This window comes from Phascolarctos cinereus, unplaced genomic scaffold (genome assembly GCF_003287225.1).
Source record: "Phascolarctos cinereus isolate Bilbo 61053 unplaced genomic scaffold, phaCin_HiC Scaffold_5;HRSCAF=322, whole genome shotgun sequence".
Taxonomy (NCBI): domain Eukaryota; kingdom Metazoa; phylum Chordata; class Mammalia; order Diprotodontia; family Phascolarctidae; genus Phascolarctos; species Phascolarctos cinereus.
Genome location: NW_027555958.1, coordinates 287,452,541 through 287,574,123, shown reverse-complemented (window position 1 = coordinate 287,574,123; position 121,583 = coordinate 287,452,541). Strand labels below are relative to the sequence as shown.

Genomic DNA, 121,583 nt, shown 5'->3' with positions numbered 1-121,583 from the left:
CTTGCTAGCTGTGTGGCCCTGGACATTTCATTTAACCTGTTTGCCTCAGTTTCCTCACCTGTAAAATGAAGATAATAATAGCACCTACCTCTCAGGGTAGTTGTGAGGATCCAACAAGGTGATTGTAAAGTGCAAGGGGTCTTTATATTTGATTTGAAAGGTAATAGTGAGTCACTGCAGTTCATAGAGTGGGGGTGACACAGTCAGACCTGCACTTTAACAAAATCCCTGTGGTGGTTGAGTGGAGGATGGATTGGAGGGGGTAGAGACTGGAGGCACAGGGAGACCGTAGGTACTGCAATATTCTAGGTGGAAGGAGGTAAGAGCTGGTACCAGGGCAATGGCTATATGAGTGGAGAAAAGGGGGTGTATATGAGAATTGTTGTGAATGTAAAAATGGCAAGATTAGGCAAATGACTGGATATGTAGGGTTGCTGAGAATGACGAATAAAGGATGGCCCTGAGGTTACTAGCCTGGAATAGAGGGCAGATTAGTGGTGCCTTCAACTGTAATAGGAAAGTTGGGGAGAATTTTTGATAATGTTGCATTTGAGATGAATGCCGGAAGTCAAGTTTGAAATGTTCAACAGGCAGTTTGAGATGTGGGACTGGAGCTCAGAAGAGAAAATAAGGTATATATAGATCTAGAAAACATTTCCAGATAATTAATGATTGAACCCAAAAGAGATGGTGTGTGCCACCAACTAGGTGGTACAGTGGATAAAGCTCTGTGCCTGGAGGCAGGAAGAGCAGAGTTCAAATCTAGCCTCAGATACATACTAAGCGGTGAGAGTAAGTTACTTAACTTCTCTCAGTCTCAGTTTCCTCAACTGTAAAATGGGGATAACAAAAACACCTAGCTCACAGGATCGGCGTGATGTTCAAAACGAGATATTTGTAAAGGTTATGTGAACCTCGAAAGTGAAGAAAATGCTGAGTGGTGGTGGTAGAGGGAGATTCTGGGAGTGGCAACTGGAAATGAGAATTCTGACTCCCCACCATGACCAGTGATTTGGGGGTAGGAGAGGAAGAGTAGTCAGTGCGGTAGAGCGTGGTGAAGAAGGTGATATTTTTGGGAGTCAGGTCTCATGAATGCCAGAAGATGAGAGGAAAAAGTTTCTGTTGAAATGAAGTTTTTAAATTATGGAGCAGGCATTCCAAAGGGAAAAGGAATAAGTATTTATATAGTGGCTACCATGTGTGCTATGCACTTTTACAAATATTATCTCATTTGACCTTCTCTATTTTTTTTTCCAGGTAATTGGGGGTTAAATGACTTGCCTAGGGTCACACAGCTAGTAAGTGTCAAGTGTTTGGTCTGAGGCTGGATTTGAACTCAGGTCTTCCTGACTTCAGGGCGGTGCTCTATCCACTGTGCCACCTAGCTGCCCCTCATTTGACCTCAACAACCCTAGGAGGTAGGTGCTATTATTATTGCCATTTTACAGTTGAGGAAACTGAGGCAGAGGTTAAGTGACTTGTCTAGGGTCATACAACTAGTGCCTGAAGTTGGATTTGCACACAGATCTCCTAATTCCAGGCCTAGCACTTTAATCACTGTGCCATGAGCTGTTACAGGGCATAGTCAAAGGTTCAGTTCAGAGTCTAGGATGGAACGCTGAGATTGGCCAATAGTGTTGAGGTAGTTGGGAGTAAGGGAGAGGACATCTGTGGTAGGGGAAAGGTATGTGTTCTTCAGTAGCCAGGTGTTGGGAAGGGATAGAATTAGGGACTATTCCTACCTTCCTTGCAAAAAGCATCAAACGCTAATAGAGCCCAGACATAGAAAAGGAAAGGAGAGTCAAAGAAGGAATAAACGGTGATTGGAGTATGTCAGTCACAGTCCAGGGAGGCAGATGATTCAAGGTACAAGACAGTCCCTCAAGGCCCGATTTCTTGGAATGTGGTGTTGTGGCGCCCTGGAAGAGGAGGTCCAGTACAGGCCACCAGTTCAGGGGCAGGTGGTGTTAGTGCACAGCCAGACCTGGAGATCCGCAGGGGATCCAAGTGGGAGCTGAAGGTGTGCCTTAGCTTTAGGGTTCACAGGTGAAAATAACACTCCTTAGAAGGACAAGAGGCAGCATGGATTAATGGATAGAATCAGGAAGACATGTACTCAAGGCCTATCTCTGATGTTTGTGACCATGGATAAAATCGCTAAACCTTTCAGTGACCTAGGAAAGTCTCTGAGCTTATAAACATAGGTGTGGGCAGCATATTTTATCAGGGTGTGCACCCAGAGAATTTTCATTTTTCTTGGAAAATTTTTTTTTCATTTTGAACTTAATGAATTCCCTTCGCTCCACCTTCCCCACCAAGAGAACATTTTCATATACAAGTGGAACAGAAAAATAGCCTTTAATATATGAAACTGTGACCCTCTCATCCATGTCATTTGTTTTGTTAAAGCATACGACTAATAAAGTATAATAAATTCAACACGTTATTTTTAAATTCAATTTTGTTTTATTTTCATTTTCAGATTTCCTCCCAACCCTCTCCCCTACTTTCTGAGAAGTCAAGAGAACAATAAAACCCATTACAAATATGTATAGACATGCAAAATAAATTTGTGCATTGGTCACGTTCCAAGAAAAAAAAACCCAGAAAATATGCTTCCATCTGCACTCTGGGTCCAGCTTTTTATGTGGAGGTGGATAGCATGTTTCATCACAAGTTCTTTGGAATTGTGCTTGGTTACTGTGTTGGTCAGAGTTCAGCACATTACTTTCAAAGCTGTTCTGCTTGCTTAATGTGGAATTTCCTCTGTTTTCTTCTGTTCATTTTAAAAATGCTTCAGTAACTCTTTTTTTTTTTTTTGCAACAATAACACTAACTTTCCTCCCAATCGCCCTTCTCCCCCAGCTCCCACAATTCTATCAAACACGATCAAGTGAAAAAATTTGTTTACCATGTCCAAATATGTGTGTGTGTATATATATATATAATTGTAATTGAATCAGTTCATATATACATATATGTACATTTAACTCAGTCTCATTCTGTACACTGAATCCATCTCCTTCTGCTGAAAGCTGAGTATATATCTCATCATCAGCCCTCCTGAGTTGCCGTTGGCCACTCCATCGATCAGAGTTAAAGCTTTCAAAATTATTTTTCTTTACAATGTCGTTGTCATATAAATTGTTCTCCCAGTTTTGCTCATTTCACTCAGTATCGGTTCATACAAGTTTTCCCAGATTTCTCTCCAACCTCCCCTTTCACTATTTCTTACACTGTTCCATTATCTATCCATAATCATGGTATATGGCTACAGACCATAATTTGTTCAGTCATTCCCCAGTTGCTGTGCACCCAGTTTTCAGTTGTTTTGTTGTTTTAGCAGTTATTTCTTTGTATACGTGGGTTTAGATCCTCTTTCTCTGATTTTTTTGGAGGACAGGCCTAACTAGTGGTATCATGGGTTCAAAGGCACAGTTTAATAGTTTTAGTGCATAGTTCCAAATTGATTTCGAGAGTAGTGGCAGGGGCAGCTGGGTGGAGCAGTGGATAGAGCACTGGCCCTGGAGTCAGGAGGACCTGAGTTCAAATGTGACCTCAGACACTTGACACTAACTGTGTGACCCCGGTCAAGTCACTTAATTCTGATTGCCTTTGCCAAAAATAAAAAATAAAAATAAAAAAAAGTGGTGGTACCAATTTACAACTTCAACAATGAATCAATATGCCTGTCTTCCTATAGCCCTTCCAACAACTGTCATTTTATATCTTCACCTTTGTTCGTCTGATAGGTGTGAGGTGCAATCTAAGAGTTTAATTTGCAATTTCTTTAATTAGTGATTTGGAGTATTTTTTATATAGCTGTTGATATTTTGTTTATATGTTTTCCTTTGAGAAATGTCCATTTATAGCTTTTGACTTTGTTTATTGGTAAATGCTTGTAATTGTAATTGAATCAGTTCATATATACATATGTGTACATCTACATGTTAAATCAGACCTTTATCAGGGATGTTTGTCACAAATACTTTTTTCCCCAATTAATTTTTTCCTTTCTAATTTTAACTGAATTGATTTGTTTGTACAAAAACTTAACAATTTCTATCTCACATAAAATAGGCAAGAAAAAGCTTTTACAGTGGAAAGTAGGAGAGGAAGGGGATAGGAGAAGGGGGCAGTGATAGAAGGTACAGCAGACTAGAGGAGGGAGTAGTCAGAAACAAAACACATTTGAAGAGGGACAGGGTGAAAGAAGAAAGAGAATAGAATAATTGAGGGAGGGGAGAATATGGAGGGGAACACAATTAGCAATAGTGACTGAAAAAAATTTTGAAGGCTTCATTTCTCAAACATATAGAGAACTGAGTCAAATTTATAAAAATAAGAGCCATTCCCCAACTGATGATCAAAAAATATGAAGCTTTCAGATGAAATAATCAATGCCATCTATAGCCATATGAAAAAATGCTCTAAACTACTACTGATTGGAGAAATGCAAATTAAAATAATTCCGAGGAACTACCTCATACCTATTAGATGGGCTAATAGGACAGAAAAGGAAAATGACAAATGTTGGAGGGCATGTGGGAAAAATGAGACATTAATGCAGTGTTGGTGGAGCCGTGAACTGATGCAACCATTCTGTAGAGCAATTTGGAACTATGCCCACAGGGCTATAAAACCATGCATAGCCTTTGACCTAGCAATACCACTACTGGGTCTATAGCCCAAGGGATAAAAAAAAAAAAAAAGAAAAAGGACCTATATGTATAAAAATATTTATGGCAGCTCTTTTCTGGTGGCTAAGAATTGGAAATTGAAGGGATGCCCATCAATTGGGGAATGGCTAAATAAATTGTGGTGTGATTATGATGGAATACTATTGTGCTCTAAGAAATTATGAGGAGGCTCTCAGAAAAACACAGAAAGACTTACATAAACTGATGTAAAGTGAATCGTACTGTGTACAAAGTAACAGCAATATTGTTCGATGATCAGCTGTGAATGACTTAGCTATTCTCAGCAATACAATGATCCAAGCCAGCTCTGAAGGACTTACCATGAAAAATGCTATGCCTCGCCAGAGAAAGAAATGATGATGCCTGAATGCAGATTGAAGCATACTTTTTCTTTTTTACTTTATTTTTCTTTAGGGTTTGGTTTTATTTTTGTTTTGGTCCATGTTTTCTTTCACAACATGACAGTATGGATATGTTTTGCGTGACTACACATGTATAAACTATATTGAATTACTTGCCTTCTCAATGAGGAGGGGTGGGGAGGGAGGAAGGGAGAGAACTTAGAACTCAAAAAGTTTTAAAGACAAATATTAAAGCCGTTTTTGACATGTAACTGGGGAAAAATAAGATACTAATTAAAAAATGCAGACAATAAAAAAAAACCTTTACAATTCCACAGAATCAAAACTTTCCACTGTCTTCTGTGATCCTCTCTGTCCCTTGTCTGGTTGTGAATTGGTCACAAACTCTGTAGTCATTAAAGGTATTTTCTTCCTTGCTCCTGGGGCTGAGAAGCGAAAGGCAATTTAAGCATCTACTGTCTGTGTGCCAGGCATTGCGCTAAGTGCTTTATAAATATCATCTCATTTGATCCTCACAAAAATCCTGTGAGGTAGGTGGTATTATCCCCATGTTACAGGAGATGGAACTGTGGCAGATGTTAAGGGACTTGCCCAGGGTCATACAGTGTGTACTTGTTTGAGGCTGGATTTGAATTCTGGTCCAGGCCCAGTACTCTATCCACTGTGACACCTAATTGCCTCTACTAATGATAAAAATAATAATATAATGCCTCCTCTAATTTATTTCTATGACCTTTTATATCTAAATCATGAATCCATTTTGAATTTATTAAGGCAGGTAGGTGGAACAGTGATAAGAGCATTAGGGCCTGAAGTGAGAAGACCCGAGTTTGAATCCTGCCCTCAGATACAGATGAACTGTATGACCCTGGGAATGTCACTTAACTTCTCTCAGCCTCGGTTTTCTCATTTATAAAGTGGGGAATAATAACGGCACTATTTTCTAGGGTTGTTGTGAGGATCAAATAAATAATACATGTAAAGCACTTCACTACATAAATGCTAGTTGTTATTACTGCGATATGGAGGAGGAAGGGAGAGAGTTTGGAACTTAAAGTTTTTAAAACACATGTTAAAAATTGTTTTTACAGTTAAGTGGGGAAAAAATAAAATAAAATACCAAATATTACTGTGGCATGTGGTGGGAGATCTTGGCCTACACCGCATTTCTGTGATTAGCTTCTGTATGCAGTATACCTAATCTGTTCTATTGATTGACTTTTCTATTTTTTTTTTAGCCAGGACTAAACTGTTTGGATGATTATTTCTTTGTAGTATTGCTTGAAATCTGGTACTGCTAAACCTCTTTTCTTCCCACTTTTTCCCATTATTTCTCCAGTATATTTTTAAGGCAAACATTTGATGAACATTATTTTTATTCACCAAACTAAAGAAATTAAAACTTAACTAAACTTAATTTTAAAAGATTAACAACTAAACTTTGCTTTAAAAACATAAACTTGAAAAGCGAGACAAAATATCAAAATTTTTTGAGCCATCAGTGTGTGCCTGGGCAAACCTGGCACACCTAGGACATATACCCTTTGAAGGCAGACATGAGTTGTTGCATCCACATCTGGTGAAGAGGATTTCCACACTGGGAGTTTGAACAACAACAAAAGGTTTCCAAAGCTGGAAAACAAATGAACTGGTTACAGGAATTCAGGTCCTTGCTCAAAGCCAGAAGCACTTACATCATTGTACTTACTTGGTCTGGTCATAAGTTCATATATTTGGAATTGGGAGGGACCATTGAAGTCCTTTCTTTCGAGGCAGTTTCAATGGTTAGATTTGTTTCTATTTTTTTTTTTCAATTCAATTCAACAATTATTGAACATCTCTACATGCAAAAGCAGTGTGCTAAGTCCTGGGAGGGACAAAAACAAAAATGAAAGATTCTGACCTCAAGGAGTTTCCATTCTATTCTGCAGACATATGCACACGGATAGGTAAATACAAAGCACAGAAAGAATTAAGTAATTTCAAGAGGAAGAAAGAGAGAACACAAGTGCTGAGATTGGGGGAGATGGGGCAAAGAGTGTCAGAAAAGGTCTTCTTTCACCGATGCCTTTTATTTTATGGGCAGGGCAGTGGCAAAGTAGAAAAGAGCACTGCACCTATAGTCAGGAAGATCCGAGTTCAAATCCTGCCTCAGAGACTTACAAACTGTGTGACCCTAGGCAAGTCACTTGACCTTTGTCTGCTTCAGTTTCTTCCCTGTAAAATGGAGATCTTAATAGCATCTACCTCCCAGGGCTGTTGTGAGGATAAAATATTTGTAAAACACTACATAAATGCTAGCTATTACTGTTATTTTTGCACCAGTTATTTCCACATTCTCCTTCACTGAACTTTTTCTTATAACAAAGAAAAACAAGAAAATCTACCAACAAACCTACTACACTGGCTGTAATCTCTTGCCTCACTGCCAAGAGGAAATACATTTTATCATCTGTGCTCTGAAGATCGAGTGTTTCAGTTACGGTATTCTAGTTATTTTATTTTCTCTTGCTTCTTTCTTCATCCTGCAGCACCTCCTCCATGTCTTCCAACGTTTCTCTGAATTTCTCCTATCAAAGCATGATAGTTTTCCATTACATTCCCAGACAGCAATTTGTTCAGCCATTTCCCCAGTCGACGGGTAACCATTTGGTGTCTAGATTTTTGCTATTGCTTCTATTTTCACTCCCGTATGTGGGTGACAGTCTAAGCTCTCGCCTAGAAAAGTACCCCCTTCCCCAGTCTATCTCTGTTGAAATCTTTCCTTTCCTTCAAGGCCCAATTCAAGTCCCACCCCCTCTATCAAGCCTTCCTGATTCGCTAGTTGGAAATGATCATATCCTCCTCAGGCTCCTCACAGCACTTTGTATGGACCACTTCTTTGTACCAACTTAACTTGCATTATACTGGCACGGTTACTACTGTGCTAGATTATAAGCCTCTTCAGGGCAGGGATGCTTATTTCTTCATTGCATCCTCAGCCCTTTGCACAGTGCCCCGTACACAGTGATTAATACTTGTTGAATTAAATACTCATGTTGATGATACATTGAGCTCACAATCTCTCAACCTTCAACTCCTAGCTTTGTTTCACAGCCACCCCCCAGCAGAATTCAATCCAATTTAGTAAGCATTTAGTAACTTCATTTTACTTGTAAGGCACTATGCTAGGCACTGAGGATACAAAGCCAAATAACAGGCCCTGCCCCCAAGGAGCTTACATTCTACTGAGGGGGGGAATAGATAATAAAATATACACAGAAAAGTAAATACAAAGGACATACAAAAGATACAAAGGAAAAAAAAACTTTGGTGGAGAACACTGAACCGGAGAGATTGAGAAAAACCTGGTGGAGGTAACATCCAAGGAGGGGAAATGTGCCTCCAGCATGGCGCCAGGAGGTGGAATGTCACGTGCCAGGGCAGGCTAGCAGGCCAGCCTGGCTGAAAAAGAGCTCGTGGGGTGAGGAGTAACAGGGAACAAATTTGAAAATACAGGCTGGAGCCAAATTGGGAAGGGATTTAAATGCCAAACAGAAGAATTCCTATTTTATTCTAGAGGCATGAGGAGCTGCTGCTGCAGCTTCAAGAACAAGGGAGCAACACAGTTGGACCTGTGCTTGAGGAATGTCAATTTGGCAGCTGTGCATCAGGTAGCTTGGAAAGGGGATGATGGACTAGAGGCAGGACAACCAGCTAAGAAGGAAACTATTACAATCATATGATGGAGCAGTGACGAGGGCTTGAACCAGGGTGGTGGCTACGGGAGAAGGGAGAAACAGACCAGATGCAAGAGACGTGGAGGCAGAATCAATAAGACTTGGCAACTGATTGGGAACAGGGAGTGAAGAGTCAAGAATGACTGCAAACCTGGGCGGTGGAAGGATGGTGGTGTCCTCAACAGAAACAGGGAAGGTATTTTTTTGATGATGAGTCTGAGTTGCCTATGGGACATCCAGTTGGAAATGTTCCAGTAGGCAGTTGAAGATTCAAAGCCGCACCTTAGAACTCTCCTGGGAAGTGCTCCATCTCCAAGATATTGAACTCTGAAATTCCCCTCCCGCTAATCTCTCACTGCTCCTGCTGTTCCCCAATTCTGCCTTCTCTTCCCTGTGCCCCTCCCTATTCTTTCAGTTCATCACCAGTGTTCTGGCTTCACTAGCCTCCCTACCCATTCTTGACCTCCTGGTCAATCATTTCAACAATGTACTTTTTATCCACCCTTGAAACTCTCATCCTCTTGACCTTCCTCTCTCTTCTCATACACCACAGAAAACCTTTGCCTGGCCTGCTCCAGGCAGAGCCGATAAGCCCTGCTAGAGAATAATGAAAGCATGTTGATTGAATCTATCCTACACCCATGCCACTGGAATTTCAGAAGGGGTCTCACTGCCATATCTCTATTCTTGGTCCTAAAAGCCTTCCCCATGCCAACAGCACCAAACTAATAAAAGCCTCCTTCTTTCCCCAACCCTTCTGCTCTTAACAGCAGATGACCTTGCCTATCAGGGCCATCTGATGTCAACTCCCTCAACTTTACTCCTTAGAGCTCTCAAATCTGTCCTTACTCTCTGCTTTCATTAGTCTCCATTTTTAGCAACTCTCTCATTCCATTTCACGCCTTTGATTCCTCCTTATTCTAAACATCATTCCCTGAATTCTGTTATACCCTTAAGCTATTGTCATCCCTTTCACTGGCAAACAGGTACAAAGAGATATCTATTCCTCACACCTCTGCTTCCCTAGAACTTGGCAAGGCATTCCCCCCAACACACTCCTCAGACTCCCCACTCAAGGTCTAAACCTGTAATACCTGACACCATCATTCACTCTCTTGCCTTACCCATCTCCCCTGTTTAGTCTATCTATCCCAATACACCCTTTTCCGTTCATCCTTTCCTTTTCCATCATCACCTCCCTAAATCAGGCTTGGATTCATTGCCTCTTGCTTTCTACACCTTATCAATAGGTTTTTAAGCGGTCTCTGCCTCCAGCTTCTCCTCTCCCCAAAGGACATCACTACCAGAAAATCTTAATGTACAGCTTTGATTATATAACCCCTCTGTTCAAATACCTCTCATACATTTAACCCATATCCTAATGTGGGTTATTCTTATTTGATTTTTTTATCTTTCCCATGAGATTATGAATCCTCTGAGGGCAGAGCCACAGCCTTATTTGTCTCTGTATCCCTGCCAGTGCCTGACACTGCTTATTAAATGTTGAGTTGCGTTTTTGCCGTTTCATCTGTAAAATGGGGGAAGTGGACTAGATGACCTGTATGGCCTTTTCCAGTTCTAAAATTCTGTGATCCTCCTGGGGCCTGGCAAGGTGGGCAGCAGCACAGTTGTCTCTCCAGGGCTAGACCCTTGCCAAGAAGTCAGATAGGAGAAAATCATGTATGTGGGGGAAGTCTGGTAAGGGACAGACACTCCCTCTCTATTTGTTGTCTCTGGTATGTGGGGATGGTGTCTGGATTTCAGATTTTGATCTGGGTCCTTCCTGGGCACATGGAACACATAACTGGAGCCAAATTGGCTTGCAGGGGCTTCTGAATTCCCCAGTGAGTGGAGCCTGAGTCAGATGCTTAATGAAGCCCATAATTCCCTAATGTTCTCAGTGGTGGACACAGGGGAAGACACTGACTCTGTTTTTAGACCTCAATTATAAATACCCATAAGTCATAGGCAACCACATCTACAAGATAGATAGCTACCCATATCTAATGAACTACCAAGAATGCAACTCAAGCTAAGACAGTTGGCAAGGTTTCATGCTCAGTACAAAGCCTGTGAATTGTCCTTGTGGGCAATGCGTTTTTGTATTGCCCCAAACACCAGATAACGGTGGTCTACATATACTTAGCTAGCTTGGAAGGGCAGTTACCATTTACAGTCGCTGGCCTTCATACAAGGTAGCAGCTGAATGATGAGATGAGTCAAGTCACAGCTGAATAGGGGAAGAATGACAGGGAGTCAGAAACCAGGGTCGAGGTGTCGAACAAGGCTCCAGCACTGAATACTGCATAAGACCTGCTTCAGCAAAGTACTCGGGCCTTAAGCAGGGCTCTCTGCATCATGGAAATGATGCTGTTCTTCACAGCGCAGCTTCCTTCGCTTGACACTCAGCCTTCCCCCAAAAGTGCAAAGTTTAGTTACCAGAGAGAAAAATAAAAATAAAAGATTTCCCTTTGGGATTAGGCTGGGAAACCTAGTTTAAAACAGGGAACGGCTCTAGAGGTGGCTGTAGGGCAGAGATAACAAGGGGAGAGGAAGGGTGGGGCGGCTAGGAATTCTCCTATGAGATACTTTTATGTAAACAATGAACAACTACCCCACCATAGCGGAGGTGATTCATCTCCCCGGCTACTTTAAAGCCTGAAAGGCCAGGAGCACACAAGGTACCAAAGGGCTGGGACAGCAATATCAGCAACAGAGAGAATGCCACACCCTTCAACCAGAGCTCTACCAAACCAAGCCCACCTCCCCCAAATTATACTTGACCTGTCAGTAACAACTCTGACTGACAATTAGGAAGCCTAACTTACTGTGAACTTGAGAAGTGCCCAGGGGAGTTTCTACACTTTCCCCACAGGTGGAGAGTGGAGAGAGAGAAAGAGAGGAAAAGAGGGTGGGAAATACTGGGAATAGCTACTTGACAAGGTTCAATGTTCAGGGTATTCAATGGCAAAAGGGTAGTTGGCTTGGTACACGCTCTCTGCTATACTTTCCTCTTTATCCTCAACCCTGCTACTGGAGGTGATACTAGGGTACTAGGTACTAGCTTCAGTTGTGTCTATAGAAAATTCCTTGGCCACTCTTCTCCTTACCAGTGCCTTGGACTCACGAATCCTCTGCACGGATCTCTCCTCCCCGCATATACTACAAGAGCACAAATGCTGCCCCACTCTGTCATCAAAGCCTCCAAGGCAAAACTTCACATTTGCTTAAAGACTGAGTCTGTAGAACAAGAAACTACCTGGGATGCTGGGCTATATTGATATAGCACTTTTAATAGAGCAACAGATGCCAAATTAACATGGCTGAATGCAGTCTGTACTGCCCCGGATCGGCAATAAGGGTCCTTTTGGATGACTAGGCCACAGATTCTCTCACTAGGACTAGAAAGAGAATGTTTTGTGAAAGTTGGCAAGACAGAAACCCATCCCTAGCTGATGGGAAGCTCTTTGGAAAGCCTTAGTCCAGTGACTGCATGGGTTGCCATGTCCAAGGGGGCACTCCACATCTTGGGGTCACAGTCCTGGCAAAGTCCTGGGGTAGCATTTCCTGTCCTTCAACAAGAAGTACGCCCAACCCTGTAGCAGGTCCGTCACTGCTTGGCTTTCTTCACAATGGTGCCCACGGCTGAGATGACGGTGGTCTTGGAGCCACTAGCACTAGTTGTCACAGTGACAACGGCTGGCAGGGTGGCTGTGGTGGTAAGGATGGTAGGCTGGGCTATCGTCGTCACCGGGATAGCAGAATCCCACTTACTCTTCCTCTTCTGAGCATCTAGATGAAAAGCCAAAGAGAAAACGTCTCAACACGTACTACACAAAAACCAATCGTCCCTTTGCTTGCAGGTGACCTGCCCTGTGTGATCCAGAAAGACCTCCCTGTCTTGCTCCAGCCACAGGCTGCGTGCTTCCTTGATGTCCCCCACACTGGTCAGGCTGGGTCACCCCCAGGTGACTCTGTGCCCTCAACAAGCCCCTCTAATTTTCTCTTGGGTGAATCAGGATAGGCAGGGGGCCTCAAGGGAAGACAATGTCTTGGAGAATCCGAGGAAAGCTCCCTGTTACCTGTCGCTGCGGTGCTGGCTGTGGTGGTTGTTGTGGCAGCGGCATTGGTCGTGGTGCCCTTCTTGGTGCCTGTCACAAACTCAATCTAGAAAGGGAAAGGGAGGAAGGATGAGAGATGTAGGATGCTCTCTGTTTATGTCCTTTTGTAATCCATTTGCTCCCAGGGGACAAGATTTTGGAATTATGGAATAAAGGAGACACTGATAATCAGCTCTGGTTTGACTGGCAATGTTTGACTGGGGGCAGGGAGTGATGTCTAAGGATATCAATAGTTTCAGCCCTAAGGGTTTTTTTTTAAACTAGGTTCAAAAAACTTCCTGGATAGAAGCCAGTTCCCCTCTCTCTATTGTCGTGTATTTGCACAAATCCCAGACTTCCCTCCCACACTGCCCCACCTCACATGCCCAGAACCATTTGGCCAGGCCCCTCCTCCTCACACCCAGGAGGAGGTGGTGCCTGCACAGGGGAAGGACAGCTCCGGTCACCTCCCCAGGCGCTGCAGACACGTCCCTGCAATAAGCCTGAGGTTTGAAGGGGGAGGAGGGAGAGAGAGAGAAGGGAAATTCAATCAAGTGTTAAGAAAGAGAAAATCAGATCATTCCCCAACACCAGTCCCCACATGCCTGGCCCAAAACAGTGCCTGAAGAAGTATACTAACAAGGCCTGGAGCCACAGCTCTTTAGCCCTAGGGATTGGAAGGAGGCCCACTGGGGCTGGAGTCATTACTACTGAGAGCACAGGAGGGGTCAGGCCCAATCAAAGGCAAGAGGGGGTTGATGACCCTCGTTGTCCCTCTCTCTTCCTTCAAGACAAAGTGGCCTCATAGGATATAGTAATCAGGGATAATAATCACTCACTCAGCCCTATATGCCCAACATATAGAGCTGCTGAGGGAGGCTGGTCTCTTAAAACAAGGGATCAACTAACCAGGCTGGGGAGTAGAAAGTAGTACTGAAGTGGGAGAGGTGAGGGCAAATTCTTTAGGCTTAACTAACTGGAGAAGGCTTAAGATTCAGAGGTGGTTGGGATCTAAAACTATGGGAGGGAAACGCTGTAAGGACAAAGCTCACTAGGGACCTGAAAGTAGTACATAAGAAAGAAAGCATAAAAGTATTAAGGTAACAGATGATAGAGAAGGGGAAAAAACAGAGGAAAGGCAGGGCCAAGTATGCAAAGGATGGAAGTTCAGCAAACACTGTTTGGCCTCAGAGAGGGACTAAATTGGCTAACTACATAGTTAGATGATAGAAATGTCTTCTTGGGGGGACAAACAGTATTCCCCAGGCCAAGATCTTGAAGTTGGGGGGAACCTCCTTCCTTAAGCACGAGTACCCGGTACTTCAATTATCCACCTTTTCTATCACCAAGTCTCCATGGTTTTTGTCACTTACTTTTGTTCTCTCCTTTTTGGCTTTTTCTAATTTGTCCATTTCAATCTTCTGTGCTTTGGCTAAAAAACAAAAAACAAAACTGTCAAAAAAGAAACTCTGCCCCTTCCCCATGAGTTGAGCCTACCCTCCTCTGTACCCCCTCCAGAGGTTCATAAAGCAATGGCTTCATCAAAAAGGAGGAAGTCAATCATGATGGCCCCTATATTTCTCATATTCCCTTCTCCATTAGCTAAACAGAAGATTTTCTTCTGTTTGGACACTTTACATTTCTCTTAGAGCAATTCCCCATTTGATAAGAATTACTAGGAAAATATGAAAGCAGTTTGGCAGATTGGTCTAGATGTAGACCAACATGTTATAAAACAGATCAGGTACCTTTCATAACTACTGCTAGGTATAAATTCTTAACCAAACAAGGGTCAGTGGCAATCACGAATAATAAAACAGGTATTAACAAAAATAACAATAAAAAAATAGCACTTGCAAAACACCTTACAAATATTATTTGGTTAATCTTTCCAACAACCCTAAGAGGTATGTACTATATTATCCCCATTTTATGGATAAGGAAACTGAGACAGAGAACAGTTCGTTTGCAATTACTTGAAACTGAAAAGCTTTTGCACCAATGTAATTAACACAAAAAGGGAAGCAATCAAATTGGGAAAAATGTGGCATCAAAAATCTGACAAGTTTGATATCCAAGACATATAGAGAATCTAAGTAGACTAAAAGTGATACCCCAGTGGATGAGAGGTCAAAGAATATGAATAGTTATCAAAAGAAGAATTACAAACTATTGGAACCATATGAAAGATTGCTCCGAATCACAAATAACAAGAAAAATGAAAACCAAAACAATTTTGAGGGGCAGCTAGGTCACCGAGTGGATAGAGCACCGGCCCCTGAAGTCAGGAGGACCTGAGTTCCAATCTGGCCTCAGACCAAACACTTGACACTTACTAGCTGTGTGACCCTGGGCAAGTCACTTAACCCCAATTGCCTTAAAAAAAGAAAAAGAAAAAAAAAACAATTTTGAGGTTTCACCTCATACCTAGCAAACTGGCAAAGATGAGAAAAGACTGGAATGGTCAATTGCTGGAGGACCATAGGAAGCCAGACACACTAACTTGTTCAGGATCACACTATTGTTGAAACTGTGAAATGCTCCAACTATTCTGGAGAACAACACGGAATCATGCTAAGAAAGGGGAGGGAGGAAGGCGCCTACTACGTACTGCGCTAAGCACTTCACAAATTATCTCATTTGATCCTTACAACAACCCTGTGGTAGGGGTGTAGGTGCTATTATAATCCCTATTTTATAGCTGAGCAAACTAAGGTACACAGAGGTTATATGACCTGCCCAAGGCCGCAGAGCTAGTTAAGGGTCTGAGGCCACATTTGAACTCAGGTCTTCCTGACTCCAAGTCCAGTGTTTTTTATCCACTGTGACACCTAGATAACACCCAGCTGCCTGTGACTAAAATATCTATAGCCTTCGAACTTAAAGATCTTACTGCCAGGATACCTCATATACTCCAATGGGGTCAAGGATAAAAAAGAAAGGTCCCCTAAGTTTTCCCCAGTCCCCCAAATACATCCCCGGAAAATACCTAGAGCCTCATAGTAGGAATCCTCAGACCATCCATGGGGGTCAAACATGTCCTGAAAAAGAGAGAGTCACACTTCTAATCAGTCAGATTTCATGCTAACATGCTTTTGACCAGGGGCGTGAAGCGCATCAGACTTAAAATCCTCTCTTGTACCCCTTATGAGCCTCTTGGCTTTTGGATGAGCATTGGAATTCAGCAGTCAACTCATGACTGTCAGTATAATTCCCTATGTGACATGATCTCTTATGGACAGGATCCTTTATGAACCTAAGCCTGGATTTTTATTGTTCTGTCGTTTTTTCAGCTATATCCAACTCTTTGTGATCTCATTTGGGGTTTTCTGGGTAAAGATACAGGAGGGGTTTACTATTTCTTTCTTCAGTTTATCTTACAGATAAGTAAACTGAGGCAAACAGGGTGAAGTGACTTGCCCAGGGTCACACAGTTACTGTCAGGGGCCATATCTGAACTCAGGAAGATGAGTCTTCCTTACGCCAGGCCTGGCACTCTATCCAGTGAGCCACTCAGCTGCCCCTAAGCCTAGTTAGTCTGCTGTCATGAAAAAGGATATTCTCAGCTCTGACATAACCGGTGCTATGGTGGCTATTCAGGTGGAATCTTTATCTTTTGAAAGTCAAATCTTTAGGTTTGGGTAGTTTACGTGGGCAGTGAGAAGTAAGGGCTTTGTCTGGCCTGGGATGGAATACATCTTTAAGGAGGAGCTCTCTATGCTGCAGCAACATTATATTCGCAGAGCTTTGCCTCTTACCTTGGGATAATTGGTGCCAAGCTCATCGATTGAACAGTACTGGATAAGCTTCTCATAGATGCTGAAACAAAGATTCCACAGAAAATTTATCTGAGTACCCAGCATGATAAGTAAAACCCCAACAGGTCACTCAGAACCAACCTCTTCTAATTCCTGAGCTGTTCTGATACCAGCTCAGCAAGACCCAACCAATATGATCTTAGAAAGCTTTCTAAAGAAAAATTTCAACCACAAAACCCACCAATCTGAAAAGTCACCTCTGGTCCTTTCTAGTCATCCCAATGTTATGATAGGGATGAGACTATTGACTGGAAGTGGGAGTAGGCAGTCTAAACAAGTCTAGTATCAAGTCGGTAGGTTATACTTTCATGTTTTAATCATATGTCTCTGGCCTCCAATCTGAGTGACTGGGTTACTGTCGCTGTACACTCAAAGGCAGATCTTGATGTTACCACATCGTGTTCCATCGTAGGTGTTATTTACACAACCGACTGGATAGAAGCAAGGCCCAGGCACATCTCTGATCCAAAAAAGCATTACCCATTCACCTGTTCACTTAATCACTGTACCTTAAGAGCCAGAAGAGACCTCAGAGAAGAGCTAGTTCAACCAACCTCATTTTATAGATGGGGAAACAGGCCTAAAGAGGGGCAATGAGGTTCAAGGCCACAATGCTAAGTTGTAATAGAACCAGGACCAGAAGCCAGGTTTCCTGACCCTGGTCCAATGTTTTTTGTTTTTCTTTTTTGCTGTCAACATACAAGCTTTTGATTAGTAGTACAGTAAGATTTTTGATTGTAAATCCTTAGAGGATACTAGTTGTATCAATGCACTCCGTAGGCTTCCTAATGAAGTATCACACGCATTTTGGTGCTTAACATTAAGACTGGTAACGGTGACTGATTTGGTGTTAAGCTGGGATTTCAGCTGGGCTGCTTACAGTTTCTCCACCATTAACTGGATCATATAAGCCATCTTGATGCACCCCCTTCCTAGGACAGAAGCAAAAATTTAAATTGATTCTCTGGGCACCAGGGAAGCTTACCTGGGATTCCGAAATTCCTTCTTCCTCTGGATAATGTAGTTCATATCCATCCCTTCCTTTATCTTCCTCTCATATAATTTCTGTATCTTGTCCTACAGAAAGGGTACAAAAACCTGTCATGACATATAATTCCACCATTTCAATTATGCTTATGATCAAGGAGGCAGAGGGAGGAAAAGCCAAATAAACAAAATTCCTAGAAGCATCTAAAAAAATTTTACTTAAGTCATAGTTTTAACTTATATCCCACTAAACCTTTTGTCAGAGGTTCTTGCAAGAAAGAAGACAGATTAGTTTGATTGTATCTTCTTTTAATTTTTCCAGATGGCCTTCTACTACAAGTGCTAAGAGCACTGAAATGGTCAAAGCCAGAAAAACTATTGGGAAGGAGGCCTGGAGGACCTGCAAATTGGTTAATCACTTCCTGAATTACTCATAAAACACCAAAGCTTTTCTGTAAAGATAAAATCCAGGTCTTAATCGAAATAACAGGACTAAGCCCTCACTGAACGGCTGAAGTATGACCTGCAGATGCCTGAAAGGGCCCAAACACTTCCCACTGGAGGAGCGTGCCTACAGCATTTAGTTTGGGCTCCAGACACTTCTAAAGTGGCTTGCTGGAGGGTTCTCAGGGGTGGCACATAACCTCTCAGAAAAGGGTCATGTACTCATCTCTCATCAAGACTTTCCTACACTACACTGGCTGGGGCCCTTGTGAGAGTAATGAAAGGACAACATGGCAGGGAGCCCAGCTGGCACGCTGCTATCATCTGCAATGTTTTCTCTGGGGGAAGCATACCCAGCACATACCCATGCACACTACATTATCAGCCAATGTATCAGTCTTGTCCAGTGCCAGGAGAGAGTTCCTAGGAAATCTGATTCTGGGGTGGGGGACAAGGGGTACAGAAACCTACTAAACTTCAAAATGTAAAGTCCGCATTGCCCCATGGAGAAACCAAACGCAGCTAAATCCTGATTAGTATGAATAAGGAATCCCCTGAAGTGGCTGCGTGCATTCAAATTCCTAATATTCCAAGTTATAATTGTGTAATGTATGGTGACTGGTTCCAGTCCAGTGGAAATAACTTTACACAGCTTCTAGAGGAAGAAACACTTGAGTCAGTTATCACCTCTCAGAAAGAAGAAGCAGTGAGTAAGGATAAAGATAACTGATCAAGTAAGAGTCCATTCGGGGACAGGACAGCAGTGTCTTCATGTTCCATTCTTTTTGGAGATTTCTGGAACTGAGGCAGCATTAGGGGGGGCAAAGAGAAGTCTATTATGGTATCAGCAGGGAGAGAAGCTAAGAGTGATGAACTGCTTTCTAAACCCACTTCCTTAAAAAAAAAAATCTACTTTTTGAGAGTCGATTTCTCCTCAAAGAGAAGCCTCTACTGTCTGATCAAAGGCAAACCTATTCCCCACAGAGGACATCTCTGTCTTGGGTCACTGGAATTATGCCAGTTCATCTGAAATAAAATGTTCTCAGGGCCACTGACTTTACTGTTAAGACAGTCTAGAAAGAAAAAATGAAATTACTGTCTAGAAGAGTCAAGCTCCTTGGCGCTCTCTCTGCCCGACAGATTGCTGGAGTTGCTAACTACATGCTGTAGCTTGCCTGGCTTGCGGGGATAGGGAGCCTCCATCCTGTGGGATGGTAGGTGGAAAGCCTACTCAGCATGGGGTGGGGACTTCAGGGAAAGGAAAAAAACCCCCCTGTTTTCTGAGTACCCAGCCCTGCCAGAGGCCCCTCACATCAGCCTGCTGCATTCCTCAGTCCCAGACCCCATAAGTCACCCTTTGTCAGGAAAACAGCATACGCTTTCAGTGCCTAGTGGAAACTATGAATTAAAGCCCACCTTTGGCTCTAGGGCTAGCCACTAATTTGCTCTGGTTTACTTATCATAAGATCATAGAGGAGAGCTGGAGGGGACCTTACAGGCCATCAAGTCCAGCCCCCTCATTTCTAAGATGAAGAAACTGTGCAAAGAGATCACTCAATGAGTGAGCATCTAAGGAGAAAATTTGAACCCAGGTTTTAACAATCCCTTTCCTTCTGTCAGAGCTACTCAAGAGGGGGAGGCAGGGAAAAGAGGAAGAGTCCTGATGACACAGCCTTTCTTTTGTTACATAAGGAGGGAGGGAGGGGAGGGAGGAGAGGGAGAGAGAGAGAGAGAGAGAGAGAGAGAGAGAGAGAGAGAGAGAGAGAGAGAGTGAGTGTGTGAGTGAGTGTGTGTGTGTGTGTGTGTGTAACCAAATCTCGCTCCTACCTGGAGGTGATTTGAGCATCTGCCAGGTGGCTCTGGGGGGATTTTAATCTCATCAGGAGACATGTTCCTAACTCTCTCAGAGAAGGAGGCTATGGAGAAAACAGAGAAGCAACATCACAGTCTGACTCCTTGCTCCTAAAGGTAGCATTCAAATGCCTAGAAGGATACTGGAAGGTGAAACTCCTCTATACCATATATCATCACCACAGCCCAGGCCAGTTTTCCAGGGCACTTGCATATGTCAAAGTGAGTTTCAACAAACAAACAAACAAACAAAAAATACTTGATGCCAGAGTTCCTACTTCATCTTCTAGAAAACAAAAAGTTTGACCATAGTAGGGAAGAACTATAGACCAAAAATGACTAATTCTCCCCAGGGGCTGTAAGCTCCCCCTCAGCCCTCCACAGCCATTAAACACTGCAGTGACTTCAGTCCTGCTCTGAATGCCTTGGACAATGGGGCACTTGTAGCAGGAATCTGTCCATGTTGTTCAAAAACAACCTCCCATGAAAAGGATCATACACTGTGCAAATAAGAGGCAGGGTGGAGTGGGATTAGAAGGAAGGGCAAACCAGGATCCTGTTATTTGTTTTTAGGGTATTTGAGGAGACCCCCACATTTAGAGCAAGAACACATCTGTGATGGTGGTGGTGGTGGTGGTGGTGGGGCAGCTGGACTACCTGCCTATTGCTAGCCTTGAACCAAACACCAGGGTTTAGGTTGCTCCTCTGGCCCCCAGGTTAGGTTAATATTTTCTTAGGAGATAAAATGCTTTGATCTCTCTACTTACTAAAGAACATATTGTTAATTAAGCTCATGAATCTGGAGTTTGGGCCTTCTATATTTTAGTTCCAACCTACCTTTCTAGATCACATTACTTCCTTTCATTTACTATAGCCAGGTTGAACTAGCTGTAACCAAACCCTACATTCCATATTGTGAGCCGCGCCATTTGCACAAGCCACCCCCCTGGTGACAATGAGCTTCTCTTCTCATCTCTGTGTCTCAAAATTCTTATTTTTTCTTCGAGGCTCAGAGCCACCTCCTCCCAGATGTTAGTGATATTTCCCACATGAGGGACCTTGTGTTTACTTATCTGTACACATACTGTAATCCCCCTAGGAGAAAGTAATCCCCCTAAAGGCAGAAACTTTTTTGATTCTGACTCTATTTCTAGCATGAAGCATCACACCTTATACATACTGATGGTTTTGCTGAACTGAAACAAATCTGAGACTTAAAAAAAAATCACTATGAATAGAACTCAGAGAAAGGGCACAGTCAAACTTACCTAAGCTGCTGGCTGTTAATAACGAATGATGTACTAAAATAAATTCAATGCAAGAGTCACATTCTGCCAAACAGTGAAACAGGGGCTATAAAACCACTCTATGTGACTCAATTTTCATGGTCATCAGTTACAGCCACTAAACACCCTTCAAGAACGGGATAACTCAATAGTCACAGTACAGTCTCTGACCAGAAGCTTATTCTCTATTCATCCAACATACAGATCAGGAAGATTCTGATGTTGTGGTGGTTTTTAGATATTAACGTGACTATACGCTAAGTGCACAGGGTTGGGACCTCCCTTTTTCCTCCTCCTCTGCACTGTTCTTTCTCTCTCTCTCTCTTAAGTAGGCAAAACGGGATGACAGTAATGGCACTTAGCAACATGGGAAGGATTCTGAAATTCTTCCCTCTTTTCTCTCCACTTAAGACCATGAGGGACTGTATACAACAGGTTTAGTGGACATTGCTCTGGGCTATTCCATTGGGTAAGGGGCTAGGAAGTTGGGAGAAAAGACTGGGAAGCCCAAATCTCTCTCTCTCTCTCTCTCTCTCCAGATTCTAAAGGCCACTAGTTTCTTAGCTGGCTCTCACTCTGCATTCCCCTGCCCACAATGTCAACCACTGTGTCTCTATAATGTTGTTTTCTATCAACAGAATCTAGGGTTTGGTGAACACTGGCCTTTATAGGGATCTGAATAAAGCAGAACTTTTGTAGCAGGGATGAACAAAAATTAGGGCTAGGCAGAAACACAGAACCCTTTCTGAAATGTCTTCTCTAACTTCGTGGGTCTAAGCTATTCAAAATTCCTAACTACATCTTTATTGAATCCCATCCCTAGACCTTTCTCTCTCTTCTCCCTCCCCCCCCTTTCCCATTTTTCTTCCTCTTCTTCTTAGTCTCTCTCTCTCCGTTCTTGTCAGGTCAGAATTTGTAGAGGGCTTTGTTTCAAGAGAAAAGAGATTTAGATCTCACATAGAGTCCAAATAGCAAAGTTGGTTTGATTAAATCCTTGATTTTGAAGTTAGGCTCAAAATGAATTAACTAGGAACCCATGATCAGAATACACACAATAACACAGCGATTCTGTTGGGAGTGAGAGTTTGCTTTTATATAGACTAATAAGACAGGTGACATATTCAGAAGCCAGTAATGGTTAATAAGTAGGTAGGAGCAGTATTTCCCTTCCATGTGGCTAGGCTAGGATTTTTTTCCCTCTCAGAAGGCCAATTATCTTGAAAAGTGATCAGTCTAGAAGCCTAAGGGAGTAAAAGCATCATACCCACAAGGAGTCAGTGCCCCTCAGATATGCTGGATGTCATGCATGTCCACCACACCCTGCTGACCAGATAGATGCACTTCTGCACGGGCATGCATACACCTGAACCAGTGTTATATCTTTTCTGAGTATCTTTTCCATGCTAGGCCTAAGTATACCTTCTTTTGTTAACTGTAATCCACAAGTGCTTCATTTAATTCCAAACTTGAACCTGAACACGCCAGCCTACGACATTTTGGTGAAGGCAGGAATGGAGCAAACTATCATCATGGCTACAGTGGGGAAAGGATTATGTACACGTAGAGAATGGGTTGACTAGATGGCCAGATACGGCCATGTGGAACCTGGTGGCAAGCATCCTTTTGGTGGCACATGGACAGTCCTCCAATGGGACAGAAAGAAGGCTCCCAATGACCTAAAGCAATCAGCTCAGTGGATGCTAAGGAGGCTGATATGGAGGATAAAGAAAATATCAGGCTGAACATTCCCTTGTTATTGTTAACAGTCTTAGAGAAGCTGGATTTCTGGCACAAGGAAAATTAAAGTAAATTGGCCCAATGCATTCAGCAACTAGAGACAGAGAACTTCTTTTTTTGTGCGTGTGTGAGGCAACTGGGGTTAAGTGGCTTGCCTAGGGTCACACAGCTAGTAACTGTCAAGTATCTGGTCTGAGACCAGATCTGAACTCAGGTCCTCTTGATTCCAGCGCCAGTGCTAGAGAACTTGTTTTTTAAGGCTGTGTTTTGAAGGCATAAGGGCAGCTGATGAAACTGATTAAGTGAAAGGAAGGTAGGGACCGCGAGAGACTGTGGACAGAAAGTAAGGTCTATGACACACAGGTTCCACTGGAAAATTTGTCCCAGTGAAATCAGGGCTATAAGAGAATGGGAAAAGAAATAAAGGTGAGAACTGGGAATCTGCCCCTGCAGTAAGACAGCCTTGGGATTTCTTTATTGTTACATCTATTGTTGTGTGTTACGGTTTGTCCTTCATTTTCAAAGTGGACCATGACATTAGGAATGATGCCATGACTTGCAAGTGAATTGGATTTAAGTGAGGGAGGGCTACGCAAAGTCACCAGCCTCACTCTCCTCCAGATGCTTCTGGGTCCAGTGGCAAGATATAGATGAGGATGACTGGAGATGGCTGAGGGCTACCTTTATAGGGGAGGCTGAAGAGTAGGTGTTCTTTTACCACCAAAGAACTGGGGACGCTGCAGAAGAATTTAAAACAATAACCTGAAGTGTTACTGGAATAAGGGTTGCTGAGGCTATGGTCCAGTGGAGCCAATTTGAAGACCCTCTCTGTGTCAAAGTTCCATGGCTTGGGGCTACAGCAATTATTTCTGTCCAACAGGGCTTTTCATGCCAACTATAGAGCACCTATCTATCCTGAATGGTCCTCAACCTATCCTCAACTGGCAAAATGGCCCTCATCCCCCATCTCAGAGGAAGAGGTTCAGCCCTCTTGAACAATAACTTTGTCATCATGTCCACCAATACCAAGTGTCTCACCTCCCAGAAGCTATGTCTTCTATGAAGCAATGCCACCTTAGGAAGGGGTAGGGCTCTTCGGTGCTGTAATTTATCAGATTCAGACTCCAGAAAGACCTACCTGATAAAGATGGACTACTTTTGAACATAGTTCTGAATGACCTTCTTCGACTCTTCCTTATTTCACTGCAAATGCAGTTATCAAATGCAAATGCAGTTTTTCTGGACTGAGAGTCCCATACACCATGGAGAAATAGCTCAGTTATCACTCAAGTGGCAGATCTTTTTCCCTCCAGGATGGTTAGGACCCACTCCTTCCCAGAATGGGTTCGGGAGACCAAGGAGTGATAATGTTGGGAGGAGACATGGGAAAGGCAAAACGATGCCAACTATGGCATATGTGTATTTCCATGGAAGAAAGGAGAACCCCTAGCTGACTTGGTGGCCATCCCAAGTTCCTGGATAAAGGCAAGAGGCTCTAATGCCCCTGTAAAAGAAGGAGGTAGCCACTTGGCAGAGGCTTCTTTATTTTTATTTTTGCAAGGCAATTGGGATTCAGTGACTTGCCCAGGGTCACACAGCTAGCAAGTGTCAAGTATCTGGTCTGAGACTGGATTTGAACTCAGGTCCTCCTGACTCCAGGGAGGTGCTCCATCCACTGTGCCACCTAGCTGCCCCTTTGGCAAAGGCTTCTAAAAAGGCACCACCATCCCTTCCTTCAACCAGTCCCAACCCCACACTAAGGGAGGAGGATTTCCTGGTTGGTGAGCTGGGGAATACTGACAGGGTGGTACAGGGAAAGTTTCCTTTATCAGCAATGGCACCAAGACAAGTGGAATGCAAAAGGGTTTTTGGTCACTCTGACCTATGATGAGAAATGTCATCATCGTATGTGCTATAACTCTGATGTTCCTGGTGCTGCTCTTGTTAACTGTCACAACTCGACACTGGGACCCACTGTGAACAACGATGGCCTAGCATCAAATTTACAACTTGGCCCTTCTCAAGGGCAGAGGGAAGGCCTGGAATTTCTGGCCTTCACTCCCCCCGCTTCGTTCATTCCTTCAGTGAACTGCTTTTTGTTGTTGTTCTTTTTAAAACTGGAACTAATTTCCTCTTCCAATGCTATTTACACTAGGTTTCTTGTGTTTCTGAGATTAGGGCTTTCAAGTGATAGCTCTCAAAAGCATTTAAGAGGCAGAAGGTCCTTGAAAGACTGTTAGCAGCTCACCACAGAGGGATGGGATGTGGTAGGAGCAAAACACACACCTACCCCCCCCCCCACATCTTAACCTTAAACCTCTCTCTCTCTCTCAATTAGTCTATTTTTTTCTTTTTTTTCCCTAAAAGGAAAGGAAGCTGTTCTCACGACTTGATCTAAAGGCCCAAGGTTCAAACCACTAGTGTGGCTTTCCAGTCATATAAGAATACAAAAGAAACTAGTTCACAAGGAGTCAGTGCATCCCTGTAACTTAGCAGATGACCCAATACTGTAAAAGTTACCATATCGCCACACTCTGCTGACCAGATGTGTTTTTGTATGGTGATGATGAGGTGGGCTTTCTCTACCTGAACCAGTGCTATACTTTTGCTGACTATCCTTTGCATAGTATGGCTGGGTAAATGTCCTTTTGTTAACTGGTAGATGGTCTACAAGTGCCTCATTTAGTTCTAACCTCCAACCTGACCTACCAGACTTGCCTGAGTAGAGCTGGCCTATGACACAGTAGTTCCAAGGTAGGTTTTGATGGAACACCAGCATCTTCCTCTGTAGAAAGATGTATTCATACCTGGGAAAACCTGTATTTAGTATAGCTCTTGGAAGGCTCACTGGTGTCTTAGGATTTTCAAAAGTCTAAGAATCCAAATGCTCAGGACATGGACTAGACTGTGTGGGCCCTAGTACACTCCTACATATTTGACTCTGGTCCTCTGGACACACAGTAGCATGTTTTCTTCACTCACAATGGGGTTCCTGACTCTAAGGCATTTTCCTCTTTTAGTGGTATAGCTGGTGCAAGAGGCCACATGCTTACCCTTTGAACAATTTCTATTACATAAGGCTAGAGAAGAGGGGAAAGGCAATGAGAAGGGTCTAAGACAAGGGTTTTGGCCCAAGACACAAGGGAAATTGAAGCAAAGAGGAAGAAAAATCTTTTAGTTAAATGGGGCTCTGATCCCCCTCCTGACAGAACTGGCAACTAACCAAAGGCTGACAAACTGTTCCATGAATACAACATGAGAATTGTTCCCTTCACGTCTCACACATGCTATAAAATTCCAAGTGGAAGGAGACCATTAAGAGGCTGAATACAAAACTTGTCTCAAAGTAGCTGCTTAAGACAGAGTAAGAAATACTTGTATCAAGCAGAGGTTTACCCTAAATGTCTAAAACCTAGCTTATTTCTTCTCTACACTGTTCTCTGCTCATCCCCCAATATAAAATTCCTTATACCCCAGAATGTATATAATAGAAACACATACCAACCAGCTCTTGGGGATCTCGCTTTTCCAGTTCTGAAAACTCCTGCAAGAGAGAAACAAAAACAAAGGAAGATAAGATTTGGGGCTGACATTTCCTCTTAATAGCTATATTAGTGTTCACTGCTATAGCACAATACTTTCCAAGGGAGGAAAGACAGTGAGAAATACTACATGGAACACTTACAGTGAAAAACCAAGCTGCCTGGTGTGTCAAGGCTCATGCCCTAACAACTATTCCAGTGCTCCTTCTCCTTCACCACCTACGTTTGGATGACAAACTACTGCTCTGGCCTGTTTAACATCATGCTTCCAGCAATGACAGATCAAAACTAGAGTCAAGAAGAAACAACTCATGACCAATGAAACCAATTTCACTCTCACCAGTTTTTTCTTCCCTCGGGCTCTTGGGGTGGCCTGCCTGGACTTTTACCACCCTGTACAAGGCACGTCACATCACGGAAGTTGGAACCTGGTAGGCCTGCTCAAGACCACCATTATAGTTACTATAGGCATTAGGACATTGGGAAGACAAAAATAAACAATTTTGTACCAAGAAAAAAGCCACACAACTAAAAATGAAAACGAAACAAAACTGCTCCCAAAAGGTTGCTGTTTTTATTTTTTAAACAAAATATTTTGTGACCTCACTTTTCCACTTTACTGTATCAAGGTAATTTCTTTACCCCTAAGACGTTTTGAAAGAGAAGAGCACAGTCCAAGCCCTAAGCTATATCATCAAGTCCTGGCATGTTTCTGATGGTGAACAGTCCATCCTGGAAGCAAGTACTTTTCTTTATTGGCACGTTTCCTCATCTGCAAGATGGAGAGCACAAACCCAATCTGCACATAACTGGGCTGTCGCACTGCACATCCACTTAAGAGACAATGACTGCAGGGATACAAAGTATGCCCCAAAATGCTAACTTGTTAGAATGGTGGAAACTGAGCCCAAAGAAAATTACCGACAATCTTCCCTTTTCTTCCCTTCCTCTTGTTGGGAGAGAGCTGTGATATGAAGGGAGTTATACAAGAGCTATGGAGATGAGGCCTTTAAGAGGAATCTGTAGTATATCCAAGGAGAGATCAATTAGATTCCAGCTTGGTGGAGTAGCAGTATGTCAACACGTGTTTTGAATTTCTGTCAGGCCACCAAAATCCTTCCCCAAACCATGGTACTATGTTATAGAGACAGCACCATCTGTATCTTACTGCCTTCCTCAAACCCCTCCTCAGAATTCTAAGACAGTCCAAAATGTCCTAGGTCCTCAGAACACTGCTGCTATTCATCCAACCTGAAAAGGACACAATCCTCATGCCCGGCTGCTTAGCAACAAGACCCTTGCAGCTATATTCCCACTGCTAGTCAGGTGGGCAAATAAAGAACTCTTACTGGGCTGAGATAGGGAAGGGCTGGAAAGCTGCTGTGCCAAGTTCAGACTGGCATCATAAACCAGCTGCTTCACCAAATGCACCAGTCTCTCTGGGGACCCAACAACAATCTCTTTGTACCAGAGAATGATGAAGTTAATGCTGAATGGCCAGTTGGGAGGGAATGATATGGCTAAGAGACTTTCTTATAAATTGTTCTGGAAGACAGTTTTCTTCGTGTTAAATGTGGGAAAACACCAGTTAAGTGTATTGCCCTGTATTCATATTCTCTCCTTAGTCAGCTATTTGGGAACAGGCCTTGTCCTGGTAAGACAACCACAGGACAGATCAGCCAACTGCAACTTCCTAAATAGCTCCTACCCTCATCTTTTCCAAGGCATCTCACAGGATGAACTTAAAAGGGCAACCACAAAAGTAAAATACCTTAGGCAAGGTATCAAAACTGGAATTTTAAAAAATGCTTATCTACCCTAGAATCACAGGTTACTCAGTATTACTGACATTTATTGAGCCTTTAAGATTTAAAAAGTACATTATATACATTATCTAATTTGCTCCTCAAAATATTCTTGGATTATTATTCCCATTTTACAAAGAAAATGAATCCATGAGAGATTACATAACTAGTCTTACAGCTAGTATCTGAGGCAAAGCTCACTCAGGTCTAACCTGACTCCTAAGTCCATTACACCACTGTCCCCCTCTGTACACAGAACATCTCCTCAGAGGACAGAAGCTTCTTTTCAGCAGGAACAGTGGCCAATTCAGCCAATCTGCAAATTTTGTCAGGGTTGCTACTTTAAGAGCTGTTTACTTCTGTGAATCTTTTGTCTGGAGACAGAAAGGGAGGTACTACCTTTTGATTTCTCAAAACTTCTGAACCTGACAGTTCCTCCTCTCAAGGAGCTCACATTCTAATTGTTTAAGCACTCTATTTCATGTCATGAACATGCTGGGGCCTGTTAGACTCCGGAGAAATAGTTTGTACATCTTATAACTTGGGGGCCATTTCTACAACCTGTAAGATTACTGAGCTGGGCTGCCTTTCCTACTTTGCTTCCAATTACTATACCTGAGTATAGGGAAGTCCAGAATAAACAGTACCACAAGCTGAACAATCTAATTATGTGGAATCCATTATATCAGCCTCTGTGGTTCCATTCTCCTGGGACTGGATTTATCCTCAAAATACTTATCACTAAGATACAGGCACAAGTTTTCCTGGTACCTAAGGAGCCAACTCTGTTAGGATCTTGTGCCAGATCCTGCCCCAAGGACACCAAATCATAACATGTCTTAGGAAAACTCCACATACATCAATGGATTGATTGTACACTGTAGTGAATGGCTCTGTGTGTGTGTGTGTGTGTGTGTGTGTGTGTGTACAAATAACCTGTTTCTAAAATAGAGGTGGTTCTGTGACTTCAAAATAGAGCTGCAAAATGAGGCGGAGGTGCTTTCACACCCACTTCCATTCAAACGTCCAAAAATGACAAAGAGCTGTTCTCACCAAGGCAAGGGAAGCCTCTTTCAATGAGAATGGCTTCTGTTTAGACTTTTTATTATGGTTCTCAAAAACCAGCCACAAGTATGACTTTGGGGGGAGGAGATACAGAAGAGCAGGAAGTGTAAGACAGAAACCATGCAATAAAGTACATTTGGAATCTCTAGGAATTTTTTTTTTAATTTATCTCTAGGAATTTAAAAGAAATTAAATGTCAGCCTAACTCTTGTACTCTCTAGTCTCTGGTACCAGAATTTAATCCCAAAATAAGTACCTATAAGAGTCCTCTTGGAAGTAAGAATGCCACCATTTTAACTTCCTGCATAAATTCAAATTCTTGACATATTTCATTAGCAAAAGTAGTTGGATTCACATAACTTATTATCAAGAAAGATTTTCACTCTTTTGTTAAAGAAACAGGTAAAGGAGAACAAAGATGCATAGAGAAGTTGGTATGTCATCACTCTGGCCTTTTCTTCTCCACCCTCACCCCTGAGCAATCTTTTGGAATGCACTGTATATGACTGTCTCAACTTGTACAAATCTCTCTGCTTCCAGGTGGATATAATCTGTTGGTCAAAGTAATGAACCAAGTCCTCTAGTCACCAGACAACTGTCTACACAAAGGTCTGTGTCAGCTGTGAGGAATGGAATCCAAAGCATAAAGACACTAAATTGTTATTTATAAGAAATGTCTGTGCCCTTCAGACATGAAAGTTCAAGAATACGTTGCACCATTTGTTAGGGAGACTTGAAACAAGGTTGTCAGGCTGCAAAAGGAAACAAACCTTGCAGAATGTTGGGGGGGGAAAAGGGCATGTTTTATTGGTGTTCTTTGTCTTTACATCAATCATTTCTTCCCTGCCTCACTCAAGGCTGAACTCTCCCCAGTGACAAAGAAAAATAAGCATAATTGCTGAATACAATGACCCCCCACCTCCCTGCCTTGAGGGAAAAGGTGTGCATCACCCTGTTCTCCAGGTCCCTCCTCGGTTTCTCAGTCATTCAGCATTAACTTCCACTGTGCTATTGTCCTTGGGCTCCACTGTTCTCTTGGTTCTGCTTATTTCACTTTCCACCAGGTCATACAAATCTTCCCAAGTCATGGGATTCCTTATATCTGTCATTTCTTGTGGCAGAATATTCCAATATACTGAGTTTCTTCAGTCCTTCCTCAATTAACAGGCAGCCATTTTGTTTCCATTCTTTAAGTGCTGTCATAAGAATTCTGGAGTATACTGGATCTTTGTTTCTATGGTGTGTCCTTGGCCCAGGAGTGGGTGCTAAGGTCAAAGGGCCTGGACAGGAGTCCCTTCTCTCTGGGTTCTACACTGACAGCCTCATATGGTTAGACTGCTTTATGGCTCCTCTGGGAGTCAGTGGATCAAGGCCCCTCTTCCCATAGGCCACCCAAAACTCATGTTTGAAACCTGAGTTAAATTCAGCCTTAGTCACTTACTAGCTCTGTGACCCTGGGCAAGTCATTTAACCTTTGTCTGCCTCAGTTGCCTCATCTGTAAAATTGGGATAACAATAGATACCTATCTCCCAAGGTGGTTGTGAGAATCAAATGAGATCACATATGCATGGTGCTTTACAAACAAGTACTATGTAAATGCTAATTATTATAACTCCTAGATGAGGAAACCTTTTTTTTTACCAATGCAAATCAGAACCTCCTCAGCAACATAATTACAGTCTCACAAAGAGGTTAAATGACTTTCCCAGGGACATACAGCCAATATGTGTCATAAGTAATTTGATTAGTACAGAACCAAATGTATTTATACATTTGGGTCATATTGTGTGGTTTTTGTTATGTTGACATGTCCCAACCAAGAATAGTGATTAGCTTTCCAATTCCTTAAGTCTCCTATTTATATAAGGAAATATTTTGTGGTTGTGTTATTCTTTTGTGTGTGTGTGTGTGTGTGTGTGTGTGTGTGTGTGTGTGTGTTTATTTTTTCTTTTTTAGGCAATTGGGGTTAAGTGACTTGCCCAGGGTCACACAGCTAGTAAGTGTCAAGTGTTTGGTCTGAGGCCAGATTTGAACTCAGGTCCTCCTGACTTCAGGGCCGGTGCTCTATCCTCTGCGCCACCTAGCTGCCCCTTGGTTGTGTTACTCTTGCATAAAATATCTAAATACTAAAATACATGTATTTTGCAGATATTTTGAATGGAATTTTTCTCTTTTTTTTGCCTTGTTTTTCCTAGTGCTACATAAAAATGATGATTTTTTTGGTGGATTATCAGCATCAGCACTTATTTTGTATACAGTTATTTATTTTGCTGAAACTTTTAATCACTTCAATTAATTTCTTCATTGAATCTCTGGGGTTTTCTAAGTAAACCATCAAGTCATTTGCCAAAGGGGATAATACTATCTCTCTTTTACTGATGTTTATGACTTTCATTTTATTCTCCTGTTGTCAGCATTTCTAGTCTTATATCACATAATAATGAAGAAAGTGGCAGTCTTTGCTTTTTTTTTTTAATTGTTAGGAGAACTCAGATAAAGCTCCAGAGCTCACAAGCTAAAATCCAATTAAGGCATGAAGGAAAAAAAATTACCTCCTTAGTACAGGGCCAGAGCTGGGGTAGATAGAAGAGAGTCAAACAATGCTAAACTATTATAAGAAACCAAACTCTGAGGCAATAACCACTCCCTTCTGAGAGTCAGCACACTCTCTCACCCGCCCTTGGCTTCAGTTAATACTAACTTAATCACAAAGCTGAACATGAAGCTGCTAAGGCAAGTCAGGCATTCTTCTTCAAGAAAGCGAGGCAATCAACAGACAAGCTAGCAGGGAACTAGTGTCCTGTTTGAGGCCCTTGATCAGCTATGGAAGAAGCTTCTGAGTGTACTGACCTGGCTACAAAAGCCCGAGGGGAGGAGGTCCCCAAAAGAAACACTGCAAAAGCTGGCATAGAGATTCCCCTAGCAAACAATCTGAAATCCCTTGATGAAGTTATGACTGGAAAAGAGGAAGGAAATGGAAATAATACAAATCTGCAAAACTGTATGTTAGATGGCTATGTTTGAGCTAAGGAACTCAGAAGTATGTGGGACTGGAAAGAACAGACTTTTATTTACAACAACAATACTTGCTAAATTCTTCCTGGAATAAAGCCCATAAAAATCTCTAACTGGAAAGTTAGGACACAGAAGCCTCTGGCTTCTGCATTCTGCCAAATTCAAATGTCAACTTTTCCTTTTAGCTTTGGGGATATCAGACACAAAAAAAGCATTTTAAACAAAGGGCATAAGAGCATGGTCCCTTTCTTGGGGAAGAATAGCCATGGCTGGTATTTCTGCCCAATAAGCCCAACTCACAGCTTAAAGACTCCTACTCTCTAAATCTCATCTTTTATCTGAACAGCCCAAACAGCTACATGTACATACATATATATATATATATATATATATATATATATATATATATATATATACACACATATATATACACACACACACACCTCACTTTGTAACATATTTAAAGCACTTAGTAAACATTAAAGGGCAAAAGAATGCTGATTATTATTATTATTATTATTATTATTATTATTATTATTAGTTCTGACTATTCCTATCACATTTTCCAGCCTCAAGTTTAGGGCAATTCATCTATCTGCAATGACTGCTATTATATACAAAAAATATTCATGTCTGTTCAACTCTACTTTTTTTTCTTTTTGGTGAGGCAATCAGGATTAAGTGACTTGCCCAGAGTCACACAGCTAGTGAGTGTGATGTGTCTGAGGCCGCATTTGAACTCAGGTCCTCCTGACTCCAAGGCCAAAGCACTATCCACTGTACCACCTAGCTGCCCCAAAACTTTTTTTTTTTAAAGTGAGGCAACTGGGGTGAAGTGACTTGCCCAGAGTCACACAGCTAGTGAGTGTTATGTGTCTGAGGTTGGATTTGAACTCAGGTCCTCCTGACTCCAGGGCTGGTACTAACTCTATCTACTTTTTAAAAGGCACAGATTCTAGCTTTCCAGGAGTTAAAGAGTTACCAAATGGAAGACCTAAGTCCATAAGCTTATAAATGGAGTACAACTGTGAATAAAATTGGAATAGCAGTCTATAACATTTATTGTCTACTATATGCCAGGCACTGTGCTAAGTGCTGGGGATACAACGAAAAGTAAAAAACAGTCCTTGACCTTGAGGAGCTCACAGAGTAATGGGGGTGACAACATGACAACAGCTACATAGAAATAAGCTACATAGAGAATACACTGGATTTATCAACAGAGGACAGAATAAAGGAAGAAAGCAGAGTAAGTTACCAACTACTCTACTAAGCTCAATGTTTTGTCCTTCCCACTGTACCTAGTGCCTACCCCCTCATTTACCACTAAATTATGACCTGGAGGACTCAGGTCATCCCCAGAAGCTTTTGGTATGCTGACCTTTGGGATAACTCTTGGAGGATACCCAAACTGATAAAAAAGATGCTTAGAGGTGGATGCAATATCACCTCAAGTCTCCTTGACTGCAAAAATGCCTCCGAAACCTATTATAATTATCATTCCCATTTACAGAAATATGACAAAGTATGTGTACAGTAGGGAATGAACCTGTCATAGGCAACAGTATTTAGCATGAGATCACAGAATCCAGTTCAGTCAGTCAACAACCAAATATTAAGCACCTACTATTTGCTAGACACGGGGATAGAAAGAAAGGCAAAAGACAGTCCCTGTTCTCAAGGAGCTAACTAGTTGGGGGAGACAATATATAAACAACCATATAAAACAATATATACAGAGGACAAATTGGAGATTAACAAGAGAGAGGGGGCACTAGGAATAAAGGGGATCAGGAAAGGCTTCCTGTAGAAGGTGGGATTTTATCTGGCACTTCAGGGAAGGCAGGAGGCAAAGATGAGGAGGGAAAGAATCCCAGCTTAGTTATAAAGGCTGAAAGTTTTTATTACACATGTACACAGAGCTAAGAGAAAGCCCATCACAAACATACTTCCTTCAGTTGTATCCTGTTGGTCAGTGTTGGAACACTGCCTTAGGCAAACTGCCCATTAGAGAATGGAAACACTCAATTTATCCAAAAAATGGACGGAAGCTGGTGGGGCCACTGTGAATATGATCGAATGTGCCAGTACTCTCAGATAGGTTAACCACGGGAAAGTTCCACTAAATCAAGGGCACAGCTCTCCAACCAGGGAACATTTTATGGGAAAGGGTTAATTAGAAAGGTCTGCCAAGACAAATCAAGCATGTCTTCAGAATTAGCCTGGTATGCAGAAAAAAGGCAAGTAGGGGAAAAAGGAAACAGTTGATTTCTATCTGAAAAAAATCTTAATAAAACAAAGCAGACATCATTAAACACTGTTGTTTTTGTTCTCAGCTACACCAACTATGTTAAAAGCAAGTTTAATTCAGTGTAAATTGAAAACAAGCAAAAAACCCAGTCTCTAAGGAGGTTCTTTGGAACTGAGTAGTCCAAGTAATCACAAACATGACTTAGGGAAGATTCAGGAACTGTAGTTCCCTGGAATCTACAAAAAGAAAAAGGCCATATCTCCTCTTTCTCTCTGTTTTACAATCTCCAACAGAAAGTAAAGATAAAGAAGGTTTCCTAACGACAGCCATGGGATTTACTGATCCCACACTAAGGATCTGGATGCTAGCCAGTCATTTAAAAAAAAAAAAGGCTTGCACAAAAATGGTACCTACATACTTGCAGCTGGTATTTCAGGAGGGGTGCCTGAAGCCAGGCAAGGATAAAGCCAACAGCTTTATGAGGCTAAGGAAAGGAAAGTTAAGTTTTTGAGAGACAAAACTACTTGCTGGGGTGCAGCTAGGCGGTGAAGCGGATAGAGCATCGGCCTTAGAGTCAGTAGGACCTGAGTTCAAATCCAGCCTCAGACACTTGACACTAGCTGTGTGATCCTAAGCAAGTCATTTAATTCCAACTGCCTTACCAAAAAAACAAAAACAAAACGACTTGCTGCACAATTATTGTGGGATTATCTTTGGGGAGAAGGGGATGGGAGAGTGGTATTGAGAGGGAAAAGGTAAAGGCAACTTACAATGTGTGCCCATCTAATTCCCTACCAAAAAAAAAAAGGTTTCTTCTTCTTGGGAGTTGCTACTTAATTTGATGCTTTTTATCTCGATTTGTGGTGTGATGGCAATCATTCTCTTCTGACAAGGCCATCCCCTGGTATAGGTCCACATCACCTCACACCCAGACAAGTGCAGCAGCCTGTGATGGGGCTGCTGTCCTCAAGTCTCTCCCCACTCCAATCCATCCTCTGCTCAGCTGCCAAATTGATCTTTCTAAAAAGGCAGCTCTGATTCAATAAAGTCCAGTGACTCCTCCAAGATCTCCAAAATCAAAGATAAAATTTCTGCTTGGCATGCAAAGCCTTTCATGAATAACCTGGCCCTAGTCTTCTAACACCTAACTCACACTCTGAGCCAGTGACACTGGCCTCTTGGCTATTCCCTGAACACAACAGTCCATCTTCCTATCTCCGGGTATTTTCACTGGTTGTCACCCATACTTGGAAATCTCTCCCTTCTCATCTCGGCCTCCTAGCATACCTTGCCTTCCTTCAAGGGTCAACTAAAGTCCTACCTTTTTTAAGAAGCTTTTTCCAGTCTTCTTTATCCTCAATTCCTCTATGATTATCTTTAACTTATTCTGTATATAACTTTTTTGTATATAGTTGTTTGCATATAGTTTTCCCCATTAAGACTGGGTGGTCCTTGAGCGCAGGGACTATGTTTTTCCTTTCTTTGTATACCCAGCACTTAGCACACTGCCAGGCACATAGCAGGCACTCAATAAATTCTGCTAACTGACTGGGCCCCATAGCTTCATTCTATAAGGGGGTTGTCCTAGATGACTTTAAGTTCCTTCTCTAAATCTACAATCCTTTAACTGAGAAATGTTTAACTGGGTTACCAGAAAGCTAGAGAAATGTAAGTAGAAGTGTCCATTGATCATCACTACCACATTAAGGGACCTCTTTAGACTTGCCAGAAGATGAATATCAGTATCCCTAAATCACTGATGAGGGGAAATCTACCCAAGTTCAAAGCTAGTAACAGAAGTAAGCACAACCAGTATGCTAAGTTCAGTAGTCAAACACTACTTTACTGGACCAGTTACCCTTAACACCCCCAAACCCAAAAGAAGATACCAAGAAAAGTAAGAACTTTGGAAGACCTAAAATTTTCTGCATCATGGCATTCTGGAAAGATGAAGCCCAATAAGGGAAAAGGAGGCCAGGCACACCCAGGTTAGCAATCTGTGGTATCTGACCCTGAAGGGAAGGAAGTGTGTTGGGGCTTGTCTGTGTGCTGGAGGAAGGATGACTGGGCATGCAGCAACTCCGGCTGCTGTGACAGACACAACCATTTGGGGGATGAGGGCCTTTCCTCAGACCTGTAAGCTTTAAGTTTACCTGGCAGAAATTCAAAGCCAGAATCATCAAAACTGCTTGGTACTGGCTAAGAAATAGGGAGGTGGATCAGTGGAATAGGTTAAATATGCAAGACACAGTAGTCAATGACTGTAGTAATCTATTATTTGATAAACCCAAAGACCCCAGCTTCTGGGATAAGAACCCACTCTTTGAAAAAACTGCTGGGAAAACTGGAAAAGAGTATGGCAGAAACTAGGCATAGACCCAAATCTCACACCATATACCAAAATAAAGTCAAAATGGGTTCAGGACTTAGATATAAAGGCTGATACCATAAGTAAACTGGGAGAACAAGGAACAGTTTACCTATCAGATCTATGAAGAACAGAAGAATTCATGACCAAACAGGAGATAGAGAACATTATGAAAAGCAAAATGGATAATTTTGATTACATTAAATTGAAAAGGTTTTGCACAAACAAAGCCAATACAACTAAGATTAGAAGGAAGGTAGAAAATTGGGAAAGAATTTTTACAACCAGTCTCTCTGATAAAGGCCTCATTTCTAAAATATATAGAGAATTAAGACAAATTTATAAGAACACAAGCCATTCCCCAACTGATAAATGGTCAAAGGATATGAACAGACAGTTCTCAGATGAAGAAATTAAAGCCATTTGTAGTCATATGAAAAAATGCTCTAAATCGTTATTGATTAGAGAAATGCAAATCAAAACAACTCTGAGGTACCACATCACATCTATCAGATTGGCCAACATGACAAAACAGGAGAGGATGTGGAAAAATTGGAACGCTAATACATTGTTGGTGGAGTTGCAAAATGATCCAACCATTTTGGAGAACAATTTGGAACTATGCCCAAAGGGCTACAAAAATGTGCATACCCTTTGATCCAGCAATAGCACTTCTAGGGCTATATCCCAAAGAGATCAAACAAATGGGAAAAGGACCCACATGTACAAAAATATTCATAGCAGCTCTTTTTGTGGTGGCAAAGAATTAGAAATTGAGAGGATGCCCATCAATTGGGGAATGGCTGAGCAAGTTGTGGTAAATGAATGTAATGGAATACTACTGTGCTATAAGAAATGATGAACAGGCTGACTTCAGAAAAACCTGGAAAGACTTGTATGGTCTGATGATGAGTGAAGTGAGCAGAACCAAGAAGACTTTGTACACAATAACAGCCACGTTATGCAATGACTAAGATTGTTAAACTGAACCTTTCTCAGCATTATGGGGATCTAAGACATTTCCAGAGGCCTCGGGATGGATAATGCTGTCCACATCCAAAGAAGGAACTCTGGAAGTCAAATCGCTATCACTTATTTTTACCTTCTGTTGAGTTTTGTTTCATCTTTCTGATGGTTCCTCCTATTGGTTTTGATTTTTACTTACAATTTCACTAATGTGAAAATATGTTTAATGGGTATGTAAATGTAAAGCCTATGTCAGATTGTGCGCCGTCTTGGGGAGGGTGGGGGGGAAGGAAAAGGGAGAAAAATTTTCAACTCAAAAGCATATGGAAAAAAAATTAAAAAAAATGATATACCACATTGCCTCTTTAGAGTAAAATTTTAAAATATAAAATAAAAAAATTTTGGATTAAATTAAAAAAAAAAGAAATTCAAAACCAGGAGCTGAGGTGAGGGTACCTGTGGGAGTGAAGTCAGAGGACAGAATGATTCAGGCAGATTCCCCATCTGTGTGAGATTATCATTTGCCAACATTTCAACCACCAAAAATGGGAATGGGGATCAAGAATACACAGTTAGGTATCAATTTATGACTCAATAAACCTTATTTTGAAAGGGGTTAGAACAAAGGGACACAGATTGGATTTAGTTACAAAACAGAGAATAGTGGACAGTCTACTTGCCTACCCACTGCCATCTGTGTCCCCTACTTTTTCATTCCCTACTCAGATAATGTGATGACTCAGACAGATCTTTGCACAGTACTCTGGGTTTCATTCTTAGGAGCTGTCATGCCACTAACGTAAGGAATTCTGGTGCCTTTCAACTCAGCAGGTCTGACCAAGTTCTACAATTGCTGACATTTACACAATGCTTTAAAAGGGCTTTATATACATTATTTCATTTGATTCTCACAACCACCTTGGGAGGTAGGTTCCACAAAAGATAAATCCTAAAGAATGTTATTCATCTTGTTAAGAGAAGAAAAATGCCAAACACTTACTAACAGTAGAAATGCCAACCATATACTGAATTTCTAGCCATGTATCAGAAGTTCATGGCTCACGAGCAAAACATTTTAGAGAGAAGCATGGGTGCTCTCTCTTTCCTCTGAACCTCAGAGTGCTCTACTTTCACAAGGTTCCTTGATTAAAAATAGAAAGATCTATTATCAGTCAGTAAGCATCTATAAAGCACTTATTATATACCAGGTACTGGGAAAACAAAGGCAAAAATGAAACAATATCTGCCCTCAAAAAGCTTACATTTTAGCAAGAAACAATACACATATGCAAAATAATGAACATAAAGTACTTCGTAAAACTTAAAGAATTATGTACACAGAATAAATGCAAAATAATTCCAAGGCAGTTTGGAGACGGAGGGCACTAACAGGTAAGGTGATCAGGACAATAATCATATAGACAAGAAGTATCAAACTCAAATAGTTGAACTACTAAACAGGATCCCTGTCAGCACATACCAACTTAGAAAACCACATGTTAACATTATCTATGTTCTATTATATCTTCATTTTGTTAAGTATTTCCCAATTAGATTTTAATTTGGCTCCCTGCATGTTTGACCCTTCTGATATAGCTGGTAGTGCTGGAGCTGAGTCTTGAAGGAAATCAGGGATTCTCCAAGGCACAGGTGAGAAGTGAGTACATTCTAGACACTGGGGGTGGTCAGTGCAAATGTGCAGAAATAGATGTGAGTAAGAGCAAGAAGGCTAATTTACCTAGACCATAGTGTGGAAAGGAAAATAATGTATAATGACACTGAAAGGGTAGGCTATATGTAATCATGCCTGGAAGGGCAGGAATTTCTATTTGATCCTACATGTAAAAAAGAGCCTAGAGTTTTAGAGGGGATTGACATAGTAAGATTTGTGCTTAAGGAAATCTTTGGCAGCTATACAGAGAACAGAATAAAGAAGGGATAGATACAGAGATCTGTTAGGAGACTACTGACAAAGCTCAGATGAGAGGTGATGAGATCTAAACTAAGATGGTGGTCGTGTAAAAGAGAGAGGGGAAACAGATTTAATATAATATGGGGGTAGAAATGGCAAGATGTGATAACTGACTAGATATGGGAGATAAGGGAGAGTGAGAATTTGAGCATTACCAGAATGTCGAGAACTTGGGAGACTGAAAGGTGGTCTCAAAGAAATAAGGAAACTCAAAAGATGAGTGGGTTGGGGGAAAAGATAAATGACCTCCATTTTTAATATACTGAGTTTGAAATGTTCATGGGACATTTAGTTTAAAGTGTCTGAAAAGCAATGGTGATTGAAGACTAGAGCTGAGGGGAGAAAATGGGGTGAGATATAGAGATTTGGGAATTATTTGCATAGAAATGACAATCAAACCTATGACAGCTGAGGAGGTCACCAAGTTCAAGAGGATAGAGAGAAAAGGGTCCAGGACACAGTGCCGGGGGAATGCCCACAGTTAGAGAGCAAGGTATCGGATGATGATTCAGGAAAAGAAATGAGAACAGACAGGTGGAAGGAAAGTTGGAATCAGTAATGACATGAAAACCCAAAGAGAAAGGGTGGCCAATAGTATCAAATGCTGTAGAAAGTTCAAATAGGATTCAGTTTAAGAAAAGGTCAACAGATTTGGCAAATGAAATGATTAGTAACTTTGGAAAGAGCCATTTCAGCTAAGTGATAAGGCTGGAAATCAGACTGCAAAGGTCTAAGAGTTAAGTGAGAGAAGTGGAGGCAATGAGTGTAGATAGTTCTTCTAAGAGTTTTGGCTGTGGAAAAGCTAGGGATGATAGCCTGAGGGGATGGCAGGCACTAATGAAGGTATTTGGGGTTTTTTTTAACGAAGAAGGAAATGTTTGTAGACAGCTGGGAATGAACCAATAGATAATAAAGTCTAGAGAAAGAAGAATGATTGCGAAGGTCATTTGCTAGAGAAGATGAGAAGGTATGGTGTTAAGAATGCTTCTCAAATCCAGCCTCAGACACATGACACTAGCTGTGTGACTCTGGGCAAGTCACTTAACCCCAACTGCCTCACTGAAAAGAAAAAAAGAAAAGAAGAACACGTTTCTGAGGGACAAGGAATAGGGAGATGAGATGACAGGGAATTATGATTAGAAATTAATCTTAGCTCAGTCACCAAAATGGAACATTTATGGGTGACAGTGAGATCTAGGGAGATGTGTGGCTGAGACGGAATGAAAAATTCTATCACGGGATTTGCAAAGTTCGAGGAACATCAACATATGCTGAGATCCCCTATTATAATGGCAGGAGGCGGCGGGCAGAAGAGAGGAAGTTAGAGAAACTAGGCACTCGAGGGCGACCTGGAAGCCAGTGGGTAACAAGAACCGCGATGCGGACTGGGCGACAAATTTTAACAGAGAGCTTCAAAGGGAGAGGCTGCTAAATGGCGGGAAAGTCCCAAGAGTGGCAGTATGTGCAACGAGTAGTCTAGGTAAAGGGATTCATCCTATACTCTTTTCCTATACTCCACTTCCCAAACAAAGTCAGTAACTCCTTCAAGTATATCTTAATTAACCAATTTGAGGACTCAAAATCCAAGAAAAAGAGATTTTCTAGGAAAGATTCTCCTTAGCTAGGACTGCAAGCAAGACAAGAAGTATCAAATAGGCAACATGAAAGGGAAAGGAGTAGATTTATTACTCATTGAACATCAGTCCTAACTAAGAAGGGAAACATTTCAAGAGTTAATGATTCCTCAGTGACTAATGGCTGAATTGATTTGGAAAGGCCGGTCCCAAGGCTTAATTATGCCTTCAGTCCCCCCTCCCAGCTTAAAAAGGCACCTGGAGAAAGGACCTGCGACTACCTTGGGGCTTCAAGGGATATTCTTTTCAGTCTCCTCGTCAATTGTGACTTTCAATAGATGGAAGATAAGGAATCATACTTCTTGACCCAGAATGTTCCATATGCCTCAAGACAGACCTAGAAAATACTGCATGTCCATACCAAAAACTTTAATGTTTTAAAGTTGTGAGCTCCTTGGAGAGATACCAGAATGCTGAATTCCCAACTATAAGTCCAGCAGTTGAGGGCAACTCTAGAAGCCCATAAGGGTAAAACAAGATAAACATTCCAAGTTCACAAAGGACAAGTGAATTGTTGTCTTATCTCCCTCACCTTAAAGACGCCTGAAACAAAAGGCTTAGAAGATACTTCTGAATGGAAATAATTGGTAATTTCTCTTCTGATTAAGGTTTTGGATCAAGGCATACCAAAGCACTCGATTCCACAGTGATGTTTTCATTTCATGGAGGCCTTGCCACAGTGCTTGATGAATGCTCTGGGGATTCCTTCCCCTACACATGGCAAAACTAAAATGGTCCTGAAGTGCTATGAAATTCCATAAACAACTGAAAGGCCTTCCAAAAATCAGTGCAAAGCAAAGGCACCAGCAGTCTCATCAGTCAGTCTTCACAACTTCTAATGACATTTTATAAAGCTGAACCCACTTAAACACAGTAACCTGGAAGATGGTTTTGCCGAGTAAATATGGAATTCAAAGCTTTGTAAGCTGAAAGCTGGGTGCCATGCGGAGTTAGGCCTCCTCCTTAATAAGTCTGCAGGAGGTGAGAGCCCACAGGTGTGGAGCACTGCACAAACCAACCCCATTCACACCATTCCATGTCCTTCCTCTGAGCTGTTGTCTAGGTAGTTCTCCCACTTCTATATTCCCTCCATGCCTCTGTTTGTAGAATTCCTAGCTTCTTCCCACCCCAGGGAAACCATTCTGTATAACTGGCCTGTACTCTGCGTGTAACTATGAGTGTATATGTTCGAACCCCAACATGCTTGCTCCCTTTCCCACAGAATTCAAGATCACTGAAAAAAAGAGACTGGATTGTTTTTTGGTCTTGACATGTGCAGCACGCCTAGCTCAATGTCTTGTACACAGTAGTAGCTTAATAAATGTTTCCTGAATTGCATTTAATATGTGTGACCTATTTTCTCCTTTATTTTCTCTCTTGAACAAATAAAAAGGAAAGCAACTAACTAGATTTACATGCTTCTCATTAGACCATTCAATTATGCTTTTACTCAATGCCACAAACTTTCCCAGAAATCCTATTTTGCCTTTATAGAAACCTGCTCCTAGAAAGAGCATTCATTTCTTAGGTCAGTGTCTCAAGTGTGAAATCTCTCCACTGAGGCCTGATCTTCCCACACTTTCAGTCAGTTGGTAAAAGTCCATTCCTTTTTGTTTTCTCCTGGCCATCAATCCATCTATTTGTTTTCAAAGGAAGGGAGTGTCAAGGACAATAAATTAATGGAAATATCTTTATCCACAGGAACTGTGGCAATAAAGAAAAAAATAAACACAGGAAAATATTACAGGGCAAGCAAGGTAAAACATGGACGTGCAACCCAGACAAAGGGAACTACACAGGCTCAGGAGGCAGAAACACAAAGGACATAAAACAAGGTATGAGGCCCTCATGGTATTTTTGAGCTGAGGAATAGGAGTGAGAATGTCCATCATTGATTCAGGAATTTTAGGAGAGGACTATTTGAAGACAGTAGTGCCCCTTGCTGTTGAGCAAGTCAAGAATATATATGAGAGGACACATCCTCAGGAGACACCAACAACAATAACTAAAGGCCACGACCTGGCTAGAAAGCATTTTAACTAAGTGAGTGAATGGAATGGCTTTGTTGAACTCTCAATTTTTTAGGAAGCATTCAGGCTTCTCTTGCTTGTATCTCATCTAACAAATGGAAACCCCAAGTTTTTTTTCTAGGGCCCAAGCTCATCCTCCACGAAGCTTCCTGGTGAAGAATACACTATTACCTACTCTCTAAGACAAAATTTCCAAATAAGAATGAGGATTCAGGGATGATCTTAATCAGAAGTGATACTATAACCATTCCAAATGAAAGATGAATCCAATGTCCATAGTATACATGTAGACATAAAACACTGGGCTCTTCTAGTTTTAGGACAGGTTGACTTTATGTACAACTTTGCTTACTTTACCTTCAATAATAATTTTTCAAAGAGCTTTACATACATAAACTCTTCATTAACATTTCCTCCTTCTAACAAAGCTATGAATGAGAGTACAGGTATTATCCTCATTTTATGGATGGAGAAAATGTAGGCTCAGAGAAGTTAAGTAATTGTCCATGACCACACAGCTTTTATTAGAAGATTTGAAACCAGGTCTTCCTAACTCCAAGTACAGCAAGAAAGCAAAAGGTAAACAGTTTAAGTGAAATTTGCAAGCCAATGAAAACAACAAATACCTTGGGAAAGACAGCTATTTATTAATGTTATTTTTATATATATATATATATTTTTTTTTTAAAGTTAAAGATTTAAGGATGATCATAACGAAGAATTTTTTTTAAAGCATATTCTGAAAAGTCAAAGTAGGAAAGCTATTGCCACCTTGTGGAAGGGAGGTGTAACAACTCTTAATTTACATTTCTCAGGAAGCTAAATTTTATCAGAAGTAAAAATAAATAAGATGCTTAGGGATGAGATCTAAACCAATAGGAAAAGGTGGCTGCAGTATAAAGGGAGAGAGACAGGGAGAAGGCCTACACTTGCTGGGTGAGTAAACTCTCTCTACCAATGCCAGTCAGCACCTCTGAGCTACCTAGAGCAGAGGTATCAAATACATGGCCTGTGCACGCAACCTGAATGGGGCCTGGATCAGATTAAAATATAATAAGGAAATATTTAACAAAATAAACAAAACCACAAAACAAGAGCTAATATTAATATGTAGTTTTCTAAGTCAACATGCAGGGATCCTTATACAATGTGCAGCGGCCCTCTTTCTATCAAGTTTGGCACCACTAACCTAGAATTCTGAGAGGTTCAGTAACTTCAGGGTCACATCACACAGCCAGTATGTGGCCAAGAAAGGACTTGAACCTTGTGCCTTTGAAGCTGGTTCTCTATCCACTATACCATGCTGCCTCTCCAGGGTAAAACTGACTCTAAACATTAGCCTAAAATAACTCTAAATGTGTTATAAACAAAACATTCATCTGGTAGTCTTGAGGTAAGAGTTAGGGTCACACATCTGTCTGGCTTGGGGTATACAGTTAGCAGAGGTCAAAATCAACAAGGAGGTTTTCAACAAGGGGATATGGAACAAGGCCATGCTGAAGATAACTCTGGAGTATAGGCTAGTGCTACCTTGAGTGACAGAAAAAAGCCAGGAGCAGCTGATTTGAGACAGGTGCACAGTGGTTACAACCACCACAATATTGCAGATTCTGTGATGCCAGAGCTCTGGCTTCCTTACTGCCAGTATAAAGCCTGCACTGGATACAAGAGTGCCATTACAGACAGTATTCTGCAGGGTCACCTATGCCTTTGACCCCAAGACCAAGCAAGAGAAGGAAACTTGGGTGACTCCTACCTTCACCCTGGATAGCACAGAACAGAAACTACTAATAGCCACCAATCATGGGCTCTACTCTGGGACTCAGTTCCAGCAATGCTTCACTGCTATCCAACATACTTCCAAATAAATCTTTTATCTCCAACTCTTCTTCCCCCAGTGAAAATATTCAAGATCTGAGCTGAAGTACAGCCCAGAGACTTTCTAAGGACACCCAGAGGCTGCATGCTGCAACCAAGTCAGAGAACCAAGGTTGGAATCTTGACTGCTACTTCCTAGTTGCAACTCTGGGTACGACACAATTTCTTTGGATCTCAGTTTCCTCCTTTATTAAAGGAGACTGGACTAGGTCCAGCTCTAAATACATGATCCCTCTGTTCTTCCCTGATCAGCATCCCCCTTCTTCAGAAACACTTGAAAAAAATCAAAAACCAAACCCCAACAGGAAAAAAATAAAATAAAAATACAAGGACTAAAGCAGGTTTATCTTCACAGAAGACTTACCATGTTGATTTTAAGGGTTGCCCTGCCCTAAAACTTTCTTCTTGGCTGATGTTTGAAAAGAGGATAAAAAACTGGATAAAACCTTGTATTCCACAATTCAGAGATTCAGTCTTAAAATGCAATGCCTTGTTGAAATAATTCACAAGGAAATTTATCACCAAATAAATAAATCAATGCTATCAGATCTTCTGCAACTTTCATATGGAAGAATGGGGGAAGACTCCATGAAAAAATGTCAGGGTTAGCAAAATTTTCCTCTCTGATATACTCAAAATGAAACTGTGCCTATAGCAATTAAGTATAAAAAAAGGCTCTTAGAATTTCCCATCTTCTTTTATCTAGGATATGTTCTATGGCTCCAGGTGCCCTGGACCAGCACTTATGGGCTTCATCAATATATTTCAATGCCAAGGGTGGCCCATGGCTGAATTAGTATTGGAAACTGTGGGTTAGCATAGGGTGATATTACCAAAAAGGAAGATGGCTTACCAAACAGAAAAGAAATCAGTGCAGAAAGGAGAAGCTGGATTGGTCCTGGTCACCTTCAGCAACACATAGAAAAATCAAGGCTATGTGGTAGTGGGAGGGAGTTCTCCGGGGAACACTGTGGTTGAGCCATACTGGATGGAAAACACTACCATGGGGTGGGGAGAAATTTCTGCCACCCAGGAAGGCGGCATGAAAAATTACTACATTAGCTAGACACCAAAACCGAAATAGCCCTTTTTACAGGGAAAGGTGAATTGATCTCTTTTGGCTAGCATATTTTCTCCTCCTATTCTCTGAATCAGATTCAGATTCAGAGTTGAAGCTTGCCCTTCCCCTGCTAATACTACATCAGACATCTACTTCAGGCATACCCCTCCCATTCTATGTCTCCCCCACCCCCACTTCTATTGCATTATCTGCAACAAGGTTCTATTGTTAACAAACTGCCCTTCATATTCAATTTCTTCCTGATACTTCAGTTGATCTTGTACTCAGGGAAACTTGGCTTCTCTTAAGACCCAACGTTCTGGACCACCCTCTCCAGTGCTGAATGTACCTTTTCTTGTGCTTCTCAAGCACCACGCAGGAAGAGTGGATGGCAATTCCCTGGTCCTCAGGCCATTTCCAGCACCCCCAACCCGAATGCCTCCCTGGTCTCACGTGGCAACTTATCTTTTGGCTCACTCTGTTCCTCTTATCACTCTAAGTAGACCCTAGCTGGTTTATCTGTCAGCATCCAGGCCATTTTCCCTCCCTTACTGAGGAATTCGCCACCTGGATCTCAGACTTCCTCCATACTTGGGACTTCACTGTAGAAGTGGATATCTCCTTAAACTAATGTGGCCTACCAGTTCATCAACCTCATTAACTCTCATGCTTCACATCTTGACTCCACTTCAGAACTTCACAGGTTCTGGCTACAAAAATGTGCATACCCTTTGATCCAGTAATAGCACTTCTAGGGCTATATCCCAAAGAGATCAAACAAATGGGAAAAGGACCCACATGTACAAAAATATTCATAGCAGCTCTTTTTGTGGTGGCAAAGAATTGGAAATTGAGAGGATGCCTATCAACTAGGGAATGGCTGAGCAAGTTGTGGTATGTGAATGTAATGGAATACTATTATGCTATAAGAAATGATGAACAGGCTGACTTCAGAAAAACCAGGAAAGACTTGTATGGTCTGATGCTGAGTGAAGTGAGCAGAACCAAGAGGACTTTGTACACAATAACAGCCACGTTATGTGATGACTAAGATTGTTAAACTGAACCCTTCTCAGCATTACGAGGATCTAAGATATCTCCAGAGGCCTCGGGATGGAAAATGCTGTCCACATCCAAAGAAAGAACTCTGGAAGTCGAATCGCTATCACTTATTTTTACCTTCTGTTGAGTTTTGTTTCATCTTTCTGATGGTTCCTCCTATTGGTTTTGATTTTTACTTACAACTTCACTAATGTGAAAATATGTTTAATGGGTATGTAAATGTAAAGCCCATATCAGATTGTGCACCGTCTTGGGGAGGGTGGGGGGGAAGGAAAAGGGAGAAAAAATTTCAACTCAAAAGCATATGGAAAAAAAAAATAAGAATGAGATTTTCTCAGCAAAAAAAAAAAAAACCACAATAGAACTTCACAGGTTCTATGGATAGGGGAAAGAGTTCATGACCAAACAAGGAACAGAAAGCACCACAAAAGATAAAATGGCCAATCGTGACTAGATAAAATCAAAAAGTTTTTTGTACAAACAAAACCAATGCAATTAAGAAAAAACCAACAAGGAAAAGAGGTAACTGGGAAAAAAAATTGCAGCAAGTTTGATTGATAAAATCTTTCCCCAAGAAATATAAGGAAATGATTCAAATCTTTAAGAAGCATTCTCCAATTAATAAATGGTTAAAGACTATTAAAAAGAGTTGTCCACGAAAGAAATCCAAGCTATCAATAAATATATGAAAAAATATTCCAAATGACCAAATGACCAGAGAAATACAAATTAAAACAATTCTAAAGTTCCACCTCACAAACTATCAGATGGGTAAAGTTAACAAGAAAATGGCAAATGTGGGAAGAGTTTCAGGAAAATAGGTACACTGATAACACTGTTGGGGGAGCTGTGAATGGAAAGCAATTTGGAGCCATGCCAAAAAATGACCAAATTGTACATATCCTTTGACCTAGTGATATAATTACTAGGCCCATACTTAAAAGAAGGTAGTCTTTGATGTTTAGATGGAAAAGGGCAAAAATATTTATAGCAGCTCTTTCTGTAACAGCAAAGAACTAGAAATTTAAGGGAGTATATATCAGTTGGGGAATGAATGAAAAAATTATGGTGTATGAATGCAATGGAATACCACTATCCCATAAGAAATGAAGGAAGGGATGGTTTCAGTGAAACTTGGTAAGACTTATGTGAAATGATACAGAGTGAAATGAGTGGAACCAGGAGAACAATTTACACAATTACAAGAACACTGTAAAAACAATTTTGAAAGCCTTAAGAATTCTGTTAAGGCAAGAACCACTCATGATCCCACAGGCCCCACACTGCCAAGCATGTGGCCCATCTCTTGACTTAGAAGTGACAGACTCTGAAGAAGCGCAGAAGGAGAAGTGTTTTGGACATAATCAATGCAGGGTTTTGCTTTGTCTTTGAATATCTGTAAAGAGTTTTGTTTGTTTTTCTTTTTCAATGGTGAGGGGGAGTAAGAGGAAGAAAATTTTGATTTGTTAAAAAAAAAAACAAAACACACTTGACAAATCCTATCTTATCAAATCATCCACTTACATAGCTCAGAACTGAAATTCCCCTGACCACAACCTTCTGTCCACATTTCTCCCTGGGCTTCATCTCCCGTAAACCTAATATTTATCCTCACACAACCCCCAGCCATTCCATTCCACCCATCCTTGCTCTGACCTCACATTCTTCCCTTCAATATCTTTGTTTCTCATAGACTTATGTACACATCTCTCTGATGAAATGTAAGCTCTTTCAGAATAGGCCTTGTCAGCTAGGTGGCACAGTGGATAGAGCACTGGCCCTGGAGTCAGGAGGACCTGAGTTCAAATGTGGCCTCAGACACTTGACACTTACTAGTTGAGTGACCCTGGGAAAGTCACTTCACCCCATTGCCTCATAAAAAAAAAAGCAAAAGAGAATAGGTCTGGTTTCATTTTTTGGTCTTCCTATACTTCTCACCTAACATAGTGCCTGACACAAAATAACCATTTAATAAGGACTTGTCAATGAAGCTCCATTCTGAAATCACCACCTTCTTAAAGTATGTTTCCAAATTGATGTCCCATAGGCATCTAAGCCCAAGCAGAAGACAAGTCTAATTCATTTTTGCATATTCTTATCACCTAGAACTATATTTCCCAAGTGTTAGGCAACTAAAAAATTGTGAAAGTGAATTATAATTGTCTTCCTTGGGTTTTAACTTGTTCTAAAGCCATAGCCCAGCCTCCTAGAGCCCTTTTCTTCACTACAAAGGCAGAAGAAATGTTGGCTCTTTTCTTCTTTATCCTCGCAGCAAACCCACAGGCTAGTCTGACTCGCTGGAGACTTGAGCATACAAATCTGCTCTGGTACCATCCTCTTTAGAAACATTTTAAGTATTTCTTGACCTGGGTTCCTCACAAAAGGTGGGATGTTTTAGGGAGACTCAGCCAGCACAGTTATCCTAGATCCTATCAGATCACTATAAAGCAGGGTTATTTTATTTAACCTTTTATGTGCCATAGGCACTTCTGGCAGTCTGGTAAAGCCTATGAACCCCAAGCCTACGGACCCTTTCTCAGAATAATGTTTTTAAATGCATAAAATACATAGGATTACAAAGGAAACACATTATATTGAAATATAATCATCAAAATATTTTTAAAAAACAAATTATCAGGCCCTAAGTTAAGAACCCCTGCTATAAAGGATTAAGCTAGTTTGGGCCTCTGTTCTCCCATGTTCTGGGAGTACTGGAAATAGTTGTCCCTTATACATTGAGACTTCCCCTTTTTGTGGTTTTGATATATTGCGGGTCGGCATAAGAAATTAAATAGGAATTTGGGGGGAGTTTTGTAGAAGCCATAGATGACACAGAAAAAGTTCAAAAACTCAGAAATGCATAAAATACATGTATAGTATTGTTTAATATCAACATATTTTATCTTTTAATACCATAATAATTCAAACTTCTCTGATATAAAAGGTGGGCCAAAAAATTTTACACAGATTTTCCTGATTGTGGAAACCCCTGAGATAAGGAAGGGATAACTGCAGTTTTTTTCCTTGAGAGAGAAAAAAAAAGTCTATCCTCTTGCTGTTCTCCTTAAGTTGCCCCTAGAGAACCCTTTCAGCCGAGGACTTTGCCTCATACTTTACTGAAAAAAATGATTTACTTGCCAAGACTTCTCCCTCCTTCTCTCCTTACCTCATAGCATTCAGACATTTTCCTCTACTACCTCCTCCTTCACTCCAATACTGGGTGAAGAAATGGTCCTTCTCTTTCCTAAGGCCAACCCTTCCATGTGAGTCCAATCCCATCCCTTCTAGTTTTCCTCAACAGATCACTGCCCCTACTTTCATCCTCACTCTCTACTCTTCAACTTCTATTTACTTTCTCCCTAGGACCTGCAAACACACTCATGCATTCCCCACCCTTACTTAATCTATGCTTGATTCTACCATCTCCAATAGCTATTGTCCTGTATCACTCTTCCCTTTAGTGGCAGTTTAGCCACTTTGAGAAAGCTATCCACACTAACAACCAGGGCTTCCAACCTCATCGTTCAACAAAATTGCCCTGTCCAAAATTATCAATGATCTCTAAACTGCTTGATCTAATGGCCTTTTCTTAATCCTTATTTCACACAGTTGATCACCTTATCCTCCTGGATACTCTCTCTCCCGAGGTTTTTGTGACACTGTTCTCCCCAGTTCTCCTTCTATCTGTCCTGTTGCTCCTTCTCAGTCTCCTTTGCTGCATCTTCACCTATGTTATGTCCAAGACTCTCTCCTGGTCCCTCTTCTCTTTTTACTCTATAACAGGTAAAGATTCTAAGACTGGGGTCCTTAACCTGGGTCCATGGATAGATTTGGGGGGAGGGAGAGGACTGTCAACTGGAATGGAAAAAAAATTACATCTTTATTTTCACTAACCTCTAACTATAATTGTACATTTTCTTTAATTGTGAATTTTTAAAAAAATCAACATTATTATAAAAAAGGGTCCATAGGCTTCAGATACCAGGGGAGTCCAACCCTTAGAAAAGTTAAAAAACCCACTGCTCTCTATCTCACTTAGTGATCTCATCAGCTCCTATGAATTCAGTTGTTTCTATGCAGATGATTCCCAGATCAATATATCCAACCTTCCCCTCCCACTTTTGCCCCAGTCCTGCATCACCAATTGCTTTTTTGATAACTCAAAATAAGCACCGTAAGCTCAATAAGTCTAAAATAGAACTCATTATCTTTCCCCCTAAATCCTTCCCTGTCCTAAATCTGTTACTGTAGGACACCACCACTGTCCCTGTAACCACAGCCCCAAAACCTCGGTGGTATCCTTAGATTCCTCACTTTCACTCACCCCACCTATCCAATGTTATAATTTCTACCTTCATAACATCTCTCATACATTTCCTCTCTGACCACACAGCCACTAACCAAGCTAAGGCCCTCGTCAACTCTCAGCTGGACTTTCTAAGTGGTCTTCCTACCTCAAATCTCTTCCTATTCAAATTAATTCTCTAGTTAGCTGCCAAACTGATTTCCCTAAAATACAGATCTTATCACATCACCTCTGTGATCCATGAAGGAGGAAGGAGAGAAAGAAACATTTATTAAGTACCTATTATGTGCCAGGCATCATGCTAAGTATTTTGAAAATATTATCTCATTTGATACTACAGAGCTCCAGTAACTATTACTTCCAGGATCAAATTCCTGTTTGACATTTAAAGCTCTTAACAACCTGGCATTCATTCACCTTCCCAGTCTTCTTATATTTCTATCCTCTATTCATTCTACATACAATATAGCAATCCTAGCCTTCTTGCTGTTCCTCATACTTGACACTCTAACTGCCTGCTGACTCCACACTTTTTCAATGGTTGTCCCATATGCCTAATATACACTCCTTCCTCATCTCTTCTTCACTGCTTTCAAGATAAATCTCATGTATCCAGTTATATGTCTCAATCTATGTACCCAGTTATCTACATATTGTCTTCCACATCTGAATGTGAACTCCTTCGGGGCAGGGATTGTTTTTGCCTTTCTCTCTATCCCAGATATGAGCCACAGTGCCTGGCATACAGTAAGCACTTAATAAATGCTTGTTTACTGATTGACAAAAGAATGTTTCTCCTCACAAGCTCCCTTTTGCTAATACTCAGAATACCCTTATCCAACAAAAAAATCAAATGAATCACAGCAAGAGAATCCAAAGAGTTCTATGGGGAGAAAAGTTTCTGGTATTATGAATGATTTCAGCAGGAAAAGATAAAGTGTGATGAAACAGTTATGCTTTCAAGAGAATATTCCACAAGGTGGAGGTTTAAAAGCATTTCTCAGAAGTAGTACTAGCAGGGTTTATTCTTTGCATCTGGCACAGAGGAGTGATAAAATCCCTTTGGTTTGCATATTCTCTTTCAGTGTTTGGCCAGACATCCTATATGAAGGTTGAGTTATGAACAAAACCAAGATCATTTTGTAACAAGCAGATATTTCTAAAGATTGTTTTTGGAACTTCTAAACCAGCCAGCTAACAAGTTAATTAATAAGCTGATAAAGTAGTGATAAAGGATACTTGGTCTACTCCATAGTTTAAGCTATTTTCTGTAGGCTTCTCTTTGATGTCTAATAATTTTGATAGGTGACACTTAGCCAACGCCAAGCCGCTAAACACACAGGATATACAACCTAGCGCTATCGTCTTTAGAAGGGATCCTGGAAATATGCTCCCTGGCAGATAACTACTGGATAACTTTTGCCCTACTCCACTGCCACAAACCCCAAGGAGAGCATATTTTGGGATGGTTTGCTGGACTAAGACTGGAACTCCCTAAGCTCTGTGCTATTCAACTCTGATACAAAAGCCAAGGCTAGAAGTCCAAATTGTTTCAAGGCTTATTCTTGGCCCCTAGGTTAAACTAGTGTTCTTACCAAACAAATTAAACCAATTTTGTCCCAAAGTATTTATAAGTCCTCCTACTGCGTATGTTAGTGGGGCAAAACACCGCTCAGACGCTGAGCCACAATGTTAGCTTTGTTTATATCCAGCCACCCCACCACAGCAAACACCAAATACCTTTAGGTCATCAGCCTCAGGTTTTTCAGTCTCTGAATCGTCATCTTCCTACAAGACAAGAATTTACAGGATTAAGCTTAAAAGAGCGGGCCTGGTGGTTCCCACATGCATAAGTAGGGGCTGGAGGTGAGCAGCCCAGTTACCCAGCCTGAGTCTCCCCACCAATAACAGCCCCTCCCCTACTACATGACCCAAAGCTAAATAAAGAAGAGAAGACAAAGAGATACTCAAAAATAAGAACATCAGCATCTGAAGGCCCACAGAGGTAGCTCAGAGATGTAAGTCCATGTTACCATAGAAACACCCAAGAGATGCAAAACTACATACATAAAATGAAGAAAAGCTGAAAGATGCTTTGGAAAGGCACAAGACCTGGCCCACTAAGTAAAACTAGCTTTGAATTATCTAGGAAACTTAAATTACTTCTAAAAGTTCAAGAAGCTACTTATAATTTTGTGTCCTAGTTCTTACAAAAATACATTCAACTTGGGCCTACCATAACATCTTTCATTGCAAAATTGTTGTGGGATCCACATACAGTTAAATTCCAACACCTCAATCAACTAAAAGAACGGCAACACAAGACGTAGGAAGTCTGAGGCATAGAATGGCTATGTTACATCAACAATCAACGGCAGAATCAAAAGTTCACACCCCAACCTCTTGCCTTTCTACATAGGTCCATCACTGATCCAACCTATTTAGCTTTGTTCCTCAAGAGAGGAACCATACAGAAACAGCCATGTAGGCAGGACACTGTCCCAAGCATGTACCAATAACACAAATACAAAGTGACCAGTTGCCAGACATACATCCAAGGGCTCAGCTAGTGATATGGTTTTCATAGATCAGTGGTAACAACACACAATACACCTCTTGAGTCAGCACAGCTGCTCTTCAATTCCCACCAACAAGAGGATGCTTCCAGCACACACAGCAAAGAATACCAGCTAAATGCCTGGATGAAATCCACAAGACCTAAACTTGCTTTCTTCAATCAGAGCCACACTTTGCAAAAAATCTCAGACAAAGACAACAATCCAGATGTTAAGACAAATACTACACAAGAGGACTTTAATGAACTAAACTCTCATTAATATTTGCCAACTGTTCTTTAAGATGACTATAAACAAAGGGATTTTGCTGTAATACAAATACTTAAAAATAGATGGCACAGCACCAAGCTCCAGGAACTTTTTTTTTTATTAAATAATAATAATAATAACAATAATAATAATAATAATAATAATAATAATGATAATGATGTTTATTGGAAATAAATATCCAAATACAATTATATCCGGTAATGTCCATGTTCAGACCAGAAAACTGATCGGCTTTTACCAGCAAAAACAAACAAAAAAAACTTAGTAGAAACAAAATGAAAACTATAAACAAATGAACATGGTACAATGATTAAAAAATAGCTGTTAGTTAAGCAAATACCTACTTGAGGAGAGCAGAAAACATGCAGCAGTTTACAACTACAGACAACTCTTGATTATCAGGACAAGTGGGAAGAAGCAAGGAATTTGAAGGGGAGAGCCAAATGCAGCAGATAATGCAAATTTCCTTTTTTTATCTGGCTTAGAAGTAATTTTTATACTAGCATCTTATTGACATATCTAACATTCTAGCAATTCGTATCTGTTGTTGTTCAGTCCTTTAATCATGTCCCACTCTTTGTTAAGTCCATGGGGTATTCTTGACAAAGATACTGGAGTGGTTTGCCATTTCCTTATCCAGTGCGCTCCCATTTTATAGACCAGGAACTGAGGCAAATAAGGGTCACAAATTTAATAAGTATCTGAGGCCGGACTTGACTCAGATCTTCCTGACTACAGAGCCAATGCTCTATCCATTATATCTCCTAGCTGGCCCAATTCATATTACTCTTCAAAATACAGTATTGTGAATACCCAATTCAGAAGCCAGTAAAGATGAACAGTCTTCCATCCTGTTTAAGACTCAACTGCTCTCCTCTTTATTTAGCTGTGGGGCACACAGTAGTGGAGAGGACTGTTATTGGTGGAGAGCCTCAGGCTAGGTGACTAGGTAGCTTTCCATTCAATGGCCAGAGGTTTAAGTGTTTGCTCATTCATCCTGTCAGTCTGGCTCATATTACTCTAGAATCGTTTTGTTATAGCTGAGTTGGAGAAGGAAGGTCAAACTTCTTTAATTTCCAGTTCTGATTGTGCTTCAGGTTCAAGTAAGGGTAAGGGTCAAAGAGGTGACGTCAACAAAGTTACTAAGCAAACTGTCAATAGCACAGTTAAACAGATAAGGTAGTAAATTCAAGTATTTGGAAATAAACTATTTCCCTTCCTACGCTTTTAAATTAGAAATCAGAGATTTGATTTGAATGCCAGGCACAGTGGAAAGAGCAGTGGACTTGGGGTGTCAGAGAGACCTAGGGTAAAATCCCAATTCCAAAACTTAATAGCTGTGTGATCTGAAGAAGTCACAACCTCCTCCAGCCTTAGTCTCCTCATCTGTAAAGTTGGGGGAACAAAAGCAGCTGTACTACAGATATGTGATAAGGATCAAATGAAATAATCTCTGCAAACTTGAAAATTATAAGTCCCTAGGAATAAAAAGATAATTAAGAGTTGACTTCAGAGACAGAGTTTCATGACAGAAACTGAAGCACTATTGGAAATGGAATGAATTGTATAAAAAGGGAAGACTAACCCAACACTAAGTGCCTCTAGATAGCTGGGTCGAATACAGTGGTCTTGTCTATTCCATTGGGATCTCCCCTTATCTTGCCTAACAAGTTTGACTAAAAGATAAGCCCCAATGGGATGGGGGTGGGGGTGGAACACAACCAACTCCACCACTGAAATTTAACCCAGTATCTTCATCTAATGGGGGGTGGGGGGTGGGAAGAACAAGCTTTAAGGAGCAGCTTGGCCACGAGAAAAACGGAAGTGCTATGGGTCCATCTTAGAAAAGGGGTTTCCGGTGAACAGAAGGTGATGGCTTTGGACAGCTCTGGATTACAGAACAGTGTACCTACCGATTGTCTGCTGTTTTCTTCATCCTCTTCCTCATAACCATCTTCATCTCCCTCAAGTCGAGAAAAATCATCATCTCCATAGGCTTCAGACACTAAGCCACCTTTTTCCTCTAACCCAGAGGAAGAAAGAAAAATGAGTGGGGATGGGGAGAGTATAAATACTACTACTAGTGATCTGAGTGGCTGGAACCATCTCTGCAAGTAAAGGGGAACCTGGTGCCAAAGTCTCATTCCTAGTCACACCATCCTAGTAGAAGTAGCTAAAAGCTCAGAATCGATCCTAAAGTTTATAATTTAGCTGAAGGAACAAGACTAATAGGCAGACTAAGCCAAAAACAACCTTCTTAACTGGGTCCTGAATGACTCTGGGGAGTTCTCTACTCACAAATGGGGTAAGTTTTAATGAATCATCAGAGGCCCATGTCACTTCTTTAAGATTCTCACTTTAATATAAAGAGATGGAGATGAGAATGAAATCATAGTGCCCATCATGCTTCCTCCTTAACCCCGAACGCCTGGCAAAACTAGAAGCATCCAACGTTAGAGCCCAGCCCCTTACGTGCCAGATGGGGAAACTGAGGCCCTGGGAGAATAAACCCGCTGCCTGGGCGCCTCACCCCCAGTCTCGCAGGGCTTGGGGTGGGGGTTCGGCCTTGTTTCTCAGGGGCCGGGGTCTGCGGGCGCAGGAGGCAAGACTCCGCCTCCTTCCCCAGCAGCCCCCTACTCTTTCTTTCCCTTCCTTTTCTACCTGGGTGGCGGGCTCGGGTCCGAGCTCCGCGCCCGCCCCAAGCCTTACCCGCTGCGGTCGCGCTCCCAGCCGTTTCCACTCCAGCCTCGCTGTCCGACTCGGGCTCCGAATCCTCTGCGTAAACCGCCAGCGACGACAGAACGTTCTTCTTGCCAGCCATCTTCCTCCTTCCCGGCGCCGGCGCTCCCGAATGACGCTACGCCGCCGCTTTCGCTATTTCGAGGCCGCGCGCTCTTCCTACCGGAAGCCCAACGACACCCTCACTTCCTCCCTCCCTGACCTTTTGTCTCGGAGAACAAGCCAATCAAAAAAGCGAACTCCTTCCTGTTCCCGCCCCCGCCTTACCCCGTCCACCGTCCCCTCTACCTACCCCCCCCACACGCAGCAGCCCCGTGACGCCATCATCGTGCGACGTGGGAATTGTGCGTGGGTCTGAGTCAAGGAGCGGTGCAAACCAGAAGATTGGCTCGTTCGGGACTTCTGGGGTCTCTAGGCCGCGGGACTCCCGGGGCTTAGATAAGAGCTCCCAGGTTGGGGGCTCGCAGTCTGCAGCGGGGCCCTGCCCGCACCCATATCCTGGGCTGGGGGCACAAAGAGTAGTGTGCTAGGGAGGAGATGCATTTAGAAAGGAGGGGAGCAGAGAAAAAATGTGGGCGTGTGTGTGTCTGCTGGGAAAAAAAGAGAGGGTGTGTGCGTGTGTGTGTGTGTGCGCGCGCGTGTGGTAGGGAGAAAATGTCTTTCCAAAGCAGAGGAGTTGAGGCCTGGGCACAGGAAAAGTATATGTATATGTCTGTGCCTGTGCCTTGATGTGCGTGTTTATGTAAGGGGGAGGACAAGGTTCGGAGGAGAAAAGTGAGATGAAGGAGAAGTTGGAGGAGAGTGGTCAGGGTGCTGGGGGAAAGAGGAATGGGGTCAAGGGTGGAGGGGATGGTGCGGAGTAAAGGGGCCAAGGTCTTCAAGGAAGGAGGGCTGGGGTCCTGGGTTGAGAGGAGTTAGGGGCAGGATGTGAGATGAGGAAAGTATAATGGTATAACTAGAAGTGTGGTTGAAGGGAAAAGGGGATGGGCCATGGGGGAGATAAGAAGGACGTGAAGATCTAGACAATTTCCTAATCTGTTACGTGGATGAGTAGCCTTCTGGGCTGTGCTTGTGACTGCTCTTAGCACCTCTCTTCCCGCAGTGGGAGTGGGGACTACCAGACCCTGCCAGAGAGAACCCTGAACAAATTATCCCCAGTCCTCAGAGCTAATCATTAGAGATTTGTGTGTCCGATTTTTTTTTTATTTGTGCTTAGAGAACATGACCTGAGGGAGAAAGGTGGGTTGAATTTTTACTTTTGTGATTGAGTTTTCCTAAAAGGTAAGAGTGGAAGAAATGCTGGTTATCCAGGAAAGTGTAGTTTGGGATTGTTATGACACATGAAAGTGCCATAATGAAGAGAAACATAGAGTATAGCTAGAGAGGCGTTCTCGTGCAATCATTCTATCTTCATTTTTGCCTTAACCTTTGGCCACCTGTCTCTCTAAGATGAGTACCTGCCTTTATTCTTCTCTCTCCTCTGGTCCTGAGCCACGTGTCAGGAGTGCACTTAAGAAGATCTTTGGGTTTGACTCATTTAAGACCACCTTGCAGGAGAGTGCCACCATGGCAGTGGTTAAAGGTAACATACTACCAACCTTGGTGAAACCTCAGGGATACCATCCGTTGAGGCTGTGCTAACAGTGCTTCTTCCCTGCAGTGAACTCTCCCTTCCCTCCCAATTTAATGCCTCTAAGTCTGGAAAGCAAACCTCTTGTAGACCTGTCCTCTTAGCATAGATCCTAGATAACATAGCCACAACAAGTGACCTGGTTCATACATCTTGTAGTAGGGTTGCATCCCGAGTGAATGCAAAAGTAGCTGTTCTTCCACTGTTTGTTTTTGGTTTGGTTTAGTTTTGTAAATTAGGGGCTAGAATGACTAGTTTCAGTTATTAACTTGCTGGGTTGTCTCTCAAGCGTCATAGATCAAGCCTCCTCGAAAAGGGAAAGGAGGAAGTATTGGTGCTAACTTCTGAAATGATGTAAGATGGATATTGTGAGTTAAGTCTTCAAATAAATGGACCTTGTTAAGTGCAAAGCAGAAGTATTAATATTGATGCATTTGGAAATGAAAGATGCTGCCCCAGAGGAGGCACCACAGTTCGGCATCACCATGCCAACACTGCCCAATCCTTTCTCACCTTCGTTTTTTACTTTAATGGGTGTTTTATCCAGCCATCCATAACCCAGCTTATTTGGACTTTTCTGTTTTAGTTTCTGTTAGTTTCAGAAAGGTTAAGGGTTTACAACCTCTCAGAGCCTAGATTTACTTATCTGTAAGAGGGAGATAGTAATTTTTGCTCAAGCTTCAAAGAATTGTTTTAAGAAAACTTAGTACTACTTCCGGATGAGATATGAGGTGGAAAGCGCTGTACAAACCTTTAAAGCAGCTTATATAATTGTCGGCTATTATTATTATTCCTTATGAAAATGTTTCAGTGGTACCAGACCATAGAGTCCCCTGATCTTGTCCTCAAGGAGTTCCCTTCCCCAAATGGTAAAAGACTGTTGTTTTTACAGGTGAGAAGGATGTGTTCGTGTGCATGCCCACAGGGGCAGGGAAATCCTTGTGCTATCAGCTTCCTGCACTGCTGGCAGCAGGTATCACCATTGTGATCTCTCCTCTTATTGCCCTCATTCAGGTGAGACTTGGGGTAATGGAGGAAAGAAACCAAAAAAGGGGAAGATTGTCCAGGTGGAAGTTTCATTTCCTTTTTTTGGTTTCCCCTTCTTGCCTTCTCTGGTTTGCCTGTCTTGCTATCTGTATTAGTGGGTATCAGTTTTTGCAGACCAAGGATTCGAGTATAGTTTGTGCAGCTGGTGTATCATCAGACTTAGATGTGTCATGAAGAACTGTATTTCAACAGTTACGCTTTCCGTAGTCAATTTTTGAACACGCAAATGAGGTAGTAATGATAAAGAGAAGAAAAAGGATGCTTGAGGTTGGTTAGGGATAGGGAGAATGGGTGGGAAAAGCCTTTGATGTTGTCAGGACCCTGGTAAGGTCACAGGTGTGTCACAGAAGAAAAAAAGTTGGGGGGCAGCTAGGTGGCACAGTGGATAGATCGCTGGCCCTAGAGTCAGGAGGACCTAAGTTCAAATCCGGTCTCAGACCAGACACTTGACATTTAACTAATTTGTGACCCTGGGCAAGTCACTTAATCCCAGTTGCTTCACCAAAAAAAAAAAAGTTAGAAAATGCTTCTTGGGGTCTTGTCTCCATCTGTTTGAGTGTTTTAACTGCTCAGAACTCAAATGGGCTAATTAGGGCAGTTTACCTTCAATTCCCCTTCTTGAGGAACTTTTCCTCTTTCAGAAGGCTGAAGATGAAACACACTTTTCTCCTCTTGGCAGAGAAGTGATAGAAATCTTTAGATAAGACGGAACAAAACATGCATCCCCGACATGGCCATGTGTTGGTTTATTTTGTTTGTATTTCTTCCAAGGGACGGCAAGGTGACTTAGTACACTGATAGTGATAGACATGAAGAAAAAGAGCATAAATAAAACATGTTTAAAAAATGAATAGATGGGAGTCGAGGGGAAGGGCAAAAGGGAATACAAATAAAATAATTTTTTGTTCAGTCGTTTTTCAGTTGTGTCTGACTCTTCGTGACCCCATTTGGGGTTTTCTTGGCAAAGATACTGGAGTGGTTTGCCATTTCCTTCTTCAGCTTATTTTACAGATGAGGAAACTGAGGCAAACAGGGTTAAGTGACTTGCCTAGAGTCACACAGTTAAGTATCTGAGACCAGATTTGAACTCCAGAAGATGAATCAGGTGACTGTGCAGCAGATAGAGTTGTAGCCTGGAGTCAAGAAGGCTTACCTTCATGAGTTCAATTCTTGTCTCAGACACTTACTAGCTTGGTGACTCTTAGCCTTCCCTTAGCTCACTTTCCAGCTTTCTTTGAATATGTGATACTGATACACTGAGCTAGGATCCTCTGTTGCTCATTGATTGGTCTAGGATGCTAGAAGGAGGCATTTCAGTTAGATCTTGAAAAGCCTGAGCTTTTCTGTCTTCTGTTTACTGATCATCTTGCTTATCTGCATGTGGGATGGGCCATTTCTGGGATAAAGAGGAGTCTCTGCCTAGCATGGAAGGTGAACCCATGTGACTTTTTGCTGTTCCTTCACCCTACTAAACCTTTGACCTTTCCTATAGCCATACTTCCTGAGTTTTTCTCCCATTCTGATCTTGGTCACCTTAGGAAGGGCATCAGGATATTAACACCATAAAAGTAATGGGTTTTTTTTCCTTTTACAAAATTTGAGTCATGAGCACAGCCAATTGGGTATGAGTGGTAGGAGGGGAAACTTGCATCCTTTAATAAAGTAGGAGTGCTGATTAGAGCTGGGAAATGCCCTTGGGGATTTATGTGAGGTATTGAGTCCTAAAAGCAGAATTTACCTTTCTCTTTATTCAGGACCAGGTAGATCACTTGTTGGCTCTGAAAGTTCGTGTATGCTCTCTGAACTCCAAATTATCTGCTCAGGAGAGAAAGAAAATTCTAATGGACCTGGAGAAGGAAAAGCCACAGACAAAGCTCTTATATATCACTCCTGAAATGGCAGCCTCTGCCTCCTTTCAGCCCATTCTGAGCTCACTGGTGTCCCGACACCTTCTCTCCTACCTGGTGGTAGATGAGGCTCATTGTGTCTCCCAGTGGGGGCATGACTTCCGACCCGATTACCTCCGGCTAGGTGCCCTGAGGAAACGAATACCCCATGCCCCTTGTGTGGCTTTGACAGCCACAGCTACCCAGCAAGTTCAGGAGGATGTGGTCACTGCCTTGAAGTTGCGACAGCCAGTTGCCATCTTTAAAACACCCTGTTTCCGGGACAACCTCTTCTATGATGTGCAGTTCAAGGACCTGCTTGGTGATCCCTATGGGAACCTCAGGGACTTCTGCCTAAAGGCACTTGGACAGAAAAACGATAAGGAAGTAAATGATTGTTGAGAACGGGATATGGGGAAACTATCAAATCTTTGGGATGCGACCTATAGTTCCTATGCTCTGGATTACACAGATGAAAGTTGGTTTCCTAAAGCTGTTTCTCCTGTCTAGCTTTCTTGGCTGGCAGTGGCAATAGTTTCTTAAAAACTTATAGAACTCATGAATTTTTGTTTTCTAGAGTTTTCCTTTGTCCTGATTCTCTTTATCCTAGATTCTCCCTTGAAGGGTAAACCAGTAGACCGTACTGCTGTGTTGGAACTTTGAAAATCTGAATGATTTTTTAAATCGTAGAGTGAGATGGTGGAATTAAAAGGCTTGGGTTCAACATTTTTTTTCTCCAGTTGCATCCCAAATCAGAATGGCCCCTGCTAGTGTGGATTCCTTGCCTGTGCATATAGCCCTGAAGAGATTGTAGGAACTGTCAAGAGGAAAAGCCCATGGTGGCCGTGGTCACTTTGTTCCTTTTATGCTGATTACAACTTGTTCTCTGTCTCATGCAGGCTTTTCCTGGCTGTGGCATCGTGTACTGCAGGACACGAGAGGCCTGTGAACAGGTGGCAACAGAGCTCAGCTCCAGGGGTGTAAAAGCCAAGGCTTATCATGCAGGTATGGGGGCCATGGAGACTGACCCCTTTGCCTTTTCAGAACCCCCTTGATGGAAGCCGCCTGGTCCTCCCTGCCTCCTGGTAGTCAAGTCATATGTCATCTCTTTTTGCCTTCAGAAAGAGCCAGAGAACTGGGCTTCAAGCCTCAGAAGGAAGGAACTGGGGCTGAAGTAAGGTGTACAATGAGATTTGTGGGTATGATTTCCATGCTGTCCTCTGCATCCCTTGTGATAAGCAGCTGGTTGATATTTCAGAATCTCTGGGACACCAGTAGGGAATGGGAATCACAAGTGGCACCCCAAGAACTTCTTGCTCTTTCTTTCAGAACTCTTCACTTTCCTTTGGTCCTTCCGCAGGGCTCAAGGCCGAGGACAGGATGTTAGTGCAAAATGAGTGGATGGAGGAGAAGGTTCCTGTCATTGTTGCAACCATCAGTTTCGGGATGGGAGTGGACAAAGCAAATGTCAGGTGGGCAGTTACTCTGTGAGTCCTATGGGGCTGTCCAAGGACTGGCTGTGTAGTATCTTACCCAAGGGAGCTGACTGGTGTTCTCCCTCCAGTATCAGAAAGAGGGGCAGCTCCTTAGGGGGTTCAGAGGAAATACTGTATTGTGATTGAATAAAGAAGGAAGGGGTAGAACACTCAGCCCAATGTAACTATGCACAGATACTATGTACCCTCTTACATAATTCTTCCCCCCACATGCCACTCACTCTTTGTTGATGCAGTTCTGCTAAATGGCTAGAAAGGCAGGCAATTAGATATTGTTGACATTAAGTAATTGAATAATGCTTCAGAGGAGTTGGGAGTAAGGAATTGATTATCTTCTCTTTACTATTTACTGATGACCCAGAGAGTTATAGGGCAAATATTAGCTTTCTTAAGTCCACATTTGAAAATAGTTCTTAGTAATAGTTGACTCCCAGCCATGGACCTAAATATTGGGAAGCATTTTGGTCTGAAGGCTCAAGGAAGTTAGTATCTTGACTCTTTGTTCCCATATGTGCACTGGAGTTCTTAAAGTTCCCTGATGAATAGCTCTTGTGTACTCTGGGTTAGGCTCCTGTATGGCACTGAAATCTGCTGATAGGCACGGGTACTTCTTCTTTCCCTGCCCCAAGACCCTTACTCTCTCTTATATTACATACACCCTTCTATCCTATCTGGTCTCTGCCCTCAAGGAGCTCCTATTTTAATGAGGGAGACAATATGCAAATAACTATATACAAGATTTATACTGATTTATACTATAACAGAAGGTAATCTTAGAGGGGAGCCCATAGCACTGGGGAGGACCACTGGGAAAGGGCTCCTGCAGAAGACTTGAGTCTTCTGAGTCCTGAAAGAAACCAGGAGGGAAAGCATTGCAGGCATGGGAGTCACAGCCAGTGCAAAGGCACAGAAAGGGGAGAGGGACTGTCATGTTCAGAGAACAGCTAGTAGGCAGGTGCAGCTGTATTTAAAAGTTCATGGAGAAGAACAAAGTGTAATATACTGGAAAGATAGGAAGGATCCAGGATGTGAAGGGTTTTAAATGCCTAGCAGCATTTTACATTTTATGCTAGGGGTAACAAGGAGGCACACCATCAGGCCCGTGCTTTAGCAAAGTCAGGGTAGCAGCTGAGTGGGGGTCCGATTGAAGCAAGGAGAGACTTGAAGCAGGGAGACCAGCCACAAGGTTGGATCATGCCTCTTCTCAACTCTTCATTTCTCCATTGGTTTTTACTCTGGGTCCCGCAGATTTGTTGCCCACTGGAATATCGCCAAGTCAATGGCTGGGTATTACCAAGAGTCTGGACGAGCTGGGAGGGATGGACAGCCCTCTTGGTGCCGCCTCTATTACTCCAGGAATGATCGGGATCAAGTCAGCTTTCTGATAAAGAAGGAGATCTCAAAACTGCAGGTAAGCCTTGGGTAGCAGTTACTCAAATTTTCTGTCCTCTTCTCAGTCTGAGCCTTTCTGTCTGTCTCTTTCTCTTGAAATTCATTTATTTACCTCAAGGGTCAGTCATTATTTCTATAAAAACTTAAAGTCATGGTAAAAAGTAATATTTAAACAAATGATTCCTTTATACTTATTAAAACAAAACAAAACAATTCCTTCATGAATTGGTTCATTAAAGTCTAAGTAGTTTTTCTTTGCAACAGACATTACCCCTAACATATATATGGGTAACAGTTGCTGCTAGTCCTCAATCCTGAGTAATTTCTAGGGTCTGTTTGGTTCTGTTAAATGTACCAAACCCTTAAAATTTACTTACCTCAAGCATTGCAAAGAGGATACTGCTTCCACTACAGAGGTCCTTCCTAAATCCTTGTTCTTCTGTTCTTTTACATCAAGTACAAAGAATACTCTTAAAAAAAAAGTACTGGGTCTGCCTATCTTGCCCAGACTGGAAATGCAGGGGCCATTCACAGATCCAGTTTGCACAGTTTTAGTTTACAAAGAAGCTCTGACCTACTCCATTTCTGATCTGGACTGGCTTACCCCTGCTTATGCACCTTGGTGTGTAAGCCACCCTTCCTTCTGGGGGCTAATCATGTTAATTAATGTTGAACTTAGTGCACATACCTAAGCAACCCTAGACCACTTAAATAGTCTAGAAAAGAAAATTAGCATTCATAGAGATTTGGCCAGTCTCACATGATATTTTGACATCTTCAACAGCCTAATAAATTTCTTAATAGAACAAAACATTGAGAGGGTACTGGGAAATTATTGGTCTGTCCTTAAAAAGACCCCCAAGGTGAGGGTTACTGCTGTCCAATAGCAAATTTGACATTCTGCATCTTCAATAAGGTGGTGCCTTGTCTATAGCTGTTCTTTGGCAGCTCCCCTGTTACAGCCTGCATCAGGGTATTGAGTCCATAATTAAGCAATAGGAATTTGTGATCACTTTTATTCCTTGAACTCTCTTAATTTGGAATGATGTTTACCTTTGGAATGATGCGTACCTACGTTTTCTGACTTACTCCTGGCATTGAAGATTACAACTCAGACAGGTTAAGGTATTGGCCCCTCAAGTTAATTTTTCCCCCCTTCCATCAGCCCAGACAGAAGGCAGTTCCTCAAAACTACATCCAATTTCAGTAGTATTGTTTGGTTGGTTATATAGTAAATCCTGGCTCAAATTTCCTATAAGGCAAGAATCTTGTGATCTTGTACAGCTTGATTCTTTGCTTTTTCAGCTGGTTGGTGGTTTTGAAGAATTCATTATGATGCAAGGGTATTCAAGGAGTTCCTTTAGAATCAGCCTCTGATGAGGATTATGTTTCAAAAGCTTTAAAAATAAATTCCTTAGCCCCTTCTATTACAAAGTCAAAGAATTAATATTCAACCCTTGAAATGCTTCTCAAAGTTTCTTGATATATTTCTGCTTAAAAAAGAGACTAACCAGAAATTCATAGCACAGAGCTCTAAGATTCAGTAGGTCCAACTTTTCATCATGCATCCTGCCTTCAGTCCTCTCAGGAGGTAGATAGTAAAGCGTACCCCAAAGAGTAGTCCTAGATGATTGAGGATACACTGACCTGCCCAAGTCGTCAGTCTTCACTCTACCATCTGGTTCACCAGTTTAATATCCAGGCGAGTCACCTCTTTTAAGTGACAGTGTAATAAGGCCTCTTCCAGTAATCTGAGACTTTCTCTTTCTGTCTTTCTGAGTCCTCAGTTTCGGGTTAAAGGGGTACTCTTAGATCTAGGCCTTAAGGTAGTATGGAAGGTCAGCAAGTATTGATTAAGTACTTAATATGTGTCAGGCACTATGCTAAGCCCTGAGAATATAAATACAAGCAAAATAAAGACATGGAGCTTATGGGAGAATATAACGCATAAAAGGAAGCCAAAAATCTGGGAGGGCAAAGGGTGAGCAGGTATGCTGGAGAAAGAAGAGAACCAAGAATGGAGCTCAGGGAGGAATAAAGGATTGAAAGTAATTGGCCTGGGCATTTGCCTTGAAGTGGAGGTGCTGGGAAGTACAGACCAGTCAGAGGAAGGGACTGCAGAGACAGTGTAATCTCCCATGGCAAGGTCACTTAATTGAAGGGGATCTCAGAAGCCATCTAGTCCAACCTACATCCCTCCAGCAACTGGACTTCCAGCTTTGCCACTACCTCCTGAACCATCCACATTTCTTAGGTCAAGCTAAATTTGTCTCTCTGTAACTTCCACCTCTCATGCTTTAGTTCTGCTACTTTTGGTGTAAAGGAGGACACATCTGATCCTTCTTCCATGTGGTGATCTTTTATAAAGCATATATTTAAAGACATCTGAGTCAGGAAGATTCACCTTCCGGAGTTCAAATCTGTCTTCAGCTACATCCTAGCTGTGTGACCCTGGACAAGTCATTTAACCCTGTTAGCCTCAGTTCCTCATCTGTAAAATGAGCTGGAGAAGGACATGCAAAACCGCTCTAGCAGTATCTCTGCCAAGAAAACCCCAAATGGGATCTCGGAGAGTCAGACACGAAAAAATGACTTCACAGTAAATCCTGTTATATCGTCTTTTGATCATACTGTGAATTTTGTCTTCTGGTCTCATGATTCCCATTTTCTTTTTATGGCATGGTCTCCAGACCCTTCACCATCCTAGTTTCTCCCCTCTGGACATTCTACTTTTCAAAAACAAAAAACTGAACACACTATTCCAGAAAGGGCCAGGTGGGGCTGTCACCGTCTGGATACTGGATATTAGGCCTATCTTAATATAGCTAAAATCTCATTTACTTACTCTTTCTCACTGTTAAATTTCATCTTATTCAATAAGGGTCCTTATTCCCTTCTGTTGAGATCTTTTTGGATCCTTGACTGCATCCAGCATGTTTTTATTCCTTCTAGTTTTCTGTCATCTTCAAACTATCAGTATACAATCTTTGCCTTCATCTAAGTTATTGATAAATGTTAAATAACAATGCCAGGGACAGATCTCTGGGGCACTTCACTAGAAGAGACCTCCCTCCAGGATTTGACATCAACTCATCAATGACTTTTCTTTGGGTTTGTTAATCAACAAGTTCCGAATTCATTTAACTGTGCTGTCTTCTGTCCAAGGTCTCTCTAGCTTGTTCACGGGTTAGCTTAAGAAGTATGTTGTCAGACATCTTTCTGAAATCTGCATTTCCAGCATTCCCATGGTCCTACCAGTCTGATGACTTGAAGTCAGTCTGGCATGATTGTTTTTGGTGTAGCCAATGTGGCTCTTGGTGATTGTAGCTTCCTTTTCTAAATCTGCACAGACTGTTCTTTTCATGAGACATTCTACAGCTTTGCTAAGAATCTAAGTTTATAGTTTGTAGAGTCTGTTCTCTTCTCTTTTGTGAAAAGAGTAGAGTGCAAAAGTTATAGCAAGATTGTGGGGTCATCTGATGTCATTGAAGTGGTTAATAATCATATTTTGTTTCATGAATAATTGAAAATATTAAAGTGGACCAAAACAAATGTGACCATTAAAAGCGGTCAGCTTTGTGAAGAATTTTGTGCAATTCCATGTCTTAATACTATGTGGAAAAAACATCAGACATGGAGTTTGAAAGCCTCAGGGCCCACTCCTGCCTTATGTACCTGCATAGGGCAGGTGGAAAGAAGGCAGAACTTGCAGTGGGCTAGGAAGAGTTTTTGTTTCAATGGCCTTTGATTACCTCTAGGAAAAGAGAGGGAACAAGGACTCTGATAAAGCCAGCATGACAGCCTTTGAGGCCCTGGTGGACTTCTGTGAGAAGCTGGGGTAAGTATCATTTCTTGTTTGGAATTGAATGAAATGTTGGCTTGAGTATTTCCCTCCCCTAAAGTACTGTTAATGTTAAAAGGTCACAAAAAACAACTCTGTTCCATCAAGGTGTGACTTCTGAAGGAAGACAGTTGGTTCTGCTTCTCCCCAGTCTGCCTTTGGGCAGCTTTTTCAGTGGAAAAGAGAACACAGCAGGGTGGCTTGAGCCCCACAGAACTCGACCTTATGGGATTTGGCCCAGCCTGCGTCAGGAAAACCATCTGTATCTTAATTCATTGGCCCGTGTCTTCCTGATTCAATCCTGCACGATGTGGTCATCTCTAAGCAAAGCCATTGTGTTTATTATATGGCGCTGGGCCACCTTCTCTGTTTTTATTCCAGGACAGCAGCTACTTTAAGACCCAAGTAAACCTCAGCACCTGACCCAGCTCAACTATTGGGCTGCTGGTGATTTAGTTTGGGGAAATTGGCTGTTACAACAGAGGAGCAAATTAACTTTTTCAATTCAAATTAATTTCATAGCCATCCTTTTTTGAACACCTTTTTTCAAAAAGCCACTATGCTAAGTGCTGAGGGTGATATGGAGATGAAAAAAACATTCTCTTCTACCCTCACAGACCTAACAATTTAGTCTGAAAGAAGAGACATATAAAACTGGCTTGGGGAGGGATCTCTTCTGTCTGATGGGAATTAAGAAGGGCTTCATGGAAAATGTTCCATTTGAAGTGGTGCAGGAAGAATGGGTAGGATTTAAACAGATGGGAATTGGGAAACAGGCCCTTTCTCCAGTCAGATAAACGGTGTGGGTTGTATTCTGAGAATAAGGAGTAGGGCTGGTAAAGGGAGTAGTGAAAGATAACAAACGTGGAAGCCAAATTGTGGAGGGCCTTGAATACACCAGGCAAAAATAGGAGAGTAATGTGGTAAAAGCTGCTTCCTGGGAAGCTTAATCAGGCAGCAGTGTTGGGAGGATTGGGCAGAGGAGCCATGGAGATCAGGGAGGCCAAGGTAGAGGGTGACTGCTGCAGGAGCTGACCAAGGGTGGTGGCAATGGGAATAGAAAGGAGGGGAAATGTATGTAACTGACATGGCTCACAGCTACTTACCAGCGTGAGGATATGGGATGGGGCAGGGCCCGAGAGAGGGAAGAGTCTGGGGGCTGAAGTTCAGGCTGGGTCTGCATAGGACATGGATTACTGCTCAAGAGAGGGCATTGAGGGAGTAGTAGAAGGCACCTCTTCTTCAATGCTCTGTTATGGAAGCTAGAGCTGATTTTGTGTAAAATGTGTATTTTGGGCAATTCCACTGGCAGGGGGGAAAGGAGATGCTGGAAGCAAGCAGGCCAGTTAGGGGGCTGATGCAGTGGTCTTGGAGAGATCACCAGAGCCTGTACTAGCCAGGTTTGTGGCAGTGGGGATGGAAAGGAGGGGATATTTGTAACTGGTCATTCCACGTCTTCCAGGGGGCTCTAGTCTTCCCCTCTCCCTCCTCTCTTCTTGTCCTTATTACTCTCTGATCTTCTGTAATGAGAAGGTGGCACCAGACTGAAGTAGTTTCCTTCTCCATAATTTGACCTGGCCAGATTATGAGGCACACACCCAACAGGCCGGACTAGTGGGCTGGAGTTCAGTAACTGCCCTTGCCCACAGCCAGTGTTGTCCTGTGCCCTCAGTTCCAGGGATTGTGGGGAGCTGCTAAATTGTGTCTTTTGAGGCTCTCTGGGGAAGGCTTTCATTTCTGCCGAGAGATGAAAGAGCCAAGTGTTCTTGCTAATTGTCAGACCCACTTTGGGCTTTGGTCCTGCTTCCTAGAAATAACTCTGGATGCTTCTCTGAGTGGGGGGTCGGGCCAAGTTCTCCACAGGGGTTCCATGTGATGTCACCTCCTTGCCACGAACACAGAGACCCTACAGAAGGGACTACCCAGGCAGTGTGCAGCTGCGCTTCCTTCATGGAACCGAGGACACACTGGTCCTATAATTGCCTTTGGCATATTCCTCTGCTTGCCTCAGTGGGCAGGTCTGTCTGTGGACTCTTTTGTCATCCCACTTCCCCCCCTACATCCCCCTCCCTGACTTCAATCTCTTTTAATTTCTTGCCCATCTTGTCCCTGGGAGGAAGCTCCTGGTCTGAAAAGCAGAGTCTGACCTAGGACTGCAAGGGTTAGAGTGGGGAACTCTCTTGGCCCCCTATGTCCTGAGTAGCTCTTTAGAGTTAAGAGAAGCCTTCCTTGATTAAACAGTGTACAGTGTGAAGGAAAAAAATGTTCTATAAACGCCTGTGTTTCCTAAAACAGCTCACCCTAGTTTTAAGCTGAAGTTGCCTTGGCTGTTTCCTTAAAAAAAAATCCTTTAATAGGGAACTTTTGGGATAGAGGTATGGTAGTCATATGAGAAAATGAATGGTGCGGGAAGCAATTAGGTAGAGTAGAGAGATACGTTGAGCACATCACAAGAGACAATACACAGAATGAGTGTAAATCGATGATAATTTCTCTTTTACTGTTTGAGCCGGGTATGATTTTTAAAATCTGTTCTTTTAACCAAGAAGCAACTGTTTTCCTTTTATAGATATATGCTCTTACTGTTTTTATAGCACTATTATTTTTAGAGAGATATTGCTATTACACTATTATTTTTAGACAGATATTGACTGTATATATATTCTAGATTTATGTTATTACTCACCTATTTATTCAGGAGAAAATTGCTTATTGGAATTATTGTAATGTGGCGATGGGTTGAGTATTTGCTTTTAAAAATATTAAATTCAGAATATCTGTTTTTCTGAAAAAAAGAGCATCCTTGGACTCTGGACACCTAGAATCAAGTATCAGTTGATGTATGTTAAAACATGATGAGGATCTTTCTCCTGTGGAAGCCTTCATGGTTAGATTAGAGTTGTACAGGGGAAATGAGAATCCGAAAGTGGCAGCTCAAGAGGGTGGAGACAGGAATGGAGACAATCTCTGACTGTAGGCTGGAGGCAGAGGATGGAAACATTGATTATCCATGATGGGGCTTTTTATTTGAGATCATTGTAAAGAACACTGTTTAGTTTATAGTTGGAAAACATTGGCACTTTGAGGGGGAGGGGACTGGACTTTTCAGCCAGGGTGGAGAAGTTTGTCAGATGTGATTTTTCCCACAGTTCTTTTCTTCTTCCCTGATCCTCTTCCCACATCTCTGGTGAAGGCACGGAAGAACTTATCCTGGAGCAGCAGGAGGACATAAGGCTATATAGGATGGACCCCATGGGACATGGATATTTGTCTCAGAACAGTCTCTCTCCATCTTGTCCAGCCCTCCAAAAATGACTCTGCAAATTCTGTTATTCTAGAATCTCCCAGGACCTTCTGTGGAGGTCATTGACAGAAAACTTGGCTTTGGGCAGAGGTGATGCCTTCCTGGCAGGGATTGGCAGACCAGTTTCCTTTCTCATCTCTTCTCATCCAAGTTAAATCTCTTGGCTTTTTTGAGAAGTAGGTTTGGAAGTTATCTCTGAGTAGAAGTAGTTGAAAAGAACAGCAAAGAGGAAGAGAACAATAATTGTGGTGTAGAACAGGCACATCACCACCAGGGGCCCAAAGGACCAGGGATCACTTTGGTCCTTTACTTCAGAGAATTCATTCTGTCTCTGGACAAATTCTGTCATATTTGTGACAGGTGTGTCCATTCATCTGGAAGAGAAAGCACAGGCGAGTGGGTAAACGATACTCTGTGGCAAAGAACATGGCTTCTGTACCTCTCTTACTGTGCTTCCTTTCTTTATCATTTAGGTATACTTTTGGCCTATTTGGGTTGTCGGACATGAGAGGAAATGACCCCTTCAGCAGGCAGCTGAGGGAACATTAATACTGAAAGCAGGGAATATCTTAAAACAAACTGTGTCCCTCTACCTCCTTTCTAGCCCCACCTCCTTGTATCGAACAGAAATGGAAGTAGATGCCCCAGTCCTAACCCCTTTCTTGAATTCTTCCCAGCTGAAGCCCAAGTGCCACTACGTGCCTTTCACCCTATATAATCCGTGTCCTAGTTGCCAGGTCATGTGGAGGATTTTTAGGGGATACGTCTGAGACTGGAGCAGTATCTTCAGAACCGTCTTGCTGGCACTGAGGTCTAAAAGGAGATTCCCAGGAGGTGGCTAGAGGAGTAAGCACCCCTGCCATGAGCCCATTGGGAAGGAAGCTGATAGCCACAGGGTTGGGACCTGGAAAACTGGCTGATTTTGTCAGTGAAAATGGAGTAATTATTACCTAATTCTGTTGTCACTGTTGTGCTCTGTCTCCCCCATCTATGGCAAATTGAAATGGTTAGCCTAGAGCTCAAGCCACTGCACAAGTAAGCTAGCTGGAGCTGTTCTGAGACATGAGGAGGCAGCAGGTGGAAAGCGCTAGTATCTCTAGTCAGTGCTAGAAAGAAGAACCAGATCCTTCTATAACTATAACTACTCCCTCACTGTCATTACCAAAGCAACAAGGCAGGACAGGGCATGGCTACCTGGCAACAACAACAATTTCCCTTCAGCCCTCCACATTCACCCTTCAGGTTGCATGCTGCCCCTTTATGACATCTCTTATTACCCCTAGAAGATTGTCCTTCTTGTTCATTTTTAAAAAATCACTCCTATATGACAACATTGGAGGTGAAGGGAGGATACCCTGTATGGTAGGATTTCCCCCAGTTAACATGCCCTAGGCTAGCCCAGGTTCTTACCTGATGATGGCTGTCTAGTTGATCTAGATGACCTGCTCTAGAGCACAGGAGAAGCTTGGAGCCAGTTCTGCCCAAGTCTTTGAAAATGTCCTTTCAGTGCTGGGGTGAATGATTAACTATAATCTTGGCCAGTCCCTCCTGGTACTAGTTTCTGAGAGAAGGATTCTTATCACAGCAGGAACCTCGTGCTTCATTTTTCTGGGCAAGACAACGTTTCCCCAGTTGCCTCTGCTTTCTTCTAGGATAAGTTCCCATATCTCTTTAATGATGTGATCAAGAAAATGAAAAGAACTAGATCAATGTTCCCTAGTGTGGATTAGGGACATCCACTCAGGTTAGCCCTCAAGAACATCCTGTGTGTTACCTTCTTCAACAAACATTATCCATCTTGAGTAAGATCAGCCCTTGATATGTTTGCAGCCTGTTGCTGTTTGCTTTTTGTAGAGATTAGGTCCTCAGGGTTACTGCCTTATCCTTGTTCTCCATGTTTACCTTTTCCTTTTAAAAAAAATCCATTTACCTGCTTTCCCAGAATTCAAAAGGAAGCTGCTAGTTTCAGTGGCTTGACAAGCTGCTACCATGTTGGCTCAAACCAAGCTCACTAATCGGGATGCAATTTAAATGAACCTGGAGCTCTTTCAGAGCCCTGTGAAATGTGACAGCCAGCCAGGGCATTGCCATTACAAGTAACTGAGTGAGCAGTCTTCCTTTGCCCTTAGGGTACAGTGGGAGACATCTGCCTGTCCTGTGGGGGCAGGACTCTTACTTCCAGTATTTGGGAAGAGGTGGTCAACAGCCCTACAAGTTAGACTAGTTTTAGCAGTAGAGCTTCATTTTACTATCCTGACAAGAAGGGACAGTCCCTAGTGCTGAGGAAGGACTTGTGTGTGGCAGTATTTAGGGCAGCAACAACATGAGAGAAGATCGAAGATGAGATTGATTCAGATCTCACCGCCACCACCTTGTATTGCTTCTGCCTACTCTTTTTGTAGAAGATAGGACTCCTTCCCTATCTGCCTACCTGTGCTGTTTTCTTTCTGAGAAGAAAGGCAACTTTACCCTTTTGAGTCCTATCCATTCACATGGAGGTTATTTTGACAAAGAGTTGGGAGTGTGTTTGTGTTTGGGATGGGAACTGGTTGACTTTGATGGAGATAATGAAACCAGATCCTGGGCCTGTGCTTTAAGTTGGAATCCCATAATTGGATTGAAGTGTAGGGCTTGAGATTAGGAGGCTGAGCCTGTATGTATATATATATATATATATATATATATATATATATATATTCAGGTGTGGTGAATTTAACAGTTGACTCAGAAAGTACTACTGTGCCCCTCCTTCCTCCGAGCACACAGTTGTCTGTAGCATTTATTGCCAAACCCTATTGGATTCTTGCACTGCTTTTAAAATTTTTTATGGAGCTGTCAGCAGGGGAAGGGGCAGGGAAATATTTGTGTAAGATGGAAATAGTTCCTCCCATTGTCTTCAGCCCCAACCTGTCCAACCAGTGCGTGAAAATCAGGAAGTGAAACCAGCAAACAGTGCCTGCCCTTCCTGGCCTGGTGAACTTGGCCAGGTTCCTGGACTGAACAGGCAATGGGGACAGGCGGCAGAGCGCTGTGGGGTCAAGCCTTCGTTCTCAGGGAGCCACAAGAGTGACAAGGAGGCACAGAAAAGGAACAGAACTAGAAATATTTTCCACTTGATGGCTCTGGGTAATTATTGACTTAGGAGAATGAGAAATCACAATGAGGATGTTGCTCTCGGCAACCCCTCCACTTATGGAAACCTTTTGCTCCTTCCACCTCCATTCCTGGGTTTATATCTCTTTCCACCTGAAAAGATCCCTTGGAACAGGAACCAAAAACTAGCTGGGGTCAGGGGCAAAGCAGTGTGCCACACCTTAGGCCAGTTCTGAAACTGGCTTCTTCTACAAGCTCAAGGCTAAAGCAGGGGGGCCAGGAGCAACAAGAAGCCATCAAAACTTTCCTGCATCTTAAAGTTTGGGAAAGATGTTTTTGTTGTCCCCTTCCTGCATTGCGGTTGAGCGAAAATAGGAGATGCAGGAGTTCCGTAGAAACCCTGGTTAGGGCTGAATGCCTCTGAGCCACCCTTTGTCTGGACTCCTCCAGCGATTGTTGTTCCACTGGGGCGTTTGGCTTTGGCACAGAGGACAGCCAATCCAGTCCCCCACAAAGTGCACTCCCTCGAAAACATTTAGATAAAACCACTCTGTGGAATGATTGTGACTCTCACTTTCCACTTTTGTATTTACCATTCAATAACAAAAAGGATATATATTTTAATAATTTGATGACAGTGTCTTCTGTTGTATTTGACCTGAGTTTTGCTGCCTTTTTACTGTTTAACAGATTTCTCCACGTTTATTCATTACATCCCTCAGCCTGTTTCTCCATCAGCTCTTCTCATTACTCTGCAAGTCACTTCTGTTTGGGTGACCTTCATGAGCACTTGCATGGGGGAGGGATAGAGAAGGCAGGTACCAATCACTCCCTTGACGCCTGTTAGTCTCCTCCCCTACTAATGAACCGGCCCCAAACTCCAGGGTAACTGGTACCTTAATGGCACTTTTACTTGGAAAGAAAAAAGCACATTCTGGAATAAAGGTTCATTGCATTTTCTCATTTACATGGGTTTTGGGGCATACTAATTATCATACAGTCTGGCTACTTCTTTGGCATAGATTAATTTAGTCCTCTCATGGCAGCTGGCTAAGAATGAGATGGCCCTTCTCAGGGGCCTGGGAACAGGCCTACTTCCCTTTTTTTATGGTAAGGCACAGACCAAGAAAGGAATAAAAACAGTTTGTCCATAGTCTCTGGCACGGTTGGTTTATCTTTGGCATCTCTTGTTCACCAAAAGGTTCATCTGAGCTTCCTGGCTTCTCACTTTTCATGTCAAGCCTCAGTTCCCAGTCTCAGAGCCAGAACTAGGGCCAGTTACCTATGTGGCCACAGTCCAGCCTGTTCCAGGTTCTCCCAGAAAAACAGATCTCTCTTTCTGCACCCTGTCTTGAATGCTGTGGGCTGCAGGGCCATGGCTGGAATCTCTTGGCAGGATTTGGCAGCCTCCTTTCTGGCTTTCCTTCTGTCCTCACCCTGTCTCTCATGATGGTGTCATGGGCCGGACCTGAACCTTCCGGCTTCTCTGGTCAGGGCAGCAGCATTGAGTACAGCAGCAGCTGCAGGCTATTGCCAATAGCAGCAGCACAGTAGCTAGGGTAAAGGGACGGGGGAAGGGGAGAAAAGAAGAGGAAATCTGTATTAATTAATTTTTCTGAAAAGATAAACCATGGGAAATTGGCCAAGTCTCGGATCATCCCAAGTCATCTGGAAGGAAAGTCTAAACTTGGGGAAGCCACTCTAGGGCAAGGCAGGGAATTTGACTCTGTCTGGTTCAAGGTCCTTGGAGCCAGGCCAGGCCAGAATTCTCTGGCTCCTAAGGAACATTTCTTTGACGCATTCATTCATTTCCGCACTAGAGCTGTGAGGCATAGCTCATGTTTCATAGGGCAAATAGATCTCTGTTTGAGTTTCCTGCTCCTAGAGAAGCTTCCGAGGGGGTACTGCCTCTCCTCAAGGGCCTGGGTGAGATGTCATAAGGATGACACATTGGATAGAGCATTGGGCTTGGAGTCAGGAAGATCTGAGTTCAAATTTGTCCTCAGATCCTTAGTAGCTGTGTGACCCTGGGCAAGTCACTCAGCCTGTTTGCCTCCATTTCCTCAACTGTAAACTATAAAATAGGGATGATAACGAGTTGTTGTGAGGATCAAATGAGATAATATCTGTAAAGCGCAACCCAGTGCCTGGCACACAGTGGGCTCTGTATAACTGCTTATTTTCTCCCCATCCTCCTGATTTCCTCCAGTCATAAGTTGGAGAATCTAATAAAGTTAGTTCCAGATCTGTCCTGTTAACATCCCTCCTACCTCCTTTCCTCCTCCCATATACCCCTGAACTCTTTCCTTAGAGCTGTCTCCCTGCTCCTGACTCTTGCCCCAAACTACCACTCCTCTACTGCTGGCAAACTGACCTCCTTCACCTCTCCTGCCGCTTGATTATCAAGTTCGTTTCCCCTGAGCTAACTTCATTCTAGAAGATCCAGCCCTGAAAGAAATCACTGTGCAACCTCCACCCTGAAATCTACCCTTGGTAGAGAATAGAGATTGTGCCACCCTGGGGCTAGGTCATGAGCTCTGCCCATTTGCGGGCTATCACCTTCCCGATCCCGATCTGGATACAGAAGAAACATGAAGTCCCCCAACTTACCAATGAAGAATAGGATGACAGAGAAGGCTACAATCTCAATAGGCTCGGCCTGAGGCAGCTGCCGTAACTTCAGGAGGAACTTCTGGCCCATCGAATGCATCTCCTGCAGGAAGGTCTGGGTTGCCATGCTGTACCACACTTCCTTCTATACTGTAACTGAGGAAGACAGAGGCTGGAGTGAGTTAGCGCAGTGCCTCCACACCACTTGGAAGCACCAGAGATCCTGCCTTCTACCCACTCTCCACATCGGACTGCCCCGTATCTCACTCACAAAACAAGTTTGTCTGGTCTCAGTGATCCTTTTCCTCCTGGGTCACATGGGGAGTTGATGGGGCACTTAGCTGCTTGGCTCAGCCCCTCCCTAGCTGGGAGATCTAGACCCTTTCCCTCCTCACATTTATCCCATGAGTGATGAAAGTCAGTGATCCATCCATGGATAGCATTCCCTTTTCTACTTCCAAAGGTTTACTTCTAGGGAAAGAATTCCACTGCTTCTCCACTAATGGGGGCCCCGAGTGATGGGATTGGTTGGTGAGGATAAATGTCAGGCCATGTTACTGAAGCAACCTGATAGTTGTCCAAGGATATGGGTATGATCGTAAACACAGGTTACAAACTGGACACTGCTGTCGCATTCCTTTGTCTGTGGACACCACTTGTAGGTTCTGCCTTGTAGCCTCTGACTGGCAAAACCACACTTAAGCATCCTAGCATTAGCTGCACTGGGTTCTCTCCCCTTGGTCCCATTAGTGGAGTAGGAGTAAAATTCTTTCCCCAGAAGTAGGATCATTGAATTCCATCATTCCTGGGAGCAGTGGGGAGAAAAAGGATCCAGATCTCCCGAGAACATGCTCTTTTAGGCATTCTGTTAATGTTGACCCTCTCGTGAAGAGTGATTAAGCCTTTGGGGAAAAAAAGGCTAAGGCAGGCTCATGACTCTTTGCGCACCTGAGCCAAGATGGCTCTGCCCAGCCTTCCAGCAGCTCTCAGCTCTTCTGTTCTCATTGCTGAGAACCCCACTGTCACCTTTCCTCACAGTCTGTGCTCTCACAAAAAGAAAGGGGTAGATGACCTCTTATCCTTCTGCCTGCCACAAAGAAGTCTTCTATCTTAGGATTGAGGTTTGAATTCCAGTCCTTCAAGCCTCAATTACAGGGGCTGGTTTGACCAGTGCCTGTCCTCCTTTCTTGTCTGACGTGGAGGAAAACAACCTCAGATAAATAGCTGCTTAGCCTCTCCCAACCCCTACCAGCTAAAGCTCGTTCTTGTTCATAGTGGCCTCTAGGAGCCTGGGGCGATCTTCAGAGCCCAGCCAGAAAGCTGAAGTAAGGTCTGTGGGAAGGAAGGGGCGTTTGGAGACCAGTGCTACCGTGTTGGGAGCCTGGGAACAGAGCTCCATCCCAATCCAATACCCTGACCAGACCCATTACACCAAAGAATGTGCTCTGATCCGAGAAGAAGAATAGACAAGGAGCAGTGGGTGACAGGAGCCAGCACCTTGCTGTTTCTTTGGCTTATCTCGTTTCTGCTTGGCACAGGGTTGAAGTGTCTGTCAATAGGATTGTGGCTTTGAGGTGCTTGTTATCTGATGCCACTCCCTCAGCCATACTTGCTCACGGTTGATCAAGCCTACTTGGTCTTCTTGTTTGTCCCCCAAAACCCTCATTCTAGGGTCCTTGGCTGTGAATTAGAGCTTAAAGACTATGCTGGCTATAATCTGGCTAGGGAGCAAATGCTGACTGCCCACCTTTCCCCTTCACCATACCCTATGGTGGACCCCCTCTAGCCTTGCTCATGCTTCTTCTCTCTTTATTGCCACTCCCTGGAGAGATGATCATTAGCCTAGCCTTTGAATATGTCCAAAAATGCCTTTAAATGCCTGGATTGCCGTGCCAAGAGATCTGCCAAGTGGGCTGTACTTTGGGCGCTAGGAGGAATTCTGTATGGACAGCAGCCTACTCCAGAGGGCTTCAAGCTCTGTGCGCAGCACGGCTCAAGTTCTTGAGGGCATAGGGCATGCAGATCCTTTACCTTACTGTGCTATAAGACAACCATTTTGCTTTCCTTAAAGCAGAGGTGAAGATTGGCCTCCCAGATCCTTCTGAGTATGAAACTTTCTCTCCCTGCCTCCTGCCTTGATGTAGAATCAGTCCTCCTTTCTAAAGGCACAAAGTAGGAAGCTCCAAGCAGCTCTTGGTGCCGATGTCTGCTCACGGGACTGACTGGCTCATGGCTAAGTAGAGTAAACTGCCATGGGAATGCTGAAACCAGGGGCAAATTGTGGTAGCCATTATCTGTAAGAAAGCTGAAGGAGTCCAACCAGTGACCCTCACTTTGTTCTTGCCCCCCCTGAAAGAAAGAGGGCCTCCAAGTAGATGTCAGAGAGAGAGAGAGTGTGAGCGTGCGTGTGTGTGTGTGTTCATGCATCCATCCATATCTGTCCTTGTGTCCCTAGTTTCTAGGAAGCTATTTAAAGAGCAGTTACTAATGCCCTTGGCCTCTGGTCGCAGCAGTGTAACAAGCAGCCATCAGGTGACTGTCATCTGCGGCATGTGCTCAGATCAGTGCTCCTCAGTGAGCCCCTAAGTATTCCCAGCTGCTGGAACAACTGCCAGAAATAGTTGTTTCAGGCTTCTCTGTGTGTGTGTGTGTGTGTGTGTATGTGTGTTTCTCTCTCTGTCTGTCTGTCTCTCTCCTTTGAACCACTCATATCCTGCAACTTTGGAAGAAAATACCTACAGGACCCCAAGGACCCTGCATTTCTCTTAATTCCTTTTGTCTCAGCATCTTCATAACTCTCTGTACTGGTCACAGATACATTTGAGCTGGAGAAAATGAAGGAGCGAAAAGGCCAAGTCAATTGAAATGTAAGTTTCTGTGAAGCTGGTGGTCCAGACTCCCAAGTGCCACCTTGAGAAAGTGGTGAGAGCAGCCTGTCTCACCCCAGGCCTTTCCTGTCCTTCAGGTGTCCCCATTCTGCTCAGCTTCCTACGGTCATTCCTGTTCTGTTACCCAGTGTTAGGCCAGTGTTACCCTGGCTGAAATGGAAAGTGAGGGACAGAGAGCCAGGAAGGCAGAGAGACAGCCCCCTGGGGCAGCATTTCTCCCTGGCACAGCATGCCTTGGGAGATAGCTTGGAGACCTCTGTCAGGGCCAGGCAGCTTGCCACTCTGTCCAGTGGCTTCCTTCTTTCTCAGTTTCCTACTCTGCAAACCTGAGAACTCAAAACCAAACCCTTCTCCCAAAGACTCCATGTATAATAGGTGAGTGAGAGAGATTGAGTGCTTGAAGAACTCTCAGCTTTTAGTGGTTTCATCATTAGGCTACCCATTATTATTGTTGTTGTTATTATGTAAAGCGTAGATTCCTGGCACATGCTGGAGTAGTCAGTCCCCATTACGTGCTGCCTGACTATGCCTTGGGAATAGGAAGTGGACACTAGAATTCTCATCTGTTCCTACTCATTTGCTCCAATAGTCTTTCAGGTTAGAGGAGAGACAAAATTTCCTTCCATTACTACTCCTGGAAAGTCAGGAGCAGCTCCTCACCCACAGCATTAGAAGCTAAGGAGTAAGGTCTCTGTCTCAGAGCTGTTCTGGAGATAGAGCTGGGCTATGCATCCCAGTGATTCCCCTGGAGCAGGCTTCAGCCACTAGGAACCACCCTTATGCAGGGAAGTCAGAAGCCCTCAAGAAAGATATTCAGTTCAGTTTCCCTGTGGCAGTATCTTGGTGGAAAGAGATACGGCTTTTTTGTCCTCTGCACCCCATGTCCCTTCCTGTCAGGCTTCCTGAAACCCTGGCTGAGCCTCTGTTTTCCTCAGTTGGCCACGTGGTCCCCATTGCTGCAGGAGTTTTCTTCTCAACTGCTGGTGGAAGAAACCTTGGCTAAATCCCACTCCCTCAGCAGTGCCAAGAACACTTGGCCTCTTCCTTGGTCTCCACTTTTCCCTAGTTGTTGTTGTTATTCTTTCCTTTTGGAAAACAGCTCTATTGCTTTGGAGGAAAAAGGAACCAGAAGAGAGAGACTTAGATTTAAGGTTAAGGGTGTGTGTGTGTGTGTGTGTGTGTGTGTGTGTGTGTGTGTGTGTGTGTGTGTTGTGTGTGTATGCATGCATGTATGTTCATTCCTAGGGCTTAGGGAGGATGCAGCCTTTACTCATTAAGGCTTATAGCCAAGAGATTTGCTCTCAGGCTAGGATTCCTCTGTGTTGCCTGAGAGTGCTACTTCAAGGCCTCTATATCACAAGCTGTCACTATCGTAAAGCCTGAATCTCCTGTGTCCAGGCTGTTCCTGAGGCCCCTTCCTTCTCTCCCTGAGCCTCATCCTAGATACCGGTCACTCCTTGCTACAGAGTGAAGTCCTCAAGTTCCAGTGCCAACAGAGATAACCAGGGCTTACAGTGATCTTCCAGAACTGAAGTGGGGGTGGGGGGTGGGGTGAAGGGAGTGGTGTCCAGGGTGGGGCACCGAAGATGAGAAAGTAGTCCTGGCAGTAAGCCAGAAAAGTTGGGTTTCTCTCACAAACACTGTACCTCTAAGGCACTGGAGTGCAGGTTGTGGGGAGAGGGAAGAGGCTATATGGTATTCTTGCTGCCAGAACAAGAGAGGAAGAATAGCTAAGCACCAAAAGCAGAGCTGGCTTCCTGGGGAGCTCGCCTGGTGAATGCCAGCCCTTCAGCCCAAGCTAGGCGTCTCGCTAGTTGGGGGAATGAAAGGAAGGGCTCTGGTTGATAGAGGCACTTTGGGTCCTTAGAAGGGGGTTGCTCCAGCAATCAAATGGGCTGTTGCATTCCAGATTTTCCAGTTGGGACTGCTTACCACGCCACTGATACTGAGCTCTCCTAAATATTAGAGAAACTTCAGCTAACTCACAGATGTTCTCTTTGGAGCCATCTGCCTGCCTCCGTGCATCCCAGCTGAGGCCTGCAGAGGCTGAGCTGATCCCAGGACTTGCTCCTGTCTGTACCTTAGCAAAGCAAAGTGGGGGTCGAAAAATGGAGGAATCATCCCTCCCAAGCAGTGCTTCAAGCTTTTTACCTTTTCCCAGGCCAGCACTCAAGATGTTAACTAAAAAAAGGAGACCTCTAATCCGCAGGAGTTGGAGCCATTAGTGGGACTAGATGAATAGTCTGAAGTGTCCCTGTAGCACTGATCCTCAACATTCTTTGGCAGCCTCCCGTACTCTCCCTCTCTGAAGGGCACCTTGTCATACCCCCAGCCTGCCGTCAGCACCGCCGAACTCCTGGCTCTGTGTTGTAACTGCCTCTCCCCAGGATGCCTTTGAGGACTGAGAAGCGTGCCCGCCTAGCCTTACCCCAGGAGAGTCCCCAGCTCCTTTCTGCCGCCTCGTCTTCACTTCATCTCTGGCTTCTCTCTCTCAGCTGCATTTCCCTCAGATCCGCTCTGAGGAGCTCTTTTCTGCTGCTGACAGCCAGCTGCTCTCTCTGCCTTGGCTTTTTTGTTGTTGGTTGTCCAGGAGATGTGAAGTTTCAGATTACAGGGGAAGGGGGAGGGAAGGAGGCAGAGCCAGCTGGTGGTGGCTACTCCCCCAGCACAGGCATCTCACACTTGCTGGGAATTTGTCTAACAGCTTGGGAGAAATAATTTGGATTTTACATTTCATTTACTTGGATCCACAGCCTTTCTGGGTTGGGGGAGGGGGGAATAAAAGAAAGGAGGGGTTGGGGGGGAGAGGGAGGGAGAAGAACTCCCTCTCTTCTCCTTCACTGTTTCCCTTGCCCATTTTTTGGTGAGCTGTTCTGGGGTCTGGCTGGGCCTGCCCATTTTGGGGATGTTGACTTGAATGGCTTTACTCTGATTAGATCAAGGCAGTTCCTAGAATTCTCTAGCTAAAGACAACCCAAGGGATTTCACCTAAGATTGGGGGTGGGAAAAGAAATAATCCACCTAAGACAACAGGCTCCGCCTGGGGACGGGTTTTAGTTCTCCATCTCTTGCCAGACCCCCTTCTTCCTACCTTCTTTCTCCAGCTTGCCCCCCTCCCTTTCAGGCCACTCTTGTAGGAAAGTAAGAAGGTTAGAGAGTAAGCAGATCACTGAGACCACCCAGACTGAATCTGTTTTCTTGTTTCTCCAAAGCAGTTTATCCTCACGGATCTGTGGGAAAGACCTCCTTTTAGCCCTTCTGATCACTCAGGATTAAAAGACATGAGTGAAAATCTGGACAATATAACCTCCACATTTTCATCTAACCCTAAGATTATTCAAATGGGTAAATAGAGCTGTGATTCAGAATGTCCCTGCAATGGGAGAGAAATGGGTAGTTTCCTTGGTAGCTTGACTGGAAACAGCAGCTTACCATAGTGTGTAACCATAATAATAGAGGGATTAGTGCCCAGCAGAGGCCTTTCTATTTGGTTTTATCAGATCAGGCCTAGAATCCTTAGTGGCTTCTCCAAGCTACTAGTGACTTCTTCTTATCCCTAACCCTGAATTCAAGAGCAAAAAACCAGTTTTTGTGGGGGGTTTTCTCTCAGGTCTAAGCAGGGCTAAGGAAATTTCCATTGTATCTAGTGGGGCCCACTGTCCTACATTCCTATCTCCTTGTCCTCATCACCCACCCCCACTCTCAAGGGTGAGGCCTTTTGAACTGAGTGGATGGAGCCTTTTGACATTTGGCTGTCATGCCACAGTGGCAGGCCAAGCAATCCCCGGGTTAAAGAGAGGAATTGAACGTGGCTCCACTCCGTCCAGCTGTCAAAGGGACCCTTTTTCTGAATACAAAACCCTAGTGAGTCAGAGCTCAGTGGTGATGGGAGTGGTGGAGACAGGCTTCTTTGTGGAAATACCGCTCAGCCACTAGGGCTCTAGAGAGAGCAGCATAGTCACCCCACTGTCCAGAAAACTCTCACCTGTGATGGGGCAGAGACCTGGAGTATATACAGCCATGCACATAGCAGCAGCCTAGCAGCTCTCTGTTCTCCCTTCTTTGTCTTCATCACTATATTGTCTGGAAGCAAAGTGATAGCCTAGAATTATATTCCTAAAGTCCAACAATGGCTTTTTTATTAAAAAAAAATTTCAGTGAACAAAAATTGGCTTTGTCTCCTTCTTGTCTTTCTCCTTTGGGGAAAAAAAAAAAGAAAGAAAGAAAAATTACTGCTTTGGCCACGTCCAAAAAGCAAATGTTTCGTTTTCTTCCCAGAGTCTGTCACCTCTCTGACAGGAGATGGGTAGTAGGTTTTATCATTAGTTCTGTGAAATTGTGATTGATCATTGCATCAATCAGAGTTCTGAAATTTTTTAAAGTTGTCTGTGTTTACAGTGTTGTCATTATTATATGAATTGTTCCCCTGGCGTTACTCATTTCAGTCTGCATCAGTTCATAACACCCAGGATTCTCTTAAACGGTGCCTTTTCTCATTTCTTATGGCACAATAGAATTCTATTACATTCATATGTCATAATTTGTTCAGCCATTCTTCAGTCAGTGAGCACCCCTTAATTTCCTGTTCTTTGCCACCACAAAAAGAACTGCAATGAATAGTATTGTCCATATGGATCCTTTTCCTCTTTCCTTAATCTCCTTGGGGATAGGCCTAAGAGTGGTATCCCTGGGTGAAAGGGTATGCACAGTTTCGTAACATTTTGGGCCATAGTTCACTTGCTTTCCAGAATGTCAGGACCAGTTCCCAGCTCCCCTAAGAGTGCATTAATGTTTTTCAACAGTGGCTCTTTTGAAAGACAGGGTATATGTCCCCTTTCCCAGGCCTCTGCGTGTGTCCCAAAGATTGGCTCCCCATTCCTAAGTCAGAATCTGAGGATCCGTTGGGGAAATAGGGCCTTATTCCAGAAGTTAAAGAAACCTTTATCTGTTTGCAGCAGGATAGCCAAGGGGTGTAGGGTCAAGGCCTTAGATGGTAAAAGGTTTTGGAGAGGGAGGCAGTCCAGGGGTGTTGCTGGTATTCAGAAGGCCCCCTTTTCCCTGCCCCTAAAGTTTACTTACGTGTTTGTAAAGCAGCTGTTCAAAACTACCTAAACAAACACACACACACACACACCCCAGAGTTGATTGTTTTTGAATTAACTTGTTTCTATTGCTTTGAGTGACACTTAATGGAGTGGCATATGCAGACCTTGCCCTAGTGGGATTGGACTGAAGCTCTTAGAACCCACATTCCTGAAAAATGCAAATGGTATAGGTTATCCCTGGGCATATATCCTTGCTGTGTGTTTCTAGAAAGCCCCAAGGCTGGGTTACTTTGAGTTCCTCAAGTCTCTATACATTGGCACTTTGCTCCCAGCCCTTCCTACCTGGGTACTTCATTGAAAAAATGTCCCTTGGCATTTCTTTTATACTGCTTTGTATTAGAGCCCTCTGTGTGCAAAATTACAAACCCTTGCAAGGCAGGAATGATGTCTCATTAATCTTTGCTCCCCTTCATAGTAGCTTGCGTACTCGATACATATTTTTCAAATGCATAAATGACCCTTCTCTAGGGGGTTTCCCATTAGATTCCACATATATCTTTCACGATATGACATTCGACTTGCTGAGGTACAGCTCAGATTCCCCCCCTCTCCTCAATCTTTACCTTTGATACCTGTTCCAGGTGCCGCCATGCTGCCATTGCCAGGTACTTTGGGGATGCACCCCCTCCTTGCTCCAAAGGCTGTGACCACTGCAAGAACCCTGGGGCTGTTAGGAAGCAGCTGGATGCCTTGGAGAGCAGCAGCAGCTGGAGTAAGACACAGATCAGAAGCTCTCGTGGGAATGGCTCTGACTCAGAGCTGTACGAGGGTGGCCGTAGGGGATACGACGGCTTTGGCAGGTAAGGGAGCTTGGTAGCCCTCAGGCAGTGGAGGGAGAAGGGGACTATCCTAGCCCACGTTGAGGGAGCTCCGTCCTTTTTTCTTGGTGTTGGTGGCCCAGGCCAGGGTTCTTCCAGTCCTCTTTGTAACTGACCATGCTGGGCAGTACTTGCAGTCTCGTGTTGCTGTGAGTAGCCTGGGCCTTGGACTGGCTTGTTGGGGGATACCCTTGCCAGGTGACCACAGGATTGGTGTGAGGAAGGTGGAGGAAGCAAGCTTGGGACTGGGGATTCTCACTCCCAGCTTGACGTTCAGATACGATGAGGACTCGGGAAGCAGTGGAACCCAGGGCAATGATGGAGCCGAGGGCAACGATGAAGCCCAGAAGCGAGAATGGAACCTTTTCTATCGGACTCAGATGAACCTTCGGAAGGTAAAGATTGGGGGTTTGGTGTGGAGAAAGGTCCCACTTAACTGGCTCTTGTCACCCTAACTTGGTAGTACAGGGTACTGCCCTGAAATGAAGGCAATAACATTTTTACTATGTGCTAAGCACTGGAGATATAAATACTAAAAAGAGAATACAGTTCTTGCCTTCAGGGAGTTTACATTCTAATAGAGGAACAGTGGCTAAAGGAAGACTGTCTTGTTTGAGAAAGTTACAGGGATAGTGAATGGAACCATTTGACTCCATTGAGCCAACTGACACACCCTTTCCAGTAACCAAGATAGTATTGACTTGATTCCAAACTAGATAGGAAGAAAGGGACAGTGGATGATATTTCTGTGGTAGCAAGATGGCTGCCAAGTAGATGTCAAGAGAAATTAAATGAAGTGTGGTGGGGGCCCCTGGGAGAAGGTGAGCCAGCCACAGAGGCACTCGGCCAATCAGGACTACCCTTCCCCTCTCCCTTCCAGAATTGAAAGGGTTAAGTCACCCAGGGCATGACCTTCAGCCCGAAGAGAAACCTATTGCCCTTCTGACCTCCCATCCCTTCTTCAGTCGCCAGGTTAGGAGCTGCCCCTTGTTAGGCTAAGGGTACAGGAGGGCTTGATCTGCTCACCGTGTCTTTCCATAGGGTAAAGAACCCAAGAAAGAGGAATTCATCCCCCCAGGTGGGTGTGTGAGTGGCCCCAGAGCTGGGTAAGTAGGGAACTCAGGGGAGAGGCTGTGAAGGACCAGGAACCACAGGGCTTGGGTCATGGGCAACGGTAAGAGAGCCTGTTTCCTCCAGACCCATCCATTCCTTCTCCAGATGATGACTGTCCTCTGAAGGAGGCCTCCAGCAGGAAGATTCCCCGGCTTACTGTGAAGGTAAGGAAATATGCCTGCCTTTCTGGGCTCCCCTACCTACCTGCCTGGAGTTGTCTGACTCTCCCTTTCCCCTGGTTCTTGGGTATCAGGCTCGGGAACACTGTTTGAAGCTGTTGGAGGAGGCCCTGAGCAGCAACCTACAAACAGTTTGTACGACAGAGAGGTAGGGTTCGTAATAATAAGAATAATAGCCACCTGTACTATTGCTGTAGTGCTTTATATTCAGCTTATAGGGAGGTTAAGGTAGGAAAGCCATATGTTCCTAAATGTTAAGTCTGTGGTATCCAGGGACTAACCATGTTCTCTCCCCAAAAAGCCATTCACATCAGGCTCAGATTCCTCAGCCACCAATCCGTGAAGCTGTCTCCACTTCCACCAAGTTGTGAAAAATATCCTAAGTAATGTTTATTTCCCAATTGCTCCACTAGGGGGAGGCCTTGACTAAAGTTGGGCTACTTGAAAGAGCCAGCCCTGTGAGCAGAGAAAAGAAGCCAAGGATGCCCTGACTCTGCGGGGGCCCTGCCTGGGATCTCCCATTCTCACCTGCCCCTTTGGCCTGTCCCAGATACCAGATTTACTCAGCCCGTGTTCAGGACATTTGCTTCATCCTCTGTCCCTCTCCTGTTTTGTTCTACATTTGCCTGGAGGCCTTTTAGAGACCTCACCTGTAGACAACCCAGCAGTGACCTTCTATAGAGGAAGTTCAAGGACTAGCCATGACCCTCTGCTGCACATATATGCAGGGCGTGGTTCAGGATGGAGGGGGCCAGTGTAGAGACCTCTCCTGGTCATAGTCCTAGGGGTAGTGTTCCAACAGGATTTATGCTATAAGGGGACTTGGGAGCTGGCCACAACGCTCCCTAACACGTCCACACTCACAGGACTGACCAGCAGGCCCGTGCAGTGGAGCTGGAGTATGAGGCGTTCCGAAGTACCAAGATGGCCAATCTGTACAAGGCCAGTGTGTTGAAAAAGGTAGGGAATTCAGTGAAGGAAGTGGGACCCTGGGGAAGAGGAAGAATATCTGGTTTAGCTCTGAGCCTCCCTTCGAGGTCCCTAACCCCCGGACAGATGGAACCCCCTCCTCACAAGGTCGTCTCTGTCCTTTGCTGACATCACCTCTGCCTTGTGAGCAGCAGGGCTTGAGCAGAGTGCCCATGTAGACCACTCTCTCCACCAGATGGCATCTTGAGAGATCAGCTGGGGTTTTGGGCCCCTTGATTCCAAGAAGAAGATTGGATTGGTTCGCGGTGTCCTCTGCTCAGCTCTGCTTTCTTGATCCCAAGGTGGCGGAGATCCACAAAGCCTCCAACGATGGGAAACTCTACCCTTTTGGGGATGGTGGGGACCAGAACTGTGGGGCCCAGGCTGTGCTGCCTGAAGAAGACATCCGACCAGCCTCTCAAGTGTATTCAGTGAGTTGGGGGGTGAGGGGGACGGACAGTGAGGTGCAGAGGGTGCCACGTCTGGTTTTGATAGGCTTCACAGTGCTGAGTCAGAAACAGATCTGTCTATGGGACTACTCAGCATATGCTTTGCTAACAAAGGAAAAAATTCATCCCCTTCTCCTGACATCACCCATTCTCAGCTGAGGCATCCCAGGGTACCTTATTTATCAGCTTCTGAGCTGCCTCTGTCTTTTTCTTGGGACATTCCAACCCTAATTCCTTGGGCCCTGGTAAGGAAAGGATTCCATTCCTGCAAGAGGTGCTGCCTCTGCTTCCGAAGTGGCACAGAGATGCCTTCTTTCCTTGCTTCTTCTACAGTGTTTCCTTCTCCCCCAGAAGGGAAAAACCTAATAGGGCCGTGGCGGGTGGGGCCAGCTAGCAGGTTGGGTGGGAATCTAGTCAAGACCCCTCCATCATCTTTTTTCCCTAGTTCAAACCAAAGCGGAAAGGAGCTGGCTTCCGGACAGGCTCGGAGCCCTTCCAGACAGCCGCTGAGCTCTGGCAGAGGTCCCTGGCTGAGGAGCACGTGCCACCTGTTCGGCCAGAAGGAGAGCAGGCTGGCCCAAGAGAGACCTCACAGCCTGAAAAGAAGGCAGACCCCTTCCCAGAGCAGAGAGTTCTTGGAGGAGGCCTTGAGAGAAGTGGACCATTGCCTGAAAAGAAGGCTGAAAGATTCCCTGGGGAACAGCCTGTCATGAAGTCTCAGGCCAGCAAGAAACAGCAGTTGCTGGCCGATGCAGCAAAGAATTCTCAGGAGATAACCTGCTTCTTCTCCCACCGAAGGGCAAAGAGCCTACCCCTACCTGGCCCATTGCCCTTGCAAATGGTGGACTTTGGTCCCTCTCCTGAAGAGACTCAAGAACCAGAGTTAGCCCTGGGAAAGAGTATAATGGAGGAGGACAGAGCCCTAAGGCATTTGTCTGCCCTGAGCCAGGCAGAGACCACTGAAGAGCTGGAATCGAGGTGAGCAGGCTCTGGACAGCAAAGGCTGGGGTTAGAGACCTCCAAAAAACACTAAGAGTAGACTCAGCTTCACTTCCTGAGCAGGAGTGAAGAGTGGATGAAGCTACTCACAGTGACTGGGTTTGAGCTACTTGGGAGTGGGTGGGAGGAGAGGGCAACTTTTACCCAGCCCTAAACAGAGGCTGCTAAGCTTTAGGGAGGAACTTCTGGAAAGGACCAGGACACCTACTTTCTTCTTCCCATCCTCCCCACTCAGTCTCAAGGTCAGATGTGAAGTCCGGCCCCTCCCCCCAGAGGACACCCAGCCACGGAAACGGTCCAGATCCCATCAGGTATCTTTCTAGAACTCGGTCTTTCCTGCCCAAGACAGGCTGGGGCAGGGAGCATGGGGGAAGGGGTCGGCTGCTTCCTGATTCCAAGCTAGAAGCTAGCTGGAGGGTCTTTGGTGGGTCTGCTAGAACTCTTTAGAAGTAATTTAAGGCCCCCAAGCTGGTTGTGCTTCTGTCCTGGAGGAGCAAGGGAGAGCTTAGCTCAGGTCTGATTCTTAGCTGGGGAGGAAATGGAACCTAGAGTTGACAAGTCCACTGTGGTTATGCCCAGGGGATTCCAGAGGACCAAACTCAGAAGAGGCCTCGACCCACATCCAAACCCTCCATCTTGATACCACCAGAGGCTAAGGTCAGCAGCTCTTCCAAAAAAGATGTGAGTTTTGACCAGAGTATAGAGAACCAAGGCCCTGATCGGCTTCTAGACCCAAGACCAAAGACCCCTGGTGTTTCTCTGAAGGAAGCTGCAGACATTGTAGTCAAGTACCTAACCCCTTTCTACAAGGATGGCAAGTTTGCTTCCAAGGTAGGGTATGTAAGCCCCTTCCTACCCCAGTACCCATTGTCGATTGCCTTTTAGCACTTGGGGGTTAGGACCAAGAGGCACAGGGAGATGGAAAACAGTCAGCCACTGAGGGTAGGGCAGCTTCCCCCTGCCGTTGGTAATTAGCATTATTAATATTATTGTCAGGGATGGCAAGGGATGCTACTCTTCCTTGAGGTCTGTCCCTCGTACCAGGCTAAATGCAGGGAGCTGTCCCCAGAGGAGAAGTTGCTAAGTGGTTTGGGTAGATAACACAGCTTAACTACCTTCTTCTCTGTCTTTGGACTTCCCAGGAATTATTTAAGGGGTTTGCCCGACACCTTTCGCACTTGTTGGCCCGGAAGACGCCTCCACGGGGGAGTGGTGAGTGCCCTGGACCTTGCTTTGGGGGACTAAGGGGAAGCGCCTTGAGGGAAGACAACAGGGCCTTATCCTTACTCCTATTTGCAGTGAAAGAAGAGGCCCAGAAGCTCATCAAGCAGTTTTTTCAAAGCCGGACCAGCTGTGAAAATGAAAGTGACTGGCTGGACCTGCCTGACCCAGGTCAGAGATAGCTGATGTTGGGGAGGAGGAGAGGACTGGTGTCGCACTGGAGAGGCCACAGTGTCTGCTGAGAGCACAGGCTCCTTCCTGGCTCCTGCCCCGAGAAGCCACCAGTGACTTTACTTCACCCCGTGCCAAGCCAGCTTACGGGACACTAGCTCTGCACCATGAGCTCATGGCTTTGGAGAATTGGGGTTGGGGGCAGAATCAGGATGGGAATCTTGCTGCAGCTACTGCTGCTAGGGAAGAGCTTCCCCCTCTTCCAGGTCTGCCTATGCAAGAACCTTACTTTAGGGGGCCTGTTGTGAATACCTCCATCCCTCAGGGCCGAGGCTAGAGCTCAGCCCCTACCCTCCTACATGTAAAGCTACAAGTCTCATCCATAATTGCTGCTTCCTCATTCTTGTGGCTGGGCTTTATTGGTTGGCTCCCTAGAAGAAGGGGCTATCTCTGAGGGCTTCCTGCAGGAGGAGGAGGAGGGAATTTGGAGGATGCCTCCACTCTGTACTTTTTAATATGTTGGTGGTATGTCTGGTGTTCCCACGTTTCTACGTTCATCTCCTCCACCTCCCTTGAAGCTGTATCTACCAACTTGGCCTCCAGGGTACATGTATGAAACCCTGGGACCCTCTCAGAAGCCATACTTGTCCCAGACCCATCTGCTAGGGCCAGGATGGCCAATGTTTACAAATTGGAATAAAACTCTTTATTCTGGTCGGGCTCAGTTCTGCTCCCCAGACTCCAGGCTGTTCTTGGTTCTAGTCCTCTCATTCATATTGATGAGACACTTTGATTGTTTGAGGTTTTATTTTCTCTGCCATCTGTCCACACCAGGCCTGGGGCTGGACCTGGGTAAGGATGAGCAGGAAGTAGGTCCTGCACCCTGATGGCACCAAGAGCATACAGGATTTAGCTGCTTGAGCTGAGCACGTGCTGCCTAATTCCTGCCTGCAGCTCAGCCCCAGCCACAAAGGGAGGTGTCATCCTCATACCCAGGACCCCCATGCTCTTCTGCCCCCGCTTGGAGCAGGGGCAGCAACACCAGGAAACGTTAGCTCACCAACAGGAGGAGATTGCTGAGGGTAGGAGTGTGGAGGAGAGGGAAGAGGAGAAAAACGGTCTTTGTCTCCCCACTCCTACCCCATTCAACTTGGAATGAACTGGGCCAGGCTAGGTAGAGGTACTGTACTCCATTAAGAAGACAAGGATGTGCCGTAACTCCTGGGCCTGTCAGAGCAAAGTGGACGTTAGTGGGGGCTCCCTTCTGGATGAGTCTGGGCTGAGGGTGGAGATGGATCATTGACTTGTTAGCTGTCCTCCTGACAGCAGGATGACAACCAGAGGGCTCTCACCTGGGGCAACTCGAACCAGATGGTCTTGGGGCTGGCAGAAGACCCATAGTAGAGCTCCAACCCTGCGGTGTCGTCCAGGGGACCGAGCTGACGTAGTTTCTGTATGGCCTTCAGAGGGATGGAATAGCATTGTTCCTGTGGTGGGGGAGGACGTGGAAGAGGGAGTGATTCGCTCTGGGAATGGCATGGCAGGCCAGGAAGAGGAGTTATTCTCTAGATCTTTGTGGAGATCAGAGTAGCAAGATGAAGAAGGATTTGACAGGCAAGAGCCCAGGAGTGGAGGGCAGTTTTATGGGTGAGGTGAGGGCAGACCTGAGAAAAGGTGGAGGTGAGAAGGGAAGGAGAATCACGCTCACCTGAGAAGTAGGATCCACCAAGATGAGGTGTTGATGGTTGAGGCCCAGTAAGCACGGGGTGATGATTATTGGCTCACTCACCCGCAGTACGCTGTACACGGTGTATCCAAAGAGAGGAAGGTGTTTCATAGCCTCTGGAGGCAAACAACAAGGATGGGGGATTAACAAACATGTCAGTGAATTGTCTCACTGTTCAAACACTGCTAATGCCTGCTCCACCTACTTGCAATGGAGCTTGAGTATAAAGAGCATAGAAGGAGTTTGTGAGCCAGGATATGACCCCTGGGCCCACGTGGTAGGATGGGTAGAGAATATCATTGGGTGGGGAAAGTGGGTGACTAGGAACCCATAGTCTATCCCGGCAGACTTGTAAGCAGGGCCAAGTATAGGGTGTGGGGAAGAACTGGTGAATCTGGTGGGTTCCTCAACAGCTCCCTCAGCCTGTTCATCGCTAGCACCATCCTGTTCCCATTCCTTCTTGAAACCCCTACTGTTTATTGTCCATCCCCCCTCAAAGAAGGTAGCTCACCAATGAAGCTGATATGTACTTCTCTGCGGCTATATCTCTTCAAGGCCATCAGCTGGCTCTTCACCAAATTCCCTAAGATCTGCAAATTTACCTGCAGCTGTAGTGGCTGTGGGACGTATCTCAGCAGGTCCTGCCTGAGAGACATGTGGGTGTTGAGACTGGCCCTGCCTGAATGCCAGGCCAACTATGTCTAGACCTACAAGTGTTGGAGGGCATGGGGCAGACAAGAGGGGAGGCTTAAAGGGAAGTGATGGGAAAGATGGATTCATGGAGTATGGAAGGAGAGGCTGGCATTGGGTATGGCACCCCTGATGGAAACAGGCCCACCCCTTGCCCTTTTGCGCTCATACTCAGAAGGCAGATAGCTGATCTCTCTGCTTAGGTGCTGCAGGGCCACCAGAGGAGCTAGTAGAGCTTCAACTTGGGGTTGGGTGCTAATCAACAGCTTTCCCTGCAAGTAATCCCGATGTACCTGAGGGAGTAGGGCAAATGAGGGCGAGCCAGAGTCAGGTCCCGGAGCACCTGCTCCTGATGACTTCCTGGCACCCAAATGCATCCCTCTACTTCTGCTTCGAGTTCTCATCCATCCCTCCTGTCTGACCCCTACTCATCCCTCACCATCCGTTTCCCCCTAGCTCAGGGAGAACTAGAGGTGAGGCTGCCTTGGGATCGGGCCAGGGGCTGACCTGGCCATAGTGTGTGCTGACGTAGACTTCATTTTCATAATGCAGTGGGGTGTCCCAGGTGAGCCGGCGGCTATGCAACTCCACATCAGTTTCCCGCATCACATTGTTGAGGTACTCGTTGCGGTGCAGAGGCCTCACTAGTACACCTGCCGAAAATGGTCCAGAGATGCTCACAGTCTGGCCTTCCTATCCCAGAGCCTAGGGCCTCGGAGAGCCCTTCATGTAAACAGTGCAGCACTCATCTAAAAGCTACCACTCCCCTTGCTTAAAGCATGGAATCGAGTCTTCCCAGCATCCACACAAAGGCAACCTTTTGCTGCTCCATCCATGTCACCTACAGATCTCCCTTGAGAAGGATTCAACTGGTCCCATGCAGTGGTCCCCACCTCACCTTTTCCCTTGATGAGGAAGATGGCAAACTCTTGCATCTCCAGGGGCTCTCTGATGCCCATCTGTCTGCATACCTCCTCCAGCACTTCTGCCACTACCTGGTGTGTGGGTGAGGTCGTAAGTGAAGAGGGAAAAGGGCTCCACTCCCCACAATTTCCATTGTTAACCTCCTGCGACTTACTGTAAAGGTCTGGATGATAGTCTTGTATGCCATCCCTCCAGGTAGGTGGAGCAACAGTGGTCGGATGGTCTGCCCCTTCTGCCAAGGAAAATTAGAGTGAGACTGTATAGTGGTGATTAGGCAAACCTACAGGGACAGTGACCCTAGGCCCCTTCCTCTCCCACAGAGGACACTCAGAATGATCTCCCTCCCAGACCGAGTACCAGGAAGGCTTTCATCTCGCCTATAGTGGGCAGGTGCTGGCGGCCTCCGTATTTGACTGTGTGTTGTAAATGTTCTTCGCATGTCTGGGCCAGCTCTGTGTAGAGATGGGGAGGTCAAGACTGAGATCATAAACTACCTCTTGTCTTCTCCCCACCAAAGAAGGTCTTCTCTGGCACTTTGGGTTTTTTTTTTTAACCATCTCCTTTACCGCATCCCTTCTCTCCCCCAACCCCAGCCCCAACAAGCTACCTTGATTGAGGGCAGCATCCTGCAGATACTTAATGACATAGGGCATGAGGGTGGATGAGGGGAGGAAGTAACCAGTGAGGAGGTTAAGGAGGTACCATCCCCGAATGCAGTGTTCCCTGAAAGGCAGAGATCAAAACAGCCTGGATCATCTCTAGCTTCCCCCAAACCCTGCCGTTTTCCTGTGTCCCAACTTCCGCCTTTTCACAACACTCACTGTTGGGGGTTCTCTGTGACCTGTTTGATGAGCTGGCAGTAAATTTCATCTTTCAGGTTGTTTTCCCGGCACAGCTATGGGAATAGGAATTTAGTTTCCAGAGAGTTGAGGACTTGTATCAGGACAGAAAGGTTGGGGAAGGGGGAGGGTGCAGATCCTGGGATTGGGGATAGGAAGGCAGAAATCAGAAAAGGGGACAGCGTAATGGTCATGGGGCATAGGATTCAATTCAGGTCCTTGGGCATGGCAGCATTAGGTGCTCAAGGGCTCTGCTGTGTCCCTGGACTTCTTGCTCCAGTACTCACCTGCAGCATCTCAAATGGTATATCCAAGTCATCTTTCTTCTTGGGCTGATCACCCATAAATTGCATCACAGCTGCAGAGCAAAAGTGAGAGAATAGATAGGTAGAGAGAGCTAGGTGGGTGTGCTGGGGAGAGACTAGGTAGGGGTACCTTGAGTTCCAGGTCCAGATAGGAGTAACTAAGAGCCATGGGAACCCATGCACATTGGTAATACTGTGGTAGGCAGGGAGTAGAGACCCAAGGAAGAAAGGAGTGGAGTCCTGGTCCTAGACACCCCGGAGCACAAATCCAGCATCACAGTATCTGTGATGCTGCCAGCTAATGAATACATTTGCCCAAGCTATGCCCACAACAGTCAGAGATGACTTACCCCTGAAGTTCTGCACAGCTAGCTTGTTCAGCTCCTCAGAGGTTAAGTTGGTAAGAGATTTCTGGATGGGAGTCTGAGGGTGAGAGTTGTTTGGGCAGTGAGCATGGGGCAGTAGTCCAGAAAGGCAACAGACTGTAGAGTCTGAATCTGTCCACCTTCCATGCCAGTTGTCTGAAAGGGATCACTCAGGAAGGGGATAAGTTCCCTCTCACCCCTGACCCTTTACCTTGGTATGTTGCACCAGGCTTCTGGCATGATGTTTTGACACCATCTGGCCCTCCCTAGATTAAAGACAAGGCCTAGTTAAGTCTTCACAGGGAGAAGACTGACTAAGGACTAGTCAGAGGCCTTGGGGGTTGGGGGAAATCAGGCACCCTCTCTTTGTTCGTGCTGTTTGGAGTTAGGTGGGCAGATGAATTTGGGTAGAGGATCATGACCAACCCACAGAGACAGCCACAGAGTCTTCACGTGGGTATGGATCCCACTTAGACTCTGGGCACTTACGAGGTCTTTATCGGCCGGAAGTACTTCTGGGCGTACTCCCACATGGCGTAAGTGCTGGTAGTAGTAGACAGAGTGGAGCTGACATCCAAGAAGACAGAGCTGGTCACCACAGAGGACTCACTGGGTGCCTGGGTGTGGGTGTGTTCACACTGAAGGTAGAGGAAACCCGGTGTCAACGCAGTCACTACAATTGACCTGTTCTGCTGGTTGGTCTCTAGAGGTGGTTCTCTGTTTCTGAGCACCAGAATCATGTTTGTCTATGTCCCCATCCTACCCCACAGGATAACTAGGCGGGTGCCTGAAGTGCAGCCACATAGGGTACACCATCAGAAATCAGTCAAGCCAAAGAAGCTTTTATTGAGCAACTCCCTGGCACCATGCCAGGCTCTGTGCAAGACACAAGAGAAGCAGGCCAACAGTTTCCCTGCTCTCAGGGAGCGTACAGTCTGGTTGGTGAGTTAAGACGCAGGGAACAGAACACTAGGAAGCGTTTGATAACCAAGGGTTCAGCTACATTTATCTTCTGATAAAATACTGTTGAATCAGATACAAAGGGCTTAGCTTTGTTCCAGCCCACCCTGTACAAGCAGTCACAAATCCCACTCCCCAACTGCAATGTGGTCATCCTGCTACTTGAGGGCAGGGATTATGTCTTCCAATTCCTTCCCTATGTCTTGGGGCACCAAGCCCTGGTCTCTACACAGAGTAGGTGTGGGCTTAGTCAATCTCAGCTTACTTGGAGCTGTATGATTTTTTTCCCCCAGGTGAGTCAAGAGAGAGAAGAAAAGATTGATTCCTTTTCCCAGGACTTGATTTTGTGAATTCAGGCCAAGATAGTCTCAAGAGAAGAGGGTGGTGTTCATAGTGCTGGCACAGTTCAGGAATTGCTAGTTATGCCTCAGCCTGGCAGTTCCTCCAAACTCCCTCACCTCCGTGGCCCAGTGCTGTGGAGACAATCTTGTTTCTCCTCTTGGAAGACTCCTTTGCCACCCATCCTTCTGTTCCTTGGGGAAGGTGAAGTAGTCAGGCACAGCAGCCACTTTCACCGTGTTGGAAGGAAAGAGCCCAGATCGACCCCCGATGGAGCCAAATTGCCACCCTGCAAGTGTCAAATGGAAGTAGTGCTGAGGCTAGAGCAGAGGCTCTGATGCCAAGCCTGCGTTCTGGCCCTGAATGCCACCCAATTCACTCGACCAGCCAAAGGACTGGTGCCACCTCCAGCTCCTGTCCTCAGCCCGCATGGTCTAAGTATCCTCCCCTCCGTTCCAGTGAACACAGATAATATCCTTCCCAGTGCTGTGCATTGGGCAGCTAGGTGGCACAGTGGATAGAATGCCAGGCTTGAAGACTCATCTTCCTGAGTTCAAATCTGGCCTCAGACACTAATTGTGTGACCCTGGGCAAGTCACTTAACCCTGTTTGCCTCAGTTTCTTCATCTGTAAAATGAGCTGGAGAAGAAAATAGCAAACCACCTCAGTATCTTTGCCAAGAAAACCCCAAACAGGGTCACAAAATGTCACACACAAGGAAAAAGCAACCAAACAAAAACATACTCTGCATCCAGGGAGGGCACATCAATGTATACCTGGCTCTAGGGAGGCCATGGGCAGCAACTTAATGATATCTCCACAGCGGAAGCTCAGGAGGCTTCGGTCATCAGTGACATAGCTCTGGAGGGCAATAACATAGCTTGAGTCCTGTGGAGGGAGAAGCAGATGGAGTAAAGGAATGCCTCCTCTGCCTGACTGCTCCCTCAGCCTTGTGCTTCAGTCTTCACCTCCAGTTCTTAGTCTCTCAGTCCCCTCAAAGCTCAACTCAAGCGTCCCACATGAGGCCTTCCGCTAGCTTTTGGTGCTACCCTCCTGAAATCACCTTGTACTTACTTTAAAAATATGCTTAAATTTTGCATATATTTGTAAGGGCACAGGTTGTTCCCTGGCCCCTTCTCCCTGCCAAAAAAGGTAAGCCCTTGAAGGGCAGAAGGACTGGTCTCAATTAGTTTTCTTTGTGTCCTCAGCCCCTAGCACAGGGCCTGGCCAATCAAGTCAGGTCAGTAAGCATTTAAGGGCTTACTGTGTGCCAGGCAATGTGCTGTGCACTAGGGATGCAAAGGCAAAAGACAGTCCCTGCTCTCAAGGAGTTCACAGTCTAATGGAGGAGATGACATGGAAGCAACTAAGTATAAACAAGCTATACGAGATAAATTAGAAATAGTCAACAGAGGCGAGACACAACAGAGCGACCAGGAAAGGATCCTGGTATGTAGGAGGTGCCTAATTAGTACCTGATTCTGCCCACCCCACCCCTGCCCTATTCTCCATGCCAAAGATCCACTTGCTTAGGTCTTTTTCTCCTTCCCTTGTTTGGAGTCGTACCATAGAATCACAGGAGCTATGAATTGGAAGGTCCCTCAAACGGCCATCTGATCTAGCCCATACCGGAGAAAGAGTCCCAGCTTCAGTATACCACACAGGTGATCATGCAGCCTTTGCTTAAAAACCTCCAGTGAGAGAGGACCCATCACCTCCTCGGGCAGCCCATTTCATTTTGAATAGCTCTGTTGGTTATGTGGGGCAGCTAGGTGGTGCAATGGATAGAACATCCCAGCTGGAGCCAGGAAGATCTGAGTCTGGCTTCAGACTGTTGTTAAGTGTGTGACCCTGGGCAGGTCACTTAAGCTGTTTGCCTCAGTTCCTCATCTGTAAAATGGGGACACACTGGGGAAGGAAATGGCAAACCAGTCCAGTATCTTTGCCAAGAAAACATAGTCGGACTGAATGACTGAACAACTTGTTAGGAAGTTTTTTCTTATACTGCTGCTCCTGTGACATTATGCTTTACCATTCTTAATTAGTATTAAATGTCTAGAGACTAGGCCCTGGAAGACCTTTGGAACTTTCACATTGGAGCTCAGCTGTCCTGAGTAATGAGATTTCACTGGACCTACCTAGACCCTGACCCAATCATGTTCTTCTTTTCACCTGCAGCCACAGCCACCCTCCCTACCACACCCCTTCCATCTCTTGCTCTGAAACAGTGATCAAGCCCACACTAGTTTAGATCTCCTGTCACCTTCCACTCACCATCCCTCTCTACCTTCTCAGATCAAAACACGCTTCCAGGGGGCAGCTAGGTGGCGCAGTGGACAGAGCTCTGGCCTTGGAGTCAGGAGGACCTGAGTTCAAGTTTGACCTCAGACAGTCGACACTAGCTGTGTGACCCTGGGTAAGTCACTTAACCCCAATTGTCTCACCAAAGAAAAAAAGGAAAAGCAAAACACCCTTCTACAAACATCACTGCCCTCATATGTGTTGTCTTCCCCTTTTAGAATGAAACTTCCTCAAGAGTAGAGATCATGTTCATGTTGTGTTTGTATCCCCATTGTTTAGCAATCAATCAAGCATTTTTAAAGCCCCTAAGTATGCCTCTTTTTTTGGGGGGGGGTTAGGCAATGGGGTTAAGTGACTTGCCCAGGGTCACACTGCTAGTAAGTGTTATGTGTCTGAGGCCGGATTTGAACTCAGGTCCTCCTGAATCCAGGGCTGGTGCTCTATCCGTTGTACCACCTAGCTGCCCCAGTATGCCTCTTTGCAACTTCCATCCAACATTCCTGGTTCTGCTCTCCAGGGTTAAAGAGAGCTAAATCTAATCCATCTTCCACATGTCAGCCTTTAAATATTTAAAGGCAACCAAATATGCCCCCTGAGTATCTTTGCTGCTGCAGGGTGAACTAAATCTAAACTGCTAGACTGTAGGGAAACTGTTGGACCCCGAGACCTAAATATTGAGAGGGTTGGACTAACTCGGGGCTTCTCAACCTGAGGAACCCTGGATAGATTTCAAGGGGTCCGTGACCTTAGATGGAAAAAAAAATGTGTCCTTATTTTCATTAACCTCTAACTGAAATTTGATATTTCCTTGAATTATATGTTTTTTTAATGTTTTCCTATGAAGTGGTCCACAAACTTCACCAGACTGTCAAAGGGGTCCATGACATAATAATTTTAAGAATTTCTGGATTTGGTGATGCCTAAGGTGACTCTAACATTCTTCAAATATTCTGTGATTCCATAGCCTATTTATTGGCCCAGTGGCCTCCACAAACACCTATCTTCTTCCTCCATACCTGTTGTCCGGCCTCTGGGTACCCCCCACCATCTATAGCTGTTACCCAATCTGCCCCCAATGATCCCTCCTCCCCTTCTTCAACTATCCTCTCCTCTCTACCCTTTGCCTACTCACTTTTTTGAGCTCATTCAGAAACAACTCCACCATGGACTTGATGGTCTGGGCTTGAGTTGTGCGCAGTATTAGTTTCTCATTCCTTAAGGAAAATTGGAGAATGCCATGTCCTTCGGCCTTTACCTCCAGGACTTCTGCAAAACTGTGGACAAATCAATCGGGAGTAGATACTATGTTAGAGACGCCTGACTTATCCTTAAGAAAAGGGAAAGCTCCCAGGATGCCAGTGTCTACTGCCACCTCCCACCCCTCCTGACCTGTAGCTGCAGAGGGTCTTGAGGTGGTCTGTGAAGAAGGTGGCATTGTTCACAACTTTGAGCAGGCGAAGGCCCCGATGAGACACAGCCAGAAGTTGTACATCACTGCCACTCTCCCCCTGTAGCAGAATTCAGGGTCACAGTGTTGACAGGGGAATGGGAGGGAAAATCCCCCAGCAGAGTGAGGAGGGGGCCAAGGAGACATGGGAGATACTACACTCTGCTAAGTTGGTAAATTTTGCTTCTTGAGTGCTATGGAAATGTTTGTGTCCTTCTGTTAATTCTGTCATTGCCGTCATTGCCATCAAGCTCGTGGACTCCTTCCTGATGGTAGGAGCTATGTCCTGTCTCCCTTATCTGACTAGGGGCTTCTTCCCAAGGGCAAGGATTGTGTCCACTCTGTTAGACTGGGAGTCTCCTGAGGGAAGGGACCAGGTCTCTTCCTATTCCACTGCCCTTCCGTAATGCCCAGCACACAGGACACTGCATTCACCATGGTGGTTGATTTGGTGGATGGAGGACATGGGATGACATTCCTAGGCACGGAAAAAATGTGCTTGGGCAGACTAGGACCTATGAGGAAATAACCCCCCCCCAAAGCCTTGCACAGTTCCAGATGGGGGCCCTGCCAGGGCTATGTAGGGTTCAAACTGACCGAGACACGGAAGATGCGAGAGAAGTAGTTGTCCCAGTTGTCTCGGGCAGCTACCACAATTCTCTTCTTGATACTGTCTTCAGTGATGGAACTGGCATTCATACCCACCTGCAAGTCCGCTGTGGACAAGAGACTCTCTTAACTTGGCCACTATCCCCCCACCCGTCTTCCTTGACAGTCCCCCTTCCTCTAAGTAACTGCCTTATCCCATCCTGACCACCCAAGGTCTCAGATCCAAAGATGACTGATGAATGGCCAGGATGGTCCCTTTGCAGAGATCCCCACAGATACCTCCATCACAATTGTCCTCACCCCCTCCAATATGACTTTGGCTCCAATGCTTAGAACACAAGATTCTCCCATCTTTTTGACCATCACTACCAACCCCGAGGTTTCCTAGACCCTATACCTAGCATAGCTTTCATCTTGTTCCGTTCATCTGGAGAGATTCGGATACAGGACTCAGTGAAAGTGTCACGCAGGATCTGAGGATGTACGAGGTGTCATTACCATGGAGGCTTCTAGGGTGAGAGTCAACCTCCCAAGGAATGACCACAGACAGAAATACCAATAGTCCCAGCCTCCTAAAGGGTAATACCTCTGTTCCCCCATCACTCTGTCTCTTTCTGTCTATGTCTAGATCCCTGTCTCCCTGTCCCTTAGTGCTTTTGTATATGCCTATGGAAATCTTTGTGTCTCTCAAAGCCTATCTCTCTGTCTCTTAGCACTCCCCCTCCACCAACTGAAAATCCATCTTATGTGAGGGCATGGTTGGGACCCTGACTTAAGAAATGATATGAGGGGTCCTTTATTGCCTGGGTTTCATTTAATGTCGCTGCCTGAAGTATTACCAATCATTGATTAACGTAGTTAGCGTGGCCTTCTTTAAAGTGAAAATGTCCTGGGAGAGAGAACTTGAATTAGTTTTTATCCGATTGCTTCATAATCTAACCTACCTCCAATACCTAAATTAAAGCATATGCCCATTGACTAGGGATTTTAAGTGACATTGGGCAAGAGATGGGAAAGGAAGGAGGAAAGGGACGGGGGGTTTTGGAGGATGGAACACAAGTGACGGGGGAGAGCAGACCCAGGGACCAGAGCTGAGATTCTGAGCAGCCTGGAGCAGTGTGAAACTACTTGGAGTGTCATGAAGTGCAGGGTTATTGAGACAAGCTTACAAATTATCCCTTTCAGGGAGTGGGGTATAAAGAAGCCAGCACTCACTTGTTCACAAAGAAGTCTCAGACAGTAGGGGTGATTGAAGTTCTCCCGGGGGTAGAACACCTGTGAGAGATACAGAGAGATATGAAAGGATCCCAAGCAATAGTGGAGCCCTTGTTTGCATGGAAATGGGAAGGCCCACTTCTAGCTAGCCCCCTCACCTCCTATCCTAGCCCATTACTTACTCCAGGAAGGCCAGACCAGGAGCACTGAGAAGAGAGGACAGAACCAGTCATGCAAGAGAACAAAGACCCACTGTCTCCCTACCTCTTTTTGAAGGAACAGCCTCCAGGTGGCACTGGCATAAGCAAAGCAAACACTGCTTGAGGGAGGAAGCAACTTAGTACTGATATGTTCATCCTTCATGGACAGAACTGGGTCTAGAGGTCAGAAAAAGTAACATTAGGGACTCCAAAACCCTGTGCTTTCCTTTGTCGCTGTCGTTTCAGTCATGTCCAACTCTTTGGGACCCCATTTGGGGTTTTCTTCACAAAGTTTGCCATTTCCTTCTCTAGTTCATTTTACAGATAAGGAAACTGAGGCAAAAAGGGTTAAGTGACTTGCCCAGGGTAACACAGCTAGTAAGTATCTGAGGCCAGATCTGAACTCAGGAAGATGAGCTTTCCTTACTTCTGGTGCAGTGCTCTATCCACTGCACTACCTAGCTAATGGCACCATCCCAAGTCCCACGAAGTAGCTAGGCAGCATAGTGGATAGAGCGCTGAACCAGGAGTCAAGAAGACCTGAATTCAAATCCAGTCTCAGACACAGCTTGCTTGTGTCACTTAACCTCTGTCTACCTCAGTTGCCTCATCTGCAAAATAGGAATTATAATAGTGCCTACCTCCCAGGGAGGTTGGAGGAGGGATTAAATGAGATGTGTAAAGTGCTTTCCAAACCCTAAAGCACTATATAAATGCTAGCTATCATTAGAATTGGCTATTATGTTCAACCAAGGGCCAGATCCTATCTATTCTACCTCCACAACTCACTCTTCCACTTTGTTCCTCTCTTGTGACCATTTCTTTAATTCTCTACTCTCATGCAGACTGTGGTAGCAGCCTCCTAGTTGGTCTCCCCTCTTCCAGTCTCTCTTCTCTCCAGTCCATTTTCAACAAAACTAGCAAAATAGTCTTCCCATGCCTCTGATCTGACTACATGACTCTCCAGATCAATAGCCTTCAGTAGCTCCCTACTGCCCTCCAAGATAAAAAACAAACTCCTCAGAATTCTGCAATCTGATCCAAACCAATGATTCCAGCTTCATTTCTCACTGTCCCTCATCCTTCACTTGACACTGATTTCAGACAAACTGGGCCACTCATAAAGCCTTGGGGCCTCTCTTCATCTGCACAGAGTTGTCTCTCTTCTTTTTTTTTGTTTTAATTTTTAGGCAGTTGGGGTTAAGTGACTTGCCCAGGGTCACACAGCTAGTCAGTGTCAAGTGTTTGAGGCCGCAGTTGAACTCAGGTCCCCCGACTTCAGGGCCGGTGCTCTATCCACCACACCACCCAGCTGCACCTGTCTCCTCTTGTTTATAGCCTCACTGGGTCCCAGCTGTTAAAAGTGTTTTTTGGGGGGCAGTTAGATGGTGCAGTGGATAGAGCACTGGCCCTGGATTCAGGAAGACCTGAGTTCAAATTTGGCCTCAGACACTTGACACTTACAGCTGTGTGATTCTGGACAAGTCACTTCACCCCATTGCCTCCCCCCCCTCAAAAAAAAGTGTTTTTCTCCCTTCTCAAATTTTCCTAGAACGTTTTGTCTGTATTTCTTCCTTCCCCCGTTGCTTCCTACCTTGTATGGTACCTAACTGTGTATATACACTGTATCCCACCATAGAAGTGAAGGACCTTGTCATTTGTTTATATGTTCAGTGATTAGCACTATGGGTTGAAATAAGTATGTGTCATGGAAATGTGTCTCGTATGACTACACACGTACAACCCATGTCGAATTGCTTGCCTTCTCAGGCTGGAAGTACAATCATTTATGACTGGATCCAGGCACTGACTACTGCTCAGTACAGAAGCTTTACTGGCTCCATTTTTCCAGCTTCCCAGTTCTCTCATCCTTGATCAACCTGGTGGCCCTTCACTCCCCAGGGCCTCACCTTATCGGTTGCAGATTTAGTTTGGACACCCAGTCATCTTTAGCCCAAACTCATACAATCCACCAGCCTTTCCGAGTAGCAGGAATTACAAGTATACGCCACTACCCTGGCACAGTTCTAAATCCACAGCCCTATGACCAACTGAGTTAGCAACCCATCCCTGAAGAAGATTTAGCTTATGACAATATAACACCCTTCACAAAGTCCAGTGCTTCAGCCCAGCTCTCCCATATTCAAAAATGAAAGTCTCTCTAGTCAGAACGAGACCTTTTCAGTTCCAAACCCCACCTGTTCAAGATGACTGTCACTTGGGGATGGAAATAAACTTGATTTAGGGACACCTTCCAGATTCAATTATAAAGCTGAAGAATCAGAAAATCTCCAAGTTAGAAGGGGCCTTAGAGTTTCTTTAATCCAAGCTCTTCTACCATGTCAGAGTAATACAACCTGGAAACTTATTCCTCCCCAAAAAGGTCATCAGAAACCTGCCTCCACAAAAATACAGGATGCAGATAACAATCCTGAAGGGTACGACTATGAGTGACTAGGATGGGTCTGTGAGGGTTTCTTCACCTGATGTGGGTGGAGCTGGGCTCTCCGGTGGAAGGGAAGGTGGAGGTGGAGGTGGAGGTGGAGGTGGAGATGATGGAGACTCAGGAATTGAGGTCATGTCTTGAACTGGGGCAAACAAATCCTTCAGTGGTCTCTGCTTCTCTTTGATGGAGCTAGACGATCCAAAGGAGATGGGGGACTTGGGCCGACTTGGAACAGGTGGTGGTGAGTCCCTCTTAGGGCCCAGAGCTGATGCCTAGGAGGAAATGGAGAAGAATTATTCGTGGACATGTGCCTGCTAGGCACCTTTCCCTTTCCTCAGAGGCCCACAAGATGACAAGTCAGTCTAAGGCTGTGAAGGGATGGGGAGGAGGACTATAAGGCTTTTGCTCCTCCCCACACACAGAATCCCCCAAGAAGGAGAAGGAACAGAAAGTCAGAATTGTAAAACCCGGGATTTCAGGAGCCCACTCCCTCAGGTTCACCGGAGGAGGCAGACAGTTGCCACTAAGACCCAGTTTGGCCAGCGCCTCATCCTTGGGGTCATTCTTCTTTATGAAAGATTTTTGAGGCTTCCTGGGGAAGGAACAGGGAGACAGAGGGTCAGTCCCAAGGAGGCCTCACCACCATCCCTTTGGAAAGCTTTCATCCAATTCCTGGTAACCCCTGTGTCCCCGACCTGGCAGGCTGGATGGGTTCAGGCGCTGGTGCAGGGCGGCTCTGGTACATCTTGATGATGTTTCGGATTTCTCTGCTGGGTTCTTCTAGTTTGTGGGCTGGTTTTGAGCTTCGTACCACGGCTCCTGGAGGCCTTTCCTTACTCTCCTTTTGGCTTTTGGCTTGTGGGCTAATGTTAGTTTTCACTTCATCTCGTGCTTTGGCTCCAGCACCATCTTCATTCTTAGTTTTGTCTCCTCCCTCTTTTTTGTTAAGTGGTTTCTTGACCACTGGGGGAGGAGAAGGTGCTATGAGAATGAAGGGAGAAAATAATTAGGTTAGTTAGTAATGCTGGGGGGTGAGGAAGGGGAGAATCTCATCTCAGTTATCTATTCTGTCGCTCTCTTCCTCCTCTTATCCCTACCCAGCGTAAGACCTAATTCATTTAGTTCTCCTACAATCCATATATACCATACTATATCTTTAAAAACCAAATGGAATGTTTTTGGAAAAGGCAGCTTATGTTAGTAATTGGAAGTCCATTGCATATAACATCTTTTTTTTTTTTTTGATGTGTTGATTGATCTTTTTTGAGGGAGAGGCGATCGGGGTTAAGTAACTTGCCCAGGCTCACACAGCTACCGTCTGAGGCTGGATTTGAACTCAGGTCCTTCTGACTCTAGGGCTGGTGCTCTATCCAATGTGACACCTACCTGCCCTGTGTTGATTGATTTTGATAATTTTCTCCCTCTTCTTTCTCTTAAAAAAAACCCCTTCATTATAAGGGAAAGAAGAGGAAACATACCTGTGGAAAATGTAGGCAATATAAAAGCAAAAGATATTAAAAATCTAATTTTTAAAAAAGAAATGTTCTGCTGTGAGGTACTTTTTCTCCCTGTGGAAACAAGGATAGTTAGATATGTATTATATTTACTCTATGAGTATCTATGAGGAATCTGTGAAGGTGAAGGGGAAAAACTTCTGCCTTGTCAGAGCTAAAAATTTGTTTATGTTAAGAAGAAACATTGTAAAGAGAATCTTAAGAAGAGTCTGTGAAGAGCAGCCAACATTCTAGAAAGATTTTCCTGTGATGACTGAAAAAGGGGAAAAAGAAAAAAGGACTAACCTAACATTTCCTGAAAAGAGTGAATTTAGCCTTTATCTTAAGGAGAAATATGAAGAAGATTCTTAAGAGCCTTCAATTAGTATTTGGAGTGAACTGAATAGTGAAACTGTTTCTGAAAGTGAAATCATTTATCATTATAGTGAGGGTTTAAGGTGACTTTGATTGTCATAGCTCGTATTTCGTTATCTCTGCTCTTTTTATTGCTAATTTCATTTGTTAATAAATTGAATATGAACAACTACTAGAAAAGAAGGCTTCTTCAGTGTATTTAATAAATAATATTTAATGGGGGCAGCTAGATGGCACAGTGGATAGAACACCAGCCCTGGAGTCAGGAGGACCTGAGTTCAAATGCGGCCTCAGACACTTGACACTTACTAGCTGTGTGACCCTGGGCAAGTCACTTAACCCCATTGCCTAGCAAAAAACAAAACAAACAAAAAATAATAATAATATTTCATGAACTGGGATGAGGGTTTAAGTCATTCGATTAATTAATGAAAAGAACACAGTGCTTGGCCCATAGTAAGTGCCTACCCCACCTACCTTGCTAGATTGGTATCACAGAACCATAGGATGTCCAAACTGAAGGGGGCCCTAGACATCCTCTAGTCCAATCCTTTCATTTTACAGAGGAGGAGAGCAATTCACAATGAGTTAGTCCAATAGCAAGGGCCAGTGCCCAAGATTCCCACTTCCCAAACTAAGGCTCTTTCTACAATGTCATCCTCACCTTTGATTTCCTCCTCCTCCTCTTCTTCTTCCTCCTCCTCTCCTTGCTCTATCTCCCTCTGAGGGATGGGCACCTTTGCAAGTGGCTTCACCTTCTTCAACCAAATAGATTCTTGCCCTGCAAGGAGGTACCAGAGTTGACACTGTCCCGATCTCCTTTGCTCTGTCCATTATATGGCTGCCTCCCTCCTTCAGCACCCCCATTACCACCACAGTTGCCTCCATTCCTGCTGATGCTGTCCCTAGCCTTTAGTCAAATAAAGGCCCTGTTGCTATATCCTAAAGAGATCATACAAATGGGAAAAGGACCCACATGTACAAAAATATTCATAGCAGCTCTTTTTGTGGTGGCAAAGAATTGGAAATTGAGAGGATGTCCATCAATTGGGGAATGGCTGACCAAGTTGTGGTATATGAATGTAATGGAATACTATTGTGCTATAAGAAATGATGAACACACTGACTTCACAAAAACCTGGAAAGACTTGTATAGTCTGATGCTGAGTGAAATAAGCAGAACCAAGAAAACATTGTACACAATAACAGCCACGTTGTGCTATGACCAATATTGATAAACTTAACCCTTCCCAGCAATACAAGGATCTAAGACATCTCCAGGGGCCTCGTGATGGAAAATGCTATCCACATCCAAAGAAAGAACTATGGAAGTTGAATTGCTATTTTTTTTTCTCTTCTGTTGAGTTTTGTTTCCTCTTTCTGATGGTTCCTCCTATTGGTTTTAATTTTTACTTATAACATCACTAATGTGAAAATATGTTTAATAGGAATACAAGTGTATAGCCTATATCAGATTGTGCGCTGTCTTGGGGAGGGTGGTGGGGAGGAAGGGGGAGAAAAATTTTAAACTCAAAAGCAAATGAAAGTGATTATTGATAAATCAAAATAAATTAATAAAATTTTTAAAAAAATAAGGGCCCTGTTGCCAATCCACAAAGCCCCACTGGACAAAGAAAGAGGACCTGAACTTCCTCTGCTTTGGCATGGTTGTGCCAGAATGACCATTTAGAGAAGTTGCGCCATAGTCCCAGCCTTTGATTCCACCCTTCCAAACATCCCCTATCTCTGCCTGCAGGGCCATTTCCCTTGCTTGGGATCTTTTACCTATCTTCTGGAAATAATCCCGTTTCTCCTGGAAGGTATTGGGTTGCCTCAGTTTCTCTTCCTCCACTTCTGGAATCTCTGCCTGTTGGGAACAAGATACTGACTGCCTCCTCCCCCTTTGTCCAGACCCTTGCTATACCTTGACAGAACTCTGCCATGCTCATTACCCATTCCACTCCAACTGTGAGCTGGGACATGTTGGCCTCTCCCTCCCTCTTCCTTCTTTTCTCTTTCTTGGCTGATTCATGTTTTCCCCCAAATGCTAAGATCCTAGAATCCTCTGTCCCCGTTTCTACCCTTGACACTGCCACCAGCCTGGTTTTGCTGTTTCCCTTGGGACAAGACTCAGCCTATCCCCCCTGAGAGCTCTCATTTATCCCTCTCAGGTCTGTACCGGTTCCAGGCTCCTTTGGGGCTCTGCCTTAAGAACAGGTGAGCTTTTGCTGACAACAGCTGGGGACTTCTTTGGTTTGGGAGTGCTGGGAGTGAGCTGGGGCGCATATATGGAGGCCTGGCTCAGGCGCTGAATTTGGGCCTGCTGCTCCAGGGAAAGAGTCATGGCCTGGGTGGTCATTTGCTGAGCCTAGGTAGTAGGAAAAGGGAAAGAGCAACCCTGGTGAGAGAAGAAGCCCTCCTGGATATCCGCACCTGAATAAGAAAACTAAGCAGAACCCTTTCTCCAACAAACCTGTCTCCTGATTCCCACCAGCACAGCATTCATAGAACAAGTGACTTAGAAGTCATCTACTCTAATACATTCATTACATGGAAGAAATAACTTGCCAATGTTATAGAGGTAGTTTCTGTCAGAGTCAGGATTTGAACCCAGGCCCTCTAACTCCAGAGGCAGTGATTTTGCTGCTATATCGTGCCCCCTTCCCATACATCCTGCCCCCTCCAGCCCTCACCAAGATCATGGCTTGCTGGTTGATAAAGCTCTGCTGCTGTGCAGCCAGCTCTTCGGCACTGAGTGTGGGCACCACTGGCTGGGACTGGGATGGCATCATCATGCCTTGGAAGCAAAAAGGACACAACAATGATAGGCAAAATGTATACAGTGCTTTAAGATTCACAAACAACTTTACATACATCATCTCATCTGATCCTTGCAACGATCCTGGAACATGGATATTATAGGGATCGTTATCCATACTCTACAGATGAGGAGAATGAGGTGTCAGAAACATTAAGTCCCTCACCCATGGTCACACAGTCAGTTACTGTCAGAAGTGAGTGTCAAACCCAGAGTTCAACTGGTCCTAGTCTCCACTCTCAAACCACCACTGTGGCTATCTCCCTGATAGGCAGGAGTGGTCTTCCAAGCCCATTATCCGCCCTACTTCCAACGGGAAGCTGTGACACTCTGACATCACCTTCCCTCCTCTAATAGGCACACCTATGTTCTGGTCACCATCCTAGAGAAGGAGACAATAATCCCACACCCACTCTATATGCGAGGTCTTCCTACTTCTTTCCACTATACCTGGCATGGCTGGGACTCCACCCATTGAAGGCACAGATGGCATTGATGGTATTGCTGGCATGAGTGGCACAGGTGCCGGCATCATTGCCCCCATGGCAGGCTGGTAGTTCGGCATCTGCATCATCCCTGGATACACTTGGGGATGAGGGAGGAAAGGAGAGAAGACATCTTGTTTCTATCCCATGGGTAGGCATTTAGGATGTGTGTCTACTTACAATCCCCTCCCTGTGTCTGGGAAGCAATTCCCTACATTCTTAGTGCTGGAATGACAGCCCATAAAACCAGGTCCAAGGAGAACCAGGGAAAAGAGGTGCCCAGCCACTCAGGTATTTACTCTCTACCGGCACTCAATTTCCCTAGTACCCAGTGACCTCATGCCATGTGTCTAAGACCATGAGCAGACCTCTTCTGCCAACCTGTGGTCATTTGCACGGCACCCGCTGGTCCCTGATACTCCAAGCCTCAGAGGAAGACCTCAGGGAAAGGGATTGGACAATGCTAGACCTACTGATTAACACTGAGGCAAACCCCAGCTCAGGGTTCAGTGAGGTGTTAGAATCTAAGAAAAAGCACCCACACAGGCAGCCCCCAGTGAATGAGAGCATGCATCTAGGTGCCAACGCCTATAAAAACTGCCATCACCTCTGCTTTTCCCAGGTCTGGTCTGGGTGTGCCCAAGGATGCCAGGAGCAAGTGCTATACTCACTCAAGGAGTAGCCTCCTTGCTGAGTCCCAATGCCTCCGCCACCTTTCATTCGGCTGTTCAGTGCCCTGGTTTGTTCTAGACCCTGCTGTGACAAAGAGCCAACAGCACATCAGAGACCAGGGCCCTTGGGGGTATGGAGTGAGACCAGTGCAAGGACTGGGGGAAGAGGCAGGAGAGGAAAGGATAGACAGAGACGATTGGAGGATGGATCAAGACGGAGAAGAGGAGCCCGGAGAGGACCAAGGGAGCTGGCAGATTCTAGACAAGCATGTAGAACTCACCCTGGACCCTGGGGAGAGCACAGGGTCAAAAAGGTTATCCAGGAACCCATCCAAGCTCTTAGAGCTCTGGGGTTGCCCTGTTGGGAAGAGAGTTAACAGGGATCGTTAAAATCCCTTCCAGGCCCAGCACCCTTCAGCCTCGCATGGCTTCCAAGCCCGATCCTGCAAATTCATTGCCCTCCATCTCCTGTCCTAAAATAACCCCGCTCTTGGTCTGCTTTAGGAAGCCAGTTATAGTCCTCACTTGGGTAGCTCCTTTGAGGCAGTGATGGGGCAGGACCTAGAGGTGGCGCTGGAGTCAAGAGAGGAGCCTGGATTCCTGGGGGTGAGGGGATGTCTTCAGAAGTCCTGTAGGAAACAGGGGTCACATCATAGGTAGAAACAGGAAGGGAAGTGGATTCACCATACCCATCCCAGGCACGATGCGTTGAATGGGGCAAGCAGAAGCACTCACCCATTATGAGGGGTGATGGGATAGCTGTCAGGGGCACTGGGGTCCCCTAAGTACTCGGTCTGTCCAATCAGATCCAGCACAAAGTCACAGCCTGCCAAGTCCTGCCAGGAATCTCCAGAGATCAGAGACACTGACCAGCCTCGTATAGGCTGCTCTATGCCCCTGGGACAAGGGTAGGTGTAGGAAAGAAAGGAGGAAAGTGGGGTCAATTAAAGGCTGTGGCAAAACTCTGGTTCAGCTCCTACACACACGCACACACACACACACACACACACACACACACACACACACACACACACAAAACATGCCTGAGAACCAGTGTCTATAAGAGCTCATTAAGATTAATAATAGCTAGAATTTATATAGCACTTTAAGGTTTACAAAGCCTTGTTTTAACCCTGGAATGTTATCCCCATTTTACAGATGAGGAAACTAAGGCTGGAAGAGATGACATGACTTGCCCAGGATCAAAGAACCAGTAAGAATCAGAGGCAGGATTTAAACTCAGATCTTCCTGACTTCAGGTCTATCACTCTATCTATTGTACCACCTGGCTACTTCTAATATTCCCCAAGAACAACTAGCACGTATTTGGTATACAAGCACCCTTCCACTACTACTACTGGATTTTTCTTAGTTAGTGATGAATATTATACCACAAGGAGAATAATTCCACCATTTGCATTTGCCTAAACTTTCTCCTCTGTCTAATCAATCCTCCAGACAGCCACCAAAGTGATATTTCTAAAGCACAGTTCTGACCATGTCATTCCTCTGCTCAACAGACTGAAGTGGATACTAGGCCTATGCCCCAACGAAATCACAGAAAGAGGGGAAGGATCCATACAGACACAAGTATTTATACTCTTTTGGTGGTGGCAAAGAACTGGTAGCCAAGAGGGTGCTCATCAAGTGGGGAAATGGATGAACAAATTATTTTATGTGACTGTAATGAAATCCTATTGTGCTATAAAAATTGATGAAGGGGACAGTTTCAGAGAATCTTAGGAAGACTTGTATGAACTGATGCAACACGAAGTAAGCAGAACCAGGAGAATAAACTGTACAATAACAACAATATCGTAAAGCCAAACAACTTCAGAAGACAAGAACTCTGATCAACGCTATGCCCAGCCAGGACCCATGATGCAGCATATCTTATGTATACATTCATATATATGTGTGTATATGGGTATATATACATACATACACATATATATCATACACACACAGAGATACAATACTACATATACCCATCTCCTGACAGAGAGCAAGGTGATGATGATAGACTCAGAGTGAGACATACATAATACATACATACCGAATGAGACATAGATTTTTGAAAATGGCTTGTGAGGGCATTTGATTTGCTTAACTATGCATATTTATTATAAGGATTTTGTTGGGGGCAGCTAGGTGGTGCAGTGGATAGAGCACCGGCCCTGAAGTCAGGAGTACCTGAGTTCAAATCCGGTCTCAGACCAAACACTTGACACTTACCAGCTATGTGACCCTGGGCAAGTCACTTAACCCCAACTGCCTTAAAAAAAAAAAAGAAAAAAAAAGGATTTTGTCTTTTCTTTTTCTATGGGAGGAGATGGGAAGGAGAAAAAATGAGTTTTTGTTAATTGAAAAAAATTAAATTAAATTTTAAACATTAACTCTAGTGAGTCCATGTTACCTCTAGAATCAAATACAAACTCTGTCATTTCAAGTCCTTCACAATCTGACTCTAGTCTATCTTCCCAGTCTTATTATTTCATCAACATTTCCCAACATGCACTTTGGGTCAACCAAATTTACCTTCTTGCTCTTCCTCATACATGATATTGTATCCCCTTTCTGTCTTTGCCTGAAATGCTCCCCTCTTCACCTCCATCTCTTAGAATCTTTAGTTTCCTTCAAAGATTAGCTGAACTTTTCCCCCCTTACAAGAAGCATTTCCTGAGGGCAGCTAGGTGGTGCAGTGGATAGAGCCCTGGCCTTTGAGTCAGGAGGACCTGAGTTCAAATCTGGCCTCAGACCAAACACTTGACACTTACTAGCTGTGTGACCCTGGGCAAGTCACTTAACTCCGATTGCCTCACCAAAAAAAAAAAAATAAGCAAGAAGCATTTCCTGATCTCTCCAACTGCTAGGGCCTTTCCTACTCCAAGATTACCTTCTATTTATTTTGAGGAGACATAGTATTTAGAGCCAGAAGGCACCTCAGAGACATTGAACCCAATTCCCTCATTTTGCCGATGAGGAAACAGGCTGAGTGTCTTGCCTCGGGTCACTGAGCTAAGTGTCTGAGGCAAGATTCAAACTCTCTATCAACTATGCCAAACTACCTCCTATAGAATATAAGTTATTTGAGGGTGAGTATTGTTTTGTTTTTGTCTTTGTATGTCCCTAGAGCCTAGCAGAGTGTCTGGCACATAAAAGGGCTTAATAAATACTTTTAAATTATTTAAATTTTTAAAAAATAGTTTTAAATTTAAATTTTTTAATTTAAAAGTTTTAAATTTAAAAGTATTTAAAAGTAATTTAAAAGTTTAAATTTTTAATTGTTTTAAATTATTTTAAATTGTTTAAATTTATTTTTTAAAATTTAATTTCATTTTATTATCAGTTTCAGATTATCTCCCCACCCCATTACTCTCCCTCCCATTGAGAAGGCAAGAAATACAAAACCCTTAATAAATACTTGTTAACTGATAGGATGATTGTTAACCATTTACACACACACACTAAGACTCACATAAGAAATAACTCACATTTGGGGATTTGTTTTCTTTGACTATGCATATCTGTTACAAGAGTTTTGTTTTGTCTTAATGTGGGAGGTGGGAGGGAGAGAAAATAAATGCTCATTAATTTTAAAATAATTTGCATGAATGTACATACACACGAGACACTTTCACACAAACTCTTACAACATACACATGCTCAGTCATACACACACAATAATAACTCATCTATCTTAAAGCTTACAAAGCACCTAAGGTATAATACTTCATACACATACAGATACACATTTTAGACACTTTCCTGTATACATATACACATGAAATCACTGGCAAAAATGCCCTGGGGAGTGAACATTGTCTCCTTTTATCCATAGCCTGGTCTAGTGAGAACAGTGTCACTCCCAAGACAGCAGGTGGCCTAGGAAGGAAAAAGCTTGAGAGAAGTGGAGGAGGAAGAGGAAGAGAGAAATTCTGAGTAGGTCCAATGCCCTTGCCTAACCCATCCCCACCTCCCCATGCCAGGTTCCCTAGGCTCTCTTACCTGGTCTGTAGGATCCACCCAGCAAACTCTTCCCCTGTGGTCCAGGATTTGACTTCTGCTGAGTAGCGCTCTTCTGCAGGAATGGAACAGCTCAGGGGTTAGAAGGTTGGGCGGAGATAGAGTGAAGGAGGGCGTTACCCATGTGAGGGAAGTCAATTGTCACCATGGTAATTGCTATGCAGACGATGAGTAAGGATCACCATGAGGAATCAGAGGTCATCAAGGGGAGACCCAGGATACTGGGTACCAATACTTTGTAGGATCAAAGGTCAGGAAAGATGGAAGGGAACCGTAGGGACTGAACACAACTAAGGGCTAGAAGAGGGGTTGGATAGGGAAGATATTGGGAAGTAGGTCTTGGCAAAGGAAGGTTTGACTCTAGTAGTGACTTTGGGGGAGAGGAGCTGAGGAAGGAGATGCTCAGTCCCATTTACCACTGAAAGTGAAGACATCGAGGACCATACGCCCACATCGCCACCCTGAAATCCACTCCAGCTGCGTAGGTGGGTAGGCACGGACACTGTTGACCACTGACTGGGACTGTTGCAATGCCCCCAAGAGCTTGTGCTGGCACACAGCTGCAATACCCTTTGGAGCATGGTCAGACACAAACCTACAGGGAAAAGAAAGAGCTCAGGATGGGAGACACTGACCGCTGGGTTGGCTTGTATAGAAATTACTCCAAATGTAGCAGGAAGAAGTCAGGCTCTCTGGAAGCCATGTCCTTCCTGGGCCTTGTTGCCTTACATAGCTGTTCACCTTCTTCCTGCTCTGTTCCCCATATCCTATAAGCCCCTAGCCTCTCTTCTCTCTATGTCTCCTCGTGCCCTGTGTCCCCTGTCCAGCCTCCCAGAGGCCCCCTCAACTCCAACCTACTTGAGCAGTGGCTTCTGAAGGGTTGTTGTTGGGGTGAAGGCACTGAGCAGAATGGCCATGAGTGCCCAGCCTCGATGACTCTGCTGTTCGTCTGGGTTGTGCCATAGCTGGGTCACAAGTTGGCAAAAGATCTCATTTCTCAGGGCAGGGTGGCACTGCCCCTGGTGGGCCAAATATGTGCCCAGGGTCTGTTCCTGCCAGGACTGAAGTGATAGGTCACCCAGGAGCCGTAACATCTATTGACACAAAGGGGTTGAGAGACAGGAGTGAAAGTTGACTTCGGGATAGGGATAAAGTGCTAGGCCTAGAATCAGGAAGACCTGAGTTCAAATCCCACCTCAGATACATTCTAGCTGTGTGATCCTGAGCAAGTCACTTAACCTCTGTTTCCCTCAGTTTCTTCAACTGTAAAATGGGGATAATAATAGCATCTACCTCCCAGGGTTGTTGTGAGGATTAAATGAGACATATTTGTAAAAGCCCTTAGCACAGTGCCTGGCACATGGGAAGTGCTATATAAATGCTGGCTGTTTCGTTGCTGCTGTTGTTAGAGGAAAGCATAGAGTCAGAGATGGAAATCAGAAGATTCAGTGAGGTGTACTGGAAAGAACAATGGATTTATAAGTCAAAGGACTTTGGTCCCAATCCTGGCTCAGTCATATGAATGACCTAGGGCAAGTTCTTGTCCTCATTAGACCTCCCTTTGCTTATCTGTAAAATGAAGATGTTGGACAAAGTGACTTGTAAAGTTATTTCCAGTTCTAGAGAGATGATCCTATGAAGAGGGACTGGAGAAGACCTTAGGTACTCAGAGGACAAGTAATCCTCTAGATGAGTAGTGGGCTCTTGGCAGTCCCTTCCACTCCACCCTGGCTTCTTGACCCAGTGCTACTTGGACCCTCTTCCCCGCTAGCCACCGTCTCTCACTTACCACTTTGTTGACATCCAGGGCAAGCTGAAGGCTAACCCTATCCAGATGAGTCAGAGGTGACGTCAGGGGCTGTCCCAGAGTGGGCAGGGTTGGCTTCTGAAAAGGAGGATGTGTTGGTGGCTAGGTGTGGTGGGTGCTAAAGTAAAAACAATCTGAGAAGGCTGCCCAGAGGGAGGATCATGCCAAAAGGGGAGAATCACACAAAAGAAAACTGAGGGTAATATAAATGTGAGAAAGGGGTTTATAATTCAATTCAGCTTGATAAGCATTTATACTATGTGCCAGGCGTGTGCCCATGGCACTGTGTTAGACACTGGAGATACACAGATAAAAACCAATGCAGTTCCTGCCCTCAAGGAGCTTATGGTCTGCTGGGGGAATATGTACACAGTTAAATTAATACAAAAGTAAATAAAAAGTAATTTTTGGAGGGTGGAGATTGGAAGGAAAGGACTAATAATTGAGGGGGATCAGAGTTAGCATTGGAACTGAGTTTTGAAGAGAGCTGGGGAATCTAGGAGGCACAAGTGAGGAAAGCACAGGAGACAACCAGGGCAGACGTGGAGAAAGGAGAGGCAAAAACGTCATGTTGGGAGAACAGCAAATGAGCCCATATTTGGAATGTACAGAATGTGATGAAACCAATAGAGGCAAGCAGGCAGGGAAGAAGCAAACAGTACCTGAAAGTTTTCAGAGATGAAGCTGGAAAAGGGGAATCTGTCAATGTCAGGAGGGAGAGCCAGTTCGTCCTGAGCTGTGACCTCTGGGGGAAGGGCTTCTGTGATGTTTTCTGCCATGACATGCCGACGACCTAGCAACATCCCAGAAGCATGAGGCCAGGCACAGGGGGCTCCTGCTATCTCCCCCTTCTCCATCCTGCTTTTGCCTATTCCTGGGATCCTTCTCCAGCCCCTCACCACCAATGCAAAATCATTAATTACAATGAAACATCATTGAAACGCCAGCTGGGGGAAGGAAGTAGGACCACTCAAGGTGGGTGAGGGACTTGAGGGCGGGGGACAGATAGGCATAGGGCAGTGAGAACAGCAGCCACGTGGACAAAGCAGATCCCAAATGCTGCATCCACACCCAGGGGAGAGAAGTGAGTACCTCAGATGGTGTAACAGGGGTGGGGATTCTTCCCCCCCTCCCCTTTTATAAAAGCATTCTTAAAGTTTTACTAATGCCTTGCTTTTTGTATCATAGCTATAGTTGCCCCCCCCACCTTGTCAGTGTGTCTACCCTTCTAACAAAGAAAAAAAATGAAAACAAAACCAACCAACAAAGTGACTTAGCCAACAATGTATGCAATAGTCAATACCTAAGCATCTCCCACCTCTCCAATAAAAGAAGGGAAGCTTATTCAGAACTCACCTTCAGAGGTCTTCAGCACAGCGGACAACTCAGCCGGGATTTCCAGTCTCCCCAGCTCCTGGGCAAAAAGGGAGGGAGCAATTTACCCAAGTCCTAGGAGAGGGAAGACTGGGGAGGGAGGCAAACCCTATCCCTTTGCTGCCTGGTGTCAACTGAGTCCCCTTCAAAGTGTAGGAGAGGGATTGTTGAGGCTTGGCTTAACAGGAATGCAAAAACTATAGTAACCCCTACAAAGCAGAGCCCTATCCGATGTGCCTGCTTAGAAACTTGCAGAGAGGAAGCAGATGGGATACCGAAAGGATCAAAAGAAGGCAGTATTCTAGGGTTTCATCCACTTGGGCCCTCAGCACAGCCCCTATCCCCAGCTGAGCACATCTCAAGAGGAAGAACCCATTAGATGGGCTTCTCACCATAATGCTGTCTGGAGAAGGTAATGCCTAACTGGATTACCTCCCCACCTCCATTGACTCTTAATACCTACCATTCTTGAAATGACTGCCCTTGTCTCTTCACCTGGTGATTGGTTTTTGTGCCAGCCTGGCCAGGACCTGAGCTGTGGGGAGAAGTTAAGGGTATGTGGGTGGGGTGGGAGCAGTGCTAGAGAATCCACCAAAGGCCTTGTTAGACACTTGAGGATGTTCCAGTGTCCCAGTGCCTGATAGTGCCAGCCTTGGTTCCTTTAAGCCCAGCTAGCTGTTTTCTGTTCCTGACCTCAGGGAGTCCCCGAAGCCAGGAGAGAAACAAATATGACTAAAACCATGGCTAGGGGTGACCCTACTCATCTGGTCACAGTGCCCCTCATCCCAAGAGTCCTTACCTGTCTCCAGCTCTGTATGTGTTGTGTCTCAGCACCAGAGAGGGAAGAAAAATCTATAGAGGACAAAGTCTAGCTAGGGAGGGGCAATGGGAGGAGGTGGGTAACAACCACGGGCCCTGGACTTTGAGATGTTTTATGGCACTTATGGTAGTGTCACCAGGTAAGAGAATAGGAGTGGGAACAGGAAGAGGCAAAGGCTAGATGTGTTGAGTGGGAGGAAGAGAAGGGGGAGCTTTGCATCAATATACCAGTGGGAGCTAGGAAAACCAAGCTTGTGGGGAAATCTCAGCATATGAGCGAGAATTAGCTGTGACCTGGGAGGAGTAATTCCCAAGGAACAGAGCAGAAAGATCTGGGGTTTTGAACATGTCCATCATCTCCCTCCATTCTTTCTAGATCTGGCTTACCTTGTGCCAAGGTACCCTGTTTTGCTTCTGTCTACCACCTCCCCCCGATCTGCCCTCCATTCTGTCAGCCCAACATCCCCTTTACTTAATCTTCTCCCCTCCTACTTAGCTCTTGAGTAAGATAGATTTCTATATTCAATTGATTGTGTATATTATTCCCTCTTTGAGCCAATACTAATGAGAGTAAGTTTCAAGCAATGCCCATTGCCTACCCTCCCATTTTCCCCTCTACTGTAATAGGTTTTTTGCACCTTTTCATGTGAGATGATTTACCCCATTTTACCTCTCCCTTTGTTCTGTACCCAGTGCACTCCTCTTTCTCATCCCTTAGTTATTTTTTTATGTCATTCTCTCAAATTCACCTTATACCCATACCTTCTGTCTGTGTATATTCTTTCTAGCTGTACTACTAGTGGTACAATTGTTAAGAATTACAAGTATTATCTTCCCATGTAGGGATGTAAACAGTTCAGCTCCATTGAATCCCTTATGTTTTCTTTTCCCTTTTTACCTTTTCAGGCTTCTCTTGGGTCTTGATTTTGTTCAATTTTTTTTTTTGTTCAGTTCTGGTCTTCTCCTTATGAAAGCTTGAAATCCTTCTATTTCATTGAATGGCCATTTTTTCCCCTTGAAGTATTGTGCTTAATTTTGCAGGATAGGAGATTCTTGGTTGTAATCCTAGCTCTTTTGCCTTCCAGAACATCATGTTCCATGATCTTCGATCCTTTAATGTTTCAGTTGCTAAATCCTGTGCAATCCTGATTGTGGCTCTCCAGGATTTGAATTGTTCCTTTCTGGCACTTGCAGTATTTTTTGCTTGACCTGATAGTTCTATAATTTGGCTATAAAGTTCCTTGGAGTTTTTATTTTGGGATCTCTTTCCTGAGGTGATTGGTGGATTCTTTTAATGACTATTCTGCCCTTTGATTCCAAAATATCAGGGCAGTTTTCCTTGATAAATTTCTTTCTTCTTAAAATTTAACTAAAAAAAAATTTTTTTGGTTGAGGCAATCAGGGTTAAATGACTTGCCCAAGGTCACACAGCTAGTGAGTATCATGTGTCTGAGGCCAGATTTGAACTCAGGTCGTCTTAACTCCAGAGCCAGTGCTCTATTCACTGTGCCACCTAGCTGCCCCTGATAATTTCTTGAAAGATGTTGTCTAGGTCTTCCTTTTGATTATGACTTTCAGGTAGTCCAATGATTTT

General features: G+C 44.3%; 4 protein-coding genes and 1 long non-coding RNA gene across 11 annotated transcripts; 1 reads left to right on the top strand and 4 right to left on the bottom strand.

Moving 5' to 3' along the window:
• Positions 1–12,054: 12,054 nt before the first annotated feature.
• Positions 12,055–57,689, bottom strand: SAP30BP (SAP30 binding protein). 5 transcript variants are annotated; one of them, XM_021002656.2, is made up of 12 exons: positions 57,515–57,688; positions 56,719–56,828; positions 53,700–53,747; positions 26,506–26,548; positions 19,958–20,046; positions 17,685–17,776; positions 16,640–16,700; positions 15,871–15,922; positions 14,255–14,313; positions 13,301–13,384; positions 12,864–12,948; positions 12,055–12,573 (listed from the first exon to the last, which is right to left on the bottom strand). In XM_021002656.2, exons 1-12 carry the CDS (start codon positions 57,624–57,626, stop codon positions 12,392–12,394), a joined length of 1,017 nt encoding a protein of 338 aa, XP_020858315.1. In that variant the 5' UTR covers positions 57,627–57,688; the 3' UTR covers positions 12,055–12,391. The 5 variants fall into 5 exon arrangements, with proteins under 5 accessions (XP_020858315.1, XP_020858316.1, XP_020858317.1 ...); XM_021002657.2 differs by having other exon boundaries at positions 13,349–13,384; positions 57,515–57,686; XM_021002658.2 differs by lacking the exon at positions 53,700–53,747 and having other exon boundaries at positions 57,515–57,689.
• A 166-nt stretch (positions 57,690–57,855) lies between these two features.
• Positions 57,856–92,502, top strand: RECQL5 (RecQ like helicase 5). Of its 2 annotated transcripts, none has more exons than XM_078155916.1 (20): positions 57,856–58,037; positions 58,981–59,126; positions 60,067–60,188; positions 61,976–62,494; positions 63,007–63,112; positions 63,468–63,579; positions 64,852–65,014; positions 68,754–68,833; positions 86,418–86,636; positions 86,932–87,049; positions 87,696–87,732; positions 87,873–87,931; positions 88,021–88,094; positions 88,813–88,906; positions 89,218–89,346; positions 89,810–90,342; positions 90,599–90,674; positions 90,943–91,199; positions 91,506–91,575; positions 91,663–91,753. In XM_078155916.1, exons 2-20 carry the CDS (start codon positions 58,994–58,996, stop codon positions 91,663–91,665), a joined length of 2,904 nt encoding a protein of 967 aa, XP_078012042.1. In that variant the 5' UTR covers positions 57,856–58,037; positions 58,981–58,993; the 3' UTR covers positions 91,666–91,753. The 2 variants fall into 2 exon arrangements, with proteins under 2 accessions (XP_078012042.1, XP_020858314.1); XM_021002655.2 differs by having other exon boundaries at positions 57,857–58,037; positions 90,943–91,194; positions 91,663–92,502.
• LOC144457736 (uncharacterized) lies at positions 60,945–73,381 on the bottom strand. The gene is made up of 4 exons (XR_013487195.1): positions 73,091–73,381; positions 71,523–72,514; positions 61,960–62,036; positions 60,945–61,015 (listed from the first exon to the last, which is right to left on the bottom strand). It is a non-coding gene; the product is annotated as an uncharacterized LOC144457736 (long non-coding RNA).
• Positions 76,120–83,325, bottom strand: SMIM5 (small integral membrane protein 5). 2 transcript variants are annotated; one of them, XM_021002661.2, is made up of 3 exons: positions 83,160–83,325; positions 77,844–77,999; positions 76,120–76,787 (listed from the first exon to the last, which is right to left on the bottom strand). In XM_021002661.2, the coding sequence occupies exons 2-3, from the start codon at positions 77,968–77,970 to the stop codon at positions 76,678–76,680; spliced, it is 237 nt and encodes a 78-aa protein (XP_020858320.1). In that variant the 5' UTR covers positions 77,971–77,999; positions 83,160–83,325; the 3' UTR covers positions 76,120–76,677. The 2 variants fall into 2 exon arrangements, with proteins under 2 accessions (XP_020858320.1, XP_020858321.1); XM_021002662.1 differs by lacking the exon at positions 83,160–83,325 and adding an exon at positions 82,883–83,153.
• Positions 92,503–93,013: 511 nt separating the features above from the next.
• On the bottom strand, positions 93,014–119,694 carry MYO15B (myosin XVB). Its single transcript, XM_078155743.1, has 41 exons — positions 119,634–119,694; positions 119,153–119,210; positions 118,459–118,589; positions 117,779–117,874; positions 116,848–117,083; positions 116,406–116,584; positions 115,972–116,044; positions 112,699–112,860; positions 112,489–112,592; positions 112,245–112,321; positions 111,964–112,045; positions 111,258–111,392; positions 110,683–110,786; positions 110,169–110,357; positions 109,775–109,856; positions 108,654–108,770; positions 106,817–107,102; positions 106,623–106,713; positions 106,159–106,393; positions 103,740–103,852; positions 103,476–103,535; positions 102,658–102,733; positions 102,249–102,367; positions 101,594–101,712; positions 101,337–101,478; positions 98,680–98,791; positions 97,991–98,192; positions 97,094–97,327; positions 96,816–96,870; positions 96,590–96,662; positions 96,222–96,292; positions 95,917–95,990; positions 95,703–95,818; positions 95,453–95,547; positions 95,250–95,327; positions 95,070–95,166; positions 94,679–94,824; positions 94,327–94,464; positions 93,993–94,122; positions 93,464–93,648; positions 93,014–93,242 (listed from the first exon to the last, which is right to left on the bottom strand). The coding sequence occupies exons 1-41, from the start codon at positions 119,634–119,636 to the stop codon at positions 93,063–93,065; spliced, it is 5,055 nt and encodes a 1,684-aa protein (XP_078011869.1). The 5' UTR covers positions 119,637–119,694; the 3' UTR covers positions 93,014–93,062.
• Positions 119,695–121,583: the final 1,889 nt, after the last annotated feature.

Bases quoted from the DNA above. Each gene is read 5' to 3' on its own strand.
- SAP30BP (XM_021002656.2), bottom strand. From the start codon at position 57,626: ATGGCTGGCAAGAAGAACGTTCTGTCGTCGCTGGCGGTTTACGCAGAG. The intron at 14,314-15,870 runs GTATTTTCCGGG...TTTGTTTTTTAG, and splicing joins TTCCTACTATGAGGCTCTAG to CCAAAGCACAGAAGATTGAA. The intron at 12,949-13,300 runs GTGAGGAGGAGG...TTCCCTTTCTAG, and splicing joins GGCACCACCTCCTCCTGGGT to ATTGAGTTTGTGACAGGCAC.
- RECQL5 (XM_021002655.2), top strand. From the start codon at position 58,994: ATGAGTACCTGCCTTTATTCTTCTCTCTCCTCTGGTCCTGAGCCACGT. The intron at 87,733-87,872 runs GTGGGTGTGTGA...TTCCTTCTCCAG, and splicing joins AGAGGAATTCATCCCCCCAG to ATGATGACTGTCCTCTGAAG. The intron at 89,347-89,809 runs GTGAGTTGGGGG...TTTTTTCCCTAG, and splicing joins CAGCCTCTCAAGTGTATTCA to TTCAAACCAAAGCGGAAAGG.
- MYO15B (XM_078155743.1), bottom strand. The intron at 112,861-115,971 runs GTAAGAGAGCCT...CCCTTGTCCCAG, and splicing joins GGGTGGATCCTACAGACCAG to GGGCATAGAGCAGCCTATAC. The intron at 102,734-103,475 runs GTGAGTGCTGGC...GTACATCCTCAG, and splicing joins TGAGACTTCTTTGTGAACAA to ATCCTGCGTGACACTTTCAC.
- SMIM5 (XM_021002661.2), bottom strand. From the start codon at position 77,970: ATGGCAACCCAGACCTTCCTGCAGGAGATGCATTCGATGGGCCAGAAG. The intron at 76,788-77,843 runs GTAAGTTGGGGG...CCTTTACCCTAG, and splicing joins TGTCATCCTATTCTTCATTG to CTACTGTGCTGCTGCTATTG.